Here is a 143,952-nt window from a genome sequence, read left to right on the forward strand (position 1 = left end):
ATGGCCTTTCTGAGGGTCACTGTCTCTACAGTCAAAGGTTTTCATAGGATGGTCTCGTAGCCAATGCCGAGTACAAAAAAGTATTTGAGCATCTGCTCCAGGTCGTCATCAAACTCACATTGTCCTGCAAGTGGCCTTAGCTCGGCGACGTAGCTCGCCATTTCCTGACCTTCAGATCGCTGGCATGTGTAGAACCGATACCTCGCCATCAGCACGCTCTCCCTCGGGTTAAGATGCTCCCGAACCAGTGTACACAGCTCCTCATACGACTTATCTATGGGTTTCACTGGAGCCAGAAGATTCTTCATGAGGCTGTAGGTCAGTGCCCCGCAGACCGTGAAGAGGACCGCTCTCCTTTTTGCAGCGCTTCCATCTCCGTCCAGCTCGTTGGCTACAAAGTACTGGTCTAGCCGTTCGACATAGGCTTATCAGTCCTCACCCTCCGAGAACTTCTCCAGGATGCCCACAGTTTGCTGCATCTTTGCGTTGGATTCATATACACGTCGCCAGTTATTATGTTCCTAACACAGATGAGACTGCACACAGGGAGGTTAAAGTAACAGTGACCTCAGTCTTTATTAAGACACTCCAGAGTGAGGAACAGGCCGTAGGGGCTGACTTATATATCGTGCTCCCAAGGGATGCTGGGATCTCTTGGGACTTCAGTGGATGCGCTCCCTGGTGACGGACATGGGAGTGCATGCTTTACAGCTACACAACAGCGTGGAACCACGTATCATTGCTCCATTCCCGCTGCACCTCGTGGTTTGGAAGCCATCTTTTCGCTGTCCATGATATCAACTGCTGCGATCATCTTTCCCAGGGATTCAGCCACTGAAGCTGGGAAGGCGCTCTCGGATCCTATCTTCCTCCCCAGGAATCCTGCCACTGAAACCGGGAAGGTGCGTTCGGGTCGTCTCGGCCGGATCATCGCCACGTAGACGTGATGAGTGGTCTGTGCCTCGGGGGCAACGCTGATCTGCTCTCCGGTGCCTGGTCCAACCGAAGGTGGGGGCTTGCTCTCCCTCTGAGCATGGGGGACATTGATCGCTGGAGGGATGAAGTCTTCCCAGTTCCAATGAATCTTCCCCATCCATCTTCTTCCAAGTAACATTGGTCTATCACCAGAAACAATCCACAATGGTAAATTGTGCACTACGCCATCATGGGATACACTTACATCTTACACTACCAACAACTGATATCAGTTCCTTGGTGTAGGTGCGCAGCTTTGCCTGAACTGGCACCAGCTTGGGTCGTTCAGCTTGATCATTCCATAGCCTCTCAAAGGCTTCCTGGCGTTTTACTGACTGACTCAACCCCATGCCCATGAACACCGAAACGCTATTTATCTCAACTTCCATTATCACTGCAGTACAATTTGTGGTGCAGGTATATACTCCATACACTTCGTCCTGGGACTGAGCTGCCTCTCCAGCCATCTCCTCGTAATCTGCACTGGATTCACAACCATCTGTTTGACTCCTCTTCCACGTGGTGAGTCACAGCTCTTTTGCACATTCGGTGGAGGTGGCCATTTGTGCTGCAGCCTTTGCACATAGTCTCTGAACCGACACTGATGAGCCGTGATTACCTCTGCTACACCAGCATGGTGCAACTCGACTTACGTTTGTACACCTCGGCGGACTAGGAGTTAAAGGACTCAGGGGCCTGTACGCTCTGCCCTGGGCAGATTCACGTTCAACAGTTCTGCCCGTGAAAGGCGCCATTCTACTTACAGTATTTGCCAGGTTTGAATCTTGAAGTGAGTCATCACCTGCCTGGAGCTGCAACTTGAGGTTATGAACGCCTGCTTGATGCTGATGGCCTTCAGCAGAGTTTCGGTGGTTTCGGCAGACAGTAGCCTGTGAAGAAGTGCCTCATTACCGATGCCAATTACGAAGATGTCCCGCAACGGATCGGTGAGGGATGCGCTGAATTCACATGGTCCTGCCAGCCTCCTGAGGTCAGCAGCGTACTTTGTGATTTCCTGGCCCTCGGGGCGGCAGTGTGTATAAAATCAATGCCTGGCCGTGAGGATGCTCTCCTTCGGTTTGAATTGGTCCAGAATTAGCACTTTCAGCTCCTCGTATGATTTGGTCATTGTTTTCTCTGGTGCAAGCAAGTCCCTGACGAGGCCGTAGACCGCAGGCCCAAACTGGTCAACAGGATAGCTCTACGCTTATCTGCCAGTGTGGCCGGATCATTGCCTGCCAGGTCGTTTGCTACAAAATATTGGTCGAACCGCTCCATAAACATAGAAACTAGGTGCAGGAGTACGCCATTCGGCCCTTCGAGCCTGCACCACCATTCAATAAGATCATGGCTGATCATTAATCTCAGTACCCCTTTCCTGCTTTCTCTCCATACCCCTTGATCCCTTTAGCCGTAAGAGCCATATCTAACTCCCTCTTGAATATATCCAATGAACTGGCATCAACAACTCTCTGCGGCAGGGAATTCCACAGGTTAACAACTCTGAGTGAAGAAGTTTCTCCTCATCTCAGTCTTAAATGGCTTACCCCTTATCCATAGACTGTGTCCTCTGGTTCTGGACTTCCCCAACATTGGGAACAATCTTCCTGCATCTAACCTGTCCAGTCCAGTCAGAATTTTAGATGTTTCTATGAGATCCCCTCTCATCCTTCTAAACTCCAGTGAATACAGGCCCAGTCGATCCAGTCTCTCCTTATATGTCAGTCCTGCCATCCCGGAAATCAATCTGGTGAACCTTCGCTGCACTCCCTCAATAGCAAGCATGGCGTTCCTCAGATTAGGAGACCAAAACTGAACACAATATTCCAGGTGAGGCCTCACCAAGGCCCTGTACAGTTGCAGTAAGACCTCCCTGCTCCGATACTCAAATCCCCTAGCTATGAAGGCCAACATACCATTTGCCTTCTTCACTGCCTGCTGTACGTACCTGCATGCCAACTTTCAATGATTGATATACCATGCCACCCAGGTCTCGTTGCACTTCCCCTTTTCCTAACCTTCCGCCATTCAGATAATATTCTGCCTTCGTGTTTTTGCCCCCAAAGTGGATAACCTCACATTTATCCACATTATACTGCATCTGCCATGCATTTGCCCACTCACCTAACCTGTCCAAGTCACCCTGCAGCCTCTTAGCATTCTCCTCACAGCTCACACCACCACCCAGCTTATTGTCATCTGCAAACTTGGATATTACACTCAATTCCTTCATCTAAATCGTTAATGTATATTGTAAATAGCTGGGGTCCCAGCACTGAACCCTGCGGCACCCCACTAGTCACTGCCTGCCATTCTGAAAAGGACCCGTTTATCCCCACTCTCTGCTTCCTGTCTGCCAACCAGTTCTCTATCCATATCAGTACATTACCCCCAATACCATGTGCTTTAATTTTTCACACCAATCTCTTTGTGGGGCCTTGTCAAAAGCCCTTTGGAAGTCCAAATACACTACATTCACTATTTCTCCCTTGTCCACTCTACTAGTTACATCCTCAAAAAATTCCAGAAGATTTGTCAAGCATGATTTCCCTTTCATAAATCCATGCTGACTTGGACCGATCCTGTCACTGCTTTCCAAATGCGCTGCTATTTCATCTTTAATGATTGATTCCAACATTTTCCCGACTACTGATGTTAGGCTAACCGGTCTATAATTACCCATTTTCTCTCTCCCTCCTTTTTTAAAAAGTGGTGTTACATTAGCTACCCTCCAGTCCATAGGAACTGATCCAGAGTCAACAGACTGTTGGAAAATGATCACCAATGCATCCACTATTTCTAGGCCCACTTCCTTAAGTACTCTTGGATGTAGATTATCAAGTCCCGGGGAGTTATCGGCCTTCAATCCCATCAATTTTCCTAACACAATTTTCCGCTAATAAGGATTTCCTTCAGTTCCTCCTTCTCACTAGACCCTCGGTCCCCTACTATTTCCGGAAGGTTATTTGTGTCTTCCTTTATGAAGACAGAACCGAAGTATTTGTTCAACTGGTCTGCTATTTCTTTGTTCCTCATTATAACTTCACCTGACTCTGACTGCAAGGGACCTCAGTTTGTCTTCATTAATCTTTTTCTCTGCACATATCTATAGAAGCTTTTGCAGTCAGTTTTTAATGTTCCCGGCAAGCTTCCTCTCATACTCTATTTTTCTCCCTCCGAACTAAAGGCTTCCCAATCTTCACCCTCTGAGAACTTTTCTAATGCACCAAAGTTAGTCATTTTTGCGTGAAAGTTTGTAATCTCGTCGCCAGTTGTTATGTTTTTAATACTCTTATGAATGACTCCACGAGGTCTAGTATTGTACTTGAGCTGTTGTGACCTTAGTCCCATTTAATTTAACTCCAGAGTGAGGCACAAGCATGGTGGGCAGCCTTTTATACTGGGCCCTGCATCCCTATGCAGGTGACCATCAGATCTCCTACCGCAGTGCCCTCTGGTGGCACATCTTATACAGTTAGTATACATGGTCTACATACATGACAGGCTTTACATTTTTCTTGGTTTTTACAGCGAGAAAATTGCATTAAAAATGTAAGTTCACATCAAAAATCAGTGATTCTGCGTTGATTGCATCTACAAAGACTGCAACAGCATACACTGTGCGGGAGCAGGGTTTCCGAGTTTAACTGCGTATGTGTGGACGCCAGAAGTTGCTGTCAGTTTTGCAACTGCAAATTTTGGGCCTACGTTTTTAAATATTTCTCTTGCACCCAACGCCAACGGCCACCTCCAAATGCAATCCTCACTCCCTTCAAACAGTAATGTCAGAGGATGGATGTTCTTACTTATAAGTAACTCCTCAAAAGCATAGGGTTCACAGATTTATTGACAAAAAAATTGCCTTAAAGTGGGTGCAACAAAGGTTCACTAGATTGATTCTTGGGATGAGGGCTTTCCTGTGAGGAGTGATTGATTAGAATGGTCCTCTATTCTCTGGGATTTAGATGAATGAGAGGTGATCTTATTGAACTGTATAAAATTCTTAGAGGGCTTGAATGTAGATGCTGAGAGGTTGTTTCCCTGGCCCGAGAGTCTAAAACTAGGGTCATAATCTCAGGATAAGGCGTCGGCCATTTGGGACCGAGGTGAGGAGAAATTTCTTCACTATTTAATCTTTGGAATTCTCTACCCCAAAGTGATTGCTCAGTCGATGAGTATAGATTGATAGATTTTTGGGTACTAATGGAATCAAGAGACATGGAGATAGGGTGGGAAAGTGGAGTTGATGTAGAAGTTCAGCTATGATTATATTGAATAGCGGAGAAGACTTAATGGGCTCAATGGCCTACTCTGGCTTTTATTTCTTATGTTCTTGTATGATAACTATTATTGACAATAATTAAACACACACTTAACAACAGCGCTTATGACAAAACGTTCCGAGTGTAGGATTCACAAAATTCCGGGACCCCCTACTCAATGGACATGTGTCTGGAATTTAAAAGGGAACTGTGTTAGACTTTTGGAGGAGAAATGTGGACAGAAATATCTTACTATTGGGTGCCTTTGGACTAAACTAGGGCCTTTTAGATTGAGTTTGGACATTTTAAATTGTATGCTGGGTCTGCATAGGGCTGCTAACCCATCCGGTAGGCAGGCCCCAGGGAGACATTAGCAATCTAACAAAAGCCCACTTACCAGGGACCCAGATACAAACATATTTTAATAGTTCTTAAAACAGCTATACAGAAAAACCCTGGCATCAGCAAAACACGCAAGACCTGATTACATTCAAACAGGACCATTCGAAAACCTCATCAACACCTTTGGGAATCTTGTATCATGTTAATGCTCAATCAGCCCACCAAAATTCTCACAAAGGGATCATATTAGAGTTGATCAGCCAGCCAAAATCGCACAAAAGCAGTCATCAAAAATCAATTGTGCACTCAGGTATAACTGGGGGCCTTGGAGGTGACTTTTTGGGCTGTGGTAAATTTTGGGCTGAGGTAAATTTTGGGCTGAGGAAACACTTTTGAAGAAAACGTACCTGAGAACACTCTGGGAGAACATTTGGACTCTGGGCTCTTTGACTCTGACTTTGAAACATCTAACTTGCCACACAAGATTATAGCAACACAACAAGAAGAACCTAACAAGAAGCCTCAGAGTCACTGAAAAACCAACAATCATCCAGCGCTGACTCAAGTAAAAAACTTACTTACCATCAAAACGTCGACCAGTGGTAGTACCGAAGACACGGCAACCAGCCAAAGAATCCACAAGATTGAAGAGAGAGAAAGCAGTGTGCAACTATCTAAACTGTGGAGAAATCCTTTGGTGAGCATAGTCTCTGCAATTTCAGAGCCTAACTTAGTTAGTGTAGTGGTGGGAGGTGTTTTTATTTCACTGCATAACCTCTGTACCCATTGCGTATATGTTTTCCCCCTTTTTCTGTACATTTTGTTATATGCTATTAAGTTAATTAGTGTGGTGCGCTATTTTTAAATAAAATATTTGTTCTTGTTATGTATCTTACATTATTATATATAACTGTATCCTAACATGCTATACATGACTGTAATAAGATATGACCTGTAACCACCAGCATACCTTACCACCGGGGGTGCACTTGCAAGAGACAGGCATATAAGCATAGGTCTCAGGCAAGTGCAGCATTCGAGAACTGTGAAATAAAGGTGCAGGTCCAGAGTGACCTTGACTTCACTACATGCCTCGTGTGAATCTGTACTGAGGGGACAGGACTTTACAATTCTTGCACCAAACAGTTGTGTCTACATCTATCACATCCCCTAAATAATTCCAAGCCCTAGAACCAGAGAGTGGGACGATTCAAACTGTCAAGGTAAGAAAAGGCTGACAAACCCACCACCCCCTACACGAGTTTACCGAAGAATCTACACATATTAACAACAAAGTTGTAGGCTGATCGCATCTCATCGAATTCTGAGTTGTCTCTCCCAGTAACTACGCTTATATTGTCTTTTCTTCCCAATCCTGTTATGTTTCAGTATTACCTAATCTTCCTTTCATGCCCCAACAATGACTTCAGTTTTACACATCCTGATTGACCTATCAATCAAATCCTTAGCCTGAAGTCAGTTATAGAATTTCATGAAGTATCAAAGGCCATCTAACACTCCTGTGTGGGTGTTATTTTCCCATCAACCTAAACTGTATGCCTTTCAACAGATGTCACCTTCCAAGGTGGCCTTCGTATACAGCCGTTTATGTCTGATACAGCCACCATCAACCTTACAGACACCTAACCATCATAAAATTGTCACAAATCTCCTATGTCCCCATGAGATTAAAAGATGAATAATCTATAAGATGCCATTCCATTTACATACCCACACAGGTTCTTGATACAGGAACTCTCCGTATTAAATAAATAATTAAACTGCAAGTGAAATCAGTTCCAATTTAAAAGTTACTGGACAGAGTTATCATAAAGAAATGAAGATAAAAAAAATCAAAAGCAGTCACATTACATTAACCTAAGAGCAGTGTGACTTTATACCTAGTAATGTGGGATTGCCCATGGTTGAGCAGAAACTCATGTTACTGTGATTGGCTCACTGAATTGACACAAGCCCTCACAGGTACTCCGAGGCTGGAATTTTAATTTGGAGTCGGGTAGGGGGAGGGAGGTTTTAGGGGGCTGGAAAGCAGTTGGGAAACCTGGGAAAACCTGCCAAATTTAATTAGCATTTCAAAGGACTCTTTCCTGCCCCCAGCCAGCCAGATGGAGAGGCTGGCTGGTTGTCGGGCAGGTAGGCCTGCAGCACCAGGCCGCAGCAAGGAGGGAGGGAAGGATAGGGGGACTCGGAGGTTGAACGAGGATCTGGGCCGGAGGAAGATCGAGGCCGGAGAAGGATTGAGGCTGGAGAGGGAAGGCCAGATGTGGATCGGGGCCGGAGGAGGATTGGGGCCGGAGTGGGGAGGTCAGAGGAGGAGGAGGAGGATCAGAGGCCTGAGAGGGTTATTGGGGACTGAGGATCAAAGGCCAGAGAGAGGATCAGAGGCCTTGTGGTTGGGGGGGATTGGAGCCTCGGAGAGGGGGAAGATTAAGGATTAGAAGGGTCAGGGGTTGTCCGAGGTTAACGTGACCGGGACGCTGGATCCAGCAGGTCAGTGGGAAGGCATTTATCTCTTTGATCCAGCAGTCCTCATTTCCATTTAGTTGGCGGGTTCCCCGAGACCTGGAAAACCGAACCAACCAGAGATAAATTTGAAATGATGGATCACCATAGCTGCATTATAATATTTAAATGAATGCACCGTGGCTGTATTATGTACCATCTACAAGATGCACTCCAGTAACTCGCCCAAGGCTTCTTTGGCAGCATCTCCCAAACCTGTGACTTCTACCATCTAGAAGGACAAGGGCAGCAGGCACATGGGAGCACCATCACCTCCAAGTTCCCCTCCAAGTCACACACCATCCAGAGTTGTAAATATATCACCGTCCCTCCATCGTCACTGGGTGAAAATCCTGGAACTCCCTAACAGCACTGTGGGAGTACCTTCACCACACACACTGTAGCAGTTCAAGAAGGCGGTTCACCACCACCTTCTCAAGGGCCAGCGACACTCACATCCAGTAAGTGAATTTTAAAAACTCTCTGGATAGCAAGCCATGCGATTTAGGCTGTAAACTACAAATCAATTTTATTAAAAGTAACAAGTAGACAGCAGAGGAAAATCAATAGAGCAAATTTCACTTCATTATAGAACATGTCATTTCTGTCTCAAGTAATAAAAATGACAAAATATGCAACACTTCGCTAACCTTGAACCAGCATCCGTCCTACAAGGCTTATATGTAAGTTGTTGTCGAACTACTGCAGTCTTTACGTATGCAACTTATCAACTTATAAAAACTGAGGAGCTCTGGCAAGCTGCCAAAATATATTCCTCTGATTGGTACTAGCAATTTTAGAAGGAGGTATACAGACATCTTTTCAGACTGTGGACGATTGGATTTTACTGTAGGTGTCTTTTAGTGTGGAAATTTATTGCTTGTGAACATTATACTTTTATTGGAATGGGGCCAGCCATTTCTCAGCCTGTATCAATTACTATGCAGATGCTGCAGAGTGCAAATGGCACAATGTCTAATGCACAGTATTATGTGCTCAATCTAAGACATGCCAGACTGAGGAGGAGGTCCAGACCATACACACCCCGCACTTACAGGGAGAAGCGGTCTTACCTCGACTTGTCAGAGAAGACCTGCCTTCAGAGACTGCGCTTCCACAAAGTGGAGATCAGTGAAATATGCCAGCTCAACAGGGCAAATCTGCAGCCTGCCAGCAGCTTTAGGACATACTGTCCGTCGAGGTCAAGGTCACCGTGGAACTGTCGTTCTACGCATCCAGTTCCTTTCGGGCCTCCGCGGTCGAGATTACCCCTCTGTCTCAGCATGCCACACGTTGCTGCATTAGACAGGTCACGGAGGCCCTGTACGCGCATAAGATGGACTTTATCAGCTTCCCTATGAGCAGGGAGGCTCAGACTGACAGGACTGGAGCATTCTACCGCATTGTTAAGTTCCCCAAGGTGCAGGGAGCAATACAGTGTATTCACATCGCCACGCGGGCACCTTCTCAGCACCCAGAGGTTTTTCGCAACAGAAAAGGATTTCACTCCCTGAAGATTCAACTAGTTGTCGATGACAACCAGATAATTATGGCAGTGAATGCCAAATATCCGGACAGCTTCAATGAGTCTCACAACCTGCGTGAGAGTGCTGTCTCTGGCATGTTTACCAGTCAGCCACAAGGACAATGCTGGATGCTTAGTGACAAACTGTTGTGTATCTGTAAAGCATGCACTCCCATTTGCCGCCACTAGGGAGCGCATCCCCTGAAGTCCCAAGGGATCCCAGCATCCCTTGGGAGCACTGTATATAAAGCTGGCCCCTAACTCCTGTTCCTCACTCTGGAGTGTCTTAATAAAGACTGAGGTCACTGTTACTTTAACCTGTCTGTGTGCAGCCTCATCTGTGTTAGGAACACAATAACTGGCGACGAATATACGAATCCAACGCAAAGATGCAGCAAACTGTGGGCATCCTGGAGAAGTTCTCAGAGGGTGAGGACTGGGAAACCTATATCGAATGGCTAGACCAGTACTTTGTAGCCAACGAGCTGGATGGAGAAGGAAGTGCTGGAAATAGGAGAGCGGTCCTCCTCACGGTCTGCGGGGCAACGACCTACAGCCTCATGAAGAATCTTCTGGCTCCGGTGAAACCCACAGATAAGTCATATGAGGAGCTGTGTACACATGTTAGGGAGCATCTTAACCTGAGGGAGAGTGTGCTGATGGCGAGCTATCAGTTCTACACGTGCCAATGATATGAAGATCAGGAAGTGGCGAGCTACGTCGCCAAGCTAAGGTGACTTGCAGGACAATGTGAGTTTGATGGTTACCTGGAGCAGTTGCTCAGAGACATTTTTGTACTGGGCATTGGCCAGAGACCATCCTATGAAAACTTTTGGCTGTAGAGACACCGATCCACAGTAAGGCCTTTAGAATAGCACATGCGTTTATGTCCACCAGTGATAACACCAAACAAATCTCTCAGCACACAAGTGCTAGCAATGTTCATAAATTAACTGAAACGGTGTTTGCGAGCAGAAATGTACAGGTCAGAACCCACGAGTCTGCAACTGCTAGCAGGGCTCAGGTGACCCAGATGACTCAGAGTCCCCAACAAAGGATGAATGCAAGGCAATTCACACCTTCTTGGCGTTGTGGAGACTTCCATTCAGCCTATTCATGCCGCTTCAAAGAGTATGTTTGCAAGAGCTGTGGAACAATGGGGCACTTCCAACGAGCTTGCAGATGAGCAGCAAGGTCTGCAAAACCTGCTAACCACCACGTGGCAGAGGAAGATCGGTTCATGGTGGATGAAAGCAATTTCGAGGCTCAGAGAGAGGAGGCAGATGCTGAAGTACATGGGGTGCACACATTTTTGATGAAATGTGCACCTGTAATGCTAAATGTAAAATTGAATGGCTTACCCGTAGCCATGGAACTGGACACTGGACTAGCCAATCCATCATGAGTAAAAAGATGTTTGAGAGACTGTGGTGCAACAAGGCACTCAGACCAGCCCTGAGCTCCATCCACACGAAACTGAGAACGTACACCAAAGAGCTCATCACTGTCCTGGGCAGCGCCATGGTCAGCGTCACCTACGAGGGCACGGTGCATGAACTGCCACTCTGGATTATCCCGGGCGATGGCCCCACACTGCTTGGAAGGAGCTGGCTGGGCAAAATCCGCTGGAACTGGGATGACATCCAGTGCTATTAAATGCCGATGAAGCCTCATGTACCCAGGTTCTCAACAAATTTCCTTCCCTTTTTGAGCCAGGTATTGGAAACTTTTCCGGGGCGAAGGTGCGGATCCACTTGGTCCCAGAGGCACGACCCATTCACCACACGGCGCGAGATGTACCTCACATGATGAGGGAAGAGAGTGGAAATCAAGCTGGACAAGTTGCGACGCGAGGGCATCATCTCCCCAGTGGAATTCAGCGAGTGGGCCAGCCCGATTGTTTCAGTACTCAAAAGTGATGGTACGGTCAGGATTTGCGGTGATTATAAAGTAACTATTCATCCTTTCTCGATACAGGAGCAATACCCACTACCTAAGGCAGACGACCTATTTGCGACGCTGGCAGGAGGCAAGACATTCACAAGCTCGATCTGACTTCGGCCTACATGACGCAGGAGCTGGAAGAGTCTTTGAAGGGTCTCACCTGCATCAACACGCACAAGGGACTGCTCATCTACAACAGATGCCCGTTTGGAATTCAGTCGCCTACAGCGATCTTCCAGAGAAACATGGAGCACCTACTCAAGTCGGTACCACGCAAGGTGGTTTTTCAGGACGACATATTGGTCACGGGTCGGGACACTGTCGAGCACCTACAAAACCTGGAGGAGGTCCTCCAGCGACTGGATCGTGTAGGGCTGCAGTTGAAGAGATCAAAATGCATCTTCATGGCAACAGAAGTGGAGCTTTTGGGGAGAAAGATCATGGTGGATGGCATTCGGCCCACAGACGCCAAGACAGAGGCCATCAGGAACGCGCCCAGGCCACAGAATGTCATGGAGCTGCGGTCGTTCCTGGGATTACTCAACTATTTTGGTAACTTTCTACCGGGGTTAAGCACCCTCTTAGAGCCCCTACATGTGTTATTGCGTAAAGGTGAGAACTGGGTATGGGGGAAAAAAACAAGTAATTGCTTTTGAGAAAGCCAGAAACATTTTATGCTCCAACAAGCTGCTTGTATTGTATAACCTGTGTAAAAGACTTGTGCTAGCATGTGATGCGTCGTCATTCGGAGTCGGGTGTGTATTACAACAAGCTAACGTTGCGGGGAAGTTGCAACCTGTCGCCTATGCCTCCAGGAGCTTGTCTAAGGCCGAGAGGGCCTACAGCATGATTGAGAAAGAGGCATTAGCGTGTGTGTTCGGGGTAAAGAAAATTCATCAGTACCTGTTTGGCCTAAAATTTGAGCTGGAAACCAATCACCAAGCCCCTCATAACCCTGTTCGCTGAAAACAAGGGGATAAATACCAATGCCTCAGCCTCCGTTCAAAGGTGGGCACTCGCGCTATCAGCGTATAACTATACAATCCGCCACAGGCCAGGCACCGAGAACTGTGCAGGTGCTCTCAGTTGGCTACCATTTCCCAACACGGGGGTGGAAATGGCGCAGCCTGCAGACTTGTTGATGGTGGCACAACCCGCAGACTTGTTGATGGCCATGGAAGCATTTGAAAATGATAAGTCCCCTGTCAGGGCCCACCAGATTAGGACTTGGACCAGCCAAGATCCTCTGCTGTCCCTAGTAAAAAACTGTGTACCGCACGGGAGCTGGGCCAGCATCCCTGTTGAAATGCAAGAGCTAATCCAGCCGTTCCAGTGGCGAAAGGACGAGCTGTCCATTCAGGCAGACTGCCTGCTGTAGGGTAGCCACGTAGTGCTACCCAAAAAGGGCAGGGAGACGTTCATCTCGGATCTCCACAGCACACACCCGGGTATAGTAATGATGAATGCGATAGCCAGATCCCACGTGTGGTGGCTCGGTATCGACTCTGACTTAGATTTCTGTGTACAGCAATGCAGCGTGTGCGCTCAGTTGAGTGATGCGCCCAGAGAGGCACCACTAATTTTGTGGTCCTGGCCCTCCAGACCATGCTCGAGGCTCCATGTCGACTATGCGGGCTCGTTTCTCGGTAAAATGTTCTTGGTGGTGGTGGATGCTTTTTCAAAATTTGAATGTGAAATAATGTCGGGAAGCACCGCCACCGCCACCATTGAAAGCCTGAGGGCCATGTTTGCCACCCACGGCTTGCCTGACATACTGGTCAGTGACAATGGGCCATGTCTCACCAGTGCCGAATTTAAAGAATTCATGACCTGCAATGGGATCAAACATGTCATCTCAGTCCCGTTTAAACCAGCCTCCAATGGGCAGGCAGAGTGGGCAGTACAAACAATTAAACAGAGCCTTAAACGAGTCACAGAAGGCTCACTCCAAACCCGCCTGTCCCGAGTACTGCTCGGCTACCGCACGAGACCCCACTCGCTCACAGGGGTGCCCTCGGCTGAGCTACTCATGAAAAGGACACTTAAAACCAGACTCTCGCTGGTTCACCCCAACCTGCATGATCAGGTAGAGAGCCCGCGGCAGCAACAAAACGTAAATGATGGCCGCGCCATTGTGTCACGGGAAATTGATTGAATGACCCTGTGTATGTGCTAAACTATGGACATGGCCCCAAGTGGATCGCGGGCACGGTGATAGCTAAAGAAGGGAATAGGGTGTTTGTAGTCAAACTAGACAATGGACAAATTTGCAGAAAGCACCTGGGCCAAACAAGGCTGCGGTTCACAGACTGCCCTGAACAACCCACAGCAGACACCACCTTTTTCGAGCCGACTGCACACACCCAAAGGATCAACGACACCACCCTAGACCAGGAAATTGAACCCATCATGCCCAACAGCCCAGCAAGGCCAGGCTCACCCAGCAGTCCTACAGGGCCAACAACACGCCAGCCCAGCGAGGGCACAGCCAGCAGACCAGACCAGACATTTGTACCGAGGCGGTCCACCAGGGAAAGAAAGGCTCCCGACCGTCTCACCTTGTAAATAGTTTTCACTTTGACTTTGCAGGGGAGTGTTGTTGTGTATCTGTAAAGCATGCACTCCCATGTTCCGGCCACCAGGGAGCGCATCCCCTGAAGTCCCAAGGGATCCCAGCATCCCTAAGGGAGCACTGTATATAAGCCGGCCCCTAAGGCCTGTTCCTCACTCTGGAGTGTCTTAATAAAGACTGAGGTCACTGTTACTTTAACCTCCCTGTGTGCAGTCTCATCTGTGTTAGGAACACAATACACGCAAGGAAGATGATTGGGGTAAAAGTAGTAAGGCCATTTTAAAGGAAGCCAGCAACCTGCCATTTCTGAATGAACTGCTTGAAATTGGTAACCAATGTAAAAGTCCAGCTGTAACATGCAAAATGTTGTTGAGCAATGTCGGGTGCAAATTGCAATCAGCCAATGTAGCGGGCGAACACCTAACGGTTGTATACAGGTCCAGCAGGCTACCCAATGCTATAAGCCTGCATCCCCGGGACCAGAACAATGTATCATAAAATGTCCCCACAGCTGACAGAAGTAGACAAGCCGCAGAGTAAACGATCCCGGGAGAGTAGAGGCACCTGTAGCGATACCCTGCCTCAGATTGGTTTAACACTGCAGGCACCCGATGACATGAACCACCACGGGCCAGAAACAGTAAACTGCGCCTATGCTCGCAGTCGGCTCCCGTTACCCACGAAAAGGCGCAGTCCACAAACCCACTTGCCACCACGGCAATGCCCAAGAGCTAAGGGTCACCCGCAATGGCTCCTCCAAATGGGACCTGGACCAGCCAGGATCCCAAACTAGAGAGTGCTCACAACAGTGCCCTCAAGGAAAGCAAGTCAGCAGTCCCCTGCAAACTGCTAGACAAGACGAGGCAGCCTCACCATCTTTGACGAAACGCTCACTCGCTCAGACTGCTTCCCAGGGAGCAGCAGCAACACTGTACAAACGAAAAGGACAGGGAGGTCACAGATGCAGCAGCTGTCTTTGGGCCTGCCCGACACCAGGAGTAATGGCAAAAGCCCTGAGCTCCGGCAACTCGAGCAAAATGAGCTCACCTCGCCCACAGATCCACTAGCATGGGGCGCTGCGCCGCAACCAGACGACCCGGATCTCATCCGGCTATGCTGGAACTAGACTGTCCTTGTGTACCTGTACTGATATACCTGTACTGATCATGTAAATGTACCACACAAAAAGAAATGCAACTGTAATCCACCAACAAATGTACCAAGATGTAAAAGTTAAACCCATGTGATGAACTTGCATATAACGGGCCATTAGCATGATCGCTGTGTGGGGGGAGAATGGAGTAGTCATGGACTCACAACCAGAAACCACGGGGACCTCCACTGGCAACAAATCTCACTACCAACCCACCCAAGCTAGAAACGACCCTCCAATGGTCAACCAGGAAGTGCAAAGACCAGGTCACCGTCAATGTACGAGTCAATTTGCATTAAAGACTTGGGGGGAAATGATGTCATGTATACTAACTGTATAGTCACATAAGGTGTGCCACCAGAGGGCACTGCAGTGAGACACCCGAGGGTCACCTGCAGGGCCCAGTATAAAAGGCTGCCCACCATGCTTGTGCCTCACTCTGGAGTTACAATAAATGGGACTAAGGTCACAACAGCTCAAGTACAATGCTAGACTTCGTGGAGTCATTCATAAGATTATTAAAGACATAACACAATCAACAGTAACTGAGTTTTTAATGGCATACTAAGTTACTGAGGGTGTTGCGACGATGCCTTGTATTTGTCCCTCTGGCGGAACAAGATGTTGGTGATGGCAAGTTCATGTTCTAGACATTTTGTCAGGAGTAGGATACCGCTGGAGTTGGCTTTCCCTACCCCTCTCTGCCAATCACGCCTCCCCAGAGGGCTGTGTCCTTGCCGACACTGGCATTGAAGTCACCGAGGAGGATCAGTTTGTCCAGGGAACAGGGAATTTGAGAGGTTGGAATAAAAACCCTCTTTGGTCTCATCTGTCGCATCGAGTGTTGGGGCGTATGCACTGATGACTGTGATGCATTGATTCTGGGATAGGGTGAGTCAGAGAGTCAGGAGACGTTCATTAACCTCGCAGGGGGAGTCTTTGAGGCAGTCGACCAGCTCGTTTTTGATGGCGAAACCGACACTGTGGACGCGCCGTTCTTCCTCTGGTTTCCCTTTCCAGAAGAAGTTGTAACCTCCACCCTGTTCCTTGAGCTGGCCTTCCACTACCCGCCGGGACTCGCTTAGGATGACGATGTTGAAATCAAAGCGTCTAAGTTCCCAGGCAACTATGGCGGTGCGGCATTCCAGCCTGTTGCTGTTGGAGTTGTCCATGAGGATCCTCACATTCAAGGTCCCGAACTTCATGTTAAAGGAGTGGAAGATGCCTGTGCGTGAGTTTGTTTAACGTGGGGTGGTCGTTGCACACCGGCTACCACACGGGCTTAGCTGAGCAAGGTCTTGGTCTATTGGCAAGGGGGTCCAAGATGACTGGAGACCAGGCACTGCTGTATGGGCCTAGTTGTCTACGGCGAGATGTTGGCTGCAAGCTAACACGGGAGTAGCGCCCTTGATGGTAGGTGGTCCGAGGCTTGGTTGGGGGCAGACATTGGGAGGGACAGGGGCCCACTGGAATTCAGAGTGGAAGGTCAGGGCGGTCACAGCCATGGTACTCACCACATGCTGGAAAAGGAGAAGAGGCCAGGTCACCAGTGGGGAAGGAGAGGTCCAGTCATCGCTGAAGGAGGAGGGGAGGCCAACCTCCGTCGTAGAAGAAGAGACCCGGTCGCTATTGAGGAGGAGGTTACCTGTGGGGAAGGAGAGGTACATCCATCTTTGAGGAGGCCCAGACATCGTCGTAGAGGAGAGGCCATCTGCCGCCGCTGGAGGGGGCCCGGTCACCGTTGGAGGAGTGGAGGCCCGATTGCCTGGTCGGAGGCTTACCTGGCTCGCCGGGCGTCATCGGGAATCAAGGATCGGGTGAGGTAGGTGAGTCGAAGCCGAGGAGGAGGCTGTCGAAGTGGGGGGGGGGGGGGGGGGGGGAAAGAGGTCCAGTTCACCACTGTAGGAGGCCCGGTCATCGCTGGCAGTCCGGTCATCGTCGTCGATGGGTGGTGTGGTGGGAAGCCTGAGGTAGGCCCGAACTTGTGGGATTCACAGGGTTGGGCTTAAATTAAGGATTTAAGTGAATGCACCCGCTATTAGGGTCTATTAGGGCTAGGGGGAGTTTAGACAGTGGGAGAGGGGAGGTTGAGGGTGGAAAGTTGCCAGATGGCAGAAGATGGGGGTTGTTTGGCAGGGGAGCTCCCTAGGGAGCTGTCACCCAAGCAGCCACCTTCAATACCGTACTAAGTTACTGAGGCGTACAAATGCATGGGCGTTACTCTAAACATCCATAAGACAAAGGTCCCCTAGCAGCCTGTCCTCGCTGCACAGCACTGCCCCCCAGTCATCAAGATCCACAGCCCCAGACAATGTGGACCATTTCCCGTACTTCGGGAGCCTTTCATTAACAAGAGCAGACATTGACAACGAGATTCAACACCGCCTCCAGTGCGCCAGTGCAGCCTTCGGCCGCCTGAGGAAAAGTGTGTTTGAAGAACAGACCCTCAAATCTGCCATCAAGCTCATGGTCTACAGGGCTGTAGTAATACCCGCCCTCTTGTATGGCTCAGAGACATGGACCAGCAAAGATGTCTCAGCAAGATCCTATAAATCCCCTGGGAGGATAGATGCACCAACATTAGCGTCCACGACCTGGCCAACATCCCCAGCATTGAAGCACTGACCACACTTGATCTTGATTCCACTGGGCAGGCCACATTGTCCGCATGCCAGACATGAGACTCCCAAAGCAAGCGCTCTACTTGGAACTCCTTCATGGCAAACAAGCCAAAGGTGGGCAGAGGAAACGTTACAAGGACACCCTCAAAGCCTCCCTGATAAAGTGCAACATCCCCACTGACACTTGGGGGTCCCTGGAGAAAGACTGCCCTAAGTGGAGGAAGTGCATCCGGGAGGGCGCTGAGCACCTCGAGTCTCATCGCCGAGAGCATGCAGAAACCAAGCGCAGGCAGCGGAAAGAGCGTGCGGCAAACCTGTCCCACCCACCCTTTCCCTCAACAACTATCTGTCCCATCTGTGACAGGGGCTGTGGTTCTCGTATTGGACTGTTCAGCCATCTAATGACTCATTTTTAGAGTGGAAGCAAGTCTTCCTTGATTCTGAGGGACCGCCTATGATGACGACTCTGCCCTACATTACCACTTCTGTTTGGGGGCCTATAAACAACTCCCGCCAATGTTTTCTGCTCCGAGCTGTTTCTTGGTTCCACCCAAAATAATTCTACTTGATGTTTAGAGCTAAGTTCCTTTCTCTCTATTGTCTTTATCCCATCCTTTATTATCAGGGTTATCCCTCCTCCTTTTCCATTTTGCCTATCTCTTCTAAAAGTTAAGTATCCTGGAATATTTAGCTCCCAACCTTGGACACTTGGCAACCACGTCTCCGTAATAGTTATTGGATCAAACCTATTAATTTCTAGCTGCGCCATTAATTCATCTATTTTGTTGTGAATGCTTCGCGCAATCAGATATAGTGCCTTTAATTTTGACTTTTTTCTATTTTTCCCTGATGCTACCTTAGTCACTGATGCCTTATTACCTTTATTACTCTCTGTCCCTTCCTGACCCACTCTGCTTATTTTTACCGAAAATTCTGCTCTGCTCGAGTCTTGACATTTCTCTTGCTGCTTTCAAATTTACTCCACCCCCCACCTTTGTTTGTTTAAAGCTACTGCCCTGGTTATTCAATTCACCAGGATACTGGTTCCAGCACAGTTTAAGTGCAGCTCATCCCAATGGAACTGCTCCCTCTTTCCCCAGTAGTGATGTCAGTGCCCCACGAAACAACACCCCTGCCTCTCACACCACTCTTTGAGCCACGCATTTAAAGTTCTAATCTGCTTTATCCCTATGCCAACTGACGCGTGGCTCAGGCAACAATCCAGAGATTATTACGTTTGAGGTTCTGCATTTTAAGGTGGACCCCAACTCTCAAACTTTCTCATTCCTAGTTCTACTTATATGTGGACCACGACAACTGGATCTTCCCCTTCCCACTCCAAGTTCTTCTCCAGCCACGAGGAGATGTCTTTAAAACCCTGGCACTGGGCAGGCAACACAACCTTCAGAACTGCTGGTCACAGCTGCAGAGAACAGTATCTATCCTTTTGACTATTCTGTTCCCTACCACTACAGCATTCTCTTTCACTTCCCCCACTTGAACGCCCTCCTGCGCCATGGTTAGCTTGCTCATTCAGCCTGCAGGCTTTTCCCTCATCCAGACAGGCAACAAGAACCTGTTGGATAAGGACAAATGCTGAGGCTCCTCCAGCACTTCATCTGCAGTCCCCTTACCTGCCTGAGTTGCAGTCACACCCTCCTGTTCCTGACCACTAAGCAGACCTGTATCACTACCTAACCCAAGGAGTGTGACTGCCCCCTGGATCAAAGTGTTCAGGTAACTCTCCCCCTTCCTGATGCCCCGCAATGTCTGCAGCTACGACTCCAGCTGAACAACACCGAGTTGAAGTTCCTCAAGATACAGGCACTTACTGCAAACGTGGTTGTCCGGGATGACAATGCTCTTTACAAACTCCATGCAGTTGTGACACACCACCTGCACTGCCAAACCTATTTGACCGTGTTCTATTTAATTACATTTATATTTAAGTAAATTAGTTTACAGTTTAATTTCTTGACTACTTAATGGATCTAGATTAAGTAATGGGTAATGGAAGTAAATATTTACCTGTAACACAAAAGCACTACAAGTAGTGTAGGCAAAAAGCAGCAACTCCTTCCCCTCTTCTCTAAATTCCTACTCTTTCCAAATTCCCAAATAAAACACTCTGTGCAGATTGCTTTTGTTCCCATTTTACTGTTTCTTTTCATCCAATCTTTCTTTCTATTTATTTCTCTTCTGTACTTGATTTGATTCTAATTCCTTCTCTGTCATTGCTCGGTTTCATTCTCAATCCTTCAATCTAATTGGTTAAGGATAGACACTGTTTACCAAGGTCCCAGATGCCCTATTGCCTTTGCCATGCCGTTAACAGCTCGCACTTCCAGCAAGTTGCGGTGCAAAAACATTTTGAATTGAAGGGATCAGGAAAAAAGTTTAACTAATGCTGTACATTGCAAGAAGCCCCGATACAGCAAGATTTGGCCCATTGAATTAAACATGTTGCAACATTGCTTCAAGCTAACTGCACATCTATTTGATCATCATAGAATACTTATTGTATCAGAGATTCTTAATTCAAAATTGCTCAATTCAAATTGTTAATTCAATTTTTTAATTGTACATGTAAGGAACCATAGATAAACCACATTTTAGATGGCAGAGAGAGCTGTATTGCTCTAAAATTTTTGAAATTGCTAATATCACCGTAACTTTATCAAACAAAATAAAGTTTCATTTTCCATTAAACCAAACTATTTTGGAACTTTTAATGCAGATTTTCATCCAAACAGAAATTTATTTTTCAGAGTAAATAAATGAGCTAATCTGAGCTAGAAAACAATCTTATCAACAGGGGTTTTGATAAATCAGGTTACATTTTTTTTGAAGTAACTACATGCCGGAATCATTAAACTTTTATCACGATAGTAACAGAAACTAGATTTTTTGTCTTTGATTACTACGATGAATTCTTCCCATATTGTTGCAAATTTAAAAAATGGTTAATGTATAATTTATTTTGGATTGCTACAGGGCAGTGGCTATAGAGTAATTCTATGACACACAAAATCAATATTTCAAGCCAAAATTCCCAAGGGTTGAGTCACATTGAGGGGGGAAAGCATTTAAATCCCACATTAAACTTCATCTACTTGTAAAAAAAATTCTAACAAATTTTTTTAAATTCTTACGAAACAGAAATATTCTAATCTGTTGAGTATAAATTGATTTATAAAATCTTTCTCACTAGTGAAATAAGCTGAGCATCTACTGTGTAGCTTTTTAAATATAAATTAATAACCTTCAGATCTATAAACCAATTCATTTAATTACACTGTCGTGCTATTTCCAACATTTTAAAACTGTGTATACATTTTCAGATTACTAGTTATATATATTTTTTTCAGTTTAATGGTGCATTTATATTGCCGGTGCCAATCTGACAACAGTGGCAGCAGTAACAATTCCAAATAAGCAGTACCTAGCTTATATTGCTTGGTACTCTGCTGTCTGCCAGGCAATTACAATTTAAATGTTTTGAGAGCACTAGCAGGAACGTTTACACTCTCCAAATATTGAACTTCAGTTAAATTTTAAGAGTGCTCAGGGGAACCGTGAAGACATTTTAAACTAAAATTTGACAGTGTATATTGTACTTCATGTGGTGTTGTGGATATCTGAACGGAATATATGGAATTAAGGACAGTAAAGTCAACGGGATATATGAAAATGTATAAGCCATGGAAGAATAGCTGGGAGAATGTCAGATTGCAAATAGTGCAACATCAGCATAGCTAACAGTCTTTCTCAAGGTTTCAAGTCACTAATCCTGCCAATAATTTCTAATTGTAACATGAAATAAATCTGCAGAATTGCAAGGTCTCAGCTAATAGTCACACCACTAGATTGGAACATTTAGAGGCAATGCTTGAGCTTTCAAGAAAAACATCTCATATAGATTGACTAATGAGTGGCTGAGTTAGACTGTCAATCCATTTGTATTTTGTTATCTGATTTCAAAACTGTATAACTGTTAACGCTTTACGATGTAACTACACCTATCCGTAGGGAGTGTGTACGCTCTATCCAGAGGGTATATCTTCTGTCTGATAGGTCTTACTGGCCGGTAATAAAGATTGCTTTGTTCAAAGCACAAGAGGTATTCGACTCAGTAATTTTACTGAACCAGATTGAGGTAAAAGAATCCAGAAATTTACATTGTCAAACCCAAGAAACCACTTTAGGTGGTCTCATACTGCTGGGGTCTGGAGTTGGGTCAGATTCCAACTCTAATGTTTCTAACATGATGCTAAAGTTGCAATATAAATATAGCCTAAAAAGACATATGCAAACAAGCAACATATAGGGCTAAAAATTCAGTTTTTGGCGATATCGTTTTTCCCCCGTTATTTTATGGACAAAATACCACTAAAAACGTCGCCATTTCTTAAGGAGGTAAAATTGGCAAAAAAAATGGGCCGGTAAAAATTGGCGATGCACGAGGATTCGCGGTGGAAACCACTGTCCTCACCAACTTTAGCCCGAGGCCTATCACCACCCTGGGAGGGGAGAAAACACAACAAAAAAAAGCAAAAATAAAAAATCTGAAAACATTCATTAAATACTTAACTAATGAATTGCTGAAAAAGAATTAAAAAAATAAAAACTTCAACTTACCTCTTTTGTGGGTCTTCATAAGGCTTTTTTCTGAGGCGTTTTTTTTCCACCGAATACGGGTTTCCCAAACGGCCAATTTTTTTTGGGGGTGTTGCACGTGGTCGATCCGGTTTTCAGCTATATTTCAAAACCACCATTCGTTAACTTTGGCCAATTTTGGTGAGTACCTTTTACCGGCAAAAAAGGCAAAATATTGCCGAAAAAATGTGCGCAAGGCTGGCCAATTTCTCCCCCCAAAAAGTTTATTTGATCCCCTACATTTTCAGGCAGTAATGCGTTACGACACAAACTATACAGAATACAAACAATGCACAATCTAAAAAAATCAAAGGCTCTATCTCACACAGACATGCACAAACCTTGTTCAGGAAGTGACCTGCCTCCTCTTTCTTTCTTCTTCTCTCAGTTTCTCCCCACTGTGGACTCTTTTCTTGAGAAATTCACTAACCTGACAACAAAAAATATGTCATTAAAAATAAACAAGTTCAGCACTCTGCAACTGCTGGAAAGTAATCTGATCTGATCAATTACAATTCTATTGGATTTAATTGCCAGGCCAGTACCTGATTTACTGAACTGCTCCAGTTGGTTGACTGGCCCTTGGTCACCCTCGTCAATGCTTCCAAGTGATCCAGGTTGGAATTTGTATGACCCCAACTGCTGTCTCACAGATGAGATTTCTGCTTTCAGTATAAAAACATGGTGTAGAGCCATAGCTGCTTCATAAGCCGACACAAGAGCTGCTAAAGTGAGGATGAAGGCTGAGTAGATCAAACATCTGTGTTGTATATTGAAACTCTCCCTTCATTGTAACATTCTCAGCTTCATCCCAAATTCCACTTTTCAGCCACACTGGTACAATAACCCACCCAAAACAAGATTGCCAATTGTGCATACTATTTTCTGTCAGCTGCTGTATGCATGAGTTGCACTTTCTCTGAACATTTTATTCCAACAATGGCACTATACTAGGAGTAAATAACACTTCACAATCTGAAACTAAAACTAAACATTGTGCTTGTATGATTGGTCTCTTTGTGTAGAGGAACTTACTTCCAAATGAGTAGACTCAGCCTCCTTTGAAAGACTCCTCCCCTTCAGATACCACATCCCTAAATAAATATATATTTTTAAAAAGAACATGGAATCTCTGGCTGCTCTGAGTCCTTCTCACTCATGCACCTCTCAAATCCTTTTTTTTCTTGACCATTTTACACTGGCCTTCATCCATGCCAAGCGATAGTCTTTCATGTCTTTACTTCAGCGTGCCCTGGAAAAGAGCTATGTCCTTCATTTTGGCGACCTTGAGCCTGGGAGGAAAATATTGGCGAGATATGTTAGTGACAAGAATTATCCAGTTTAGGTCCTTTGTGGAGAAGTGAGGCAGAGATATAGTTAATGCTGAGAGAGTGAGAGGTAAGAGTAGAGGATTTTGATCCTTGCACTGAATCTATAACCAAAGCCCATTTGTTTATGGAAATTCTACTCTAGCCGGTTTAAAATGTTTCCTGTATCCAGTGATTGTGCCATGACAACATTAACTTGCATTTATATAGCCTTTAATTTAGTTCCAAGGCGCTTTACAGGAGTGATACAAGGCAAAAAAAAATAGACACCGAGCCAGGTAAGAAGAAATTACGGCAGATGACCAAAAGCTTGGTCAAAGAGGTAGGTTTTAAGGAGCTTCTTAAAGAAGGAAAGAGATTGAGAGAGACAGAGAAGTTTAGAGAGTTCTAGAACTTGGGGCCTGGGCAACTGAAGGCACGGCCAGCGATGTTAAGGGGTAGATGCCAGGATAAGGGGTAAGCCATTTAGGACTGAGATGAGGAGAAACTTCTTCACTCAGAGAATTGTTAACCTGTGGAATTCCCTACCGTTGATGCCAGTTCATTGGATATATTCAAGAGGGAGTTAGATATGGCCCTTATGGCTAAAAGGATCAAGAGGTATGGAGAGAAAGCAGGAAAGGGGTACTGAAGTGAATGATCAACCATGATCTTATTGAATGGCGGTGCAGGCTCGAAGGTCCGAATGGCCCACTCCTGCACCTATTTTCTATGTTTCTTTGTTTGAACAGTTAAAATCAGGGATGCTCAAGAGGGTAGAATTTGAGGAGCCCGGATATGTTGGGAAGTTGTGAGGTTGAAGGAGATTACAGAAATGAGGGGTGAGGCCATGGAGAGATATGTAAACAAGGATGAGAATTTTAAAATCGAGGCGTTGCTTAACCGGGAGCCAATGTAGGTCAGCGAGCTCAAGGGTGATGGGTGAACGGGACTAGGTGCGAGTTAGGACATGAGCTGCCAAGTTTTCGATGACCTCAAATTTACGTCGGGTATAATGTGGGAGGCCAGCCAGGAGTGCTTTGGAATAGTCAAATCTAGAAGTGACAAGGCATGGATGAGGGTTTCAGCAGCAGATGAGTTAAGGCAAAGGTGGAGAAGGGCAATGTTACGGAGGTTGAAATAGGCGATTTTAGTTATGCAGCGGATATGTGTCTGGAAACTCATTTCAGGGTCAAACATTACACCTAGGTTGCAAAGATGCTAGAGAGGGATGGAGTCAGTGGCTAGCGAATGCAGTTTGTGGTGGGGATCAAAAACAATGGCTTCGGTCTTCCCAATATTTAATTGACAGATGTGTATTTGCCTGTTAGTAATGTATGGTGTTCAACAGGAGCCTCCAAGAACTTTATTTTGTGGAGTCGATTTGCTTTTGGTAGATGAGGATCTTAGTGTTGAAGTACTGTCTAAGAGATTATAGCCAGTTATAGAACCTATACGAATTGGGGTTTATGACTTTTATTGTGTATGAATGTGAGTGGATGACTTGAAATCTGGAAGAGCTCTTACATCCAGTCTAAGTGATTAAAGTGGTTAAGATATCTGCTCGGAGAAGTAAAGTTGTGGGAGGTCAGCTAGGTAATGGTTTGTCTAGCTGTGAGGCCCATACCTCTGAGGTGTAGAGGGGTGAGGTGTAATGGTTAGCAAGCTTTATTTTGATGTCAGAAGGATTGCCACTCATTTTTGTTGACAACGTTGTGTCTTCTTGCAAAAACTGGATTTTGCTTTTGCTTGCACAGGTTTTTGGCACGTTTCCATCCTTACACTACTTTGCCTTGGTATATTACTGCATCTTTTCAAAGTTTGAAGGGGACAGGTTATTCAGCACTCTCTAATTTCAGAGATCTTTTGGTACTGTCTGACCAGAGCTCCCTTCCTCTACTCTGCACTTCAGGTTGTTTGGAATGCTGTGTGGCTTTATCTGATAAGTAGAAAATGATGTCTCTCCCACCCTCCCAGGATTAGTTTTGGCACTTTCCTGTAGTAGTGCCCAAAACACATGTGTGCTCTTATTGAAGATGAATTGGACTGCTTGACTTATGGCAGTTAAGAATGAGCACATTTTCATCTGAGGTTACGCCAGCTCCGCAGCAAAACTGCAGAATGAGGAAAGAAAATCGCGCAGACGCTGCTCTACTGCCACTTTTGCAAATTTTTTTTGCCGGCAGTGATATCGACCATACAAATAAGACCCAAATGATGGAAAATATATTACTGTTGATCTATGCAAGCTTCAGAGTCTGCCAGCACTTAACCCAGCACACCTTAGTAGCTTGCTCCAACAGTATATTCTTGATTTGGAGTGTGTTTCAGACAAGCTGAAATTATTGGTTCGCGCATTTGGGCTCAGAATGTCGGTGCACAGCATGTTAACATAGCAGGATTTAAACTTTAAAGGGCAGCCTTGTCCACTACAAGGAGACATTTAAAAACATTTTATTGGAAATTTTAAAATTCCACCTTGGCTATGCTACATGATGCCCCTCCCAACCAAGGTAAGCATCCCGGCAACAACAAAAGTAATGCTAGGAGCCTGCCAAAATGACCAAGAGACATCAGTTGGAGTCAGAGGTGCAGGCAGAGTAGGATGATAAGGCCCAACCCACTGAAGCTGTGTCTCCACAGGAACCAAGAGGAAATTCAGTCCCTTGGTTACTGCTAGGAGGAAAGAATTGAAGCCACAGCAGCAAGGAAAGAGAGAGATAGATGCTTTTTCCAAACTCCACTACTGCATGGAGGGGGGCTACTAATAGTATTGTCGTTATTCCGAGCACATGGAGCAGTGGTCATGGTGCAGACGTTGGTAGTGTGCCATTTTGTTTTGCATGGCGAGTTCCTGCTCAGAAACAGCAGATCGTTGGACATTAAATTTGTGGTTAGGCTCAGTTTCAAATCCAAGGACAAAGCCGTGAAGCTTGGGGGTGGGGAGGTTAGCAACACACCACTTTTAATTTAGTACGTTATTTTCCTTGACTTTCGAACTATTTCGACTCCTGCCTACATTTCTTCGCAGGAAAAACAGTTTGATAATTGCTTTACATTGGCTGACTTAGGATACAAGAAATAAATTGAGTGAGAGAACTTATTTTTGTAGCCAAAATTTGGACATTCTTTGGTTCCAGTACTTTGTAAAACACACAGGAAATAAAAGTTATGTAAAAATTCAATATACTGGGATATGGTCCAGAGCCCCCAATAATCATGACACGCTGTTTACAGCAGAAATTATAATCAATTGAAATGTCTGATTTGTTCATTCTTGAAGTCGCTTCCTCCCATAGATTAGTGACTTGTAACTTTCCTAGTAACAGTTATATTACTTACATCCATGTATTACAGGTGTGTTAGGCTAACATCTTTATCAATAATACACTATATACAAACTTAGACAAGCATTTCCAACAGTTAAGAGTTACAAGAGAAAACAAGAACTAATGAACATTTGTGGAAAAGTAAAATCCTGTTTTTCTAATTTTACACGTACATACGCACACTTCTCTGTCAAACAAAAGTAAACCTTTCAACTCTGATGATTACACAATGAAAACATTCAATATGAAGGTCACATATTTAATTTTAAATTAGGATGATCACATGATAAATATCGATGAGGAAGGCCCATTTAGCCTATTCGTTGCCTATTGTAGCACACAGCTGATTCTTAAATAATTCTCAGGTTTTTGCCTGTGGTATTTTACTTGGAAGTTAATCCCAAGTGATGATACAAAGTGTGATTAAGAACTTTGGCATCAGTCCTAAATTTGCCTTTCACTCGTTTAAACTTGTAACTGCCTACGAAGCAATGTTTACTTTTGAAGTCATACTCCACATTTACCTTTTCTACATTAGTTATATGTGATTAAAGAGCCCAAGTTTCTGTAATTTTTCCATATAACTCAATCCTTTGACAGTCAAAATCAGTCTTGTGACTGTTCTCTACATTACCTTCAGGGCTCGAGTATTTTTTACATCTTGATGACTAAAACTGTTTTGGTCATCAAGATCAGAGTAGTGATAAAACAAGACTTTTGAAAAATAAAATACACTAATTTAAGACTAAAATGCAAAGAAAGTTTATTTCATGAATATACAGGATCAGAAAATTTTAGAACACATGTAGCCTTACTGTACCAAGAATTAGATATGTAAAAGCAGAAGTATCAGGCTTTGTTAATCTTCACAAATAATCCCATTGTTTCAGTTCCATACCACACTAAACATTTGTTGTTGCCATGACCAACAATTTTCTGTGCACTTTAGAGACTAGGGAATTGTAGTTTCAATCAAATATTTTGGAAGAACTGAGACAAAGAGGGATACGCCTGATAAGTCTGCAACTGGGCATCCTAAAGTCTTCCAGAATAGTTATGAGCATTAGTTGAGTCAAATATCTATTTGGATAAAATGCTATTTTGCAGAACTATAGAAAACAGCTTCTGAAATTTTCAAAGCAAGATCTGTTTTTTGCATCCTGCACTGCATATAATAAGCAATCACATTTAAATTTAGCTATACTCCTGGTATAATAAGTGACGAAATATGTGATCATAACAAGGTACCAACTCATTTTCAATGGGAATAGCCATTATAAATAGCTGAAGTGGCCTTAAATTACTTTTCCACAATACTGTTGTTAAACTGATCAAAGTTGAAGGACATTATTGCACAATGGAGGTTAAACTTTTAACTCCCAGTAAAAATGCAGCATCTCAGAAGGCTTCTATCTCCAATCATTTAAAGGTTGATGGCCATCAGTTTCACTGAGTTATTACAACAAAATGCAGATGCAAGAAAAATGTGATGCACTTTTTGAACACATTTATTCCAACAAAAATGAGTGCCTTGTTTTAGTCACTTTCATCAGCCAGCACCAAACGCACATTCCACATCACCACTTCCCTTATCAGGGAAGTTCATCACTGCTCGTGGAGACTCATTGTATTATGATCTTGATTTCAAAGACACAAAGTTCAAGGTAGAAATTCGGTGGCTTAGCGCTCCATGAAATGATTGGAACAGGGGCGCTAAAGGAGTCAGAGCCGCGAATGCCGGCATTCGTGCTGCTCGGCACATTCAGTGTGCCGATGGTGCTGAACAGTACCGCCCGGGAGCGTCGTACAATGCCCCCGGTTTCGACAGCGCAATGATTTTTGTTTTGCGCTGGCCCTGTAGCACTTCCTAGTGGGACCGCCTGGGAAAGCGGGTGATCCGAAGTGAGGGAAGCAATGAGACAAGTGTGATTGTTTTTTTATTTTTGTGATTTAAATTTATGTGGGGTGCGCAAGGTATTGGGAATGTTTTGTGTGTTATTTTTATAGATTTCCCCCCCCCCCCCCCCCCAAGGGAAGCTGCTCTTGGGGTGCTCCGAGGCTGGCTCTTTAGCAACTTATTTTCAGTTGCTCAGCCAACCAGGTGCACTGAGAAATACCTCCTTTAGTGTTCCGCTCCACACTCAGAGCCCAGCTGCTGAATTTTGTGGCTGCAGACGCAAACCATTTCCCGGCGCAAAATATACCGTTCCACCGCCATTAGTGCCCTAATTAGCCTCAAACCAAATTTCCACCCCAAGTATTTACTTGCTAACAGCAACATCAAGAACCTCAACCCTAAAAAGAAAAGAGTGGAAAAATTTGACAATTATCATGCATTATCAAAGCTCTAGCTGATATTCCCACTCTGCAGTTGTTTTTTTTTTATTGAGAAACTCTACAGATTACGATATTTCTGTGCAAGGGCTCTTCATTTTACTGGAATTGGTAGACAAAATAGAAGGCAGATTTCCTTTTTAAAAAAAAACAGTCCCAGATGTGATGCATTCAGAATATGCTATTTGGTTATGCAATACTGTCCTGGAATCTGTTGTGTGGAGCAGTAGTTTTCAACTCTTATGTTTGTGACTTTAATATTTTTAAAGAGGGTTGAGAGTTTCACTGCAGCTTAAAAAAAATAAAAACAGTACAGCACTTAGTATTTTGGTTCTATATAATAAAGCCCTTTTTGGCCATTGTAAGATTTTGGAGCAGGAAGTTAGGCAAGTAAACTAGATGATTGAGGCAGGAAATTTGTGGAATCAGAGGAACAAGAAAAAAATGACACTTTGTAAATGTCAGATTAAGTTCAAAAGTTGAAACGAATGTATGGATTAAAAACTATATTAAACTATCTGTAAGTACTCTCAGTGGATAAGCCTTACAATAGTTATTACAGAAAATAGTATTTAGTGCCAAAATTAGAATTTACGCATAAACTGTTTCTCACAGGTCATATTTTTTTTTAAAATTGGATCAGTGGCCTGTCGATTTGGTTCCACAGAATCTACATCAATTTAGCCTATTCAAAATTTTAAAATAAATTGACATTCAGACTATTAACATCTGCTAGGTACATTTAATTACAGCTCCAGATAAGATTCTGAATGAGGTGCAAAGCACAGGACGCAGAATAGAGCTCAAACCATTCATTCGTAAGGTAAAAGTTAGTGAAATAGTTAAGGAAATATAAGATTTCAAAATGCATAATCATTTATGTAATATTTTCAAGTGGCGCATAATTTTTTTATTTTGGCAAAGCAATGTCCTGAAATGCAATAACCTTTGACAATCAGGATAAACTGGCCTGTTGAATATAACAGCTCATGGTCCATGTGCAATTATTTTCTAAAACTGAAAGCGAAGGAAAGACAATTCTGACATATGTAATGAGACTTCCAGTTTCAAAATGTATCATTTACAGAAAATTAAAAAACATGAATTCAGAAGGGGAAAATAATTAAATTAATGGTTAGCTACATATAGTGCTCACAAAAAGGAAATTATTTTACATTACAGTATTGAACAACTGAGCTGATCAGATCAACAAAGCTCTTCATGAAACATCAGTTTACATTTCTCATGCATTGAAACAGGTAAAAATGTTCTACAATTGGTGATAAAGTAGCAAATAAGGACTTTCCAAGTTAATGTTCAGCTTTTGTGTACTTACACATTTAAAAGTTACATCATGTACAGAAAAAGAGTTATATTATTGTGACATTAGATGTGGTTTTTATTTCTTCATGTGAATTATTTTTTAATAACTCTTTGATAAATTGTTCAAGAGCAGCAAAATAGCCCTGGCATTGCCAAGTGTCATTGTGAGTTCCATCTGGAAAAATGACCAGTCTCTTAGTCCGTGATGTAGACAGTTCGCACAGTTGCTTCATCATGACTGGTGGAATTAACTGGTCTGACAATCCAGAAATCAAAAGAGAAGGCATTCTGCATTGTGCAATCTTGTTGTAGGACAGAAATTTGTTCTTGTAGCACCAGAGTGGAAGATACCTCATGGGAAAGAAGGAGAATAAAGTGCTGGCCATGTGCGGGATGCTGAGGAATGTGTTCTCAACAATTATTGCAAAAATCCGGTGCGGATTCTCCGAGGCCAGGTGAATAGCCACTGCTCCGCCTAAGGAGCGGCCAAATAAAATTACTTTTGTTTTATCAAGATCTGGTCTAGTCATGACATAGTCCAGTACAGCCTCCGAATCCAAGTAAAGGCCATTTTCACTCGGTTCCCCTTCACTCCTTCCGTAACCTCTGTAATCTACAAGTAAAACATTAACTTTCAGATTGACCATCATCAGCAGAGCATTTTGTATCCTGTGACCAATATTACCTGCATTCCCATGAAAATAAATTATGGTTGGTGAATATGGCGCATTATCTCCAGTGTACCTCAACAGAATCAAATTAAGTCGGATTCCATCTTTGGTTTTAACAAAGAGGTTTTCATGTGGGATCCCAGTAGGCACAGGAATGTACAAACGTGACGAGGGTGGTTGCTCTGGAAAGTAGAGGAGCACATCTTGGAATTTGTACAATATACCTGCTACTGATGCAAGTATCAAGAGAAGCAAAAGAATGCCCCCATATAGGTGAAAGGTTAAAATCAAAGCTAGCAGAGAAATTCGGCATAAACTCCAGGACCACGAGACCAGGGCAATCAGCCATCTCCTGGCATATGTCCACGACTTCCATGTTTTTTCCATCATAGTCTTTTTTCCCCAGAGTCACTAATGTTTTATGTACATCTGTTCTAGAAACAAAAAAAACACAGAAGAATCAGACAGTTTATCACCTTCAATGTTTGCTACACAATCATCCTTTGAAAGACTGAGAACACGCTAACATCAATTTATAGCTGGTAAATATTGTTAAGAGTTCCCAGAATGCAGAGGATGCTACATACTGAAGTCTCTATATTACCAGCATGAAAAGGAGTACAAATGTATATTTTCCCATGAGGAAAAAGTCAGGGAATGCTCAGAAATAAAAACATACACAAATAGCAATTTAAACTGAAAACCTGCTGCTGCATAATAAGCATAAGAATTAGGAGCAGGAGTAGGCAATATGACCCTTCGAGCTGCTCCGCCATGCAATATCATGGCTGATCTTCTACCTCGACTCCAATTTCTTGCCCAATCCGGGGTCAGGCTTAGGGCACCAATCCGAGGCCAAGGATCAGCAGTGCTGGGCTCGGCCTGAGGCTGTGGGTGAGCGGGGGAACCGAGGGGCCAAAGGGCAGTGCAGACAGTGACTGACGCTAGGGTTTAAGTGGTTAATCTCCATAGGCTTATTTATCATTGAGATTTCATGGTTTGGGCACGAGATGCCGACTGATGAGCCCTGGCTCTTCCCCAGAGGCTGCAGCCTGAGCCCAGGCCAGGCTTGGCCTGCAATCTCACTGCAAATAATCATAGCCTGAACCACAGAGAAATCAAGGTACATTTTAAAAAGCACTTGAAATAAGTGCTCCATTATGAGGAATATCACATTCCAGGATGTCAAGCATTCTGAGGGCAGACTTGAGAAGACTTGCAACTCCATAATGATACTGAGGGGGTCCTAACATTTCAATAATAAATGCATTGTATTTACAAGTTCGTGTCATTCAGAAGTTTACGTCTGACTTAAGCGAAGGGCAGAGTAGAAAGAAACCAGGTGCAGTCTTCAGATACAATATTTTCAATGTACAGTTTGCACCTCCCTTATCTGGCACCCCTGGGACCTCGCCTGTGCCGAATGAGGGATTTTGCTGGATAGGGGGGGTCATCGGCCCCGGGAGAAGGCGGCCCAGGGTGAGACGGGAAGAAAGAGAGAGGAGGTTACTCAAGGTCTTGTGGGGGGGGGGGGGAAGAGAAGATAGGAGAGGAGGTCGATGGCCCAAACGGGCCCCGAGAAGTGGTGATGGGCCGACAGGCCCCGAGAAGTGTCGGCGGACCCCGAGAAGTGTCGGCGCATGCGCCACCTGGGAATGGTGCCAGACAAGGGGTGGTGCCGAATAAGGGAGTCCCGGATAAGAAAGGTTCAACCTGTATAAACTCCTTGCCTTCAGTGACAGAAGCGTTTATAAGCTTTCTGTCCTTGTAAACCAGTTAGGTGCAGATCATGGATGTTCCCATTAATTTGCAAGCATTGTGTGGCTGATGCTAACAGACCTGGGGTTAGAAATTCGGGAATTAGCAATTTCGGCAGTTTTTGGGTGATAATCGTGGAGTTATTTTTTTAGCCGGGGTGGCGATAGCACTAAATCAGGCTTTGCACGAGTGAATTTGTGCGTCGCAGCTGAAATTTGAGAGAAAAACGGACCTCCTGCACCTGCGCAAATCCTTTCTCCCCCCCACCGCCCCCGATTTTTTTCTTCTTACCACGATTCTGGTCAGCTGTTAGGGCGCATGCGCAGTAAATCCAGGGTTGAATCAGGTATTTTTCACAACCAAGCAGCCACGATGGAAGCAGGCAGAGAGCCCAAAAGTATAGCTATAAAGCAAACGAGACCCTGAATGCATCTGTGCAAACCAGATGGGGGGAATTTAATAGCAGAGGTGCTGGTAAACCCCTCCCAGCTGTGGGACGGTGTCTGTGGACCAGCGTGGCTGAGGAGGTTTCCTTAGTCAATAATACTAAGAGGAATCATCAACAATGTCGGAAAAAGTTCAATGACCATTGTCAGAGTAAGTCATATTTTTATTCATGCACTTGTTCATTATTTAATTTGTAAATCTGACACGTAGGCTTCGTGTTACACCTTATTTGCCATGATCGTTACACATTAGTAAGACTGCTTTTTGACATCTTAAAAGATGTTTCTGCACTTCGATGTGTTCATGAACTACGTGCAATTACCAGGGCCATTAAACAGAGGACTGTATTAAATATACACTATATGGTATAAATGCTTTGATGGCTATCTGTGTATGCCATAAGAGCAGAAGGACCTTCTGGTAACCATCCCAATTGTCACCTTTGCAGGGAAAGTTGTTGCATAACCGCTGGGAGCAGCGGCGCACAGTCGGTGATTCACCCCAGATATTGCCGTTAACAGACCTGGAGGAGCGCGTGGCAGATCTGATCGGTGCCTCAGGGAGGTCAACTACCCATGGGGGTGCTGATCCCCTCTGTTCAAAACAGATGACAAGTCCTGCAAAATCCCTGGCTGCGTTGGGGCAATGTTATGCAGTGTCTGTATGCTAGGGTTGGTGCAATGCCATGCAATGTCTGTAGGCTACATATAATGCAGTAGCACCAGCCCTTCAAATGAGCCTGTGTCATGTGACCTTCCTCACGTCACCCTGTCCCCTCCCCTGCTGCTAACCACTCGTCTGTTATTTTCTATTTCCAGATGAGGAGGTGCCAAATCCACCAATGGGAGCTTCCACCTCAGCCCATCGTGTGGGGGTGCAGGAGGGGGACCACAAAGACAGAGGATGAGGAACCTCCAAGGGAGGAGGAAACTAGGAAACTATTCCGGGGGGGGGGGGGGGTGGGGGATGGGGGATGATGCAATCGACATCTCTTTCAGCTGCGGCCAGTAGCTCTGACCAGGAAGCCACATTCTCAGGCTTTGGCCAATCCGAGGCCCCGGGTCCATTGGCGTGCAGCCACGCACTCCCAGGATTGAATCCCGTCTCTCCGGACGGTGAGTCGGCAAAGCCGGTCTGTTAACAGACAAGCAGACGCACACCTAGACATGGTGGGACTGTCTAGGGAGAGCATTGAGCTCAGCCAACAGTTCCTGGAGGTCTTGGGAGCTTTTCCCACAAGCATTGCAGGATCATTGGAGGACACGAGGGAGGGCATGTCTCAGATTGTCGCTGCTGTCAATGACCATTTCCAATTGATGGTCTTAACATTTGGCACTGTAGTCCCCAGTGTCACAGCACCCAGACCCACATCACCTGCGAGTAGTGAGGTCGAAAAAGAGGCTCGCAACTCAGAAGCCGGGCCTTCCATACCAAGTTTCTCTAAGGGATCCACACATGCCAATGTCTATCCTCCTTTTAGAGCAGGACTGTGGCCGTGTTGCTGCACAACATAGAAAATAGGTGCAGGAGTAGGCCATTCGGCCCTTCTAGCCTGCACCGCCATTCAGTAAGTTCATGGCTGAACATGCAACTTCAGTACCCCATTCCTGCTTTCTCGTCATACCCCTTGATCCCCCTAGTAAGGACAACATCTAACTCCCTTTTGAATATATTTAGTGAATTGGCCTCAACAACTTTCTGTGGTAGAGAATTCCACAGGTTCACCACTCTCTGGGTGAAGAAGTTTTTCCTCATCTCGGTCCTAAATGGCTTACCCCTTATCCTTAGACTGTGACCCCTGGTTCTGGACTTCCCTAACATTGGGAACATTCTTCCTGCATCTAACCTGTCTAAACCCATCAGAATTTTAAACGTTTCTATGAGGTCCCCTCTCATTCTTCTGAACTCCAGTGAATACAAGCCCAGTTGATCCAGTCTTTCTTGATAGGTCAGTTCCGCCATCCCGGGAATCAGTCTGGTGAACCTTCGCTGCACTCCATTAATAGCAAGAATGTCCTTCCTCAGGTTAGGAGACCAAAACTGTACACAATACTCCAGGTGTGGCCTTACCAAGGCCCTGTACAACTGTAGCAACACCTCCCTGCCCCTGTATTCAAATCCCCTCGCTATGAAGGCCAACATGCCATTTGCTTTCTTAACCGCCTGCTGTACCTGCATGCCAACCTTCAATGACTTATGTACCATGACACCCAGGTCTCGTTGCACCTCCCCTTTTCCTGATCTGTCACCATTCAGATAATAGTCTGTCTCTCTGTTTTTACCACCAAAGTGAATAAACTCACATTTATCCACATTATACTTCATCTGCCATGCATTTGCCCACTCACCTAACCTATCCAAGTCGCTCTGCAGCCTCATAGCATCCTCCTCACAGCTCACACTGCCACCCAACTTAGTGTCATCCACAAATTTGGAGATACTACATTTAATCCCCTCGTCCAAATCATTGATGTACAATGTAAACAGCTGGGGCCCCAGCACAGAACCTTGCGGTACCCCACTAGTCACCGCATGCCATTCTGAAAAGTACCCATTTACTCCTACTCTTTGCTTCCTGTCTGACAACCAGTTCTCAATCCACGTCAGCACACTACCCCCAATTCCATGTGCTTTAACTTTGCACATTAATCTCGTGTGTGGGACCTTGTCGAAAGCCTTCTGAAAGTCCAAATATACCACATCAACTGGTTCTCCCTTGTCCACTCTACTGGAAACATCCTCAAAAAATTCCAGAAGATTTGTCAAGCATGATTTCCCTTTCACAAATCCATGCTGACTTGGACCTATCATGTCACCTCTTTCCAAATGCGCTGCTATGACATCCTTAATATTAATAATTAATAATTGACATCTTGGTACCACCTTGGGTATGGTCATGGCGTGAGGGGGGAGGGGGGGGGGACAGAGGAAAAGGGGTCGCAGGTAAAAGATGTTGGGTGCAGGGGTTGTTCTTTCATTGTTTTGTTGTTGTTGCTAATTTATAAAAGTTTTCAAAATTTCCCAATTCTGTTAATTTACTAACATTGTGAACTTTTAATAACTTTCATTCCAATTTCCAAATTATGTTTACAATGTTTAATAAATCTTATTCAAGTTATTGCGTTCTTTTGCTCATCTTAACCATTCCTGTGTAGTGTCTCATCTGCAGAATAAGAGGGGGAATAATCAACATGGTGGGAACGAGTGAGCAGGCAACGGTCAAACATGCCATTCACTGTTCAAGCAAAGCGACGAATTATGAACTGCTAACGCAAGACTTTTGCAGTAGCGAAAGCTCCACGCCTCCGTGGGTTCATTGTCAGGATCCTCGTCCTCCTCCTCAACCCCGGCACTCCCTTCTCTCCTGAGGTGGTCCTGCAGTCCTCAGTGGCAAATCCTGTCTCCTCATGATGGCTAAGTTGTGTAGCATGCAACACACCACAATGAACTTGGCAACCTGCTGAGGGGAGTATTGCAGGGAGCCTCCAGAGTGGTCCAGGCATCGGGAGCACTGCTTGAACTTTTTTTTCAATTGTCTTTTCAACGATGTTGTGTATGGCTATATGGCTGTCATTATAGCGATGCTTGGCTTGTGTCTGAGGGGGGTCATGAGCCAGGTGACGAGGCCGCAACCTTTGTCCCCCAGCATTCAGCTCTGGCCTTGTAGCTGACGCTCGAGCAGGTATGAGACACTGCTCTCCATGAATTCATGAGAGCAGTGTCTCATACCTGCTCGAGCGTCAGCTACAAGATGAAAGCATCATGAATTCTCCCTGGAAATTGGGCATTTACTGTCATGATGTGCTGAGTATGGACGCAGACGATCTGTATGTACAGAGAGTGGAATCCCTTTCGGTTTCAGTAAACCTCTGGATCCTCCAAAAGGTGCTCGCAGGGCGATGTGCATACAGTTAATGGCAGCCTGAACCTTGGGGAAGCCGCAATTCGTGCAAAACCTACAGCCCTCTTATTCTGTGCCTCCTTAGTCATTGGGAACTTTATAAAGTCTATCCTGTGTTATGAATGCAGCAATGTGAAGCGTGCTGCGAGATGGAGCATATGTCCCCTGCTAATGCTTTCCTTTCGGGCAAATGCCGCAGTCACCTTCACCTCGACGGGCAGTACAGTCCTGTTGGCTTTGGTAGGCTGTAGGTCTGCCTTTATGAGCTGGCATATCTCTGTGTCCACCTCTTTTCGGAAGCGCAGCCTTCGAAAGCACTGTGCCTCAGACAGATGCAGGTTTGAGCGCTATTCCCTGTAAACTCGTGGGTGTAAGGTCTCCTTCCCATACGTCTACGAACTCTTCGGTTATGCTCAAAATGCTCTGCAATAAGCCTTCTTCCAGCTTGATGCTGTATAGAAAAAGCACCCAGCAATAATGGCAGAGATATTATAGGCCACATTATTTTAAATGTCTTTAAATATCCTTAAAAATGAACTATGAAGTAACATAAAGCTCACTGTGTAAAACGCAGCCTTCCCTCCAAATCCTTTTATGCAATGAACTTCTGCTCTGTTTTTCAAGATGGCGTTGTTAGCGCCTAGTGCTCCCTGGATCTGACCTGGCAAGACTTGATTTTTCTGGCCGTGTTTTTGGACCAGCCATAAAAATGCTGATATCGGCCAATTTTCCACCCCTGGCGATATCATATCAATCACTGTGCAACGCTGCGCTGTCATAAAAACGGCAAAATAAACAGGCTGGCGGTAATTTTTAGCGCCGGCGCAAAACTGCTGCCGAATTTTCCACCCGGGCGCTAAATTTTGTGCGACTTGTTTAGCGCCAAAAAAAATTATTTTTTCAGCTTCGCATGGTGCTAAATGGACGCAAGCCTGCCGAATTTCTAGACCCTCAATTGTTATAATTTAGGATTTATGCACAAATGAGGCAACAGCACTTGTAACAGTCCTTTCCAAATCTCCAGGCTCACATTATTGAAACAAAACTGAGTTCCCAGAGTTGCCTGCACATGGCCCACAGGAGTATGGACACTCCAGCAATACAACTTATACATTTTTACTTCACTGTCGTTTTTCCCTAGTAACTTGTCAGTTATGGTGGTATCTCCCACAGGAAAGGGAACATTCTTGAATCACACATTTCATGTGTCCTGCAAATCAGAAAGCAAAACTCTGGGTTAGACATTACATTTTCCTTTATTTTGGGTAGGGAATGATGTAACTTTCCAAAATGAGAAGCTGCTTTTCCAAAACGAGTAAATATCTTATAATTTCCACTTAAGTATTAAAAACAACACTTATTGTACATAGAATTGCCACGCACAAAAATGTAACTTTTGACACTGGTACCTTTCTCTCCTCTTGCTTCCTTCAGCTATAGTTTTATCTGAACCCTAAAATTGCATTATACCACATTTGCTTGGCAAAACCCAAAGTTGTAGAAAATTACCGCTGAGGAAATGGAAAAGAACATAGCAGTGTCAACACATTCAACATCTCAATGCAAGGATGTTTCTATGCATTGTTGGAACATATGAATATAGCACTAATACTGTAAATACAGACATCTACACCATCTCCATCTGACTCTCAGATCTGAAGAGTGAGAATACTATTCAGTAATGATGACACACCTATTATGTTTGGTAGGATGCTTGCTGAGCCGTGGTTTACAATAATTTCAGGTGAGGACTTATGTTAACTCTCGTGATTCAACTTCAAGCTACTTTGTGATTTGTATTATGGCAAACAGAAACCATCAGCCAGATTCAAGCTAAGTCCAGTCCACACACCTAGTTTTATTAGAAAGTTGAGAGTGATCTAGATCATGGGTTCGCAACCTTTTTGCTTGAAGCCCCCCCACCACTGCCACCCTCCCAGTGTTATAAAAATACCGCCTCCCACATCCCATAAAACACTACACGTATTTTTCTGTATAAAAAAAATTAAGTAATAGTTCTAGTACACCAAACGTAAAGAAGAATTTATTAAGCTATAAATTTGCATAAGCAGAAAACCATGAATGTTGGAAATCTGAAAGAAAAACAGAAAATGTTGGAAATGCTCAGCAGGTCAGGCAGTATCTGTGGAGAGAAAAACAGAGATAATATTCCAGTTCTGATGAAAGGTAATCGACCTGAAACCTTAACTTTTGTTTCTCTCTTCACAGATGCTGCCTGACCTGCTAAGTACTTCCAGCATTTTCTGTTTTTATCCAAATTTACATTATGTGCCCATTTGCTGCCCAAGGTCTGCTCCACCCCATCAACCATTTGCTTAAAAGGTAACAAACCAGGAACTACACGCGCAGTGCTCACTACAGGCTTGTTTTGTGCACACTCGGTCAGACTGGACTAAAATTCCAGGTCCCGTCCTCCATTTCGGAAACAGAACTTCCCACTTATCTCCATGCCAAACTCCAACATGGTGAAGGTCGGCGGCTTGAATTAAAATTAAAATCACCAGTAATGTAAATTCCTGGATTCTTTTACCTCAATCTGGTTCAGTAAAATTACTGAGTCGAATACCTCTTGTGCTTTGAACAAAGCAGTCTTTATTACCGGCCAGTAAGACCTATCAGACAGAAGATATACTCTCTGGATAGAGCGTACACACTCCTTACGGATAGGTGAAGTTACATCGTAAAGCGTTAACAGTTATACAGTTTTGAAATCAGATAACAAAATACAAATGGATTGACAGTCTAACTCAGCCACTCATTAGTCAATCTATATGAGATGTTCTTCTTGAAAGCTCAAGCATTGCCTCTAAATGTTTCAATCGAATGGTGTGACTATTAACTGAGACCTTGCAATTCTGCAGATGTATTTCATGTTACAATTAGATATTATTGGCAGGATTAGTGACTTGAAACCTTGAGAAAGACTGTTAGCTATGCTGATGTTGCACTATTTGCAATCTGACATTCTCCCAGCTATTCTTCCATGGCTTATACATTTTCATATATCCCGTTTACCTTACTGTCCTTAATTCCATATATTCCGTTCAGATATCCACAGTGAAGGTCAGCGGCTTGAATTAAAATTAAAATCACCAGTAATGGCAGAGGTGGATGGCACAAGATAATTGGAAAAGTAAACAGGGCCTTGAGCGACTTTATCCACCTGACCTCATCGCCATAAATCTTTTAGTGACAAAGGCAGCACCCTCTTTCCTCCACCCCAACCCTTTCACAAATAGCCAACAATATCGCAAAGGACACGAGTGCCCAGACTAGGCCTATCCGTCCATCAAAGAAGCACATGGCCGTGAATATAAAGTTCAGAGTGGGAGTGATTTTCTCTAATTTCTCTCGTTTGCTTCATCTCCATTTTGTGTGCATCATCAACTATTTTCAGTGTTTAATTATTTTGCCTTTTTATTGCCCGATTCAAACAAACAATGGTTTTGGTGGTCAATTTATTAACTATTCCTCTGCAAGAGGCTGACTTCACTTCCACCCTGCTGTTGCTTCCCGCCATTTGGTTGTTTAGTCCTATGAAGTGGTTCGTCCATCTTTGAGTTCCGATGAAGGTTCAGCAGCCAAAACATTAACCTGACTTTCTTTTCATGAGGGATCAGTGTATTTCATGCAATATCTGTTTTGATTTCTTTGACTATTATCTGTTGAACTCCCGACCCCCCCACCCGCACTTGGTTCAGTCCAAGAAGCTGCTTTCATATTGGTTTCTTGCTTTTTTAGTTGCTGCCGGCTTCTGACATGTGGCTCGTGTGTAGCCAACAGCAACTGCAAGGTAAATGTGTTGGATCCACCAAGGCTGGTAGCTGGGATACCATTTAAAAAAAAATTAAACTGGGTCTCCCCAATAGCTGGCCTTAGTATTTCATTGGCGGTCCCTCGAATCGAGGATGACTTGCTTCCACGTCAAAAATTCACAGGTGCTTCAATGATGGACCTAAAATTCCAGGTCCCGAACTAAATCTTGAAGGGTGGAAGATGCCTGTGCTTTAATTTTTTTTAATGTGTGGTGACCTTTGCACACCAGCCACCACACGGGCTTGACAGAGCTAGGTCTTGGTCCAGTAGCAAGGATTAACCAAGATGAGTGGAGACCAGCTCTGCTGCACGGACTTAGTGCGCTCACATATCGCATTGTGGGCTGGCCCGTGCTGCCGCTGGGCCCTCGCCTCTTCTGGGCCCCGAACTCACGCCTCTCCTGGGCCCCAATCACATCACTCTACAATCTCTCGCCGCTCCTTCGCCCCGCCTGCTGTACCTGCCCACGCTGCAATCACCGACCTGGACCTTGGTGACTTCCCTTTTCACTGCCGTTGCTCTCCTGCTGCAGCACGTGCTGCTCCCTGGAGTGGTATGCCGCCATGCTGCGCCTTCCACTCCCCGGCCTGCTTTGATGGTGCTCGCAGGCCGGAGGCCGCGCATTGCTTGTTTAATCTACAGATGTCATTAAATAGTAACAAAGGTCCAATCAAATATTTAACATACAATGACCAGTTACTCATTTCAATGGCTGAAGACACCACATTGTCTAACAGTCTCTTTCGATCCAAAACTTCCAATCTTCCCGTTTTCTTAATCCAAACCAATCTTCCTGTTTTCTTAATCCAAACTTCAGACCGCGTGCTGAAGCAAAGAATTCAGAAATGTGGGACCGTGCTCCCACATTCCCCCACCACTTCTCCTCGCCTCTCCGCAGATCTTATCTGGGCAACATACATTTGCATGGTCGTTCGTGCTCATTCAACAGCATTGTAGTATTTAGGTGGCTCGTCTAAAGTGTACTTGGCAAGCTAACCTGAAGGTTGCCACCTGCTGCAGGAGAACCATACGTCACGAACCAGCAAAAAAGCAACATAAAAGCAGCAATATTTATTTCCCAGATACCTAAATGGAAGGATCCAAGTCGAAACATTAGACAATCGTACTGCATTCCATTACCAGCAACTTCACTTTTATTAATTTCCACCATTTAGTTTTCTTCCCCCTAGTCAGCAGATCTATCTCTGTGCTAGTGATGATGTTCATTACAGAACGTGCGCCAAAGTGGTTTCATTACAACGGGTTTGAAAGGAAAGCTCGCCTTACCTTGGCCCACACAAAGAGACTTGTCTAACCATAAAAATGGTGCCAACCGTAAAAGCCTGAATTGACTGTGCATGCAGTTTTTGTACCACTGAGACTATTCCATGCGTCTCAATATACAAAGGAGACTACTGATGTATCAATAGTAACTTTGAAAAGGGAAGTGGATATATTCTTAAAAAGGAAAAACATTTGAGTCCTACGGGGAAAGAACAGGAGAGTGGGACAAATTGAATAGCACTTTCAAAAAGCCGGCACAGGTACGATGGGCCGACTGGCCTCTTTCTGTGCTGCATGATTAGAACCACTCAGTTTTTGCAACAGGCTTCTCTGATCTTCATGTTTATGCATCCACTACTTTATCACTTATCAGAGGGTCTCTAGATAACTCCCATCAATGTCTTACATATTTTACTACCTCCCACCAATGTCTTGCATCTTTTCCTATTCCTCAATTCTACCCAGAGTGTTTCTACTGTCTGCTCACCCTTACTGATATCCCATTTTTTTAATGTAGTATTTGTGTCCATTATCAATATTGCTACTCCTTTTCCAATTTTTCTGTCCTTTATAAAGACCTTATACTGTGGAATATTTATCTCCCAGTCATGCCTAGTTTGGAGCCAGGTTTCAGTGATCGCCACTACATCGTAACCTTTAAGGGGGATTTTGCGCTTCTAAATTTGTTTATTTTATTTCTGATGCAGGGTGCATTTGCTTATAGAACTCGTAATTTGGCAACAGACTCTAACCTACCCTTTTGCCCTGATGCTGTTTTTCTCACTTTTTAAAACTTATCATACTTCCTGTTTTTTTAAAACTTATCACAATTTCCTGTTTTATAACACTCCTGTTGTATTTTGTTATTTCTTATATTTTTTTTCTGAACCTGAAGTATTTATTTTACTTTTAATACCTGGACTTTGCTCTTATCCCTTCTTATCACTAGGCTATTTTCACTTTTATTATTATTTCTGCCTGAGCCTGCCCCATCCCGTCCTTCATTGGTTTAATATCTTTTCTACAGCCCTATTTATCCTTTCAACTTGGGCTTTGGTGCGAGCCTGGTTCAGGTGCAGCCCATCCCAGCAGAACAGCTCCTTCCTGTCCCAGTTCTGCTGCCAGTATCCCATGAAATGCAACCCCACTTTGCCAGATTCTTCAGTCAGCTATGTACTTTCTTAATCTATTTCTCCCTATATCAATTAGTATGTAGCTTGGATAATAATTCCGAGATTATTATCCTCGAGGTCCTGTTTTTTTTAAATTTAGCACCTAGCTCCGGATTAGCAGGACCTCTTCCCTGATCTTTCCGACGTTGTTGGTCCCGACATGGACCTTATCCTAAAATCTTTAGGCTCTTTTTTCCTCTCCATTTTCTGCCAAGCTTCTCCCCTCCTCATATTGTGAAGGCATTAGCTCCCTGCTCCTGTACAATTCCACTGGCATTAGTCACTCTCCGATGTGCCAATTCTTCACATGGCAGCCGGAACAGTGTGTGCTGACTCAGAAGGCAGGCATAGCATGCAAGCGTGGTGTGTTCTTATCAGATGTCCATAAAAATGTATCATCAGTATCAGCCGCAGCTCAGTGGGTCGCACTCTCGCCTTGGAGTCAGAAGGTTGCGGGTTCAAGTCCCACTCCAGGAACTTGAGCACAAAAAAAAATCTAGACTGACACTCCAGTGCAGTGCTGAGGGAGTGCTGCACTGTCAGAGGTGCCGCCTTTTGGACGAGATGTTAAATTTAGGCTCCGGCTGCTTTCTCAAGTGGACGTAAAAGATCCCATGGCATTATTTTGAAGAAGAGCAGGGGCGTTATCCCAGGTGTCCTGGCCAATATTTATCCCTCAATCAACATATACTTTTTTCATTATGTTATCTGATCATTATCACATTGATATTTGTGGGAGCTTGCTTGTGTGCAAATTGGCCGCCACGTTTCCTACATTGCAACAGTGACTATACTCCAAAAGTACTTAATTGGCTGTAAAGCGCTTTAAGATGTCCGGTTGTCATGAAAGATGCTATATAAATCCAAGTCTTTCTTCTATCAGGGTTAGGGAATAGGCACACAAGACAGAATCCTGTCCAATTACTCCCTCCCTAATCTACGGGCACTGAGGCAACAGTAACTTGCATTTATATAGTGCCTTTAATGTAGTAACAAGACCCAAGGCGCTTCACAGAGGTGATATCAAACAAAATTTGAAACCGAGCCACTAAAGAAGATATTAGAACAGATGAGAGGTAGGTTTTAAGGAGCATTTTAAAAGGAGGAGAGGTAGAGTGGCAAAGTTGTTTAGCGAGGGAATTCTAAAGTTTAGGGCAAAAGTAGCTAAAGGCACGGTCACTAATAGTGGAGCGATTAAATTCGAGGATGCGCAAGAGACCAGAATTGGAGGAGCGCAGAGATCTCGGAAGGTTGCAGGGCTGGAAGAGGTTACAGAGATTGGGAGGAGCTAGGCCATAGAGGCATTTGAAAAGGATGAGAATTTTTCAACGGAGCCAATGTAGATCAGCAAGCCGAGGTGATGGGTGAACAGGACTTAGTGAGAGTTAAGATGCGGGCAGCAGAGTTTGGGATGAACTCAAGTTTACGGAGGCAGGAGCAGAGTTAGACAATGTTACCAAGGTGGAAGTAGACAGTCTAGTGAAGGAGCGGATATGTGGTCAAAAGCTCATCTCAGGGTCAATTACGACACACCAGGGTTGCGAACGTTGCAGCACTCCATTAGAGTCTACTGCATTAGATGAGGTACTCAAATCCTGGAGCGTGGCTTGAGCCCCTAACCTTTTAACTAGGAGCCCAGAGTGCTAACACTGAACCAATCTGTATTTTCTACAGCTGGTAGGAATATATGAATTTTTCTACACAGACCAATTAAAAACAGGTAGATTTAATATTTACAAGCTTTAGCTATATCAAATACTAGAGTCTTTATTCTTAAGTATGATCTAGTTTAGTGCTGGGTAACACCTCAGACTGGCTATTAAAATTAAATATGTATTCTCTATTATACTGATTAGCAATACAGGTGTAGCATCGAGAATCTGGAGATCCGGAATCCGTAAAATGTTCCGGAATCCGGAACGGACGACCGAGGGCCTCACTGCCTCTGCCCTTACCTCGGGGCCTCCTTACCGGTCTGCCCACATCCTCCTCGGCGGGGCCGGACGGTCTGAACAGCTCCTCGGCGGTGCCGGACGGTCTGCCCACATCCTCCTCGGCGGGGCCGGACGGTCTGAACAGCTCCTCGGCGGGGCCGGACGGTCTGCCCACGTCCTCCTCGGCGGTGCCGGACGGCCTGCCCACATCCTACCTCGGCGGGGCCGGACGGTCTGAACAGCTCCTCGGCGGTGCCGGACGGTCTACCCACGTCCTCCTCGGCGGTGCCGGACGGCCTGCCCACGTCCTCCTCGGCGGTGCCGGACGGCCTGCCCACGTCCTCCTCGGCGGTGCCGGACGGTCTACCCACGTCCTCCTCGGCGGTGCCGGACGGTCTACCCACGTCCTCCTCGGCGGTGCCGGACGGTCTGAACAGCTCCTCGGCGGTGCCGGACGGTCTACCCACGTCCTCCTCGGCGGTGCCGGACGGCCTGCCCACGTCCTCCTCGGCGGTGCCGGACGGCCTGCCCACGTCCTCCTCGGCGGTGCCGGACGGTCTGCCCACGTCCTCCTCGGCGGTGCCGGACGGTCTGCCCACGTCCTCCTCGGCAGGAACCCTCCCCCCCCGCTTCTGACGTCCCAAAATCCGTAAAATCCCAAACTTGGGCTCGGACGTTTCCGGATTCGTGACGTCAGAAAGCAAATCGAAAGTCCGGGAAAGCCTGGAATCCAGAATGGCCTCTGTCCAGGGTTCCGGATTTTAGGCACTGCACCTGTACTACACAGGAACATGTAATTTGAGCCAAAGTTTTCAAGACGCAAAAAGTGTGGCCATTAGTCACCATGTATCGAGAGGGAAAGGGGTATAATATGAAATACTACAACAACCAAGTTCTGAATGTAGAAGTGCATTATTTCACCATCCATTATTAGTCTAAACATAAGCAATAACTGCATGGGTGTTCAGCAATCCCTACTGGTTAAGTGCAGGACTGCAATTCTACAGTACTGCTGTCGAGCACAGTGCCAAATTTTCTTCTCAGCATGTTCACATTTGGTTTCTGATCTCCAATGACATCATCATAATTATTTTCAAAAATAGTACTGTCTTAATCTTTCAAGGTTTGTTCCTTTCCTGAACAGATGTGTTTTTGATTTTTTTTTTTTACACAAGGTATTTCCTGGGAATCAGTATCATTGGAAACTTTCATATGCAGGTCTCACAACCCCAGTGACCCAGAGTGTGCCTTTATCTACCCAATATCTAGGTAAATGTAATGAGACCCAGGGATCATACAGGGAACTCTTGGCACTGTATTCTGGCTTACTGGAATATATCATGCACCACTGCACAGTCCCCTCATCTTTGGTAAGTAGATCAGACAGTATATACCATCAAACTGTGGCTCAGGCTATTAATCAAGAGATAAATGTATTCAACAATAAATTATCAAAATTCAGAACAAAGTGTATTCACACTAATTACAAATGTTACACCTTTCCTCACAAAACAGACATTGTTTCTCGTTAATCCTACTATAAAATCGATCCCTCAAACAAGGTTGTTTGTTTCTTACATGGTAAAACTGAACAGGCACTAATTTAGCCTGGTATCTCTTTTAGCTTCCAACCATTCAAAAATCTTTGATGATATGAACAATGAAAAATCTTTGTTGACATGAACAATAAAAAAAACTGCATCTCTTATAACTACATTAGGTTAACAGCCACTTTTAGTAAAATACATCTCTCTCAGGCTGTCAGTCGATACACAACCAAAGTGTCAAACTGACCAAATTAAATAGAGCACCTAAGCAGAAAGATGTCAAGAAGTTACAAATAATGCATTAAATGACCTTTTTGCATCTTAGACCATAATTATTTTTCTGCAATTTGAAATCCTCATTTTCAGGATGTGGACATTGCTGACAATACCGGCATTTGTTGCCATATCTAGTTGACTTGAGAAAGTGGTGGGCCACCTTCTTGAACTATTGCAGTCTGTGTGACATTCTTTGTAGCAGTTTGATGCAATCGAGAACGGTTAAGAGTCAACTACGTTGGTGTGGAACAGCAGTTTTTCGCTAAAGGACATTAAGAATATAAGAAGTAGGAGCAGGAGTAGGCCATATGGCCCCTTGAGCCTGCGCCTTCAGTATCATAGCTGATCTTCAACCTAAACTCCACTTTCCTGCCCAATCTCCATATCCCTCGATTCCCTTAAGAGTCTCAAAAGCTGTCAATCTCAGCTTTGAATATATTCAACGACTGAGTATCTATGAGGTAGAAAATTCCGAGGACTCACAAGTAACACTCACCCTAAGTTATGCATCCCTCTACGGTACTGCGCAGCCCGGGACCGGCTTTTTTAATGTTAAGTTTCACATGCTCGGAATTGTGAATGAGCAGTGCAGCCACTTAAAAGGGCCGCGTACCCAAAACAAGATTAGAGGGAACATTGTTCACAATCCTGAGTGAAGAAATTGCTCATCTCAGTCCTAAATGGCCGACCCCTTATCCCGAGATTAAGTCCCCTAATTCTAGACGCTCCAGCCAAAGGAAACAGACTTACAGCATCTACCCTGTCAAGCCCTTGCAGAATCTGACATGCTTCAATGAAATCACCTTTCATTTTTCTAAACTCCAGAACATAGGCCCATTCTACTTCATCTCTCCTCATAGGAAAACCTTCATAACCAAGAATCAATTTAATAATTCTTTGTTGCACCCCCTCTAAGTATATCCTTCCTTAGGTATGAACACCAGTACTTACTCCAGGTGTGGTCTCACCAAAGCCCTGTACAATTGCAGCAATATTTCCTTATTCTTGTACTCCATCCAACCTTGCAATAAAGGCCAACATAACTTCCTAATTACTTGCTGCACCTGCATGTTAGCTTTCTGTGTTTCCTGTACGACTACACCCAAATCCCAAATCCCTCTGAACACCACCATTAAATAGTTTCTCAGCATTAAAGAGTGTTTTTCTATCCTTCCTGTCAAAATGAATAACCTCATATTTCCCTACACTATACTCCATCTGCCACCACCTTGCCCATTCATTTAACCTGTCTATATCCATTTGCAGACACTTCGTGTCCTCCTCACAACACAGCTTACTTTCACACCTAGCTTTATATCTTCAGTAAACTTGGATACATTACACTCGGTCCCATCATCCAAGTCATTAATATAGCTTGTAAATAGCTGAGGCCCCAGCACTGATCCTTGAGGCACCCCAATAGTAACAGCCTATCAACCTGAAAAATGACGTGTTTATTCCTACTCTCTTGTTTTCTGTCCTTTAACCAATGCTCTTAATCAATAAGCAAGCTCTTATCTTGTACAACAATCTTTTGTGTGGCACCTTATCAAATGTCTTTTGAAAATCCAAATATACTACATCCACTTGTTCCCCTTTACCTACCCTGTTAGTTACATCCTCAGAAAACTGTAACAGATGTCAAAAATGATTTCCCTTTCATAAAACCATGTTTATTCTGCCTTACCATTTTCCAATTTTCTAATTATCCTGTTACCATGTCACTAATAATAGATCTAATTCATAAATCAATTATTTTAGTGTTTCTTAGCGCTACTAAATAATAGATTCCAGCATTTTCCCTACTACTGATGTCAGGCTAACTGGCCTGCAGTTCCCCATTTCCTCCTTTCTTGAATAGCGGTGTTACATTTGCTAACTTCCAATCCATTCGGACTATTCCAGAATCTATGGAACTTTGGAAGATGAGAACCAATGCATCCATCATCATCATAGGCAGTGTCCCTGGAAACGAGGATGACTTGCTTCCACACCGAAAAGGGATGAGTTCACAGGTGTTTCAATGAAGGACCTAATATTCTGGATCCCGAACTACATCTTGAAGGGTGGAAGATGCCTGTGCGTGGATTTTTTTTAAACATGTGGTGGCCGTTGCATATCAGCCACCATACAGGCTTGACAGAGCTCGGTCTTGGTCCAGTGGCAAGGATTAATCAGGATGACTGGAGACCAGCTCTGCTGCACGGACCTAGTGCGCACACATATCGCAGTGAGAGCTGACCCGTACTGCCCCTGGACCCTTGCCTCTTCTGGGCCCCGAACTCTCGCCTCTCCTGGGCCTCGATCACATCCTTCTACGAACTCTTGCTGCTCCTGCTGTACCTGCCCGCACTGCAGTCAGCCGTCACCCTCCTGCAGCAGCATGCGCTGCTCCCTGCAGTCGTATGCTGCCGCACGCTGCTATCTCTAATGGTCATGGTCTGCTGATGGTCTTGCATCCACTACCTCTGTAGCCACCACTTTTAGAACCCTAGGATATAGGCCATCAGATCCAGGGAATTTGTCGGCTTTTAGTCCCAATAATTTTTCCAGTTCTTTATCTTTACTAATATTACTTTATGTTCCTCACTCTCATTAGACCTTTGGCTCCCCACCATTGTATCTTTTTCTGTGAAATAGTTTTTTAACGTCTCTGCCATTTCATTATTCCCCTTAATAATTTCTCCTATCGCAGCCTCTAAGGGCCCACCTTTACTTTTGCTACTCTCTTTCTTTTTACATCCTTATAGAAGCTCTTGCATTTTTATATTTCTTGCTAGTCACTCTCATATTTTCTCTCTCTCAAATTTTTTGGTCATCCTTTGCTGGTTTCTAAAACAGTGCCAGTCCTCAGACTTAGTATTCTTCTTTGCAACATTATAAGCCTCTTCTTTTAATCCAATAATATCTATAACCTTTTTAGTTAGCCACAGATGGATCACTCCCATGGAGAATTTATTTCTCAATGGAGTGTACATTCGTTGAGAATTAATGAAATATTTCTGAAAGTGTTCGCCATTGCTTATCTACCGTCATACCTTTTAATCTAATTTCCCAATTTACCTTGGCCAACTCGCTCCTGATACCTATGTAATTGGTTTTAAGTTTAATACTCCAGTTTCAGATTTGAATACGCCACTCTCGAACTCAATGTAAATTTCATCATATTATGATCACTCTTCCCGAGGATACCTTACTACGAGATTACTAATTAACCCTGTCTCATTACACCAATAAATTGGTTTTACAATGTATTCTTCTACGGAACTACCTTGAATGCATTCTATGAACTCATCCTCAAAACTACTTTTGAGAATTTTATTTGTCTAGTCTATATGAAGGTTAAAGTTTCCCCCCCCCCCCCCCCCCCCCACCCACCCCTCCGATTATTGCATTATCTTTGTTACAAGCTCCTCTTATTTCTTGATTCACACTCCATCCAACTGTTAGGGGGCCTATAAACTACTCACAACTGTGTTTTCTGCCCCTTGTTATTTCTTATCTCCACCCATAGCGATTCTACTTCCTGCTCTTCCCAGCCATGTTCCTTCCACACTACTGTCCTTGTGTCATCCTTTATCAAGGCGACCCGTTCCTTTTCAAAATATTTTGCTCCCAACTTTGGTCACCATGCAACCACATCACCATAATGACTATTAGATAAAAGCCATTTATTTCTATTTGTGCCATTAATTTGTCTATCTTGTTACAAATGCTTTGTGTATTCAGATTACAAGCCTTTAATTTTAACTTTTTACCACCTTTTCCTGATCTGACCTTATTCACTGATGCACTATCACCGTTAAACTCTCGGTCCCTTCCTGTCACACTTTGCTTATCTTTACCCAAATTGCTACGCAGCTCTATGGCCTTGACTTGCCTCTTTAGATTTATAAATTTCCCCTCATCTGAACACCCCCACCCCCCCCCCCTCTCCATTTTTCATTTAAAGCCCTATCTGCAGCACTAGTTATTTGATTAGCCATTACACTGGTCCCAGTCATGCTTAATTAGAGCCTGTCCCAACAGAACAGCTCCTTTTATCCCCACTACTGGTGCCAGTGCCCCATGAATGGAAACCCATCTTCCACACCACTCTAAGACTAAAATAATCAGAAGAAATAGGAACAGAAGTAGGCCATATGGTCCCTCAAGCCTGCTCCGCCATTCAATATCATGGCTGATCTGATCATGGACTCAGCTCCACTTTCCCGCCTGCTCCCCATAATCCCTTATCGTTTAAGAAACTGTCTACTTCTGTCTTAAATTTATTCAATGTCCCAGCTTCCACAGCTCTCTGAGGCAGCAAATTCCACAGATTTACAACCTTCAGAGAAGAAATTTTACCTCATCGCTGTTTTAAATGGGCGGCCCCTTATTCAATTTTCTGATCTGTTTGACCCTATGCCAATTTGCACATGGCTCAGGTATAATGATCCCTCTAATTTTTTTGTATTGAGCAGGTCACAAACTCCTTGGAGCGTAATTTTTTCGTCAGTGGGCAAATTTTACTACAACAACTTTAACAGCAGCAACAACAACTTAAAAGCAAGGGAGGTACCAGCGGATTGGAAAGCAGCTAATGTAACGCCTCTGTTTAAAAAAGGGGGCAGACAAATGGCAGGTAACTATAGGCCGGTTAGTTTAACACCTGTAGTGGGGAAAATGCTTGAAACTGTCATTAAGGAAGAAATAGCGGGATATCTAGATAGGAATAGTGCAATCAAGCAGCCGCAGCATGGATTCATGAAGGGGAAATCATGTTTAACTAATTTACTGGAATTTTTTGAGGATATAACGAGCATGGTGGATAGAGGTGTACCGATGGATGTGGTGTATTTAGATCTTCAAAAGGCATTCGATAAGGTGCCACACAAAAGGTTATTGCAGAAGATAAAGGTACGTGGAGTCAGAGGAAATGTATTAGCATGGATAGAGAATTGGCTGGCGAACAGAAAGCAGAGAGTCGGGATAAATGGAAATCGGTGGTTAGTGGTGTGCCACAGGGATCGGTGCTGGGACCACAAATGTTTACAATATACATAGATGACCTGGAAGAGGGGACAGAGTGTAGTGTAACAAAATTTGCAGATGACACAAAGATTAGTGGGAAAGTGGGTTGTGTAGAGGACACAGAAAGGCTGCAAAGAGATTTAGATAGGTTAAGCGAATGGGCTAAGGTTTGGCAGATGGAACACAATGTCGGAAAGTGTGAGGTCATCCACCTTGGGGAAAAAAAAACAGTAAAAGGGAATATTATTTGAATGGGGATAAATTACAACATGCTGCGGTGCAGAGGGACCTGTGGGTCCTTGTGCATGAAACTCTTTTAGAGTCCTTGTGCATGAATCCCAAAAAGTTAGTTTGCAGGTGCAGCAGGTAATCAGGAAGGCGAATGGAATGTTGGCCTTCATTGTGAGAGGGATGGAGTACAAAAGCAGGGAGGTTCTTCTGCAACTGTATAGGGTATTGGTGAAGCCGCACCTGGAGTACTGCGTGCAGTTTTGGTCACCTTACTTAAGGAAGGATATACTAGCTTTGGAGGGGGTACAGAGACGATTCACTAGGCTGATTCCGGAGATGAGGGGGTTACCTTATGATGATAGATTGAGTAGACTGGGTCTTTACTCGTTGGAGTTCAGAAGGATGAGGGGTGATCTTAGAGAAACATTTAAAATAATGAAAGGGATAGACAAGATAGAGGCAGAGAGGTTGTTTCCACTGGTCAGGGAGACTAGAACTAGGGGGCACAGCCTCAAAATACGGGGGAGCCAATTTAAAACCGAGTTGAGAAGGAATTTCTTCTCCCAGAGGGTTGTGAATCTGTGGAATTCTCTGCCCAAGGAAGCAGTTGAGGCTAGCTCATTGAATGTATTCAAGTCACAGATAGATAGATTTTTAACCAATAAGGGAATTAAGGGTTACGGGGAGTGAACGGGTAAGTGGAGCCGAGTCCACGGCCAGATCAGCCATGATCTTCTTAAATGGCGGAGCAGGCTCGAGGGGCTAAATGGCCTACTCCTGTTCCTAATTCTTATGTTCTTATGTTCTTGTACTGCACAAGATAAGGTTACTGCACATGATAAAAGCTCACGGAATTGGAGGCAATATATTAGCATGGATAGAGGATTGGCTAACTAACAAAACAGAGTCGGGATAAATGGGTCATTTTCAGGTTGGCAAACTGTAACCTAGTGGGGTGCAGGGCAGACGATGTGTCAATGCTGCAGCATGTGGGAGCTGGTTGACCCCATTGAGGTCCACAGCTACCACATCTGCGGCAAGTGGCTGGAGCTAGAGGAACTTTGGCTCCGCGTTGATGAGCTGGAATCCGAGCTGCAGACACTACAACACATCAGGGAGGGGGCGAGTTGCCTGGACGCTGCGATCCAAAAGCTAGTCACACCAATTAAATTAATTAATTCAAATTTGATCAGTGGTCAGGGACAGGAGGGTGTGACGATGAGTGAGGAAGGTATGGGAACTCAGGATGTAGTGCTGAGGGAGCCTTAGCCCTTGCTGTAGTTCAACAGGTTTGAGGGCTCTTACTCCCTGTGTGGACAAAGCAGGGACTCCAAGGAGGATGAGCAAACTGACCACAGCACCATGGTACAGGGGGACATTCAAATGGGTGGAGTAAAAAGAAAGGGGACGGTATAGTTAAGGGGATAGATAAGGTTCTCTGCAGCTGAGAGCGTGAGTCCTGAAGGCCGTGTTGCCTGGGTTAAGGACATCTCCTCTAGGCTGAAGAGGAACTTGGAGTGGGAGGGGGAAGATCCAGTTGTCGTGGTCCACATAGGTACCAACAACATAGATAGGACAAAGAAAGAGGCTCTGCTGAGAGAGTATGAGCAGCTCAGGGCCAAATTAAAAAGTAGAACCTCAAAGATAATGATCTCTGATTACTACCTGAGCCACGAGCAACTTTGCATAGGGTAAATAAGATCAGAGAGTTAAACATGTGGCTCAAAGACTGGTGTGGGAGAAATGGGTTTTGGTTCGTGGGACACTGGCACCAGTACTGGGGTAAGTGGGAGCTGTTCCGTGGGGACGGGCTTCACTTAGACCGTGCTGGGACTAGGGTCCTGGCGAATTGAATAACTAGGGCTGTAGCGAGGGCTTTAAACTAATTAGAGGGGGGGGGGAGGGTTCAGGTGAGTGAAAATTTAAAAAGTCAAACAAAAAGGAGAAGGCAATAGAGCAGGGTAGCACTGGGGGAAATTAAAACCAGAGTATGACTGGAAGGGACAGAATGTATAAAGACAAAAGTGAATCAGAAAGTGGAATCAAAGCAGGAAAAATTGGTTAAAAAAACAAATTTAAAAGCTCTTTAGCTGAATGCACACAGCATTCAATACAAAATGGATGAGTTGACGGCACAAATAGATATAAATGGGTATGATCTGATAGCCATTTTAGAGACGTGGTTGCAAAGTGACCAAGGCCGGGAACTAAATATTCAGGGGTACTTGACAATTCGGAAGGACAGACAGAAAGGAAAAGGAGGTGGGGTAGCACTGTTAATAAAGGATGAGATCAATGTGTTACTGAGAAACGATACTGGCTCAGAAGATCAAGATGTCGAATCAGTTTGGTTGGAGATAAGAAATAATAAGGGGAGAAAGTTGCTGGTGGGCATAGTCTATAGACCTCCTAACAGTAGCTACACTGTTGGACAGAGTATAAATCAAGAAATAATGGAGGCTTGTAAACAAGGAACGGCAATAATCATGGGTGATTTTAAAGTTTCAAATTGATTGGACAAAGCAAATTGGCCAGGGTAGCCTTCAGGAAGAGTTCATAGAGTGTATCCGGGATAGTTTCCTTGAACAGTACGTTGCGGAACCAACGAGGGAGCAGGCCATCTTAGATCTGGTATTGATAATGAGACAGGATTAATAAACGATCTCCTAGCAAAGGATCATCCAGGAATGAGTGACCACAACATGGTTGAATTTCAAATTCAGTTGGAGGATGAAACCAATGTCCTAAGCTTAAATAAATGAGACTACAAAGGTATGAAGGCAGAGTTGGCTAAAGTGGACTGAGAAAATAGATTAAAGTATGGGATGGTTAATGAGCAGTGGCAGACATTCAAGGACATATTTCATAATTCTCAACAAATATATATATTCCAATGGGAAGGAAAGACTGTAAGGGAGGGATAACCATCCGTGGCTAACTAAGGAAATAAGGGATGGTATCAAATTAAAAACAAGGGCATACAATGTGGCCAAGACTAGCGGGAGGCCAGAGGATTGGGAAGTGTTTAATAGCCAGCAAAGAACGACTAAAAAAAAATGAGAGAGGGGGAAGATAGATTATGAAAATAAACTAGCATGAAATATAAAAACAGATAGTAAGAGTTTCTACAGGTACATAAAAAGGAAAAAAATAGAGTGGCTAAAATAAATGTTGGTCCCCTGGAGGATGAAGCATAGAAACATAGAAAATAGATGCAGGAGTAGACCACTCAGCCCTTCGAGCCTGCACTGCCATTCAATAAGATCATGGCTGATCATTCCCTCAGTATCCCTTTCCTGCTTTCTCTCCATACCTCTTGACCCACTTAGCCGTAAGGGCCATATCTAACTCCCTCTTGAATATATCCAATGAACTGGCATCAACAACTCTCTGCGGCAGGAAATTCCACAGGTTAACAACTCTCTGAGTGAAGAAGTTTCTCCTCATCTCAGTCCTAAATGGCCTACCCCTTATCCTAAGACTATGTCCCCTGGTTCTGGACTTCCCCAACATCGGGAAAATTTTTCCCGCATCTAACCTGTCCAGTTCCGTCAGAATCATTTCAGTTTCTATGAGATCCCCTCTCATCCTTCTAAACTCCAGTGAATAAAGGCCCAGTTGATCCAGTCTCTCCTCATATAACATCTATTTGCACAGTTAATTCATCCACCTTATTGCGGATACTCCTTGCATTAAGACACAAAGCCTTTAGGCTTGTTTTTTTAACACCCTTTGTCCTTTTTGAATTTTGCTGTACAGTGGCCCTTTTTGTTCTTTGCCTTCGGTTTCTCTGCCCTCCACTTTTCCTTATCTCCTTTCTGTCTTTTGCTTTTGTCTCCCTGCATTGGTTCCCATCCCCCTGCCATATTAGTTTAACTCCTCCCCAACAGCACTAGCAAACACTCCCCCTAGGACATTGGTTCCGGTCCTGCCCAGGTGCAGACCGTCCGGTTTGTACTGGTCCCACCTCCCCCAGAACCGGTTCCAATGCCCCAGGAATTTGAATCCCTCCCTGCTGCACCACTGCTCAAGCCACGTATTCATCTGCGCTATCCTGCGATTCCTACTCTGACTAGCACGTGGCACTGGTAGCAATCCCGAGATTACTACTTTTGAGGTCCTACTTTTTAATTTAGCTCCTTAAATTCGTTTCGTAGGACCTCATCCCTTTTTTTTTTACCTATGTCGTTGGTACCAATGTGCACCACGACAACTGGCTGTTCTCCCTCCCATTTCAGAATGTCCTGCACCCGCTCCGAGACATCCTTGACCCTTGCACCAGGGAGGCAACATACCATCCTGGAGTCTCGGTTGCGGCCGCAGAAACACCTATCTATTCCCCTCACCACTGAATCCCCTATCACTATCGCGCTTCCACTCTTTTTCCTGCCCTCCTGTGCAGCAGAGTCAGCCACGGTGCCATGAACTTGGCGGCTGCTGCTGCCCTCCCCTGATGAGTCATCCCCCCCAACAGTACCCAAAGCAGTGTATCTGTTTTGCAGGGGGATGACCACAGGGGACCCCTGCACTACCCTCCTTGCACTGCTCTTCCTGCTGGTCTTCCATTCCCTATCTGGCTGTGGACCCTTCTCCTGCGGTAAGACCAACTCACTACACGTGATACTCACGTCATTCTCAGCATCGTGGAAGCTCCAGAGTGAATCCACCCTCAGCTCCAATTCCGCAACGCGGACCGTCAGGAGCTCGAGGCGGATACACTTCTCACACACGTAGTCGTCAGGGACACCAGAAGTGTCCCCGAGTTCCCACATGGTACAGGAGGAGCATATCACGTGACCGAGCTCTCCTGCCATGCCTTAACCCTTAGATACCCTTAAATTGGTAATAACAATGTTACAGTTTGTGAATGTTTAAAAATGTATAGAGACATTGAAGTTGAGAACGTGGGAATTGTATAGGGACAGTATAAGCTAACAAAGAATTCATGGAGGAATAGCCATGACATCTCAGACTCGAGACTGCGAAATGTTACAATGCTAACACATATTGAAACAAAACCCACAGCTTGCAGAAAAACCTCAAGGTCTTATTAAATCATGTTATTAACCTGAAACATTAACAGAAGGTCTTTGTTTAAAATCAGACCATACTTAGGTCGGCTTATGAGTGGACAAAGGGAAAGAGGGATCTAAGAGGATAGGCTGGACTAGGATGTCACTCTAGCCCTATCTTATCTTTTGCCGAAAATGTATAACCATCGTCCCTTTACAATGTAACGTCACTTTGTCCATAGGAAGTGGGTGCAATCGAACAGACTTGCATTCCTTCTGTCTGATAAAGTCCCCGATTGGGATTTGCTTTTTAAATAAAAGCTTGCTTTGTTTAAAGCACCAACGGTATTCGTTTCAGTAATTTTGCTGAACCAGATTGAGTAAAAGAATCCAGAAATCAACATTTGGTGTCAGAAGTGGGATCTCAACGGACGACTGCCGAAAACTTGCGAATTAAGAGCCAGACTAGCCTTGGACGAGACGAGGGGAAAGTGGCCACTGGAGTGAGTATGATTTCAATACTGCTCCAGTTTCCCCCGGTTTCAAAAGTCTGAGGAAAGTTTAGCCACTCGCTGGTTCTCAGGTAGTGTCTGAACGAGATCCAGGACAATCTGGTGAATACCTTTCAAACTTAGAATAGGGGTAGAGATAGGGAAATTGCGCGGTGACGCAAACCAAGCGGCGACTTGGAAAGATAGGTTATAGTTAGAGCTAGATAGGGATAGATGATCAATCATGGATCCAAAAATTAATAGGAAAGAAAAGAGACTCTTGTGAACGTCTGTTTAAATGAGAAATGCTTCTGTGATTTTTACTGTAAAAAAAAAAGCCGGGGAGTTGTGGTTTGTTTTATCTCCACCTACTTTTTCAAACAGAATGTAAGTTTTTTTTAACCCTTCGTAGTGTTGTCCTGTATGTGGGAAGTTTAAGAGTGTGAACCTTATTGAATTACATATATTCGGATGATAAGTTACGGAGCCAGGAAATGCACAAAGGATAGGTTTGTTGAGTAAAAAAAAAGAAAAAATACATGGTCCCGGTGGTTAAAAGGATTTAACATGCTCACTTACTTGTTGAAAGAAAACATTCAGAGAAGGCACAGCAAAACAACTGAGATGGATTCAAAAGGATTGAAAAAAAAAAAATTATATTAAAAAACACGACCTTGAGGCTGGAACAATTGATATAACGAAAAGCAGTCCACAGCCTACATGCCAGACTTCTCTCTAGTTGTGGAAAAGACAAAAAAAAAGTAACGTACTAAATAGGTGCTGAAAAAAAAATGTTCTGAGATTTTAAATTATGAGAAAAATTCCACTGCAGTCTAAAAAAAAAATCACTCCTGTCCAGTTGGCAGAAAAACTCCATTAAATTAGGGCTTTCATTGACTGATTGGATTTAAACTGCGCAGTGACGCGAAAGGATAGGGAAATTTGGAGACTAAAAGAAATTAAATAAGGCTCATAAGAAATCAAATTTAGAAAATTAGGCTCACAGGGAATTAAGTAAGGCTTATGGGGAATTAAATAGAGGATAGGTGTTCAAGTCAGGTGTGACGTTGACCTCGTATATCACTTGGCCCGTCTAGGCACTGATTGAATATAAATCTCGCAGCAACTTGAAAGGTAGGGTGAGATAAGCGCGCAGCGACGCGGGACGTGCGGCCGAGTGAACGTGGGCCGACGCAGACGCGCAGCAGCGTGGAACGCGTAGCGGTGTGGGACATGCGGCGGCGCAAGCGGCCGAGTGAACGTGGGCCGACGCAGACGCGCAGCAGCGTGGAACGCGTAGCGGCGCGGGATGTGCGGCGGCGCGAGCGCGCGGCCGAGTGAACGTGGGACGACGCGAACGCGCAGCAACGCGAACCGCGGGGTGATATCAAAGTCAGTGCTGGTTTCAGTAAGTCTGTTTATTTTAAGTGTTTTAAAACGTGTGGCGACGCGGGAGTCCGTGTTTATTTTAAGTGTTTCAAATCGCGCGGCGACGCGGAAATCAGTGTTAGCTTTAGTAAAGTCTGTTTATTTTGAGTTTGTTCAAAGTCAGTGTTAGTTTCAGTAAAGTCTGTGTTTATTTTAAGTTTGTTCAAATCGCACGACGACGCGAATGCGTAACGACACGGAAATACGAGGGGCAGCGTGAAAATGGGTAATCAGTTGGATAAAACAACGGATGCGGATAGTCCGCTATAAAAGTTATGTGAGGAATTCCCTGAAAGAGCTGAAGACTTTAGAAAATTATCAGGAGCCCTGAACAAATTATTAGGAGATGACCAGTGGCCTCTAAGTGGCACTAGAAGCGTAGAGGTAGCAAAAGAAGCACAGGGATTGTCAAAAATTAATAGATGCATCACTTCTGTCAAGTTGGCAAATAAATGCTATTAAATTGGGACTCTCATTGACAGAGGGAACACGTTAAAACTGTAGACGTCTTTAAAAAAAAAGAATGTGCGCACGAGAAACTTACTAAGAGATCCTCTGGGACCTCTGAGAAAGGTACTGACCGACTACGTAGTAAAATGGCTGGCTTAGTGTTAACCGAGGCTGATGATGAAATTGATGAGTGGTCACTGACTCAGCGCCCAACGGCGCCTCCCGCACCCCCTGGCCCCTTGCTCCAGTCCTCTTCCCAACACCCTCGACCTTACACTCCGGCGAGAGGAGTTAAAAATAACCCCATACCACCAAAGCAACAAACCCAAACTGACTCCTCATCCTCTGATAGCGATCTCACACTCGAAAGGGCAGAACTAGATCTCGATATCACAGACAGTCCCGTAAATCTTCTAATCAATCTACCAGTCCAAGTTGTGAAAGACATAGCAAACACCCCCGCCGATCGAGACGCAGAACTGTCAAGCAGTCAGACAGCTCCGAAACATCCTCCGACCTAGAAATGATTTCCAAGATCCCAAACTTCCGACACCAATTCCCTGTCAGACCAATGCCAAACCCTGATGCACAACAAGCTGCAGACCACCCCACTATAGTGTCTATGTGATCTTCGAACAACTATTTCAGTTTATAATGCAGAATCAAGGGACCTGTGGGCCCTGGTAAAGCAAACCCTGAGCCCAACTGAGCATGCCCGATTTCTAACTCACCTAGGACGTGCTACTCATGATGCATTGTTGGTTGCTCACCCTAACGATGTCCAGGATCACCTAAACGCTATCTTCAATTCTCTCACCACGACCCTTCAGAAGCCCATCAGTATGGCCACAGTATTAGAAACTAAACCCAAGCGTGAAGAAACTGCCGATTGAAATATACGGGAGTCAATCAGGAGATGCTGCCTTCAGGGCAGGAGAGGATTCTCCTCAATTCTGCGCTATCCTACTTCAGTGCCTGCCCTATTCGATTGCTCATGCTATCCGGACAAATATGAATTGGGCAGATAACAGTAAAGCCCAGATGGAAAGGGCGGTTAGATATTATTGGCAGGAAAAGAAAGGGGAGGGGGGAGGTGCGCCCCCAACCCGGGTCAAGAACACCCAAATGGCCCGGGCCCTGCTAATTACGGACCGCCCTACTGTCCCCGGCCTGGTAGGGGAAGAGGTCGGGGCTGGGAAAGACGAGATGGATGCTTTATTTGTGGGCAAGAAGGACATTGGAATAGAAATTGTCCCTCCCGTCAGCACGAAAAAGGAAGAGGAGGAAGAGGAGGGGGGCAAGGTGGGAGAGGACGGGGATCTTACACTAACTTCTCCCAGAACAACCCCTTTGGCCAACCGTCCCCCAATTCGTATTGACTATGCAGGGACTCTCCCCGGATGACGAACCGATGATATTGTTAAAAATTCGGAATGAGTGGCAACCCTTCTTGATAGATACGGGAGCCTTCATGTCTTCTGTACAATCAAAGCTTAAACTCCCCGCCTTCACTGAAACACAGGGACTGTCAGGATTCCTGGGACAAGTCTCTACATTCCCGGTGTCAGTACCGGTTAAAATGGGTTACCAGGAAGAATCGGTGGAACATCGATTTGTTATCACAACCAATCTGGACTGTAACTTGATGGCTAGAGACCTCCTCTGCAAATTCCAGTTGCATTTGGAGTGTGGAGATGATGGTATTATTGTAAAACAGGGAACCCTTAAGCGGCAGTATACCACTAGAACCCCTCAGTGGTGGTCTCTGGACCTGCCGCAGGCACCCTATCACGTGACCCTAGCATACGATCCCAGTGGAAATGGGAAGACCTCTTCACTCCAGCAATCGATGTCCCCCATGCTCAGAGGCAGAGCAAAACCTCACCTTTGCTTGGGCCAGGCACCAGAGAACAGACCAGTGCAGCACCTGAGGCACAGACCATCCATCACGACTGCGTGGCAATGATCCGACTGGAACGATCTAAAAATACCTTCCCAGCTCCAGTGGGAGGACTCCTGGGGAAGAAGATCAATTTCATAGGTACCCTTCCAGCGGTTGTGGCAGAATCGCGGGAGAGAAGGATCAAGGCAGTCGACCTCGAGGACAGAGACAAGATGGCGTTCCTGCTGCAGCGAGGAGCAGCGTGGTTGAAAAAAGAGCCCCACCACACTAAAGATTTGGAAGTTATGGTGCGCCAGGCTATAGACGAGGCTGACCCTACCAGCCGGGATGTGCAAATTGTAAAACATGGCCGAACAGTCCAATTCCACGGGGACCCCGAGAAGGTCTTAACGACTCTGCAGCATCATACTGGCTCTGGCATACCTGACTATGTGGATCCTCATGTGTGGGCAGAGGACCCCTCCCAAGTGGGTTATACTCCCATTGATCCGATTGAGATCCCAGTGCAGGGCAATGTGGACTGGCCCTCTATCCGACAGAACCCACTGAAATCACAGGCAATCCTAAACTGACATTTCGGCACTGTACTGCCATCAATCCGGCCTGTTTTCTTACTGAGCCACCCCAAGATGAGGAAGAACCCAGTCATGATTGTTTATCTTTAATTTAAGAGGCCACATCAGTCAGGGAAGATTTAGTTGATGGACCAATGGAAGATCCAGACTGTATTATGTATGTTGACGGAAGTTCTTCTATTAATCCAGAAGGTACACGAATCTCAGGATACGCCATAGTAAAACAGGAGAATCAGGTCTTGGAATCTGCCGCTTTTGAAACCGCCTATTCTGCTCAACAAGCTGAACTATTCGCCCTCACCCGAGCCTGTATCTTGGCCAAAGATCTCAAAGTCAATATCTATACCGACTCTAGGTATGCCTTTGGGGTGGCCCATGATTTCGGACAATTATGGAAAAATAGGAGATTCCTAACCTCACAGGGGAATGATATATCCCATAAGCAACTCGTATCTGATTTGTTGCAAGCCCTCATGCTCCCCAAGCACATTGCCGTTGTTAAAAGTACCGCCCACACCATCGGAAAATCCCCGGTTGATATAGGGAACCACTGTGCTAACAAAGAGGCTAAACAGGCCTCTCGTGACCAACAGATGGTAGTGCCCAAAATGATGAGTCAGACTAAAAATCCTGCGAAGGATAAGTTAGCCTCGGAAAAACCAATGCCAACCATCCAAGATGTTATAAAAGCACAGGAGGACGCTCCTGAAAAAGATAAACTGTTGTGGAAATATTATGGATGTACTTATGACAATGTTTCTAAACTCTGGACCACTCCCGCGGAACAGACTTGCATGTCTGACGAGTTGGCTCTATGGGTTATTGATTGTATGCATTTTGCTACTCATTGTGGAGCAAGAACCACGAGTGATACACTTTTGGCTACTTGGTGGCACCCTAGACTCCAGGCACTCGCCCAAAACATCAGTAGTCGTTGCCTGGTTTGCCAGCAACATAATCCAGGGAAGGGAGTCCCCTGTGAGTAATAGTAGATGTGTTTAGCAGATGGATTGAAGCCTACCCTACCCTGGACAATAAGGCTCAAACTGTTGTTAAGGTGTTAATGAGGGAAATTGTTCCTAGATATGGTATCTCAGCTCGACTGATGACCACCTATGTTCTTTCTCTGACTCAGGCTCTGCGACTAGCTCACAACCAGGTTCAAGATGCTCACCTCGACCTCCCAGTTTTACCCGAATTGTCCCTCGTGGCACCAGGGAAGTATGGATTAGAGCCACAATGGGAGGGGCCTTTTCAGGTGTTACTCACTACCCCCACTGCAGCCAAGGTTGAGGGGAAAAGTGCCTGGGTTCATCTGCACCACTGCAAGCTCACCACCCTCTAACGAAGCTATTTTACTGGTTATTCTAACTCCTGTTTCTGTTCCAGACTTCCTCTTCTCCATAGCTGAACAAGGCCGTTGGCATCCTAATTGGAACGAAACCAGTTTGAACTTTTACCCGTAGTGATAGACAGCCAGCTACACCGACGGTGACCTGAGAAGAGAGACGGGAAAACTGAACTCTTTTAATCAGCAAAATAATTGGACTATTTATCTGAATCCTGAGCCATAAGATGAAACTGTCTGTATGCCAGTCTGTATAATAGTGTTGATATATGACAGTTTCGGCGCATGGGAGGGGAGACAGAGACGAGAGCTCCATGTAAACACCTTTTTGTACATGTCTTATGTTTATGCGCAAAATGGGAACTTTTCCAGATGTTGGGTGTGTTCACATTCCCTATACATTCCAAAGGGGGAATTCCTTTGCGCCCCGTTCCACTAACCCTAACTGAGACTGTTAGATGGATTCAGAGCCAAATTATCACGAGAGGAGGGGTGCCAATACAATACTGCTGAAGCTCTGGAGGGCATCACAGCTGAAATGGTAGCAATAAAGACCGTAGCATTACAAAACCGAATGGCTCTCAATTACCGGTTAGCTGAGAAAGGGGGAACGTGTGCCCTGATAGGATCTGAATGTTGCACTTACATTCCTGATAGTTCAGAAAACATAACCAATCTCGCTAATCACATGAGAGGTGAAGAAGTTATCCACACCAGCAGAAGGATCTAGCTGGTTTGATTGGCTATCAGATGGATCTTGGAGATCCTATCTAATTGTTGGTTGCCTTAACCTTTGTTGTAAAGTAATGATGGCAAGGTTAGCAAACCCTCTTGTGGTCAAGGGCTCCCGAGTTATGATCCAACGAACTAAAGAACTACTCGACACTAACAACAATATGATTCAGGAAATAGCGTGTGAACGGATGAATGCGATACTCCTAGAATGATCCTAAGTGTTATCATGGAATGATAAAAGGGGGGGAATGTGAATGTTTAAAAATGTATAGAGACATTGAAGTTGAGAACGTGGGAATTGTATAGGGACAGTATAAGCTAACAAAGAATTCATGGAGGAATAGCCATGACATCTCAGACTCGAGACTGCGAAATGTTACAACACTAACACATATTGAAACAAAACCCACAGCTTGCAGAAAAACCTCAAGGTCTTATTAAATCATGTTATTAACCTGAAACATTAACAGAAGGTCTTTGTTTAAAATCAGACCATACTTAGGTCGGCTTATGAGTGGACAAAGGGAAAGAGGGATCTAAGAGGATAGGCTGGACTAGGATGTCACTCTAGCCCTATCTTGTTATCTTTTGCCAAAAATGTATAACCATCGTCCCTTTACAATGCAACGTCACTTTGTCCGTAGGAAGTGGGTGCGTTCGAACAGACTTGCATTCCTTCTGTCTGATAAAGTCCCCGATCGGGATTTGCTTTTTAAATAAAAGCTTGCTTTGTTTAAAGCACAAACGGTATTCGTTTCAGTAATTTTGCTGAACCAGATTGAGGTAAAAGAATCCAGAAATCAACAAGTTCACTTACTGATATAAAAAATAAAAAGAAAAGCTACTCACCAATCACCAGCCAATCACTTACCCCATTGGCTGTGACGTCACCCTTTGACTCCTTTCTACTTCTATTTTGCTTTCTCTCCCGCTGTAGCTGCACAAGCACGCCTTTTATAGGCCGCTCCCCTCTCACCAACTGCCACTGGCTCTCGATCTCCCGCTGGGCCTTTTATAGGCCACTCCCCTCTCACCAACTGCCGCTAATAGGAGTGCCAAAAAACATGTCAGGAGCAGCACCTAAAAATGAGGTGCTAACCTGGGGAAGCTGCAACATGCATGCATGCTAAACAGCAGAAGCTATCCCACAATCAACAAATCAGATCAAAGCTCTGCAGTCCTGCCACATCCAGTCATGAATGGTGGTGGACAATGAAACTTAATGGGAGGAGGCGGCTCCATGAATATCCCGAAATACAATGATGGCAGAGTCCAGCATGCGAGTGCAAAAGAAAAGGCTGAAGTGTTTGGAAACATCTTCAGCCAGAAGTGCCAAGTGGATGATCCATACAGTCATCCTCCTGAGGTCCCCACCATCACAGAAGTCAGCCTTCAGCTAATTCGAATCACTCCACGTGATATCAAGGAACGGCTGAATGCACTCGATACAGTAAAGGCTATGGGCACCAACAACATCCCGGCTGTCGTGCTGAGGACTTGTGCTCCAGGAACTAGCCTCACCTCTAGCCAAGCTGTTCGAGTACAGCTACAACACTGGCAATGTGGAAAACCGGCAAGGTATGTCCTGTCCACAAAAAGCAGGACAAATGCAATCTGGCCAATTACCACCCCATCAGTCTACTCTCAATCATTGGCAAAGTACTCACCAATAACCTGCTCACTGATGCCCAGATTGGGTTCCGCCAGGGCCACTTGGCTCCAGACCTCATTACCACCTTGGTCCAAACATGGATAAAAGAGCTGAATTCCAGAGGTGAGGCGAGAGTGATTGCCCTTGACATCAAGGCAACATTTGACCAAGTGTGGCATCAAGGAGCCCGAGTAAAATTGAAGTCAATGGGAACCAGGGGGAAAATGCTCCACTGGGTGGAGTTATACCTGTTGGAGGTCAATCATCCCAGCCCCAGGACATCGCTACAGGAGGTTCTCAGTGCAGTGTCCGAGGACCAACCATCGTCAGCTGCTTCATCAATGACCTTTCCTCCATCATAAGGTCAGAAGTGGGTATATGTTCGCTGATGACTGCAGTGTTCAGTTCCATTTGCAACTCCTCAGATAATGAAGTCGTCCATGCCCGCATGCAGCAAGACCTGGACGACAATCAGGCTTGGTCTGATAAGTGGCAATTAACATTTGTGCCATAGAAGTGCTAGACAATAAATATCTCCAACAAGCGAGAATCTAACCACCGCCCCTTGACATTCAATGACATTACCATCGCCGAATCCCCAACTTTCAACATCGTGGGGGTCACTTTTGACCAGAAACTTAACTGCACCAGTACATAAATACAGTGGCAGAAACAGCAGGTCAGAGGCTGGGTATTCTGCAGCGAGTGTCTCACCTCCTGACTCCCCAAAGCCTTTCCACCATCTAAAAGGCACAAGTCAAGAGTGTGATGGAATCGCTCCACTTGCCCGGATGAGTGCAGCTCCAATAACAATCTAGAAACTTGGCACCATCCAGGTGAGAATGTGCGAAAATGTATAGAGACAGTGAAGTGAACAAAGGATTCATGGAAGAATAACATTAAGAATGTCAGACTGCAAATGTTACAACATTGGCACAAATAGCAGACTTGCTCAAGGTCTTGCTAGTCACACCAGTAAAATTGCAACAATAACAAGGGTGAAAAGCTCTTTGTGTAAAAACAGTTGCTGTTACACATAACCACTTGCCCGTACCTAATTGGGCAAGGAAGGCCAGGTGCTGGCTCATGAGTGGACAAAGGGAAGGAGGGATCACAAAAGGATAGGGTGAACTGAATGTCACTCAATTGTATTATGTACCGAAAGTGTATAACCGTTGCGCCCCTACATTGTATCGGGGCTCGTCCGTGGGAAGTGAGCGCATTCTGAGGGAGAGCGTTCCTTTGTTCTGATAAGTCCCAGCCGGTGAAACAATTAATAAAGTCTGCTTTGTTATAAGCGGCTACGATGTTCGACTCAGTGAATTCGCTGAACCAGATTGAGGGAAAAGAATCCTCATCAACACAGGAAAAAGCAGCCCGCTTCATTGGCACCCTACCAACCAACATAAATATTCACTTCCTCCACCAGCAGCGCAGCGTTGCTGAAGTATGTACCATCTACAAGATGCACTGCAGCAACTCGCCAAGGCTTCTTCAGCAGCACCGTCCAAACCCGCAATCTCTACCACCTAGAAGGACAAGGGCACCAGGCGCATGGGAACACCACCTCCACGTTCTTCTCCAAGTCACACATCATCCTGACTTGGAAATATATTGCCGTTCCTTCATCGTTGCTGGGTAAAAATCCTGGAACTCCCTCCCTAACAGCACTGTGGGAGTACCTTCATCACATGGACTGCAGTAGTTCAAGAAGTCGGTTCACCACCACCTTCTCAAGGGCAATTAGGGATGGGCAATAAAGGCTTGCCTTGCCAACGACACCCACATCCTGGAGCGAATAAAAAAAACTCACAAATTTTCTAATGTTTTTCTCTCAAATCTTCTCCACAATATTAATCCCTGCTTTTATCACAAAACATGTCAATATATTTCAAACATTTATACCAAATCAAAATTGTACATTATCAATTTAATCGAAGTATTTTCTGTCTTTCTCAATAAATAGTGATTTCTTCTAAAGTAGCTTCCTGCAATTTTTATACGTCATTACATGACTCTTGTTTCTATTAACACTCCATTAAATGTTTAAGAGGAAATCTATATTTACATTATTCCCAAAACCTGTTCGGACTATACAATGACAGAAAAAATAAAGTGGTTTGTATTTTTGTCCTTTTTTGGTATTCTTCCTAAACGTCTTAATGATATATATATATATATATATTTATTTTTAAAGCCTATAAAAAGTAATATGTAACTCCTACAAATCCTCCCCTGCTCCCCCCTCAACAGCATGGTTGCATGTTTATGTAAAGTTACTCACTTCACCCGATCATTCAAAATCAAATATTGAGAAATTTCAATTTTAAAATGTTGTAAGCAATTCAAAGCCTCTTTAAAAGCATTTGGACTTCCAAGAACTTGTTTAGATGAGGGGAAAATTGATTTTTGCTTGTTTCTTCCAAAATCAGATTCAAAACTGGGGGGTGGGGAGGCCAGAATTTTCTGGGTTCCGTGCGAGCACGATTGGAGGCAGATCGGTTGGAAAATTTGAAAAATCTTTACCTTAGGCGCATTTGCTGCAGAAACCGAGCGGCAGAGGTGGGCAAAATAATTGAAATCATTATGTACTTGTCAGACCCTTAAGAGTCTTTTTAACCCTACCTTTCAAATTTCACTGGATGACCACGGAAATCGCGCAGCTCAGGAACCATGTCTGTCAACCTGAGGCAGAAGTTCAGTGGCCATTGATCCAGCTCATGAGTGCACAGCATGAAAAGCACAATAACTCTCATGTCACAGCTGGTCACTTTGCTCAGACAGAAGCTGTTGCTGATGGCATTACCAGTACAGATCTAGCTTTCTACAGCCTGCAGGTGTTTCCAGCAAAGTCGCCATCCAGTGTCACCTCATGTTAGAACCTATTACCTCACTGACAGATTGCTTCGGTCATCCATACTTGACCAGCCATCTACTCCATCACCATCTGTACTGTCTCACCTTGATCCTCAGATTCTGACCACGATGAGCGCCAAAAGCAGCAGCACCAGGCACACCACCACCTGATGCTGCACAGGACAGAGGACATCAGCACAGGGCTGCACCGTGCTGGAGGCGATTACCCCAACATAGTTATAGAGGTGAGCTTCCTCAATATGACTGAGCAGCAGTACCAAAGGAGGCTCAGGCTATTGCAAGTCATTGCAGACATTTACACATTGCTCGAGCAAAACCTGCAGCCCAGATGAGCCCGTGGACAGCCTTTTGACGGCTGTCAAAGTCATCAGCGCCCTCAACTTCTTCGCCTCAGGCTCCGTCCAGAAATCTGCAGCAGACATTTTGCAGTATCTCGCAGTCAGCCGCCCACAGATGCATCACACAGGCCACCGATGCCCTGTTTGACAAGTCATCCAATTATATCAACTTTGCCACTGATGAGGTCAGCGATACTGTGCGGGCCCTCAGCTTCAGCACCCTGGCTGACTTCGCATGGGTACATGGCGTCATCGATTGCACACATCAGGGCACCCAGTCATAACCCAGTAATCTGTCAACCGCAAGGGTTTCTACTCCCTCAATATGCATCTGGTCTTAAACCATAGGAAGATCATAAAACATGAGTGCGCCAAATTCTCAGGCAGCTGCCATGACTCTTTAGTCCTTCGCCAGTCCACCCTCCCTTAGCTCTTCGCTCCTCCAAACAGACTTTCCGACTGGCTGCTTAGAGACAAGGGCTATCCACTGAAGACATTGCTCATGACACCCTGAGTACTGAGGTTCAGGAGAGATATCGTGAAAGCCACATTACGACCAGATGTGTCATACAGCAGACAATAGACAGGCTGAAAATGCATTTCAGATGACAGATTTGGAGGAGTTCTTCAGTACACATCAGTCAGGGTTTCCAGAATCATTGTGGTCTGCTGCGCCCTGCACAACGTGGCACAGCAGCGAGGATTAGCGCTGCATGAGGAGCAAAGCACTGAGCGCACAGCCTCTTCAGAGGAGGAGGAGGAAGCTGCAGTCCACATTCCACCAGAAGCTGAGCACATTGTTGCCCGGGAGGCCAAGTACGGGCTCATCATGGCTAGATTTACTTACCTTTACGCATTACACCCATATGGCTGCCACATGCTGCACCAAGTTGGCACCACCCCACAGCAACATCATAAAGAATCCCTACAATGACCAAGCCTCCTTTCACACTGACCACCATTGCTGGAGGCAACGCTGTCTCAGCATTCACTCCAACTCACGAAGCCACTTCTAAAAATGCACACAAATTTGTCCAGTGGTGAAAATAAAGATTTTTCTGTGTGACATTGCAATAACGGAAATTTGACCGACTCATTTAACAAAATCCTCAAGCGGCTACATTTGTGAATCTACTTATATTTCATCTTTCTCTACTGCGGGGTGCTACGCCTGTGGCTTCAACAGAGGTAGAGGCAGCCTGTTCACTTCCCAGCTGTGACTGCTTAGATGCTTTTGGTGGACTTCCTCTGGGTTTTGGAGCCTCTGAAGGCCTGACCAAAGTCTGCTCCTCCCGTGACTGTCTCTCTCCCTCTCTCTCTCTCTCTCTTCCTCGCCTCCCAGTCTCTCTCTCTCTCTCTCTTCCCTTTACTCCTCCCCCCAGTCTCTCCCTCTCTCAATTACGCTTTGGCCCCCAGGTGTGGAAAGTATTTTTATCTAAGCTGATACCATACGGTATTTGTGTGCCTTTTGATTAAAATGGAGTCCTGGCCCTTCCAGAACTTTCTGCATTTTAGCAGTCAGCTTGCATAAACAGCTAAACCTGCTGTTAGATGGCTGATGGCCATCAGACAGCTAGGAGACAAGTCATGCTGAGACAAGTAACCCCCCCATGGTGCTCTCCTATTGTCTACACTACAGGAGTTCCATGTCACCCCACCCTTATCTTCTAGCCATTATCTCTTTCCGAGACCTCATCCATTTGATGCAAACAGATAAACTGACCAGGAAATTGAAACAATCCTGACACAATACAAGACAGGTGATAGCCCATTACCTATGACTCATGGAGTAATGGCCGTTTGGCTTCCTGATTACCCTGACAAAAGGAAATATCTGGATACCATGTCAGGACCAGGATATAGTAATTAACTCTTTATCTGTATTCACTGACTGTGAGACAGAGCAATACACAGGGAGAGGCCAGAACTTTGGTTTTACTGTATAAATATCTTGTTAAACTGAACCATTTCGGAGGTGTTCACTTAGCCCTTGATTGAGTGTGACCTACCCCTTGCGAGCAAGTAAATTAAAGAATCTTCTACCGGAGCTGTAAGTGTCGGAGTCATTCTTTTCGGAGGTCGAGATTTCGACAGTTACAACTTGGAGGTTCCACCGAGATGCATACTCTCTGTCCTGCGAGTAAAACGGATACGGGCATAGTGCCTCTCCAGTGAAAGGCTTCAGTGGCCAGAACAAGGTGAGCCTTTTGCTCACAAGAGGTTTCTTCACTGTTGAATCGCATATGTAATCTGTTGTCCACAGCGGAGGTACTGCATCTACAAGACTCGGCATTTAAAAGTTAAAGGTATTTTTTTTATAACCATTTCTTTCTCAGCTCGCCAGCAGAAGAGAACAGGTTCTGGAAAAAATCTCGAGACAGCCCAGGGAAGGTTTCAGTAGGTAAGGGGAAGGTTTCAGTAGGTAAGGGAGCGCTAGTCGATCGAAAAGGGTTCCAGGTTCTTATGTGATAAGATTTTTATTGTTTTTAATTCGGAAGGGGTTCTTATGTGATAAGACTATAAAAAAAAAAGCAAGCGCAATCGATCAAAGAGTTTGGGTACGGAACCTTAAGTTTTATCAGTTTTTTATTAGGATAAGTTAAGGACTCGGTCTGTAGTGGCGTACAACGCAGACTGAGAATTTGTTTCGAGGTTATGATTTGTGTACTCGCGGGAATATTGTTTGTTGTCCTTGTATTACTGTCGTGTGCAATACCTTTGTGAGTCATTGCCATTAGAGAAACGGGAAGAGTCACTAGGGAAAGTTGTGATTCGGGAAAAAAAAAACACAAGGATTGATTAGGAAAAGAAACAGTAACTGATTGATCAACTACGATTGGTTCGTGCCAACATATCTCACACACCCAGACTGAGCCCGAATTAAGAGCCTTTTCAGGCCACGTAACGGCCAGGAGAAGTGGGCGTAGAGAACTCGGTTGGCCGAAATGATTGAGAGATCAGAAACTGTGGAAAAATCTTAAATCATCCAGAATGGGGGCTGGAGCAAGTAAACCACCACCAAAAGGGACCCCAGCCCATTTTATGCTCCAGAATTGTGGTCAGTCTTCAATTGACCACCTAAGAGAATGGGTAAAATGGACTAAGGGTGAAAACAGGCCATTTCCACCCAATGGTTCATTCAATTTAGAGAGAATAACCTGTCTAGAAGAATGCCTTATAGACAGAGACCCAGGTAGAAGCGGGAAAAAAAAAGTGAATTGGTCAGCGTTTGGAGATTGGAAAAGGGAAGCTGAGGAACGACACGAGAAGAGCCTAAGAGTTAGCAAGCAGTGTACTAGAGGGAGAAAGCAGGGGGATGAACGGGTAGAGCAGGTGAATCGCCCTCGACATAACAAACACCCATCCGTTATGGTTGCTAAAGAGACAAAGGCACACTCACCTAGGGCTCCTGAGGGTTGGGATAAGGATGAGGATGAGGACTGGGATGAGGATTGGACTCCCTACAGCCATCGACCACCGCCGTATGTTCCATCCCCGGGGGGTGCTCCAGGCCAAGGAGGAGACGATCCTCGGGCCGGAGTACAGGGAAACGGGGTAACACCCGCTCCCAACAATACAGGTGCGGCTGCAGGAAATATAAGTCAGTCACAAGGGAATCAATACCGTGACGGCCCTGCAGGGGGCACACGAAGTCTTACCCGTGGACCAGAGCCCGTTGCCCTGGAGCCATCATCATTTGCATACCCAGTAAGACTTTTTCCCAGTCCACTCTCTGGGGGGGCTCCGGTCCCTATTTATCGACCATGGTCACCAAGTGAATTAAGAATAATTGTGGAAGGATTGGTAGACCCCAAAACCAATATTGAAAAGGCCATAGACCAGTTAAAAGTAATCATCTTGTGCCACGAACCCAGTATATTAGATGGTCAAATCTTACTGAAAGCATGGTTAAAGGACACAAAATTTGCCAAACTTGAGATAAAATTCAAAGATTTTAAAACCCATCGAGAGGCTCTGGATGCAGATCCCAGCACGAAGCCAGGAGAGGGGTTCTGGGGAAGATGTTGGGAAGCCTTACATTCGGTGTTCCCGAGGAAAACGAATTGGTCCAAAATTATGGAAACTACACAAAGAAAGGAGGAGGATGTTGAGGATTATGTAGAAAGAGTGCGAGAGATCATGAACCAATGTTCAGGCATGAAAATGGAGGAGGTAGAAGCTCCTATGATCAGCGCCGTGGTAAACGGGCTACGACCCGAACTCAGAGATCCCTTTAAACTAGTTTGTCTCGGATGGCGACAGGAATCGCTATCCAAGGTTGTATCTATGTTAAAGGACATACAAGAGCGAAATAGAGAATCTAGAAGCAAGGTCACCATGTTTGTAGGACAAGCAGCTCCAATAACACCCACCCCGGTGACACCGTCCTACGCCCCCCCCCAGGGTAGAGGAAGAGGGCGAGCCAGAGGAGGATATTACAGGGGAAGAGGGAGAGGAGGTGCAGGGCAGGAACAATATTATACCTGTCACAATTGTGGTCAGATTGGACACTGGGCTAGAACTTGCCGGGCAAAACAGCAACAACCAAATCATGATTGGACTTAACAGGCAGGTAATAGAGCACACCCTCCCCCTTCAGGACCCAACCCATATGCGACCCAAGTCCAGGTACATGCTGGACCTCAGACTAATTTCTCTGTGCAAGATCCATTTGGATCACAGAATCAAAAGCAATTCGGCCAACCACCAAATTGCCCGTATAATGATCAATGACGCCCAATCCCAGACCCGAGTGCTGCGAACAAACAGCTACCCGTCGTTTCGTTAAATGCCATAGGAGAACCTGAAGTAAAAATACGAATACAAGGAAAGGATATCCCATTCCTAGTGGATACTGGTGCCACCTATTCGGTCCTTTCAAGGGAGGATACGAGGGGAATTCCCACTTCCACTAATCAAACCTCAGTGATTGGACTATCTGGACACGCACAGCAAATGTTTTTCTCCAACCCTATCAATGTACAATTAGAGGATTACGAAGATAATCATTCATTCCTACTGTCTAAGGAGGTTCCAGTGAATCTGTGTGGACGTGACCTGTTATGTAAAATGAATGCCACGATCCTCTGTTCCCCAGCTGGTATGGAGGTTCGAGTCCCCATAGATAAATGTGGCGCATATCCACTACTTCAACCCACAACTCCCATATTGTATGCCTGGAAAAATTTGGACCCCACACTAAGCAAAACCCTATCCTATTTGGTTGGTTCATATTGGTGTGTAACAAGGTTAATCACAGACTACCTCAAATCTCAAACCTTGGGATATTGGTACGAAACATTACACTGCACAGCATATTGTGACAACACGGGATCAGACGCTACAGCACAAATCTTTTATCAACCATTCCTGCACCAGAAACATCAACTGATGATCGAAAAAATCTTTATCGGACCCGAAGGGATAGCGGCAGGGGTTGAATTATCCTCCCACAGTCAGAGCTTGTTTAGGGTTAAAGGGAGCGTTCCACACTGCACCCTTGCGGTTGCAGGCACACATAAACCACTCTGTCGAGATTTTACTTACTAAATGTGCCACCCAACACCTAACCTCCGCAAGAACCACTAAATACGAGGTCGAACTGTTATCAAATCCGAACCTTATCATCAAAAGATGTACTACCTTAAATCCAGCCACTCTACTCCCCACGGAAGACGACGGCGAACCCCATTCATGTGAAATAGTAACCGAATTAGTGACTAAACCACGTATCAATCTAACAGATGTACCAATGTGTAACCCTGATCTAATGTACTATGTTGACGGATCAGACTTACGAAATGATAGGGGCCAACTGAGAGCAGCTTATGCAATTGTAACTCAGTTTAATGTTGTCGAAACAGCCTCTCTTCCAGACTCCTTTTCAGCCCAACAAGCCGAATTGTTTGCGTTAACTCGAGCCTATATTCTGGCTGAAGGACACACAGTTAATATCTACACTGACTCCAGGTATGCTTTTGGGGTATCACATGACTATGGACAAATTTGGAAGATTCGCGGGTACCTGACTTCTTCAGGAACCCCTATCAAAAATGCAGAACAAGTGGAAAATCTCCTGCGAGCCATTCAATGCCCTTTGAAACTTGCCATTATCAAATGCCAAGCACATACAGGCCAGTCGAATGAGGTGGCACTTGGGAATGCCAGAGCTGATAATGCAGCTAAGTCAGCAGCTCTGTCGAAAGGGGGGATGCAGGTGTCATTGTTCCCACTAAGGAAAAATAATTGCTCAGACCCGCCACCCACTATTAATGACGTGCTGGCCTTTCAGACACAGGCCAGTACGGAGGAGGTGGTGACCTGGACGAAGGATCAATGTTATAAAAATCCAGAAGGAATATGGGTTTACCATGACGGCCGCGTGGTGGCCCCTAGATCCTTACTTCCATGGATTGCCCGATGTGTTCATACATTCACACATGCAGGCAAAGGGGGATTGGCAGATTATATTTTGTCAACTTGGTATGCACCATGTATTTCGGCAATCGCAAAACAAATCTGTGAAAATTGTGTTACCTGTCAGACAATGAATCCGGGTAAGACGGAAAAAGTAGAATCTGCCTCCCACCCAAATCCAGTCGGGCCTTTTGTACATTTACAAATGGATTTTATTGAATTACCTATGTGTATGGGATTCAAGTATGTATTAGTTATTGTAGATGTGTTCTCTAGATGGATTGAAGCCTTTCCATGTAAAAAGGCCGATGCCACTACTGTTGCTAAATGTTTGTTAAAAGAAATTGTACCGCGCTTCGGAATCCCTGCTAAGCTTTCCAGTGATAACGGGTCACATTTCACGGGAACTGTTATAAGAGAAATGTGTAAAGCTTTACAGATTAATCAACGTTTTCATTGCAGTTATCATCCACAATCAGCTGGACTTGTTGAAAGATATAATGGAATGCTTAAAAATAAGCTGGCAAAACTATGCAATGACACTGGACTGAAATGGACAGAACTGCTGCCCTTAGCTTTGATGGTAATGCGATCTGCAACCAACAGAACAACAGGCCTGTCACCGCATGAGATAGTTATGGGACGTCCCCAACGACTACCTTTTACAGCACCATTTACTGCAAAACAGATGGACATCCACAAAATGGAGGAAAATATGTTGAATTATTGTATTGCACTAACCAAATGTATTTCCAGCTTTCATTCACAGGTAAAGGAAGCCCAAGTCAAGCCAGCGGAAGGGAAGTGTCATAACCTGGAGCCAGGGGAATTCGTTTACATCAAGATTTTTAAAAGGAAAAGCAGTCTACAGCCAAGATTCGAAGGACCATACCAGGTCTTGCTGGCGACCAATACTGCAATCAAGGTAAAGGAAAGACCAACATGGATCCACGCATCCCATTGCAAACGGGCACCCGACCAGGAGGAAGGGACGAAGGAATCAGAGGAACAGAAAAAGGAAGACTGAATAAGGAACTGTATGGACTATGGGGACTGATGGTGCTGGGCTTGACAGGGTTTTACTTCACATTATTGATTACACCAGGGGTACAGACCCACCACCGAAGGGAATTGCACGTAAACGTATTTATGGCACTGAGTCATAGGTATGCTCAAGAAAGAAACTTGTCGAGTTGTTGGATATGTTCCCATGTACCGGTCCACTCCAGGGGGGGTATTCCCCTGAGATCTGTCCCCTTTAACGAATCAGAAATGGTAGAATGGTTGACAGTGCAAAACAGGACAAACCTAACTAAGGGGCCAGAAACGAAGGAGCAAACAGAATGGAGGTCGGCAGGGTATAAACTTACAGCCTTCCAGGGATGGTACCAGCCCAATTATGATAATAACCATCAGCCTCCCTTCCTAACCATTACTCCCAGAATAGGAAATCCTGAAGGTATAATATGCCTAGTGAGTAATGAAACTAAAGGACCAGAAATGGGACGCAGCAAGTGTTCCCAAATGACAAGCCACAACTAATCCCACTGAGAGAAAGATAGCAACCGTTGGCTGGACAACAGTCCATAACAAAGCCCCAGGTGAAGGGTGGGAAGGTGAGACCACTCGAGTAGGGATAGTGCGAAAGGACCAGGAGCTGACGCCCTATAATTGCACCTACTTTATTTGTGGCCATAAAGCCTACCCATGGTTACCAGCCAACTGGACAGGGTCCTGTTACTTAGGATATGTGGCACCCCTTATCAGATCAGTAAGGACTCTAAGGGAGGCCTATGGAAGCCACAGATTTAAACGGGATTTGACGTGGCTAAATGGAATATTCAAGGTAATGGTGCCACCCTATGGAATAGCATCGACCGAATGGCAGTTACGGGAACTGGCTAACTTAGTAGAATCAGTAGCCAACGCAACTTCCCAAGCCTTTGAAGGGATAAATGACGAAATGGTAGCTATTCGAACAGTGGCTCTCCAAAATCGTATGGCCTTAGATTATCTCCTAGCCAAGGAGGGAGGAACATGCGCATTAATAGGTGAAGAATGCTGTACGTATATCCCAGATAAATCAGAAGATATCGGCAGTCTAGCTGAAAACATCAGGAAAAAGGTAATAGAGTATAAACAGACAGTTGGCCAGGACGGTATCACCTTGTGGGGTTGGGCATCAGGATGGTTGGGAGCCCTGGGGAAATCTGTGGTACAGGGTTTGATCATATTCCTGCTGATAGTCTTCGCCCTGTATCTATTATTTGTCGTCGTTAAGTGTTGCTGTGCCAGGGTGGGAGAAACTATGTTACCTACCGAGACCACAGCTAGAGTTATGGTAGCAACAACTGCTGAAGGCTCTTGTGTGGAAATGGAAATGGAGAGACTGTACAAGATCAGAATGGATTGAGTTGTCCTTGTGAAGGACAAAATGGGGGAATGTGGAAAGTATTTTTATCTAAGCTGATACCATACGGTATTTGTGTGCCTTTTGATTCAAATGGAGTCCTGGCCCTTCCAGAACTTTCTGCATTTTAGCAGTCAGCTTGCATAAACAGCTAAACCTGCTGTTAGATGGCTGATGGCCATCAGACAGCTAGGAGACAAGTCATGCTGAGACAAGTAACCCCCCATGGTGCTCTCCTATTGTCTACACTACAGGAGTTCCATGTCACCCCACCCTTATCTTCTAGCCATTATCTCTTTCCGAGACCTCATCCATTTGATGCAAACAGATAAACTGACCAGGAAATTGAAACAATCCTGACAATACAAGACAGGTGATAGCCCATTACCTATGACTCATGGAGTAATGGCCGTTTGGCTTCCTGATTACCCTGACAAAAGGAAATATCTGGATACCATGTCAGGACCAGGATATAGTAATTAACTCTTTATCTGTATTCACTGACTGTGAGACAGAGCAATACACAGGGAGAGGCCAGAACTTTGGTTTTACTGTATAAATATCTTGTTAAACTGAACCATTTCGGAGGTGTTCACTTAGCCCTTGACTGAGTGTGACCTACCCCTTGCGAGCAAGTAAATTAAAGAATCTTCTACCGGAGCTGTAAGTGTCGGAGTCATTCTTTTCGGAGGTCGAGATTTCGACACAGGCCCCGTCTCAGTCTCTCCCCCGTCCCACAGTCTCTCTCTCTCTCTCTCTCTCTCTCTCTCTCCCCCCCTCCAGTCCCACAGTCTCTCTCTCTCTCCCCTCCCCCCATCCAACAGTCTCTCTACCCCGTCCTAGTCTCTCTCTCTCCCCCGTCCCAGTCTCTCTCTCTCTCTCTCCCCCCCATCCCTCAGTCTCTCTCCCGTCCCTCAGTCTCTCTCCCGTCCCTCAGTCTCTCTCCCGTCCCTCAGTCTCTCTCTCTCTCTCTCTCCCGTCCCTCAGTCTCTCTCTCTCTCCCGTCCCTCAGTCTCTCTCTCTCTCCCGTCCCTCAGTCTCTCTCTCTCTCCCGTCCCTCAGTCTCTCTCTCTCTCTCTCTCCACACAATAGCTCTCTTTCCCCCCCCCCCATCCAGTGTTTCTCTCTCTCTCTCTCTCCATAGTCTCTCCGCCATCGCAACCCCCCCCCCCCCCCACCAGTGTCTCTCCATCTCCACCAGTCTCTCTTCCACCCCCCACAGTCCCTCGTGTCTCCCACCCAGTCTCTCTCACCCCCGCGGACGCTCTTCCCTCCCCCCCACCCCCCCATTCCCTCTTCCCTACCCCTCCCCAGTCGCTCTCGCATCCCCCCAGTCGCTCTTCCCTACCCCTCCCCAGTCGCTCTCGCTCTCCCTCCCCCCAGTCCTCCCTCATCCCCCCCATCTCTCTCTCCCCCTCCCCCCACCCCAATTCACTCTCTTCCCCCAAATCCCACTCCGGTCTCCCTCTCACACGCCCCGCCCCCCCGGTCTTTCTCTCCTCTTCAGCCCCCCAGCCCCCGTCACTCTTTCTCCCCCCCCCCCCCCACTTCCCCCTCCCGCCTCAGTCCCTCCCCCTCTCAGTCTCTCTCTCTCTCGTCTCAGTCTCTCGCACTCTCTCTCTCCCGTCTCAGTCTCTCGCACGCTCTCTCTCTCTCTCTCTCTTCCCCCCTCTCCAGTGTTTCTCTCTCTCTCTCCCTCCATAGTCTCTCCCCCCCCACCACCCTCCCCGCCAGTGTCTTTCCCTCTCTACCAGTCTCTCTTCCACCCCCCCACTGACCCTCGTGTCTCCCACCCAGTCTCTCTCTCACCCCCGCAGCCGCTCTTCCCTCCCTCCTACAGTCTCTCTCCTCTCCCCACTAGTCTCTCTCTTTCCTACCCCCCAGTCGCTCTCTCTCCTCCACTCCCCCAGTCGCTCTCTCTCTCTCCTCCACCCTCCCAGTCTCTCTCTCTCTCTCTCCCCTCCACTCCCCCAGTCTCTCTCTCTCCTCCACTCCCCTAGTCTCTCTCTCCCCCCCCCCCACCAGTCTCTCTCTCTCCTCCCCCCCACCAGTCTCTCTCTCTCCCCCCCCCCACCAGTCTCTCTCTCTCTCTCTCTCTCCCCCCCCCCCCCCACCAGTCTCTCTCTCTCTCTCTCCCCCCCCCCAGTCTCTCTCTCCCTCCCCCCCCCCACCAGTCTCTCTCTCTCCCTCCCCCCCCCCACCACCAGTCTCTCTCTCCCTCCGCCCCCCCCACCACCAGTCTCTCTCTCTCTCTCTCCCCTCCTCCTTCTCCTTCTCCTCCTGCTCCTCATCTCTCTCTCTCCCTCCCCACCTGCTCCCCCCTCCCAAGTCTCTCTTTCTCTCTCCCCACCCCCCAGTCTCGCTTACTCTCTCTTCCCCACCCCGTCTCGTACTCTCTCCTTTCTGCTCCCCCCCTACCCCAATCTTGCTCTCTCCCTTTCCCTTGCTGAGGCTCAGGAGGAATTTACAGCACAGGAGGAGGCCATTTCGACCCATCGTGTCTGCGCCGGCCGACAAAGAGCCGCACGGCCCTTCGTCAGCAGCCCTAAAGGTTACATACAAACCCATGAACAATAACAGAAAGGGAAAGAGCACCCAGCTCAACCAGTCCGCCCCACACCACAGCAACACCCCTTATACTAAAAACATCTACACTCCACCCCAACTGGGGCCATGTGATATCCTGGGAGAGGCAAAAACCAGATAAAAACCCAGGCCAATTTAGGGAGAAAAAATCTGGGAAAATTTCTCTCCGACTCATCCAGGCAATCAAAACTAGTCCAGATCACCACCCTGGCCATATTTTATTCTCTGCAGTACTTACCATTATACCTGTGTTGACCAACAAAAGGTCATCCAGTCTGATCCCAATTACCAGTTCTAGGTCCATAACCCTGCAGGTTACAGCACTTTAAGTGCCCATCCAACCATCTCTTAAAAGTGGTGAGGGTTTCTGCATCCACCACTCTTCCAGGCAGCGAGGTCCAGATCCCCACAACCCTCTGTGTAAAGAAGCCTCCCCTCAAATCCCCTCTCAACCTTCCACCAACCACCTTAAAACTATGCCCCTTTGTAATTGCCCCCTCCACCAATGGAAATAGACCCTTACTATCCACTATGTCCAGGCCGCTCAATATTTTTTACACCTCAATGTGGTCTCCTCTCATTGGAACAGAGGAGGTTGAGAACAAACCCAGCCTATCCGATCTGTCCTCATAACTAAGATTCTCCATTCTAGGCAGCATCCTAGTAAATCTCCTCTGCACCCTCTCTAGTGCAATCACGTCCTTCCTATAATACGGTGACCAGAACTGCACACAGTACTCCAGCTGTGGCCTAACCAAAGTAATATACAATTTAAGCATAACCTTCCTGCTCTTATGTTCTATGCCTTGGCCAATAAAGACAAGCATTCTGTATGCCTTCTTAACCACCTTACCCACCTGGCCTGCTACTTTCAGGGATCTGTGGACAAGCACTCCAAGGTCCCTTTGTTCATCTACACTATTAAGTGGCCTACCGCTTAATGTGTATACCCTTTCCTTATTAGCCCCCCTAAAGTGCATCACCTCACACTTCTCTGAATTAAATTCCATTTGCCACTGCTCTGTCCACCTGACCAGTAGATTGATATCCTCCTGCAGCCCATGATTTCCCTCTTCATTGTCAACCACACAGCCAATTTTAGTATCGTCTGCAAATTTCTTAATCATACTTCCTATATTCAAATCTAAATCGTTGATATATACCACAAAAAGCAAGGGACCCAGTACTGAGCCCTGCAGATCCCCACTGGAAACATCCTTACGGTCACAAAAACATCCATCAATCATTGCCCTTTGCTTCCTACCTCCAAGCCAATTCTAGATCCAACTTGCCACTTTGCCCTGGATCCCATGGGCTTTAACCTTCATGACCAGCCTACCATGCGGGACCTTATCAAAAGCCTTGCTAAAGTCCATATATACATCGTAAGCACTACCCTCATCGACCCTCTTGGTTACCTCCTCAAAAAATTCAATTAGGTTAGTCAAACACGATCTTCCCTTTACAAATCCGTGGTGACTGTCCCTAATTAATCCTTGCCTATCCAAATGCAGATTTATCCTGTCTTTCGGGATTTTTTCCAATAATTTTCCCACCACTGACGTTAGGCTGTAATTACTTGGCCGATCCCTTTTTCCCCTTCTTAAACAAGGGTACTACATTAGCAATCCTCCAATCCTCTGGCACCAAAGAGGACTGGAAAATGATGGTCAAGGCCTCTGTTATTTCCTCTTTTACTTTGCTCAACAACCTGGGATGCATTTCATCCAGGCCTGGGGCCTTATCTACTTTCAAAGCTGCTAAACCCCTTAATACTTCCTCTCTCACTATATTTATTTCATCCAGAATATCACTCCTCTATAGCAGTATCTGCATTACCTCTTTCCTTTGTGAAAAACAGATGCAAAGTATTCGTTAAAAACCCTACCAACATCTTCCGCCTCCTCACAAAGATTACCCTCATGGTCTCTAATAGGTCCTACCCTTTCCTTAGTTACCCTCTTACTCTTAATATATTTATAGAACATCTTAGGGCTTTCCTTAATTTTACTGGCCAAGAATGTCTCGTGCTCTCTCTTAGCATTCCTAATATCCTTTTTAATTTTACCTCTTATATCTTTCTATATTCCTCTAAAGATTCTAAAGTATTTAGCCGTTGGTATGTGACATAAGCATCCCTGTTTTTCTTAATCCTCCCCTGTAAGACCCTAGACATCCAGGGGGGCTCTAGAATTATTTTTCACAGCTTTTTGCTTTAAGAGCACGTTTGGCCTGAACCGTTTGGATCTCCTCCTTGAATGCCTTCCACTGTTCTGACACTGATTTACCCACAAGTAGCTGTTTCCAGACCACTGTGGCCAAATCACTCCTCAACTTAGCAAAATTAGCTTTTCCCCAATTCGGAACTTTTATTCCAGGCCTAGTCTTGTCCTTATCCATAACCAACAAATCTGACTGAATTATGTTCACTGGCACCCAAATGCTCCCCCACTAATACCCCTTCAACTTGCCCAGCTTCATTCCCCAAAACTAAATGCAAGAACGCCCCCTCTCACGTTGGGTTTGCTACATACTGACTAAAAAAGTTCTCTTGAATGCATTTTCAGAATTCCGCACCCTCTATACTCACACTAAATTTATCCCAAACAATATTTGCATAGTTAAAATCCCCTACTATTACTACCCTATGGTTTTCAGACTTCACAGCAATTTGCCTACATATTTGCTCCTCTATCGCCCTCCCACTGTTTGGGGGTCTATAATACACTCCCAGCAGCGTGATTGCCCCTTTTTTATTTTTCAATTCGACCCATATGACCTCAGTTAATGATCCCTCTAACATATCATCCCTCTTCACCGCTGTAATGGTTTCTTTAATCAGTACCGCAACCGTCCCGTCCCCCCCGCCGCTTTTACCCCCCCCCTCTCTATTTTGTCTAAAAATCCTGTAGCCAGGAATATTGATCTGCCAAATCTTCCCCTCTTTCAGCCATGTTTCTGTAATGGTTATAATGTCATACTCCCAAGTGTCTACCTGTGCTCTGAGCTCATCTGCCTTATTCGCTATACTCCATGCATTAAACTATATACCATTCAGCACAGGAAGACCTCCTTGTTTACTACATACTAAGCCCCGTTTCCTGTCTTACAGATTCGCTTTCTAGATTCTTGCTATTCAACTCCTGCTTTACTTCCTTCCCTTTTGAATTCGTTTTCAGATTCTCATCCACCTGCCAAGCTAGTTTAAACTCTCCCCAACAGCACTAACAAAACTCCCCATGAGGATATTGAGGTGCAATCTGTCCAATTTTACAGGACCGTAGCAGTTTCAAGTGTGCAGGCACTTTTTAATAAGAACATCGCCATTCACCACGACAGGGCTTGTAAAAAGGGAACAGCATTAATCATGGGTGACTTTAACCTCCATTTTGATTCGACAAATCAAATTGGTCAGGGTAGCCTTGAGGAAGAGTTCATAGTGCGTAAGGGACGGGTTACTTGAGCAGTGTGTAACGGAACCAACCAGAGGGCAGGCTATCTTGGATCTGGTCCTGTCTAATGAGACAGGATTAATAAACAATCTCTTTGTAAGGGATCCCCTTGGAATGAGTGATCATAACATGATTGAATTTCAAATTCAGATGGTGGGTGAGAAAGTTGGATCTCTAACCAGCGTACTAAGCTCAAATAAAGGAGACTTCGAAGGTATGAGGGTTGAGTTGGCTAAAGTGGACTGGGAAACTAGATTAAAATGTAGAATGGTTGATGAACAGTGGTGTACATTTAAGGAAATATTTCACAACTCTCAAGAAAAATATATTCTAGTGAGAAGGAAAGGACGCAAGAGAAAAGATAGCCATCCGTGGCTTATTAAAGAAATAAAGGATGGCATCCAATTAAAAACAAGGGCATACAATGTCACCAAAACTAGTGGGAGGACAGAAGATTGGGAAGCATTTAAAAGCCAACTAAGAATGACTAAAAAAATGATTAAGAAAGGGGAGATAAGACTATGAAAGTAAATTAGAAATATAAAAACAGATAGCAAGAGTTTCTATAGGTTTATAAAAAGGAAAAGAGTGGCTAGAGTAAATGTTAGTCCCTTAGAGGACGAGACCGGGGAATTAGTAATGGGGGAACATGGAGATGGCAGAAACTCTGAACAAATATTTTGTATCAGTCTTTACGGTAGAGGACATTAACAATATTCCAACAGTGGATAGTCAAGGGGGAGGATAGAGGGGGAGGAACTTAACACAATCACAATCACTAAGGTGGTGGTACTCAGTAAGATAATGGGACGAAAGGCGGATAAATCCCCTGGATCTGATGGCTTGCACCTTAGGGTCTTAAGAGAAGTAGCGACAGGGATTGTGGATGCATTGGTTGTAATTTACCAAAATTCCCTGGATTCTGCGGCGGTCCCAGCAGATTGGAAAACTGTAAATGTAACGCCCCTATTTAAAAAAGGAGTCAGACAAAAAGCAGGAAATTATAGACCAGTTAACCTAACATCTGTGGTTTGGAAGATGTTGGGAGTCCATTATTAAAGAAGTAGTAGCAGGACATGTGGAAAAGCAAAATTCAGTCAGGCAGAGTCAGCATGGATTTATGAAGGGGAAGTCATTTTTGACAAATTTGCTGGAATTCTTTGAGGATGTAACGAACAGGGTGGATAAAGGGTAACCAGTGGATGTGGTGTATTTGGACGACCAGAAGGCATTTGACAAGATACCACATAAAAAGTTACTGCACAAGATAAAAGTTCATGGGGTTGGGGGTAATATATTAGCATGGATAGAGGATTGGCTAACTAACAGAAAACACAGCGTCGTGATAAATGGTTCATTCTTGGATTGGTAATCAGTAACCAGTGGGGTGCCGCAGGGATCAGTGCTAGGATCCCAACTATTTACAATCTATATTAACGACTTAGAGAAAGGGACTGAGTGTAACGTAGCTAAGTTTGCTGACGATACAAAGATGGGAGGAAAAACAATGTGTGAGGAGGACACACAAAATCTGCAAAAGGACATAGACAGGCTAAGTGAGTGGGCAAAAATTTGGCAGATGGAGTATAATGTTGGAAAGTGTGAGGTCATGCACTTTGGCAGAAAAAAAATCAAAGAGCAAGTTATTATTTAAATGGTGAAAGATTGCAAAGTGCTGCAGTACAGCAGGACCTGGGGGTACTTGTGCATGAAACACAAAAGGTTAGTATGCAGGTACAGCAAGTGATCTGGAAGGCCAATGGAATCTTGGCCTTTGTTGCAAAGGGGGTGGAGTATAAAAGCAGGGAAGTCTTGCTACAGTTGTACAGAGTATTGGTGAGGCCACATCTGGAATACTGCATGCAGTTTTGGTTTCCATATTTACAAAAGGATATACTTGCTTTGGAGGCAGTTGAGAGAAGGTTCACAAGGTTGATTCCGGAGGTGAGGTTGACTTATGAGGAAAGTTTGAGTAGACTGGGCCTCTACTCATTGGGATTCAATGAGAGGTGATCTTATCGAAACGTCTAAGATTATGAGGGGCCTTGAAAATGAGGATGCAGAGCGGATGTTTCCACTGATGGGGGAGACTAGAACTAGAGGGCAGAATTTTAGAATAAGGGGCCGCCCATTTAAAACTGAGATGAGGAGAAATTTCTTCTCTCAGGAGGGTTGTGGATCTGTGGAATTCACTGCCTCAGAGAGCTATGGAAGCTGGGACATTGAATAAATTTAAGACAGAAATAGACAGTTTCTTAAACGATAAGGTAATAAGGGGTTATGAAGAGCGGGCAGGGAAGTGGACCTGAGTCCATGATCAGATCAGCCATGATTGTATTAAATAGCGGAGCAGGCTCGAGGGGCCGTATGCCTACTCCTGCTCCTATTTCTTATGTTCTTATGACAGTATTGGCAACCAACTCAAACGCGCAGCTTTGGCAGAAACAGTACTCGGGTAGTAATCCATGGATTATTACCTTTGAGGTTCTGCTGATTAATTTGGATCCTAGCTCCTCAAACTCCCTCAGCAGAAACATATTCTTAGTTCTAGCTATACCGTTGGTTCGGACGTGGATTATGACAACTGCATCCTCCCTTTCCCACACCAAGTTCTCCAGCTATGAGGAGGTGTCCTTAACCCTGGTAAAGGGCAGGCAACACAACCTTCGGAACTCTTGGTCGTGGCTCAGAGAACAGTATTCTATATCCCTGATGATACGGTCTCCAACCACTACCACATCCCCTTTCACCCCCACCCACCACTTGAATGGCATCCTGTACCATGGTACTGTTGGCAATTTGCTCATCAACAGTGCAGGCTTTGCCCACAGACACACAGGCCACAAGAACTTCGTACCTGTTGGATAAGGACAAAGGCCGAGGCTCCTTCAGCACTGCAGCCTGCCTGGCTCTCAAACACATTCTCCTGTGCATGACCACTAACCAGACCTTCCTAACACAAGGGGTGTGACTACCTCCTGGATCGAACTATCCAGGTAACTCCCCCCACTTCCTGATGCCCTGCAATATCTGCACCTCAGACTCCCACTCAACAACTTTGAGTTGAAGTTCCTCAAGATGCAGACACGCACTGTAGATGTCTCACATGCTGCAGTTGCGACACATGCACCACCTGCACTACCACCTCATCTAACCTGGCTTTATTTATTTCATTAATTAAAGTTTATGTATTTAACCAATGCGGTTTATAGTTTTTAGTTTAACTAATTACTTGATTTAATTTAGGTAGATTAAATTAAATATTTTGTAATTTACTTGCAACACGAACCACCACAATGAACCAGTTGGGTTTTCAATGACAATCCAAAAGCTGAATGGTCACTTTTTACTGATACTGATATTTCCAGATTTAAAAAAAATAAATATTGACACAAAATCAATCCTTTCCACCCAACATGCCGTATCTACATTTATACTCTAGCCCAACACATTATTAATTGCTGCTTTTACCACCAGACTCAGCATTGGTACTTGATCATTTGACTGACGTCATTACATTTAGCAGGAAACTAGCGGCCACAGCGCAGGAAACTACTGGTTTGATGGACTAGTAAATTCATTGGCTGTAAAGCTCTTTGCCAAGTCCTGAAAGGTGCTATATAAATCCAAGTTTTTCTTTTATTTAAATCTTTTATTTAAATCCATTACAAGGCAATTCCAATGCACACTACATTGTACTCCCTTCCCAGGCTCACAAAGCTTTGAGCAGACTGCCTTCAAAATACTTGTGTACATAAATCAATTTTCAATTACATTGGAGGATTAGTGGTTAGATTGCAGATTTCTGTTGGGTACTGATCCAAGTCAGTTGGTTCTATGCCTGTAATTACAGGCCCAATTTCACAAATATCAAGCAGCTTCGTACCCAATGAAAAAATCTTTGAAGTATATTGCTAAATGGCTAAAAAAAAAAATTACATTAAAAATATCGTGTCTTAAACTTTAAACTGTGTCCATATTACAGGGTTTTTGGCAAGATCTACTGTAAGATTTTCTTGTTTAAAGAGTTTATCTTCTTGAGCACAAAACTGAATGTATTACAGTGCATCCTCTAAATAAATCTTTTATATATAAAAAGAGGCCATTGTTTTCAAGAGAAGCTTAGACCTTGCTAGCGCTTCTGGAATTAATACCGTTGCATTGTAAAATCAGATTAGCTACAGAATTGGCCGAAATGTGGTCTTCCAATGTATTCAGCTCCATATATGTACTCCAAATCAGTAACCAAAGGATTTGGTATCATGTCAACACGCATTTAGAAGCAGAAATCTATAACCAAGCAGTACAGCAATCTCTGAATCTGTGGTCGCTTTGTCCCATTTATTGTTTTCTTACTTTGTAAAAACAATTGCTGAAATGTAATTGTTACGCTGTTCTGCTGATAGCACCCAGTAGAAACGGCAGACAAAACACTCAAGATCTTTCTCAATTGGAAAAGGTTACAAATTATAATTTGATTAGAATTTTTTTTTAAATAGACTTATGTTACTGCTAAGTAAAGAAACAAACTTGCATTTATATAGCATCTTTCATGAACTCGGGATGTCCCAAAGTGCTTCACAGCTAATTAAGTACTTCTCAAGGACGGTCATTATTGTAATATAGGGTAAGTACTGCAGGGAACAGTTTTGAATCAACAGCACTAATTTATGCAGGTATGAAACAAGCCTCAAGGTACAACCAGATCAGAATACGAAAGGCTACAAAGGGTTCAATACTGAATGTTATTACCATAGGCAGTCCCTTGGAATCGAGGAAGACTTGCTTCCACTCTAAAAATGAGTCCTTAGGTGGCTGAACAGTCCAATACGAGAACCACAATCCCTGTCACAGGTGGGACAGTTAGTCGTTGAGGGAAAGGGTGGGTGGGACTGGTTTGCCACATGCTCTTTCCACTGCCTGCGCTTGATTTCTGCATGCTCTCGGCGATGAGACTCGAGGTGCTCAGCGCCCTCCCAGATGCACTTCCTCCACTTAGGGCGGTCTTTGGACAGGGAGATGTTGCACTTTATCAGGGAGGCTTTGAGGGTGTCCTTATAACGTTTCCTCTGCCCACTTTTGGCTCGTTTGCCGTGAAGGAGTTCCGAGTAGAGTGCTTGATTTGGGAGTCTCGTGTCTGGCATATGAACAATGTGGCCCTGGACAATGTTGACCATTTCTTATACGGGAGCCTCTTATCAACAAGAGCAGACATTGACGACGAGATTCAACACCGCCTCCAGTGCGCCAGTACAGACTTCGGCCGCCTGAGGAAAAGTGTTTGAAGACCAGATACACAAATCTGCCACCAAGCTCTAAGACTACTAAGTTCTACATGGTCTATAGGGCTGTAGTAATACCTGCCCTCCTGTACGGTTCAGAGACATACACTATGTACAGTAGACACCTCAAGTCGCTGGAGAAATACTACCAATGATGTCTCCGCAAGATCCTGCAAATCCCCTGGGAGGACAGACGCACCAACGTTAGTGTCCTCGACCAGGCCAACATCGCCAGCATTGAAGCACTGACCACACTTGATCAGCTCCGCTGGGCAGGCCACACTGTTCGCATGCCAGAAACAAGACTCCCAAAGAATGTTAATAGGTGAGGAAGTGACCACCCAAGAGGACTGTGAAAAGCCCCATTGCATGTTGTATCGACATTTCCGAAAGGCATCTAACAACATCCCACACAAAAGGCTAGTTAAAAGCTTGTGGGTATTCAGGGTAAATCTTGAGAATGGATAAGAAATTGTTTGAATGGTAGAAAACAATAGGTACTTGTTGTGTAAGGGTGGGAGCGGAAGAGAATTCTTGAGTAGGTTGCCGCAAGGATTAGTGTTGGAATCACTACAGTTTCTCATTTACGTCAATAACATGGATTCATAATTGCAAATTGGTCAAATTTTCAGAAAAGATACCAAACCAAGAGGGGCAATGGATTAAGAGGATGTAAGCTCAGAAACTAAAAAAGGAATTCAAAAGAAGATATAAAGTGGGCTGAACAGCAGACGAAATTTGGTGTGGACAACTATAAAGTACTGCACACGGGAAGGGAAATAGAAAGCATGCCAAATCAAAGCCGAAGATTTATCAACAAAGCCAACAGACACTGAACTATAGAGATCCCAAGTCATAATCAAACTGTATAGCACACAAATCACAGAAAGTTAACATACAAGTACAAGCAATTAGGAAAGAAAATGTTATGTTGGCCTTTATTACAAAAGGATTGGAGTATTAGAGCAAAGAAGTCTTACTGCAATTATATCATCATCATAGGCAGTCCCTCAGAATCGAGGAAGACTTGCTTCCACTCTTAACATGAGTTCTTAGGCAGCTGTACAGTCCAATACGAGAACCACAGTCTCAGTCACAGGTGGGGCAGATAGTCGTTGAGGGAAAAGGTGGATGGGATTGGTTTGCCACCCACACGCTCTTTCCGCTGCCTGCGCTCGATTTCTACATGTTCTCGCCGACTAGACTCAAAGTGCTCAACGCCCTCCCGGATGCACTTCCTCCATTTGGCCAGGGTCTCCCAGGTGTCAGTGGGGATGTTGCACTTTATCAGGGAGGCTTTGAGGGTGTCCTTGTAATGCTTCCGCTGCCCACCTTTGGCTCATTTGCCGTGAAGAAGTTCCGAGTAGAGCGTTTGCTTTGGGAGTCTCGTATCTGGCATGCAAACGATGTGGCCTGCCCAGCGGAGCTGATCAAGTGTGGTCAGTGCTTCGGTGCTGGGGATGTTGGCCTGGCCGAGGATGCTAATATTGGTGCGTCTGGCCTCCCAGGCGATTTGTAGGATCTTGCGGAGACATCGTTGGTGGTATTTCTCCAGCGACTTGACCTGTCTAATGTACATGGTCCATATTTCTAAGCCGGAGGGAGGGTATTACTACAGCCCTGTAGACCATGAGCTTGGTGGCAGTTGAGGGCCTGGTCTTCAAACACTCTTTTCCTCAGGCAGCCCAAGGCTGCACTGGAGGCGGCGTTGGATCTCATCGTCAATGCCTGCTCTTATTGATAGGAGGCTCCCGAGATAAGGGAAGTGGTCCACGTTGTCCAGGGCCACGCCGTGGATCTTGATGACTGGGGAACAGTGCTGTGCAGTAAGGACAATTATATAGGGCCTTGGTGAGACCATACCTGGTGTACTATATACAGTTTTGGTCTCCTTACCCAAGAAAGGATATACTTGCCTTCGATGGATTGCCACAAAGGTTTACTAGACTGATTCCTGAGATGGGGGTGGAAGGGATTGTCCTATGAGCAGAAATTGAGTAGACTAGGCCTATATTCCCTAGAGTTTAGAAGAATGAGAGGTGATCTCACTGAAACATATAAAATTCTTAGGGGCTTGACAGGATCGTTCCCCTGGCAGGGGAGTCTAGAACTAGGCAGTCACAGTCCCAGAATAAAGGGTCGGCCATTTAGGACTGAGAAATTTCTAAATTCAAAGGGTTGCGAATCTTTGGAATTCTCTACCCCATAGGGCTGTGGATGCTCAGTCGACAGTGATCACTAGATTTTTGGACACTAAGGAACCAAAGGATATGGAGATGGTGCGGGAGGGTGGAGTTGAGGTAGAAGATCAGCCATGATCTTACTGAATAGCGGAACAGGCTTGAAAGGCTGAATGGCCTACTCTTGCTCCTATTTCTTATGCTCGTGCCAGAACACAGTTTGAATACAGTGTCCAGTTCTGATCACCAAGACAAAGGGGAAACATTCAAGGGCTGGCAGCAGTGCAGAGAAGAACTACGCGTCTGATCTTTATTGCCAGAAGTGTGAATTATGATGAAAGAATGAGAAAATGTAAGGAGTTGTCTGATAAGTATTACATATATCCAAGGCCACTTAATAGCATGAAGGAGGGGGTTTATTTTGTTTACATACAGAAAGCTGTCAAGGAATCACAGAATAATACAACGCAGGAGGCCATTCGACACATCAAGCCTGTGTCAGGTCTTGGGCAGAGCTATCCAATTACTCCCACTCCCCTGCTCTTTCCCAATAACCCTGTACAATTTTCCTTCAAGTATTTATCCAATTCCCTTTAAAATTTTTGCTTTTTCTAATATTTATCTATTTGCCATTTAAAGTTCTTATGGATTCTGTTTCCACTACTCTTGTAATTTAGTTGAAAGTAATTCTCCAGACTTAACTCGAATCATGGGATTTTATAGCACAGGAGGCGGCCATTTGGCCTCGACCTGCCTGTGCCAGTTCTCTGAAAGAACTATTCACTTAATGGGTCATCAACCTGAAACCTTAACTGTTTCTCTCTCCACAGATGCTACCTGACCTGCTGAGTATTGCCAGCATTTTCTGTTTTTATTTCAGATTTTCAGCAGCCGCAGTATTTTGTTGTTGTATTCATTTAGTCCCATTCCCTACTCATTCCCCAGATAACCATTTGATGTTTTTCTTTTTAAAGTATTTATCCAATTCCTTTTTAAAAGCTATTATGGATTTTGCTTCCACTGCTGTTTTTTGTTGGGACATTTATTTTATGTGACGAGTTATGATGATCTGGAATGCACTACCTGAAAGGGTGGAGGAAATAGACTAACTAGTAATTTTCAAAATAAACTTGAGTATATTCGTGAAAAGGAATAATCTGCAGTTATTGGGAAAGAACAGGTGAATGGGTCTTTCAACGAGTTGGCACAGGCATGATGAGTTGTATGATTCAATTATAAGATCTCCTCTCAGTCTTCTTTTCTATAATTTAAATAAATTCAGTTTCTGTAGTAACTAGGCCCTAGAAATTGGCCTCTCGTTATCGCCTCTGGGGGAGGGGGGGGGAGGCTTCAGCCTATAAAGCATATACTAGCTATATGGCAACAGAAAATCCGATTAAAACTGTGCCTTGAATAATTTCCTGTGAAAGATTGACAAGACATGAACCGAAGGAGCATACACCAGTCATTCAAGGTCTTGTCGAGTCTTGCACCCATGACCATATAGACAGTTGCTGCAATCAAATGAACTTTTTTACAATTCATTTTGCAGATAGTAAACTGGTTTATGTTGTAACTGACCCAAACAAAAGAGAAAGGAATGAATAGGAGTGTGTGATGATGGGTGTCATTGAGGCAATAAAGGAGGGTCACATGATTTTGACTGAAAAATGACTGATGACCGAGGAAAAGGTGCCTCTCAGATTTTACAAATCGTGTATCTTACTTCCCGCTACCTTTCATAAGTAACAAATTCCTCAGTGAAAAACTGGAGAGAACCTGTTTTTCTTCCTCGTCATTAGCAAAAATGATCATTCAAAGCCATGTGTTGCTGCAATTTTGTGACAGGATCATTAATTGTGGAATTTTGTCAAGAAGTATTGCACCTCTTTCTAACTCCCAACCATCCTACTGCAACCAGCTGTATTTTATCCACCAGAATTGTTATCCGAGTCAAAGAAACCACTTTAAAAAATGCTGACTCTGGTTCATGGTTCATTTTGATGCAGACAAATCTGATCTGTAAAAACTGAACACCAGACACTCCCGCAGAATTTTCATCGGCCTCAGCCTATGCACATTTACAAATTTCACACAGGTAATGGCCGGGGTGTTCATCATCATAGGCGGTCCCTCGAAACGAGGATAACTTGCTTCCACGCCAAAAAAGGATGAGTTCACAGGTGTTTCAAATGAAGGACCCGAACTACATTCTCAAGGGTGGAAGATGCCTGGTAGTGGATTTTTTTAATGTGTGGTGGCCGTTGCACACCAGCCACCACATGGGCTTAACTGAGCTAGGTCTTGGTCCAGTGGCAAGGATTATCCAAGACGACTGGAGACCAGTGCGCACACATATCGCAGTGTGGGCTAGCCCGCGCTGCCCCTGGCCCCGAATTCATGCCTCTCCTGGGCCCCGATCACATCCCCCCACAGTTTCTCACTGCTCCTTTGCCCTGACCGGGGTATTACGCTCCCGATGACAGCGTATGCTCCTGAAAGACACTGCAAGTTCCCGGTTTCCGCACACGCGTTAAGGTACACTTGACAGATCTACCAAACTGAAAGTAAAATCACTTTAGTTGACGCAGAGTTGGATTATTTGCCCAACTACTACCCACAAAACTCTTACAGCTGGTGAAAGTAAGTGTAGGGGCTGTCTTCACCAGCATAAGGGTAAATATAAATCTTAAATTAAAAATGTAAAAATAAAAAATAATGCACAAACACTTAAAATTACTTTATGCAAATTTTGGCACAGATTAAAATCTTTATTTTCAAAAAATTTAATTTTATTGTATTTAATATTTTGAAGGGACTTTTAATTAATGATTTAGACGAAGGAATTGAGTGTAATATCTCCAAGGTTGCAGATGACACTAAGCTGGGTGGCAGTGCGAGCTGCGAGGAGGATGCTAAGAGGCTGCAGGGGGACTCGAATAGGTTAGCTGAATGGGCAAACGCAGTATAATGTAGATAAATGTGAGTTTATCCACTTTGGTGGCAAAAACAGGAAGCCAGATTATCTGAATGGTGACAGATTAGTAAAAGGGGAGGTGCAAAGAGACCTGGGTGTCATGGTACATCAGTCATTGAAGGTAGGCATGCAGGTACAGCAGGCAGTAAAGAAAGCAAATAGCATGCTGGCCTTCATAGCGAGGGGATTTGAGTACAGGGGCAGGGAGGTCTTACTGCAATTGTACAGGACCTTGGTGAGACCACACCTGGAATATTGTGTGCAGTTTTGGTCTCCTAATCTGAGGAAGGACGTGCTTGCTATTGAGGGAGTGCAGCGAAGGTTCACCAGACTGATTCCCGGGATGGCAGGACTGACATATGAAGAAAGACTGGATCGACTCAGCTTATATTCACTGGAATTTAGATGAATCAGAGAGGATCTCATAGAAGCATATAAAATTCTGACAGGACTGGACAGGTTAGATGCAGGAAGAATGTTCCCGATGTTGGGGAAGTCCAGAACCAGGGGTCACAGTCTAAGGATAAGGGGTAAGCCATATAGGACCGAGATGAGGAGAAACTTTTTCACCCAGAGAGTTGTGAACCTGTAGAATTCTCTGCCACAGAAAGTTGTTGAGTCTAGTTCATTGGACATATTCAAAAGGGAGTTAGATGTGGCCCTTACGGCTAAAGGGATCAGGGGTTATGGAGAGAAGGCAGGGGTGGGGTACTGAGATTTCATGATCAGCCATGATCATATTGAATGGCAGTGCAGGCCCGAAGGGCCGAATGGCCTGCACCTATTTTCTATGTTTCTAAATTTGAAAATGAGAAAATTTATTTTTTATTAGAGTTGTCTAAATTTTTTTTATTATTTGGGGATTCCATTCGGCAATGACTACAATGGAATCCTCCTTTCTCATTGGAGGAGCTGGCCCACGTGATCTCAGGGCCACTTCCGAACCGCCTGCATCCCGAGGATCAGTGGGCCTTTACGCCTGCATGCCCAGAACCCAAACGCACCACAGCTGTGCAGCCAAGAGCCAAGTTCGGAAATATTTTGCGGGTCGGAGGCATACTCCAGAGGTACGCATCCGATCGCAAATTCAAGGTCATTATTAAATATAGAGTACAGGTTGCCTCCCTTATCCGGAACTCCCTTACCCGGCACCACCCCTCGTTCGGAACCATTCCCGGTTGCCAGGTGGTGCATGCGCACAACACGGCGGGCAAAATCCTCGAAAAATATTGCAAAAAACAACTTGCCCATTTACACTTCGACCCACAATAAATTTACCCCAAATCCTCAAAAAATCTCACTAAAATAAATGTACCCAACTTCGGAGCGGACACCATCCTTGGAGCACCGACCTCCTCCCTCCGCATGCCCCACCCCCGACTGCTGCACCGTCGAATCCGTGCTGGCTTCCCTCCCTCACTGACCCCCCGCAACACCCTCACCCACGGGCACGGCAATCCGCATTGTAAAATGCCCAATGCAGAGACACACACCCCGAGAGAGAGAAAGCCTGACACTCACAGCGAGCTGCAGCCATCGAGCTCCCCAGCGCGCCATTTCACAGCATTCCCGTTTTCTCTGTGCTGGAAGCCTGTGGATGGGCGGGCGGGGTTCTTTCAGCTCCCTGCACACTGACTGACTGACTGATTGTCGTTCTACCCAATCGGCGCGCGCACACACTGAAAACATGTGACCTCCCCTTATAGAAACATAGAAAATAGGTGCAAGAGTAGGCCATTCGGCCCTTCTAGCCTGCACCACCATTCAATGAGTTCATGGCTGAACATGCAACTTCAGTACCCCATTCCTACTTTCTCGCCATACCCCTTGATCCCCCTAGTAGTAAGGACTTCATCTAACTCCTTTTTGAATATATTTAGTGAATTGGCCTCAACAACTTTCTGTGGTAGAGAATTCCACAGGTTCACCACTCTCTGGGTGAAGAAGTTTCTCCTCATTTCAGTCCTAAATGGCTTACCCCTTATCCTTAGACTGTGTCCCCTGGTTCTGGAGTTCCCCAACATTGGGAACATTCTTCCTGCATCTAACCTGTCTAACCCCGTCAGAATTTTAAACGTTTCTATGAGGTCCCCTCTCATTCTTCTGAACTCCAGTGAATACAAGCCCAGTTGATCCAGTCTTTCTTGATAGGTCAGTCCCGCCATCCCGGGAATCAGTCTGGTGAACCTTCGCTGCACTCCCTCAATAGCAAGAATGTCCTTCCTCAGGTTAGGAGACCAAAACTGTACACAATACTCCAGGTGTGGCCTCACCAAGGCCCTGTACAACTGTAGCAACACCTCCCTGCCCCTGTACTCAAATCCCCTCGCTATGAAGGCCAACATGCCATTTGCTTTCTTAACCGCCTGCTGTACCTGCATGCCAACCTTCAATGATTGATGTACCATGACACCCATGTCTTGTTGCACCTTCCCTTTTCCTAATTTGTCACCATTCAGATAATAGTCTGTCTCTCTGTTTTTACCACCAAAGTGGATAACCTCACATTTATCCATATTATACTTCATCTGCCATGCATTTGCCCACTCACCTAACCTATCCAAGTCACTCTGCAGCCTCATAGCATCCTCCTTGCAGCTCACACTGCCACCCAACTTAGTGTCATCCGCAAATTTGGAGATACTACATTTAATCCCCTCGTCTAAATCATTAATGTACAACGTAAACAGCTGGGGCCCCAGCACAGAACCTTGCGGTACCCCACTAGTCACTGCCTGCCATTCTGAAAAGTCCCCATTTACTCCTGCTCTTTGCTTCCTGTCTGACAACCAGTTCTCAATCCATGTCAGCACACTACCCCCAATCCCATGTGCTTTAACTTTGCACATTAATATCTGGAAATATCCCAAGGGTTAAAGATAAGGGAGGTTCAACCTGTATCTTATTCCTTGACTTTACTATTGGTGCATCAGTAGGTATTGAAAAAAGCCAATGTGCAAAACAGAAGGTTTTTTTTTTTAAATATACCTCCAGATTCATAAAGCTGCCCAACAATACAAAAAAAAGTACAAAAACAGTACAAGAATGCACCAATCTTTAATACTATTCATACAGATCTATGGCTCAAACAGAAGTACCACGTTGACTGAACTCCTTGGGTAGAGTTTTCGCTTCGGGCGCAATCAGGAAATTGTGCCCAAATTGTGCTCGTTCGATTAGGCTTCAAGTTTGCGCTAAAATTCATTTTCACAATCACAAATGGAAAATCGTACATGAACCGGCACAATCGGCAGCGTAATAGAACTTAATAGTTTTGTTTCTTTCCATTAAAAAGTATTCATTGATATATTTAAAAGTGCAGTTTTATTAAAAGTTGAAAATAGGTTTATCAGGAATAACAACCTGTGAGTTACCTGAATTAAAATCACTGAAAATTTAATTGGTGTACACAAGTCAGTTTCTTAATAAATTAAATATTTTTAAATATGGAAAAACTTTTAAAATGTGCCTTAGAAAATGAACTCAATTTGAAGAGCCTTCCTGAACACCAGCACAATTGGCGGAATCTCGCAATTTCGACCCGGAAGCAGGGCCAGTTTTGTAGTTGAGACCACTTGCTGTCTGGAGGAGGCGGGGATCCTCAATGGAGTGCTCTCTATGTGGGAGTCCTCTCTTTATTTATTGGGGACTTGGCCTGGAGAGTGTTGCATGGGACAGTCCCGTGCAATTGTTTTTTAAGTCGCTTCACGGACTCCCAGGCCGCCTGTAATTTCTGTGGTCTGGAAGAGTTCGTGTTCCATGTTTATGTGGTGTGTGTCAGGTTGCAGCCCCTGTTCCAATATTTGAAGGGGCTGCTCCTCAAATTCTGGTTGCACTTCAGTCCCACGTTCCTGATCTTTGGGCATCCTGTGCCAAGGGGAGCGGGCAGATTTGAAGGCCTCCTTGTAGGACTGTTCCTGGGCATGGTGGCCATTAACTGGTCCAGGCAGCGGGCAGTCGAGGGGGTCATTCAGCCCGACTGCCTGCCTCTCTTCCGCGGTTACATTCGAGCCAGGATGTCTCTGGAGGAGATGGGAGTATGCGATGTCCACTGGTATGCTCACGGCCTTTAACGAGAGATGGGCGCCAGAGGGACTGGAGTGCATCATCACCCCCAGCAACCAAATTTTAATTTGATTTATGTTTACAGTAAAATGTTAAATTTGTTTATTTTTTATTTGCCGGTTTTAATAAGGGGGCACTTTATTTATGGTTTCAGCTAAAATAGTTGTATGAAATGTTAAAAAACCTACTATACAAAAAAACCTTTTGATGAATACTTTTAAATATAATACATTGAGACAGGTAGTTTTGTTCAAATGCATACTATTCTTCAAGAATCATTTAAAAGTATACTCATTATTTGCATTCCCAGCAGTACAAATGAAGCACTTTGTCTTGTTAAAAATTAACTTTGGCACTATCATCTTCAGCTTATTTAAAAAAAATCTTCCCTCTCACCACTTGAGCAGCAACAAACTGTTGGTACTGATATTAGGCTGATTACATAATACCCACTGTCCTCCTACTGGTAAGAGTTTTTAAGGGATGCGCTCTCCGAAGAAGGCAATGAAAGCCCTTTTTGTAGATCAATAAAGTACTTCTGGAAAGGCACAGTACATGATGATATATTACTGCTTGTGTGAGCGGAGTACAGATTTACCTAACCTCAATACATTTCCATATTGACCACCTCCCGCAGCAGCAGTTCCTCGGCTGACATTTTGAAAATCATCTAATTAAAATTCAACAGGATCGGTTATGCCCGAACTAAACACAAGGCAGCGCCGACAGGATCTCACTCCTTAACGTGGGGTGAGGGGGTGGTGTTGCCGTTGGAAGGCTCGTTCCTCCCCGCGGGCAGTGCGGGACTGCTGACCCAGCCGGTTGCCGTTACTAAAGTGATTTCAAGTATTGCCGCACACTCACCCCCAGCTACCCCCGTAGGTACACCACCGGGAGAGGACGAGGCTGGCACTTCTCGCTGATTCACGCTCCGCCCCAAGCTTTGAAAAAAATACCAACCGACCTTCATAACTGTCAGGGAGAATCCGTAGCGCTTCACACGCACCCCAACTCCATTTCCATCTCCATCTCTGCAAGGTGGGCAGCGACAAGCCGGAAGTGACGACCACAGCGGCGCCGCGGCTTTCGCTCTCCCAGAATGCGGCGCGCGGCACGGACGGTTGGAAGACGGTGCGAGCCCGGGGCCAGAGTGCAGAGTGAGCCGGCTGGGAGTGCGGCACAGTCCTGGAAGGTAACCTCCCTCAGCCAGGGTGCCCTGGGCCATCCAGTATTAAGGGTGTTATCACCATCCTATTTTAAAGGGGGGAAGCTGGTGTTGGGTTTCTTCCAGAGACTTTGTTACAAACAGGAACCACCAACCCTGACCCGGGAAAGCAACCTCTCTCCATTAAGGATACGCCCTTATGTGCATGAAATGCGCTGCTACGATGAAATTCCCCCTTGTCAGCTCAGTAGGGAAGATAGGGCCTAATTAATTCGTTCCACTGCTGGTCGTTCTGAACTAGCCTGGCCACTTCAGTCATCTGTCTCCCTTCCTGTGACTAATCATTCTTGACAGTTGTCTGTCCAGTGCTTCCCTGATCTTCCTCGGTTTCATGTTTCATGTACCTCCGTATGCAGGGCCATTGAAAGTTAGTCTAGCTGTTTCCATTCTTGAAACGTGTCCAAACTACCAGGTTCGTCATTTTTAGATATTGTGGATGTGTTTCTTGTCCAAGCCATGTTCTTATGATCTCATTTTTGATTCATTGCATCCTGCATAATCCCAGTATTCTTCTCAACCAACTCAACTCGACTGCCAGTATCTTCTGCTCGTCAATGTTTCTCGTTCCAGCACTCAGATCCGTACAATAATATGGAATAACCATTGCTTTATAAACTCTTGCCTTCATTTTTCCTGAAATATCTTTGGCCTTTCATATCCTGCTTAATCTTCCAAAAACTACAGAAGCAAATCCAATCCTTCTTTCGCTGTCTGCTTCACAATTTCCACGTTCATCCACCAAGATTTCAAAATTCAAACTATACTACTTGTTTAACTGCATCTTCTCTAACTAATTTATATATCTTCCCGATGCTTCCTAAAACCTTTTGTGTTAAGCTGTAATCCAAATGTTCTGCTCTCAACGTACACATCAAGTCGTTTCTGCAAATCTGTTTTAGATGTCACTAAATTCAATGTCCTAACAACATAAGAAATAGGAGCAGGAGTAGGCCATTTTGCCCCTTGAGCTTGCTCCGCCATTCAATAAGATCATGGCTGATCTGATCTTGGGCTCAGCTCCACTTCCCTGCCCGCTTCCCATAACCCTTTATTCACTTATCGCTCAAAAATCTGTATCTCCGCCTTAAATATATTCAATGATCCAGCCTCCACAGATTTACAACCCACTGAGAGAATAAATTCCTCCTCATCTCAGTTTTAAAAGGGCGATCCCTTATTCTGAAACTATGTCCCCTAGTTCAATTCCCCACGAGTGGAAACATCCTCTCTGCATCTACCTTATCGAGCCCCCTCAGTATCTTATATGTTTCAGTAAGATCACCTCTCATTCTTCTAAACTCCAATGGGTATAGGCTCAACCTTTCTTCATAAGTCAACCTCTTCATCTCAGGAATCAATCTGGTGAACCGTCTCTGAACTGCCTCCAATGCAAGTATATCCTGCCCTAAATAAGGAGACCAAAACTCTGCGCAGTACTCCAGGTGTGGTCTCACCAGTACTCTGTACATGCTGTAGCAGGACTTCTCTGCTTTTATACTCCATTCCCTTTGCAATAAAGCCAACATTCCATTTGCCTTCCTGATTACTTGCTATACCTGCATACTAACTTTTTGTGTTTCATGCACAAGGACCCTCAGGTCCCTCTGTACTGCAGCATTTTGTAATTGCTCTCCATTTAAATAATTTGCTTTTCTATTTTTTTCTGCCAAAATGGATAACCTCACACTTTTCCACATTATACTCCATCTGCCAAATTTTTGCCCACTCATTTAGCCTGTCCATAACCCTTTGCAGATTTTTTGTGTCCTTCTCACAACTTGTTTTCCTACCCATCTTTGTATCATCAGCAAACTTGGCTACATTACACTCGGTCACTTCAGCCAAATCATTTAATATAGATTGTGAATAGTTGCGGCCTCAGCACTGATCCCTGTGGCACCCCACTAGTTACCGTTTGCTATCCGGAAAATAATCTATTTCTCCCGACTCTTTGTTTTCTGTTAGTTAGCCAATCCTCTATTCATGCAAATATATTGTTTCCAACCCTGTGAACTTTTATCTTGTGCAGTAATCTTTCATGTGGCACCTTATCGAATGCTTTCTGGAAATCCAAATACACCACGTCCACTAGTTCCCCTTTATCCACCGTGCTCGTTACATCCTCAAAGAATTCCAGCAAATTTGTTGAATATGATTTCCCTTTCATAAAACCATGCTGACTCTGCTTGACTTTATTATGCTTTTCCAAATGCCCTGCTGCTGCTTCCATAATAATGGACTCCAGCATTTTCCCAATGACAGGTGTTAGGTTAACTGGTCGATAGTTTCCTGCTTTCTGTCTGCCTCGCAATCATTGTGACTGTGATTTCAAAATTCTCATCCTTGTTTACAAATCACTCAATGGCCTTGCCCCTCCCTATCTCTAATCTTTTTCAGCCTCACAACCCCACAAGATGTCTGCTCCTCAAATTCTGCCCTCTTGAACATCCCTCATTATAACTGCTCAACCATCGGTGGCTGTGCTTTCAGCTGTTTGGGCCCTAAGCACTGGAACTCCCTCCCTAAACCTCTGCCTCTCCACCTCTCTTTTCTCCTTAAAACCTACCTCTTTAACCAAGCTTTTGGTCATTTGCCTCAATTTCTTCTTTTGTGGCTCAATGTCAAATTTAACTTTTTCGTCTTGTAACACTGCTGTGAAATACCGTAGGACGTTTTATTATGTTAAATGCACTATATGAATAAAAGTTGTTGTGACAAAGGTAAGCTATCTCTCCTTGTCCTTCTCGACCTGTCTGCAGCCTTTGACATGGTTGACAACTCCATCCATCTCCAACGCCTCTCCACCATCATCCTGCTGGGCCTCGTTCCATTCTTATCTATCTAATTCTGGCCAGAAAATCACCTGTAATGGCTTCTCTTCCCACTCCCGCATGGTTACCACTGGTGTCCCCCAAGAATCTAAAAATAAATTTGCCTTAATGGACAAGGTTTTTAATATAAAAATGAGTTTTAAAATGTAATTTTTCTATCTTTTAAAACTCATTGGTAAAAGCAGGCCTTACAGGATATGCGCTGGGCAGGAGTTGTGCAAATAGCCCAACTCTCTGCCCATGAAGAAATCTTGACAGATTGCAAGTTCCAGGTTTAGGCGGCCCTATGGGCACGTGCGTGTAGCGGCCTTGATTTCAGCTCCATCATCTTTTTGTACAAGATTTATTACTGCTTCCAGCAGTAGATTAAATAAACCAGGCAGTAGTGTGTACCCTTGTCTCACTCCTCGCCATTTTAAGAGTGCTCAGATACTTGTTATAGATGTTTTCTATTCGTCAAGTTTCACATGAATACCATACATTCTGAAGACATGCCATATCCCTTCTCGCCATACACTGTCAAAGACCTGTTTAAAATCTATGAAGCTGTTGTAACACTAGATGTGTTCTTTAAATTTCTCCGAAATCAGTCTTACCATACTGTGCCCTGGTCTAAAACCAGCATGTTCTTCATACAGTACCTCTTCTATGTATCTTTTCATTCTCTTCGGCAGTATCTTAGTAAATACATTTTGGATATACTTAGTAAGCTATTCCTCTGTAATTGTTGCATTTTCTTTTATTTCCTTTAAGAGTTGGTATCACTTTTCCTCAGTCTTCAGGTACTTGCTCTTCTTCAATTTTGTTGAGCTGCCTTTTCATTACTTTCGCAGTTTGTTCCTCACTTGCCAGCAACAGCTCTGCAGTTATGTTATCGATGTCAGGAGCCTTGGTGTTTTTCAAGCTACTGAAATAAATCTTTACTTCGTCTTCCAAAAAATCCAGCATCGGCTCCTTTACATTGTCCAGAACTGATTCATCCAACATACTCCGTACATTGTATAGATCTTCAAAATATTCTTTTCACCACTTACCCCTTGCCTGTTTGTCCTCAATCACTGTAGCCATTTTAAGTGTGTAATATTCACTTAATTGTCTTATCTTCTGATACAGCCCCAGTATTTTGTTTCTTTTGGTGCAATCTTCTTTGCATTGGTCATTTATCTAGTTGTTCTTATCTCTCTTGGTGTTTAGCTTTATTTCTCTGGTTAGAATCATAGATTGGTTACAGAAGGCCATTCGGCCCATCGAGCCCGTACCGGTTCTCTGCAAGAGCAAGTCCCACTTACCCGCCCTTTCACCATAGCTCTTCAAATTGTTTTCTTTCAGGTATTATCCAACTCCTTTTTGAAAGCAATGATTGAGTCTGCCTCCACCACCCTTTCAGGCAGTGAATTCCAGATGCTAACCACTCACTGTAAAAAAGATTTTTCTTATGTCACCTTTTTCTTTTTGCCAATTGTGTCCTCTGGTTCTTGACCCTTTTGCCAATGGGTACAGTTTCTCTCGGTCTATTCTGTACAGGCACCTCATAATTTTGAACACCTTTATCAATACTCCTCTCAACCTTCTCTGCTGTCAGGAGAACAACCCCAGCTTTTCCTGTCTATCCATGCAACTGAAGTCCCTTATCGCTGGAATGATTCTCGATAATCGTTTCTGCACCCTCTCCAAGGCCTTCACATCCTTCCTAAAGTACGGTGCCCAGAATTGGACACAATACTCAAGTTCAGGCCGGCCCAGTGTTTTATACAGGGTCATCATAATTTCCTCGCTTTTGTACTCTACACCTCTATTCTTGAAGCCCAGGATCTCATAGGCTTTTTTATCTGCCTTCTCAATTTACCCTGCCACCTTCAACAATTAGTTTACATATACCCCTAGGTCTCTCTGTTCATGCACCTTCTTTAGGATTGTACCTTTAATTTATATTACCTCTCCTCATTCTTTCTACCAAAATTTATCACTTCGCACTTTTCTGTGTTAAATTTCATCTGCCACGTATCAGCCCATTCTACCAGCCTGCCTATGTCTTCTTGAAGTCTATCACTATCTTCCTCACTGTTCACTGTACTTCCAAGTTTTGTGTCATCTGCAAATTTTGAAATTGTACCCTGTATACCCATATCCAAGTCATTAATATATATCAAGAAAAGCAGAAAAGACCCCAGGGGAGCACCACTGTATATCTTCCTCCAGTCCAAAAAACAACCCTTCACCACTACTCTCTGTTTCCTGTCACTGAGCCAATTTCGTATCCATTGTGCCACTGTCCCTTTTATTCCATGGGCTTTAACTTTGCTGGCAAGCCTATTATGTGGCACTTTGTCAAACGCTTTTTGGAAATCCATGTACATTACGTTCAACCCTATTGCCCTCATCAACCCTCTCTGTTACCTCATCAAAAAACTCGATCAAGTTGGTTAAACACGATTTGCTTTTAACAGATCCATGCTGGCTTCCGTTAATTAAGCCACACTCGTCCAAGTGACTCTTATTTTCGTCCCATATTATTGGGCCCAAGTTTCCGCCGTCTAAGAACGACGCACCTCAATAAGATGCGCCGATTTTCTGTAATAAAAAGGGCGGCGAAAACTTATCTTGTGATTCAGTGAGCTCCTCAGGGCATCTTCGTGCTCGGCGTGGCGTAGCACAAGGGGTCGGGGGTGGAGCCAGGTCCCTGCGCTGAAAACAGTGCCAGGACCTCTGCACATGCGCGCGAGAGTGTGCGCACATGTGCAGTAGCTCCAAGGCGGCGAAGGAGGGACTCGAAGCACGCCGCACCGAGCCCTGGCCGAATGTGCTCCCAGGCGAAGATTGGACTCTGGCCTCCCGCCTGTTCAGCTCACGCACCCCCCCGCCCCCGCCCCCCCCCCCCCCCCCCAGTTCAGCTCCCGTGCCTCCCTCCCCCCTCCCTCCCATTCAGCTCCCGTGCCTCCCTCCCACCTGTTCAGCCGTTCCTCTGCCCCCCCTTCTCCTCTGCCCCCCCTTCTCCTCTGCCCCCCCCTTCTCCTCTGCCCCCCCCTTCTCCTCTGCGCCCCCCTTCTCCTCTGCCCCCCCCTTCTCCTCCCCCTCCCCCCCCTCTGCGCCCCCCCCCCCCACTGTCAGAAACACAGAGAGACACTGACAGAGAGAGACACTGGGGTGGGCCTTCCCAGCACGCTGTTGGAGGGCTCCCAGTGCTGCAGTCGGTGAGTAGAAATGTAATTTTTTATTTATTGATTTTTTTAAATTTTTTAATTAATTTTTTTGATTGGTTTATTGGTTGATTTATTGATTTATTTATCATTTATTATTGATGTTGGCTCTTTATTTGTAAAAGTGGTTTTAATGTTTCGAAACCCCCCCTCCCCCTCCAATCTCTCGTTCCCTGCACCTGATTTATAAGTGTAGGCAAGGTTTTTATGAGCGTACAAAAATCTACACTTATTCCATTCTAAGTTAGTTTGGAGTAAGTGTTCGCTGCCTAAACTTGCAAAACAGTCGTAAGTGGCTGGGCACGCCCCCTTTTGAAAAAAAATCTGAATGAAACTATTCTAACTCACTAGAATTGGAGCAAACTAAATGTCAAGAATTGCAATTTCCAAGATGGTCCATCTAAACTAGTTGCTCCAAAAAAATAGAAGCAACTCGAGCCGAAACTTGAGCCCATTTTGTTTCTAAAAGCATCCTCACTACCGATGTTAAACTGACTGGCCTATAGTTGCTGGGTTTATCGTTGAACCTTTTTTTGAACAAGGTTTAACATTTGCAATTCGCCAGTCTTTTGGCACCACTCCCGTTTCGAAGGAAGATTGGAAGATTATGGCCAGTAACTCTGCGATTTTTTCCTTCACTTCCCTCAGCATCCAAGGATGCATCCCATCCAGTCCTGGTGACTTATCTACTTTAAGTATAGCCAGCCTTTCTAGTACCTCGTCTTTTTCGATTCTAATCCCATCTAGTATCTCCTCTACCTCCTCTTTTACTATGTCTGGCAGTATCCTCTTCCTTCGTGAAGACAGATGCAAAGTATTCATTTAGTACCTCAGCCATACTCTCTGCCACCATGCTTAACTCTCCTTTTTGGTCCTTAATTGGCCCCACCCTTCCTCTTACTACCCGTTTACTCATTACATGCCCATAGAAAACTTTTGGGTTACCTTTTCTGTTAGCTGCCATTCTATTCTCATACCCTCTCTTAACTCCTCTTATTTTCTTTTTCACTTCTCCTCTGAACCCTCTATATTCAGCCTGATTCTCAGATGTGTATTCTCGACCTGACATCTGTCATACATGCTCTTTTTCTGCTTCATCTTTCTGTCTCTTTCGTCATCCAGGGAGCACTGACCTCAGTTGCCCTACCTTTCCACTTAGTGGGAACATATCTTGACTGTACCCGAACAATTTCCTCTTTACAGGCAGCCCATTGCTCCACTATAATTTTGCCTGCCAATTTTTGATTCCAATTTACCCGGGCCAGATCCGTTCTCACCCTACTGACATTTGCATTCCTCCAATTATGTATTTTTACTCTAGATTGCACCCTGTCCTTTTCCATAGCTAATCTAAACTTTATGATATTATGATCACTGTTCCCTAAATGTTCACCTACTGACGCTTGCTCCACTTGGCCTATCCAATTCCCCAGAACTACTTCCAGAAATGCTGCCTTCCTTGTTGGGCCGAAAACGTACTGTTCAAGAAAATTCTCCTGAAAACACTGCAGAAATTCTTCCCCCTCTCTGCCCTTTACACTGTTATCCCAGTCTATATTAGGATAGTTGAAGTCCCCCATTATCACTGATCTATAGTTCTTGTGCTTCTCTGTAATTTCTCTGCAAATTTGCTCCTCCTCAATGTTCCCACTAGTTGGTGGCCTATAGATTACACCTAGTAATGTAATGGCACCTCTATTATTTCTTAGCTCTAGCCTTGACTCCTCCAGGACATCCTCTCTCTCCAGCACTGCAATATTCTCCTTAAACAATACTGCCACTATCTTTCCTGAACACCCTATGCTCAGGAATATTTAATACCCAATATGCTCTTTTTTGAGCCAGGTCTCTGTTATTGCCACAACATCATATTCCCATGTGGCTATTTGCGCCTGCAGCTCACCAAACTTGTTTACTATGCTTTGTGTGTTCACATACATAGACTGTAAACGTATCCTAGACCATCCTTTATTCTCTCTTAGTCTGACCTCATCTAATACCTTACTATTTCTTTCTTAAGTGATATTCATCTCTCCCAATCCTTTGTCCCCTTTGTTTCTCTTTTCTAATCCTACATCCTGATGACCATTCCCCTGGCAACTTAATTTAAACCCTCGCCAACAGCACCAGCAAACTCCCCGCGAGGATATTGGTACCGGCTCTGTTGAGGTGCAATCCATCTGGCCTGTACAGGTCCCACCTCCCCCAGAACTGGCTCCAATGCCCAAGAATCTGAAGCCCTCCCTCCTGCACCATCTCTCCAGCCACGCATTTATCTTTTCTATCCTCTTATTTCTATACTCACTCGCGCATGGCACCAAGAGTAATTCAGAGATTACTACCTTTGAGGTCCTGATTTTTAATCTTCCTAGCTCCCTAAAATCTGCCTGCAGGACCTCATTCCTCTTTCTATCTATGTCCTTGGTACCAATATGGACCATGACTTCTGGCTGTTCACCCTCACCCCTCAATGTTCTGCAGCCAGGGCTAGGGGCTGCGTGCTTCGGGCCCCCCCACACAGTTCCGCGCCTGGAGCTACTGCACTTGCGTGCCGACTGTAGCGCGCATGTGCAGAGGTCCCGGCACTGTTTTCAGCGCCGGGACCTGGCTCCGCCCCCCACACAGCTCGTGCTGGCTGCGCCGAGTGCCAGAAGACATGTAGGTAGGTGGAGAATACCGAGGATTTTTTTAGGCGCGAAAAACGGGCGCCCAGCTCGGAGGGGCGCCCGTTTGTTTTCTTGTGGAAACTTGGGCCCATAGAATCATAGAAATTTATAGCACGGAAGGAGGCCATTTCGGCCATTTGTATCTGCGCCGGCCGATAATGAGCTATCTAGCCTAATTCCACTTTCCAGCTCTTGGTCCGTAGCCTTGTAGGTTATGGCACTTCAAGTGCACATCTAAGCACTTTTTAAATGTGGTGAGGGTTTCTGCCTCTACCACCCTTTCAGGCAGTGAGTTTCAGACCCCCACCACCCTCTGGGTGAAAATATTTCTCCTTAAATCCCCTCTAAACCTCCTATCAATTACTTTAAATCTATGCCCCTGGTTGTTGACCCCTCTGCCAAGGGAAATGGGTCCTTCCTATCAACTCTATCTAGGTGCCTCATAATTTTATACAACTCAATAAGGTCTCCCCTCAGCCTCCTCTGTTCCAAAGAAAACAAACCCAGCCTATCCAATCTTTCCTCATAGCTAAAATTCTCCAGTACAGGCAACATCCTCGTAAATCTCTCTGTACCCTCTCCAATGCAATCACATCTTTCCTGTAATATGGTGACCAGAATTGCATGCAGTACTCTAGCTGTGACCTAACTAGTGTTTTATATAGTTCAAGCATAACCTCCCTGCTCTTGGATTCTATGCCTCGGCTAATAAAGGCAAGTATTCCGTATGCCTTCTTAACCACCTTATCTACCTGGCCTGCTACCTTCAGTGATCTGTGGACATGCACTCCAAAGTCTCTTTGTTCCTCTACACTTCTCAGTGAATTGCCTTGCCTTGTTAGCCCTCCCCAAATGCATTACCTCACACTTTTCTGGATTGAATTTCATTTGCCACTGTTCTGCCCATCTGATTAGTTCATTGATATCTTCCTGCAGTCTGCAGCTTTCTTCTTCATTGTTAACCACACAGCCAATTTTTGTATCATCTGCCAACTTTTTAATCATGTCCTCTACATTCAGGTCTAAATCATTGATATATACCACAAAAAGCAAGGGACCCTGCACTGAGCCCTGCGGGATCCCACTCGACCCCACTCCAGTCACAAAAGCACCCATGAACCATTACCCTTTGCTTCCTGCCTATGAGCCAGTTTTGGATCCAACTTGCCACTTTGCCTTGGATCCCATGGGCTTTTACTTTCGTGACCAGTCTAGCATGTGAGACCTTATCAAAAGCCTTGCTAAAATACATATACACGACATCAAATGCACTACCCTCATCGACCCTCTTTGTTACCACCTCAAAAAATTCAATCAAGTTAGTCAGACACGATCTTCCCTTAACAAATCCATGCTGACTGTCCTTGATTAATCCGTGTCTTTCTAAATGAAGATTTATCCTGTCCCTCAGAATTTTTTCCAATAATTTTCTCACCACCAAGGTTAGACTGACTGGCCTGTAATTACTCAGTGTATCCCTTTCTCCTTTTTTAAACACAGGTGTAATGTTAGCAGTCCTCCGCACCATCCCTGTAGCCAGAAATGATGGAAAATGATGGCCAGAGCCTCTGCTATTTCCTCTTTTGTTTCTCTTAATAGCGTGGGATACATTTCATCTGGGTCTGGGGTTTTATCCACTTTCAAAGCTGCTAAATCCCTTAATACTATCTGTCTCACTATGTTTATTTCATCTAATATTTCACACTCCTTCCTGATTGCAATGTCTGCATCACCTTTTGTGAAAACGAATGCAAAGTATTCATTAAGAACCATACCCACGTCTCCCGTCTCCACAAACATATTACCTTTATGGTATCCAATAGGCCCTACTCTTTCTTTAGTTAGCCTCTTGCTGTTAATGTATTTATAAAACATCTTTGGGTTTTCTGATTTTACTTGTCAACATTTTTTCATGCTCTCCCTTGCATTCCTAATTTCCTTTTTAATTTCACCCCTGCACTTTCTATACTCCTCTAGGGTTTCTGCAGTATTGAGCCCTCGGTATCTGTCATAAGCCTCCCTTTTTTTCTTTATCCTACCCTGTATGCTCTTTGACATCCAGGGGGCTCTAGATTTGTTAGTCCCACCCATTTTCTTTAAGTGAACATACTTGCTCTGAACCCTCAAGATCTTCTCGAATGCCTCCCACTGTTCTGACACTGATTTACCTTCAAGTAGCTGTTTCCAGTCCGCTTTGGCTAAATCACATCTCAGCTTAGGAAAATTGGTTAGACCAGATTTCCTTCCCTAAAGGACATTAGTGAGCCAGATGGGTTTTTACAACAATCTGATAATTTCATGGTCACCATTGCTCATACTAGCTTTTTATTCCAGATTTATTTAATTAACTTAATTTAAATTACCCAGCTGATTTGAACTTGCATCTATGGATCGTTAGTCCTGGCCTCTGAATTACTAGTCCAGTGACATTTCCACTATCATTACCATTATGCTAATGTTCCCGCTGATAGATCATTGTGTTTGCCTCCATCAGATTGTTACTTAGATAACGTTTTCCTTTTTCATGTCCCTCACCAAATCCAAATTTTCCAATAGTTTCATCCTTTACAGTCTAATTAGATCCCACTTTTGCATTGAAGTCCCCCATTATCAGCACTAAATATGCTAGCATGCTATAAAATGGGGCATTTGCTGCAGTACCCATGATATTGGGTATGCAGGATGTGCTTTGTTGACTATTTTCAGTCCTTCATTTAAAATTCACACCCATCTTCTGAATAATTGCTAAAGTGTAACAAATGCTCCACATTTCTTTGATCAAGCTTTTGATCACCTGTCCTAATGTTTCCTTCTTTGGATCAGTGTCAATTTGTTTGCTTAAATACACTGCTGTGAAACATCTTGGGCATTTTACTACATTGAAGGCACTATATAAATGCAATTTTCTAATGTACTGGCACGAAAAAAAGATGTTCCCCAATAATGATTTAATGCTTGATTATGTTATCCCACAATCACAGCATAATTCAAATTTTAATCTTGTGCGAACAACCAGGTTGCTCAGTTGCAGTGTTGGTAATTGTTTCGCTTTGTAAGTAAAACATACTCTAATTTTGAGCTCTTGCCTTTCAAGAAATCAGGGGCTTGAAGTTAAACATACTAGAAAATGTCTTTAGAGATTTCTTGCAGGAGGAATGAACTCCATGTGATTTTATTTTGACTAGGTATTGGTATAGTACAGGGGTTCTGCTGCTCTAGAGTCAGAACAGGCCTTGTGTTTGTATTTCTACTACACAAGCTGTAACCACACTAAACTTGTAGTGTAACTGTATCCTTGGAGATCTTGCATCTATCATGCAACTTCCCAAATCTTTCACTTTTGACGAAAGGGACTCACCCTACTGGTTATAACACCCAGCATGCACCTGTACCTATAACTTGTATAACTTTTTTATGCTTGGCAAGAAGACTGAGCATTCATAGTATGGCAGAACTTGCTGTTTGTAAGTCCCAGTCACTCCAATGGGAAATTTTCCCAGGCATGCCAATGCCAATTTTTAGGACTAACCAGATTTTTTTCTGTATGAAACGTCACAACAGCAAAAGCATGAGCTCTTCAGGTTTTCCTGAAGTAACTTTAAAAGCAAAAGCTCGTGTACTATACTTCAGCTAATGTTCTGCCAATACAGGTCACAAGTATACCAAGAGAGTCAAACACTGATGCAGCTGAGAAGAAAATTGGCAATGGTGAAGGAATGGACACTTCTTTATATCTCTAATGTATTCTAAATACAGAGGGTGGCTGATTATTGGGATAGTTCACCAAGTGTGATTATTCAGAGGCTAGGAACTCTTATGAACGAATTTTGAATTAGAAGAAAAACTCATGAAATAAAACTCATATCCTCTGCCCTTTATCACTAGGAGTGCACCACTTAAAGGGCCCAATTTTGGCCATGACTTGCATCAATTGTTTTGGAGTAAGTTGTTTTTTCTGGCATAAGTTTTAAAAAATGCCATTTTCCCAAAAGAATTGCTCCAGAGTAAGTCAGTTAGGTACACTATTTTTTTCGTTTTTTTTTTCCAAAAGGGGGCGTTCCCAGACACTTACGCCAGTTTTGGCCATTTATGCCATTTTGGCCAGCAAAAACTTCTCCAAATTGACTTAGGTCAGCATATGTGGCCAGCTCTGAAAAACATTGCGGGCAGTTAAGAATTCGGCGCAGGTTAATATATTTAAAGCACCAAGACTTACAAAGCACAAAAATAAGCATTCAATAACAAATAAAAAAATACAAGGAAGCTGAGAGGACCTGCACCAAGACTTACAAAGCACTAAACAAAGGGCAAAACGTAATAAGCAATCAATCAATAACAAATAAAAAATAGAAGTCCTACCTTTATGCCAGAATCAATTTTTTTTTTAAAGTTCCCTCCCCTCCCCCCGCCATCAAAACACTCCTTCTCTCCCCCACCCCCCCTGCCAAAACTCTCCTCCTCTCCCCCGCCCTCCCCAATCAAAACTCTCAAGCACAACCATCAATAAATAAAAAATAAAACTGAAGTCCTACCTCGGCCCGGGAAGTCAGCGGGCGGCCGAACGGTGTGGGAGGCCACTCGACCGGGGATAGGGTGCGGCGAAGATCGGGGCGTCCCTTCGGCTGGGGATAGGGGCTGCGAGTATCAGGTCCTGCTCACAGCCCACAGGACACGCTGGGAGGGCGAGGAGTACGCGCGCAGACTTCACTGCGCATGCGCGTAGCTGCCGGCAGTACTTTCTGCGCTGGCCTTTTGCTCCGCCCCCCACTTCGCTATCTACGCCACGCTGGGACACCGGAGACTCGGCAGAGCGGGCAGGATGGGGCCCCTTTTTTTCAGCGCCGTTTCCAGCGCGCAAAGTCGGCGCATTTAAGGTAAGTGCGTCGAAAAAAGAGGTTGGGGAAAATTGAGCCCAAAATTAGGAACTTAAAATGCACAAGGATTGGTTGACCTCTCCACAGGCTGTAAACTAGCAGTGGCTAAACTGAAAATAAATTGAAGAAAAACAATTGTTACTGTATAAGCAAAAAAATATGTTGGTTCTTTTAAATGAAGTAATATTTCCAATTTTAATAGCTCAGCTGAGGAGAAATTGACTTTAGGCAACAGCTTTCAAATATATTTTTTAAAGTGCTACTGATCTATTGCTTTTGCTACACAACTTTGCCATTTTTCATTTGCTGATGTTGCTTGCAAGGACTAATGTATGAGAAATGTATTTGTAATTGATGTGAAATTTTAAACACATTGCTTTAGTGATGTGCTGTTCCTAGTTGGAGCAATTAAGCAATGGAGCAAAGAAAATGCAGTACTAATGTACTCTGAACACTGCTCTTGAGGAAGATTTCTATTTGTAGTTTAAAGTCTTACAACACAGTCAATATGATTAGATAATCTTTATTTTCAATAGTGTACATTGTGTTGTACCAATATGTAATCCAAAATCTGATACATGTGCACGATAGAATATATATTTTGCAAATCTTAAGATTAGGTGTAATAAGGTGAACATAAGAACATAAGAAATAGGAACAGAAGTAGGCCATTTGGCCCCTCAAGCCTGCTCTGCTATTCAACAAGATCATGGCTGATCTGATCATGAACTCAGCTCCACTTCCGTGCCTGCTCCCCATAACCCTTTATTCCCTTATCGGTCAAAAATCTGCCTATCTCCGCCTTAAATTCAATTACCCAGCCTACACAGCTCTCTGGGACAGGGAATTGCATAGATTTACAACCCTCTGAGAGAAGAAATTTCTCCTCATCTCGTCATCTCAGTTTTAAATGGGCGGCCCCTTATTCTAAGACTATGTTCCCTAGTTTTAGTTTCCTCTATGAGTGGAAACATCCCCTCTGCATCCACCTTGTCGAGCCTCCTCATTATCTTAAATGTTTCAATAAGATCACCTCTCATTCTTCTGAACTCCAATGTGTATAGGCCTACTTAATCTATCCTCATAAGTCAACCTCCTCATCTCCAGAATCAACCTAGTGAAACTTCTCTGAACAGCCTCCAATGCAAGTATATCCTTCCTTAAATACAGAGACCAAAATTGTGTGCTGTACTCCAGGTGTGGCCTCACCAATACCCTGTACAGTTGTAGCAGGACTTCTCTGCTTTTATACTCTATCCTCCTTGCAATAAAGGCCAACATTCCATTTGCCTTCCTGATTACTTGCTTCACCTGCATACTAACTTTTTGTGTTTCATGCATAAGGACCCCCAGGTCTCTGTACTGCAGCACTTTGCAATTTTTCTCCATTTAAATTATAATTTGCTTTTCTATTATTTCTGCCAAAGTGGATAACCTTACATTTTCCCACATTATATTCCAGCTGCCAAATTTTTGCTCACTCACTTAGCTTTTAACATTTGACAATATTTTCAAACCATTCTCTTTTGAATTGGTAGGTTTCATCTTTGATGCTCTATATCATCTAGGATTCATCATGTCTGCAACATCTGTAACAGATAATTCACTGATAAAGACTGTGGCCGCTAAAGTGCCTTTTTGTGACCTGTGTTTAACATTGGAAAAAATACAGAAGAACAAGTCCAGGCCTGATAAAACCAAGTATTTCAAAGACTTTCTGGATTCATGGAGAAATTTTCATAATACCTTTCACAAGAACGATTTAAACACCACTGATTCCTTCTACCAAGCATTGCGTCTGATCCTTCCTCAGCTTGAGAGGGAGAGGATGGCTTATGGAATCAAAGAGACAATGCTTGCAAAACTTTACATTGACGTTCTTGGTTTGCCAAAAGAGGGAAAAGATGCTCTTAAACTCCTGAACTATAGAGCTCCGACCAGCTCGCATGGAGAGGCAGGTGACTTTGCTGTGATTGCATATTTTGTTCTGAAACAGAGGTGTCCAAATAAAGGCACACTAACTGTTCAGGAGGTAAATGAACAATTGGACTCTATTGCACTTAATAATGCTGCCAAAAGAAAAGATTTGATCAAAAAGAGCATGTTGCAATTAATCTGTCAGAGTTCAGCATTGGAACAAAAGTGGCTTATTCGTATGATCTTGAAAGACATGAAATTAGGCATTAGTCAACAAACAATATTTCAGTTATTCCATGCAGATGCAGCAGAACTTCACAGTGTGACAACAGATCTAGAGAAAGTTTGTAGACAACTTCATGATCCTACTGTGTCCCTCAGCAATGTTTCCATAATGTTGTTTTCTACTTTTAAACCTATGCTTGCTGCTGTTGCCAATATAAAAAACATTGAAAAGTTAATGCACAATCAGAGTTTCTATTTAGAAACTAAACTGGATGGAGAACGAATGCAGCTTCACAAGGATGGAGATGTTTACAAGTATTTTTCTCGTAATGGATATGATTACAGCCAGCAGTTTGGTGCTTCCTCATTGCAAGGATCTCTCACACCATTTATTCACAATATCTTCAAGAGCACATTGCAGAACTGCATTCTTGATGGAGAGATGATGGCCTACAACCCAATTACCCAAACCTTTATGCAGAAAGGAAACAAGTTTGACATCAAAAGAATGGTGGATGATTCAGAATTACAAACCTGTTTTTGTGTCTTTGATGTGCTAATGGTAAATAACCAGAAGCTGGCAAATGAAACTCTCAGGAAAAGACATGAAACCCTTCAAGCTCTCTTTACATCAGTGCCAGGGCGCATTCAGATTGTGGAGAAAACTGAAATAAAAACAAAAAAGGATGTGGCTGATGCCCTGAATGAAGCTATAGATCAAAGGGAAGAAGGAATTATGGTGAAGGATCCTTTGTCTGTTTATAAACCAGACAAACGTGGTGAAGGTTGGTTGAAAATTAAGCCAGAATATGTTGACGGCTTGATGGATGAGGTTGACATCTTAATTGTTGGTGGTTATTTTGGTAAAGGTCATCGTGGTGGAATGGTATCTCATTTTCTATGTGCTGTTGCAGAACCTCCTTCATCAGGTGAGAAGCCATCGGTCTTTCACTCTTTCTGCCGTGTAGGTTCTGGGTATACAATGAAGGAGCTGTATGATCTTGGATTGAAACTGGCTAATCACTGGAAGACGTACCGCAAAAGGGATCCCCTACCAAACATTCTGTGTGGCACTGAAAAACCAGAGGTCTACATTGAGCCATGCAATTCTGTTATTCTACAAGTCAAAGCAGCTGAAATTGTGAGCAGTGATATGTATAAAACAGGTTGCACCTTGCGTTTTCCACGAATTGAAAAGATCAGAGATGATAAGGAGTGGTATGACTGTATGACATTGCACGATTTGGATCAACTGTACAATAAGGCATCTGGGAAACTTGCATCCAAACATGTTGACTTAAATGATGAGGAACCAGATAAGAAGAAGCGTAAAATTCCTACAAAGGCCAAAAAAGTGGTTGGCATTGCAGAACAGTTTAAGGCCCAAGATCTATCGAGTGTTGACAAAGTTTCTAGTATTTTTGAAGATGTTGAATTTTGTGTCTTGAATGGTCTTCACCACCATCCGAAAGCTGAGCTGGAGAAGGGAATAGCTGAATGTGGAGGGTTGGTTGTGCAGAACCCTGGACCAGACACATATTGTGTTATTGTTGGCACTGTTAATGTCCGTGTCAAAAACCTTGTCGCTGCAAACGAGCACGATGTGGTGAAAGCTGACTGGTTGTTGGAGTGTTTGCAAAAGAAACATTTTATATCATGGCAACCTCAGTATATGATTCATATGTCACCTTCTACAGAAAAACATTTTGCCCAGGAATATGATTGCTATGGAGACAGCTATTCTGTTGATACTGATAAAAATCATTTGCAGGAGGTGTTCAAAAGAATGAATAAACCAGAACAGAAGATACCGTTTAAAACTATTGCTGACTTAGAGCAACGTTACTTATGGGACATATTACCTCTAAGTATGTTCAGACACTGCATCATTTATATAGACTTCTACGCTAGAATTGGTGACTCTAGTACACAGGTACATGGCACAAGCTTAGATTTGAGGGTTTTGGAGCTGCGGTTTCATGGAGCACAGTGTGTCACCAGTTTGGATGAAGGCATCTCTCATGTCGTCGTTGGTAATGATATACAACGTCTCTCCGAACTAAAATTGCTCAGGGCAACATTTAAAAGGAAGTTCAAAATTGTGTTAGAATCATGGGTAACTGATTCAGTAAAAGCAGGAAATGTGCAGGATGAAAAAAATTACCTACTGTAGAAGATTCTTAAAAAGAATCACTGAAATATGAGTAAGACCTGGACCATTCTTGGGGCACAATTTTGGCCATGACTTGCATCAATTTTTTGGAGTAAGTTTTTTCTGGCATAAGTTTAAAAAATGACATTTTCCACAAAAAATTTGCTCCAGAGTAAGTCAGGTACTATTTTTTTTAGATAATTTTTTTTTTAAGTGGGCGGTTCCCAGACACTTTGGCCAGCAAAAACTTACTCCAAATCCACTTAGGTCAGTGTATGTGACCAGCTCTGAAAAACCTTGCGGGCAGTGAAGAAAAAGCAGCGCACATTCAGTAGACATTAGGGTAGGGTTAGGGGAGGGAAGGGAACTGGAGAGGACCTCAACAGCCAAGCACCAAACATTGCAAGGAAAAGCTCAAACCATTAAAATACAATTAAAAAAGAAGTAAATCTTTGAAGTCTGCCCGGGAAAGGCAGTGGGCCGGCCTGTGTGTGAGGCCATTCGGTCTGGGATAGGGGAGGGAAGATGCGCACTGGAGAAGTGCGAGCTCCTGGACACCGTCTCACGGTGGTTGGGGGATGGGCCACCGAGCGACCGGAGAACTCTCAGCTGCTGGGCTGGACGCTGTCTCACGGTGGGGGCCGCCGAGCGACCGGAGGACTCCGAGCTGCTGGATGCGATGTCACGGGGAGAGGAGAGGAGAGGAGAGGAGGTGGGGAAAGGAGGGTTTATTTTTTGGAGCTGTTCCTGTGTTGTATTAATTGAACATGATTCATTTTTAATGTAAAAAATATTTTATTCAAAACTTTGCAATGTACTTAACTTTAGTGTAATAAAAATATTCTTGTATCAAAACTTACTCTAAGATCATGCAGGTGCCGGCACTGTTTTCGGCGCTGGCGTTGCGCTCCGCCCCCCCCACTGCAGCATGCACGCCACGCCGGGACTCGCGACTGAAGAGCGGCGAGGATGGGGCGATTTTTTTTTTTTTCCCGGCGCCATTTCCAGCGAGCAAAGTCAGTGCGCCGAAAAAACAGCTTGGGCAATGTTGGGCCTTTAAAGTGGACAATGTAGAGTTCTTAAATAAACTTGTTCAGTTCCACATCCCACAAAACATTTACATTGAAGATCAAAGTGTGTCTAAATCTGCAATTCTTCACAAAATATTGCAGTTTATTATTGTCTGCTTGTTTTGTTTCATTTATTTTTGTCCTGTACACAGTGATCCATAACCCAGAAGGATTAATCCAAATAGAGATTGTTATAAAGTTCCTTCTTAGTTATTCCATTTTAGTTCGCCATCTAGTTTCATAGGGGCCAAGTTTCCACCGCCCCTTTGAACGACGCACCTCCCTGAGGTCCGCCGACTTTCTGGAACAAAAAGCGTGCCTAATCCTTACCGTGATATTCTCCACGCTCATCAGGCCTCCTTCGGACTCGGCGGAGCGCAGCAGAACCAGCGGGGGGCGAAGCCAGGTCCCGGCGCTGAAAACTGCGGGGACCTCTGCACATGCGTGCTAGAGTATGCGCGCGTGTGCAGTAGCACCTCGCCCCCAGATTCTGTGTGCTTGTGCTGCAGGCTGTGTGGGAGGGGCTCGAAGCACGCCGCCCCTAGCCGTGTCCGAATGGGTTCCCCGCCGCGACCTGCGAGGGAACAGACGGCAATGTCCGTCATCGGAGAGAAGATCCCGGGAACAGAAAGCCAAATGAGAAGGAGCTGGCAAAAGTGACCTTCAAGAAGGAAGATGACTGAGGCCATCGAGTGTTCCTTGGGACAGTCTCGGAGATGTTCAAGTGGGCGGGGGTAGCAGGAAAGCAAAGAGATTGGGGGCAAGACGTGAGTAGGATGGGACCTGGGCAGGCTTGTATGTATGACGTTGCTCCCCCCACCCTCCTCTCCCCCTCCCCCCCTCGCCTCACCTCTCTTTCCCCCCCCCGCCTCACCTCTCTTTCCCCCCCCCGCCTCACTTCTCTTTCCCCCCCGCCTCACCTCTCTCTTTCCCCCCCCGCCTCACCTCTCTTTCCCCTCCCCCGCCTCCCCTCTCTTCACCCCCCCGCCTCCCCTCTCTTCCCCCCCCCCGCCTCCCCACTCTTCCCCCCCCCCCGCCTCCCCACTCTTCCCCCCCGCCTCCCCACTCTTCCCCCCGCCTCCCCACTCTTCCCCCCCGCCTCACCTCTCTTTCCCCCCCCGCCTCACCTCTCTTTCCCCCCCCGCCTCACCTCTCTTTCCCCCCCCCCGCCTCACCTCTCTTTCCCCCCCCGCCTCACCTCTCTCCCCCCTCCTTATCCCTCTTCTCCCCCCTCCTCGCTACCCCCACCTCCACCCTCCATCATTGCCAGCCCGCTGCCTTCCCTTGACATAAAGATAGGACTTCTATTTTTTTATTTGTTATTGATTGATTGTTTATTACTTTGGTCTTGGTGCTTTAGGTGCAGGGGTCCTTCTATTTTTTATTTGTTAATTAACTGCTTATTACTTTTTGTGCTTTGTTCAGTGCTTAATGCTTTAAATGTACTTATGCTTCTTTAATGTTGTGAAGATGTTTAGTGCTTTGAAAAATCCTCTAACTTACCTTCCTCCCCACCCCCCCCCCCCCGCCATTTCTGGCTACCCGCGCCTGATTTCTAAAGTGTCCACAAGGTTTTTCTGAGTGTAAGTTAGTTTGGAGTAATTATTGGCTGTCTAAACTTGCTTAAATAGCCAAAACAGGCGTAAGTGGCTGGTAACGCCCACTTTTGGGGAAAAAACAACTTAAACTTGAACTAACTCAAACTGGAGCAAACTAAATATGGAGAATTGCAATTTTTAAGATACTCCAAAATAAAACTGGTTGCTCCAAAATAAAACTGGTTGCTCCAAAAAAAATAGGAGCAACTCCTGTAGAAACTTGGCCCCTTAATGTGGGTAAAACTATAATGAGAATATTAACATCTAATGTACAATATTTAGTTGTGTAACTAGAGTGCTGGCCTTCTCACCTTGATGTGTTTAAAGCATCATCCTTAAAACTAAAAGCAATTATGCACAACTGATAGCAATTAATTTTCTATATATAAACTAAGGCTTTAGAAATAATCTTAAAACAGCAGGAATGATTTGCACTGGAGTGATTGTAATATCAAAGTATTGTATTTAATCACCATAGAACTATTGTTCTCCTAAATTTACATCCCGTCACATAACATTTAATAACACTTCAGATATTCTCTGTATCTGATTCGTGACTTACCAGCTTTTAACCTGTATTGTTGATAATGAATATCTAAACCTGTCGCTATTGTTTAGCTTGCCAGTAGCAAAAGGAAGTATTCACTATTTTGCTGTGTAAAGTGACTGTTTTAACTGATATCTTGTGTCAAATTACAAATCATAACTACCTTGAGTATTGGAAGTGACGTTTAATGAAGAAAGAATACTGTTTTAATCTGGTGATATATATCTCACACCTATAACAACTATGCACTGTGTTATCAAGCAAACCAAAGAACAGGCTTTAAACAATATTATGGACAAAATACAAGAGAGGAATGTACAAGTACTCAGGACTACAGCGAAAAGGACCTAATGAAATCGTGAGATATTCCATGACCGATCAGACTGAGGACAGGAAAATAAATTGCTCCGGAAACCAAACCGTAAGAAAGTGGAGAAGGAAATGTGGTTTTACACAAAACTCTCATTCTACTGCAAAGTCATTTTAGTGTACGATCCATCAAATGAATCCTTTTCTAACTCTTTAGAGAGTGTTCTCAAGGGTGTTAGAATAATTATCTTTTTATTATATCTGACTGTCTGACACAGATCTTAACAATTATACTGTATGCGCTGTTTTGAGTCTGCTTTAAGCATGTAGTTGGCTAAAGTAGACTGGAAACACAGACTAAACGGTGGCACAATTGAGGAACAGTGGAGAACTTTTAAGGAGCTCTTTCATAGTGCTCAACAAAAATATATTCCAGTGAAAAAGAAGGGCGATAAGAGAAGGGAAGGGATAACCAGCCGTGGATAACCAAGGAAATAAAGCAAAGAATGACTCAGAAAGCAATAAAGAAAGGAAAGATAGATTACGAAAGTAAACTTGCGAAAACATAAAAACAGATAGTAAAAGCTTTTACCGATATATAAAATGGAAAAAGTGACTAAAGTAAATGTTGGTCCCTTAGAAGATGAGAAGGGGGATTTAATAATGGAAAATGTGGAAATGGCTGAGACCTTAAACAATTATTTTGCTTCGGTCTTCACAGTGGAAGACACAAAAACCATGCCAAAAATTGCTGGTCATGGGAATGTAGGAAGGGAGGACCTTGAGATAATCGCTATCACTAGGGGGGTAGTGCTGAACAGGCTAATGGGACTCCAGGTAGACAAGTCCCCTGGTCCTGATGAAATGCATCCCAGGGTATTAAAAGAGATGGCGGAAGTTATAGCAGATGCATTCGTTATAATCTACCAAAATTCTCATGACTCTGGGGAGGTACCAGCGGATTGGAAAGCAGCGAATGTAATGCCTCTGTTTGTTTAAAAAAAGGGGGCAGACAAAAGGCAGGTAACTATCGGCTGGTTAGTTTAACATCTGTAGTGAGGAAAATGCTTGAAGCTATCATTAAGGAAGAAATAGCGGGACATCTAGATAGGAATAGTGCAATCAAGCAGACACAACGTGGATTCATGAAGGGGAAATCGTGTTTAACTAATTTACTGGAATTCTTAGAGGATATCACGAGCATGGTGGATAGAGGTGTACCGATGGATGTGGGTGTATTTAGATTTCCAAAAGGCATTCAATAAGGTGCCACACAAAAGGTTACTGCAGAAGATAAAGGTACGCGGAGTCAGAGGAAATGTATTAGCATGGATAGAGAATTGGCTGGCTAACAGAAAGCAGAGAGTTGGGATAAATGGTTCCTTTTCGGGTTGGAAATCGGTGGTTAGTGGTGTGCCACAGGGATCAGTGCTGGGACCACAACTGTTTACAATATACATAGATGACCTGGAAGAGGGGACAGAGTGTAGTGTAACAAAATTTGCAGATGACGCAAAGATTAGTGGGAAAGCGGGTTGTTTAGAGGACACAGAGAGGCTGCAAAGAGATTTAGATTGGTTAAGCAAATGGGCTAAGGTTTGGCAGATGGAATACAATGTCGGAAAGTGTGAGGTCATCCACCTTGGGGGGGGAAAAAAAACAGTAAAAGGGAATATTATTTGAATGGGGATAAATTACAACATGCTGCGGTGCAGAGGGAGCTGGGGGTCCTTGTACATGAAACTCTTAGAGTCTACCTATAAAACATAAGACATTAAACCGTGCCACCCGACCTGGGTGACACACCAGACATTTACAAGGCCCTTTTTTTCCTTTTTTTGTTGTTTTTTTTGTGTTTTTCTTTTTTTGGTTTTTTTTTTGGGCACTAAAATCACAATTTTCCCCAGTGCCCCCTATAAAAGGATCCCAAAAAGTTAGTTTGCAGGTGCAGCAGGTAATCAGGAAAGCGAATGGAATGTTGGCCATCATTGCGAGAGGGATGGAGTACAAAAGCAGGGAGGTCCTGCTGCAACCGAATAGGGTATTGGTGAGGCCGCACCTGGAGTACTGTGCAATTTTGGTCACCTTACTTAAAGAAGGATATACTAGCTTTGGAGGGGGTACAGAGACGATTCACTAGGCTGATTCCGGAGATGAGGGGGTTACCTTATGATGATAGATTGAGTAGACTGGGTCTTTACTCGTTGGAGTTCAGAAGGATGAGGGGTGATCTTATAGAAACATTTTAAAATAATGAAAGGGATAGACAAGATAGAGGCAGAGAGTTTGTTTCCACTGGTCGGGGAGACTAGAACTAGGGGTCACAGCCTCAAAATACGGGGGAGCCAATTTAAAACCGAGTTGAGAAGGAATTTCTTCTCCTAGAGGGTTGTGACTCTGTGGAATTCTCTGCCCAAGGAAGCAGTTGAGGCTAGCTCATTGAATGTATTCAAATCACAGATAGATAGATTTTTTACCAATAGGGGAATTAAGGGTTACGGGGAGCGGGCGGGTAAGTGGAGCTGAGTCCACGGCCAGATCAGCCATGATCTTGTTGAATGGCGGAGCAGGCTCGAGGGGCTCGATGGCCTACTCCTATTCCTAATTCTTATGTTCTTGTGTATAGAGCTCTCTAAAAGTGCCAGTTCTTCCTAGACTATGAAATTATTTATTTACACAATTAAATACCATTGGACCATTTGAATTATTGAATACTGCAGGGAGAATGGTTAAACCTAATAGAGCAAGGCCTCTTTGAACTTTGCTTCGAAGTTAAATTATTTTTATTGTAATATGTGTGACAGGCCATCAGCTTTTTTGACCAGATACTTTATTATTCATAGTTACATCGATTTTCATTTTTGAAGTACACAATGTACAGATGCATTAAAAAAAGGTACTCCATGGCAAAGCATATGATGCAGTTCTTTCATGAAAAGTCATGAGTCAGTCAATAAATGTTGAAGTAAGTATATACTGTGTTTTCCATGCTTGATTAACTTTTTTTTAAATATCTAAAATGTTATTTTATCCTTTCTACTGGGAAATTTAATTTCTCCTAAATATGAGTGAACAAAATTACATCAGTGGTTATGCAATAAGTCAATGAAAAAATAGATTTAAAAAAAGGAGCGTTTCCCTATTTTTGCTTCAAAACTAAGACATTCCCTGCTCTAAGAAAGAAGACATCCAGATCTTGAGCAAGTGGAGGTTTCCTTTCTTAAAGCAGGGCCGAGGAATCCTTTGGAGCTGCCACCCAGACACATCTTGCAATCACCGTTCCCTCTAAGGTGCGTGGCCATGCACACATTCCTGAACTACCACGCAGTTCAATTCAAAGGCCGCGCAAAGAGCGGGACAGCCGAACAGCTAGAGCAGGGGCCCAATATACAGCTGCCTGGAATGCAGACAAAGATGTTTGCAAGTCCTGCGACCTCAGGACCTAGCCCAATTGGAAATTTAAAAAAGAGTTGGGGCAACGGCCACATAATGAGGGAGTGGGTAACATGTGAGTTGTGTCAGCCTCTGGGAAGTTACATGTGCTGCAGGTAGAGGCTTCCAGCAGTTGTGCTGGCCGAGTGGTAAAGGAGCTTATTGGAAATCCTAACTCACAGGTTTGGACTCTACCCGTGCCGTGTTGATCCCTGGACCCAAAACTGATCAGCCGGCTCGCATGCTGATGAGGGCAGCAGATCAGCTCACCTCCATCTCTGCACAATGCATATCGTTCTTCTGTTTGGGTTGCAAACAAGGGAAGAATGTGAGAACGAATCAGTGCAAACTGAGGCCTGGATGAGAACTACCAATCACAAAGTCCATAAGAACAGAAGAAATAGAAGCAGGAGTAGGCCATTTGACCCCTCGAGCCTGCTCCACCATTTAATAAAATCATGGCTGATCTGATCTTGTGCTCAGCTTCACTTCCCTGCCCGCTCCCCATAACCCTTCACTTATCACTCAAAAATCTTCACCTTAAATATATTCAATGACCCAGCCTCCTCAGCTCTCTGGGGCAGGGAATTCTGCAAATTTACAACCCTCTGAGAGAAGAAATTCCTCCTCATCAGTTCTAAATGGGTGACCCCTTATTGTTAAACTATGCCACTTAGCTGTAGATTCCCCCATGAGTGGAAACATCCTCTGCATTTACCTTGTCGAGCCCCCTCAGTATCTTATATGTTTACAATAAGATCACCTCTCATTTTTCTAAACTCCAATGAGTATAGGCCCAACCTGCTCAACCTCTCTTCAACGCCTTCATCTACCTAGTGAATCTTCTCTGAACTGCTTCCAATGTAAGTATATCCCTCCTTAAATAAGGAGACGAAAACTGTGGTCTCACCAATACCCTGTACAGTTGTAGCAGGACTTATCTGCTTTTATACTCTATCCCCCTGGCAATAAAAGCCAACATTCCATTTGCCTTCCTGATTACTTGCTGTACCTGCAGACTAACTTTTTGCGTTTCATGCACAAGGACCCCCAGGTCCCTCTGTACTGCAGCACTTTGTAAACTCCATTTAAATAATTTCATTTTTAATTTTTCCTGCCAAAGTGGATATCCTCACACTTTCCCACATTATACTCCATCTGCCAAATGTTTGCCCACTCACTTAACCTGTCAATATCCCTTTGCAGATTTTTTGTCCTCACCACTTGTTTTCCCACCCATCTGTGTATCATCAGCAAACTTGGCTAAATTACACTCTGTCCTTTCATCCAAGTCATTAATATAGATTGTAAATAGTTGCGGTCCCAGCACCGATCCCTGTGGCACCCCACTAGTTACCATTTGCCGACCGGAAAATTACCTATTTATCCTGACTCTGTTCTCTGTTAGTTAGCCAATCCTCTATCCATACCAATATATTATCTCCAACGCCGTGAGCTCTTATCTTGTGCAGTAACCTTTTATGTGGCACCTTATCGAATGCCTTCTGAAAATCCAAATACACCACATCGTCTGGTTCCCCCGGTCCACCCCATGATTTCCCTCTCGTACAACCATGCTGACTGTACTTGACTGCATTATGATTTTCCAAAAGTCCTGCTACTGCTTCCTTAATAATTGACTCCAGCATTGTCCCAACAACAGCTGTTAAGCTAACTGGTCTACAGTTTCCTGCTTTCTATCTCCTTTTTTAAATAGGGGCGTTACATTTGCAGTTTTCCAATCCGCTGGGCCCTCTCCAGACTCCAGGGAATTTGGGTAGTTTGCAACCAATGCATTCATTATCTCTGCAGCTACTTCTTTTAAGACCCTAGGATGCAGGCCAAGGGACTTGTCCACCTTTAGTTCCATTATTTTACCAAGTACTTTTTCTTTAGTGATAGTGATTGATTTAAGTTCCCCCCTCCCTATAACCCTTGATTATCTATTATAGGGATGTTTTTAGTGTCTTCTACCATGAAGACCGATACAAAATATTTGTTGAAAACCACTGCCATTTCTATGTTCCCCACTAATAAATCCCAGTTTCATCCTCTAAGGGACCAACATTTTTGTTAGCTACCCTCTTCTTTTTATATACCTTTAGAAGCTCTTACTATCTGTTTTTATATTTCTTGCTAGTTTACTCATAATCCATCTCTTATTTTTTAGACATCCTTTGCTGGTTTTTAAACATTTCCCAATCCTCTGGCAACCTTGTATCTCATTGTTTTCAATTTGATACCATCCTTTACTTCCTTAGCCACAGATGGTTCTCCCTTCTCTTAAAGTCTTTCCTTCTCATTTGAATATACTCGAGAGCCTCACTCGTAATCGCCTCATGTGGACTTTATTATTTACTACTGCACTGAAATCTCCAACCCAAGACTCAATTCTATCAATTCATCACTAGTCACTTCGATACACACTCCTCTAAAACAAACCCAGTGCAGTCTCTGGTGCTTTGTCCTGACTGTTGGAAGTCAGATACATGTCTGAGATATGCAGGAGCAAATTTGCAGGGAGATTACAGAGGTGCAAGAAGTATAGAATAGTGATAATGGGGGACTTCAATTATAGTAATATAGACTGGGATAGTAATAGAGTAAAGGGCAGATGGGGAAGAATGTTTTTATATTTCTTGCTAGTTTACTCACTACTCCCTCTTTAGCATTTTTTTAGTCATCCTTTGCTGGTTTCTAAAAAATTCCCAATCCTCTGACCTACCATTAATCTTTGCAATATTATCTGCTTCTGTTTTCAATTTGATACCATCCTTAACTTCCTTAGTTAGCCACGGATGGGTCATCCTTCTCGTAGAGTATTTCTTTCTCACTGGAATAGATGTTTGCTGAGAGTTATGAAACTTCTTAAATCTCTGCCACTGCTTATCTACCGTCATAGCCTGCATGTCATCGTGGAGCAGGCGGAGGATGGTGACGAACTTTTGGGGGCATCCGAAACGGAGGAGGATGCTCCATAGACCCTCGCGGTTGACAGTGTCAAAGGCCTTTGTAAGGTCGAAGAACGGCATGTATAAGGGCTGGTGCTGTTCCTTGCATTTTTCCTGTAGCTGTCACATTGCAAAAATCATGTCCGTTGTGCCCCGTAGGAGACAAAATCCGCATTGTGACTCCGGGAGGAGCTCCTCGGCCACGGGACGAAAACGGTTCAGGAGGACTCTAGCGACTACTTTCCCAGTGGCTGATAGCAGGGAGACTCCTCTAGTTGCCGCAGTCGGACATGCCACGGCAACATGCAGGCCGTGATGCTTACCAATGGGTCCACCACAGACCCAATGCATGTCCTGACCAGGGTCAAACAGGGCTGCGTCATCGCCCCCAACCCTTTTCTCAATCTTTCTCGCTGCCATGCTCCATCTCACAGTCAACAAGCTCTCCACTGGAGTGGAACTAAACTGCAGAACCAGTGGGAACCTGTTCAACCTTCGCCGTCTCCAGGCCAGATCCAAGACCACCCCAACCTCTGTCGTCGAGCTACAGTATACAGATGACGCCTGCGTCTGCTCACATACAGAGGCTGAACTCCAGGACATAGTCGAAGTATTTACTGAGGCATATGAAAGCATAGGCCTTATGCCAAACATCCATAAGACAAAGATCCTCCACCAGCCTGTCCTCACCACACAGCTGCCCCCCCCAGTCATCAAGATCCACAGCGCGGCCCTGGACACCGTGGACCACTTCCCATATCTCGGGAGCCTCCTATCAACAAGAGCAGGCATCGACGACGAGATCCAACACCGCCTGCAGTGCACCAGTGCAGCCTTCGACCGCCTGAGGAAGAGAGTGTTCAAAGACCAGGCCCTCAAAATTGCCACCAAGCTCATGGTCTACAGGGCTGTAGTAATACCTGCCCTCCTGTATGGCTCAGAGGCATGGGACCATGTACAGTAGACATCTCAAGTTGCTGGAGAAATATCACCAACGATGTCTCCGCAAGATCCTACAAATCCCCTGAGGACAGGTGCAGCAACATCAGTGTCCTCATTCAGGCCAACATCCCCAGCATTGAAGCACTGACCACACTCGATCAACTCCGCTGGGCAGGCCACATAGCTTGCATGCCAGTCACGAGACTTCCAAAGCAAGTGCTCTACTCGTAGCTCCTTCACGGCAAACGAGCCAAAGGTGGGCAGCGGAAACGCTACAAGGACACCCTCAAAGCCTCCCTGATAAAGTGCGACATCCCCACTGACACCTGGGAGCCCCTGGCCCAAGACCGCCCTGTGGAGGAAGTGCATCCGAGAGGGCACTGAGCACCTCGAGTCTCAATGCCGAGAGCATGCAGAAATCAAGTGCAGGCAGTGGAAAGAGCGTGCGACATACCAGTCCCACCCACCCCTTCCCTCAACGACTATCTGTCCCACTTGTGACAGAGTCTGTAGTTCTTGTATTGGACTGTTCAGCCACCAAAGAACTCACTTCAGGAGTGGAAGCAAGTCTTCCTCGATTACGAGGGACTGCCGATGATGATGATGATGATGATCGTCATAGCCTTTAATCTACTTTCCCAGTCCACTTTAGCCAACTCTGTCTTCATACCTTTGAAATTACCTTTATTTCTGTGAATTATTCTGTCCATAATCCATTCCAGTTTGTGAATTATCCTGTCCATTATCCACTCCAAATTGCGAACAAGCAAGCTGCCACAAAAAACAATGTAATAATGCCCAAATATTTATTTTATGTTGATTTTAATAAATAGTCTGTATATTATCCTGTCCATAATCCAGTCTGTATAGTATCCTGCCCATAATATAGTCTGTGATTGATCCTGTGCATTATCCACTCCATCTATATATTATCCTGTCCATGGAATCCACTCCCACCACCTGTTCAGGCTGAGCATTCCAGATTCCCACAGCTCTGAGTGAAAACATTTCTCCTCAGCCCCCCTCTAGATCTTTTGCCAATGATTTTGAATCAATGACCTCTGGTTATTGACCCACTCGCCACAGGGAATCGTTTTTCTCCATCTACAATAAAGGCCAACATACCAACACAGACAAATCCATCTCCAACCACTTCCTTGTACCCCTCACCTTCTCTTCTACTTCCCCTCGAGACCCACCTCAAGCTCCCTCGGCACCGTCCCCACCAAATGCTAGCCACCCAGCTTTGCTTCCTTGGCCCCATTAAATGGCTCCTCCTCGGGTACTGTTCTTTCAAAACTAACATCATTGCCCCTCGTTTTTAAAAAATCCCCGCTCTCAACAAACATTCCCGCTAAGCTGCACGATCGCACGGATGTCTGGAGATCCCGCACAGGCCGGTCTCCGGCTTTTCAATGGGAGATTTTGCGCGGACGCGATATTTTGAATGGGTCGCGCAGACCGATAAAGGGACCACGCACCCACAAAACATTGCTCTTAACCAAATACTTGCAAACTCCCGCCCCAGGTCCAATGTGGATATTGCATACCGCTTGACTGGCAAGGCTAGTCCGCGCGCCTTTTTTCGGACACAATCCAACTTCTAGACAGTGTACTTTGTCAGCTGTGGCTCAGTGAGCAGCACTCTCGCCTCTGAGTCTGCAGGTTGTGGGTTCAAGGCCCACTCCAGGGACTTGAGCACAAAAATCTAGGCTGACACTCCAGTGCCGTACTAAGGGAGCGCTGCACTGTCGGAGGGGCAGTGCTGTGGTAGCGCTGCACTGTCGGAGGGGCAGTACTGAGGGAGTGCTGCACTGTCGGAGGGGCAGTACTGAGGTAGCGCTGCACTGTCGGAGGGGCAGTACTGAGAGAGTGCTGCACTGTCGGAGGGACAGTGCTGAGGGAGCGCTGCACTGTCGGAGGGGCAGTACTGAGGGAGTGCTGCACTGTCTGAGGTGCCATCTTTCGGATGAATCGTTAAACCAAGGCCCCGTCTGCTCTCTCAGGTGGATGTAAAAGATCCCACGGCACTATTTCGAAGAAGAGCAGAGGAGTTATCCCCTGTGTCCTGAGGCTAATATTTATCCCTCAATCAATATAACAAAAACAGTTTATCTGGTCATTATCACGTAGCTGTTTGTGGGTGCCCTAAAGGATCTCAGCATCCCTTGGGAGCACGGTATATAAGCAGGTCACCCACAGGTACCTGCACTCTGGAGTCTCATTAAAGGAGCTAAGGTCACACTTGATCATTGTACACAGTACTCAGTTTCATCCTTTATTATGAGCTTATCAATCGGCGACGAGGTAATGAACAACTGCGCGAAAATGCAAAGAACAGTCCCGGGAATCAGTCACCAGACTGGGATCAAGGGGTATGGCGAGAAAGCAGGAATGGGGTACTGAAGTTGCATGTTCAGCCATGAACTCATTGAATGGTGGTGCAGGCTCGAAGGGCCGAATGGCCTACTCCTGCACCTATTTTCTATGTTTCTATGTTTCTATAATCCACTCCATCCGTATATTATCCTGTGCATATTCCATTCCAGTCTGTATATTATCCTGTGCATAGTCCACTCCAGTCTGAATTATCCTGAAGATAATTCATTCCAGTCTATATATTATCCAGTCCATAATCCTTTCCAGTCAGTATATTATCCTGTTCATAATCCACCCCAGTCTATATATTATCCTGTCCATAATCCTTTCCAGTGTGTATATTATCACATACATAATTCATTCCAGTCTGTATATTATCCTGTCCATAATCCTTTCCCGTGTGTATATTATCCCATACATAATTCTTTCCAGACTGTATTATTCTGTCCAGACTGTATTATCCTGTCCATAATTCTTGCCAGTCTGTATATTATCCTGTTCATAATCCTTTCCAGTGTGTATATTATCCCATACATAATTCTTTCCAGACTGTGTATTATCCTGTCCAGACTGTATTATCCTGTCCATAATCTTGTCCAGTCTGTGAATTATTCTGTCCATAATCCTGTCCAGTCTGTATATTATCCTGTCCATAATCCTGTCCAGTCTGTATATTATCCTGTTCATAATCCTTTCCAGTTTGTATATTATACTGTCCATAATCCAATCCAGTCTGTATATTCTGTCCACAATCCAATTTGTATATTGTCCTATCCACAATCAACTTCAGTCTGTATATTATCCTGTCCATAATCCAATCCAGCCTGTATATTATCCCGTCCATAATTCATTAGTCTGTGAATTATCCTGTCCATAATCAACTTCAGTCTGTATATTATGCTGTCCATAATCCATTCAAGTCTGTGTAATATCCTGTCCAAGACGCTTCACAGGAGTATTATGAGAAAAAAATTTGAAACTGAGCCGCATAAGTTGAAATTAGCGCAGGAGACTAAAAGTTTGGTGAAAGAATTATGTTTTAAGGAGCGTCTGTAAGAAGCGAAGAGTGGTAGAGACAGAGAGGTTTAGGCAGGGAGTTCCAGGGCTTGGCTCCTCGACAACAGAAGGCACGACTACCAATGTTTCAGCGATTATAATCAGGGATGCCCAAGAGGGCAGAATTAGAGGGGTGCAGTCATCTCGCGGGGCGGGGGGGTGGGGGAGGGGGAGCGGGATTATGGGGCTGGAGGAGATTACAGAAATCGGGATGTGAATTTAGAAATTGAGGCGTTAAATAGCCGGATGCCAATGTAGGTCAGCGAGCACAGGGATGATGGGTGAGCGTGACTTGGTGAGAGTTAGAACACAGGCAGCCGAGTTTTGAATCACCTCTAGTTTACATAGTATAGAATGTGGGAGGCCAGCCAGGAGTGCATTGGAATAGTCATGTCTAGAGGTAACAAAGGCATGGATGTTGGTTTCAGCAGTAGCTGAGCTGAGGGAAGGGCAGAGACGGGGAATGTTACGGAGGTAGAAATAGGCGGTCTTAGTTATGCTGCGGATATGTGGTCGAAAGCTCATTTCGGGGTCAATATGATACCAAGGTTGTGAACAATCTGGTTCAGCCTCAGACAGAAGTTGGGGAGAGGGATGATCAGTGGCTAGGGAACGGAGTTTGTGGCAGGGACCGAAAATAATGGCTTCGGTCTTCCCAATATTCAATTGGAGAAAATTTCTGCTCATCCAGAACTGGATGCCAGACAAGCAATCTGACAATTTAAAGACAGTGGAGGGGTCGAGAGAAGTGGTGGTGAGGTAGAGCTGGGTGTCATCAGCGTGCATGTGGAAACTGATGTGTTTCCGGATGATGTCGCCAAGGGGCAACGGGTAGATGAGGCCAAGATTAGATCCTTTGGGGACACCAGAGGTAATGATCTGTGGGTGGGAAGAGAACCTGTTGCAGGTGATTCTCTAGCTACAATTAGATAGATAAGAATGGCACCAGGCAAGTGCAGTTCCACCCAGCTGGACGACGGATAGAGTGGTTAACTGTGTCAAAGGCTGCAGAGAAGTCAAGAAGGACGAGGAGGGATAGTTTGCCTTTGTCACAGTCACAAAGAATGTCATTTGTGACTTTGATGAGAGCCCTTTCAGAAACCGGATTGGAGGGATTCAAACATGGAATTGCGGGAAAGCTGGGCACAGATTTGAGAGGCGACAACACTCTCAAGGACTTTGGAGAGGAAAGGGAGGTTGGAGATGGGGTGGTAGCTTGCAAGGACAGAGGGATTGAGGGTTGGTTTTTTGAGGAGAGGGGTGATGACAGCAGATTTGAGGGAGGGGGGGACAGTACCTGAGGAGTGCAAACCGTTAACTATGTCAGCTAACATGGGAGTCAGAAAAGGAAGTTGGATGGTCAGCAGTTTGGTGGGAATAGGGTCAAGGGAGCAGGAAGTGGGTCTCATGGACAGGTTGAGCTCGGAAAGGTCATGAGTGGAGATCGGAGAGAAACTGGAGAAAGATGTGAGGTCAGGGCTTCCTTAGAGGAAGTTTGGCCCGGTGGGCTAGAGGAACGAAGGGAAGAGGCAGAGGCCACCAAACAGATGGTCTGAATCTTGGAGATAAAGAAGTCCATGAGCTCCTCACACTTATTCTCGGAGGTGATGGTGGAGACTGTGAATTATCCTGTCCATAATCCATTCCAGTCTGTGTATTATCCTGTCAACAGCATGTTACATACAAGCATGTGAGAAATGACAAACAGAAAAAGGTCAGCAAATCCATCTAATCTGTCCCATACAGTTGTGATATCTTTTGCTTCATGATTATGTCATTCCCTACACACCGAGGTCCATATAATCTACTGGGAGAGGTTAAAACCTAAATAAAAATCCAAGGTCAATTAGGGGAAAAAATCAGGAAACTCTTATCTCCAAGGTCATTGAAACTAGTGCAGGAGATCACGTTGGACCTGACTTATGTTATTTAGTACCGATTTCTTGCATGATGTGATCCCTATACTAGCCAGGTAGCAATCCAGCTCTCTTTTGAAGGTATACAGCAAATAAACACTCACTGCACTAGCAGACAACTTGTTCCAGAGATCTACTATTATCTGGGAAATTAAGAACCATCTCACATCTAACTTAGTTCTACCCTTGTGTAACTTTTCAGTGTGACCCCTGGTCCTTCCCAACCTATCTAATTAATCAGCATGGATACAATCTAATCCCTTTGTTAATTTATTGATCAAATTGCTCATGAATTTGGGTTTCTTTAAAGTATATTACTGCCAGCTATTTAAGACTATCTGGGTAGCTAAGGCGTTTTAAGGTTCATACACTTAAAACTAGATTGCATCATCCAGTGTTGGGTATGACTGACTTATGAATAAAGCTCAGGTCCTGGAGGTGAAAGACAATGTCCGATTGATCCGACGCACCCACTGTACCATGGCGCCCTTGTGTAATTGTGCCATGAAAAACCAATCGCTGATGCAGAGTTGGGCTATTTGCCCAGCCACTGGCCAGCAATTGCCCAAGTAAGTCTTGCGGTTGTTGCAAGCAGGCGGAGAGCAATTTCTAGGCCCGGCCCGGAAATCCTCACAGAGCGTCGTTTGTGACCTTAGAGCCAATCCGAATTGGAACAGCATTTGATAATATACAGAGTCCTGAAACTTGGCGAGTGTTTGGAACAACACAGCTGGAGGTGCAGCACGTATACAATGGCTGCTGGAAGGAGGCTAAAGCAAACAATTTTTAGGCTCCCGGTGAAACAAAAATATGAGGAAAAAAAATGTAAACATTCAGAAAATTGTTTAAAGCCAGAAAAATATATAGGAAAGTGATGTTGAATGTCCCGTGGTAAGTTCTAGCTTAGTTTTGCCAGGTGTTGTCTCCTTTTTGATAGAATTTATCAGGATTAATTAAATCATGTTGTGAGAGAGGGGATAAAGTTTGTGCCCCATTTGTACCTCAGAGTCTGTTTGAGACGAAGGAAACAGCAGCAGAAAAAGAAACAACTTCTCCAAAACTGATTCCAACTCATCGCCAAAGCTGAGCTTAAATAACCTCACCGCCTTCTTAGGATTGGGGAGTTAAACCACTTTATTCACTTTCTTCTTTGAGCTCGATTTGGGATTAATTTTCTTGTTGTTGTATGTTTAACAACAGTATTGAAGAGGGAAAGAGAAACTTGGAGCAACTTCTTCAGTCCATCTGCAATGAAATTTGAAAGAATTCAAAGATTTTTAATGAACTTTTCACCAAAAATAAATATTAAACCACTCCCTCACCTCCCCCCAAGTTTTGAATATGATTTTGGAAGAAACGAGCAAAAATTAATTGTCCCCTCATCTAAACAAGTTTCAACCAAGTCCAAATGCTTTTACCATCATCATAGGCAGTCCCTTGGAATCAAGGAAGACTTGCTTCCACTCCCAAAGTGAGTTCTCTGTTGGCCGAACAGTCCAATACGAGAGCCACAGACCCTGTCACAGGTGGGATAGACATTCGTCGAGGGAAGGGGTGGGTGAGGCTGGTTTGCCGCACGCTCCTTCCGCTGTCTGCGCTTGACCTCTTCACGCTATTTGCGTTGAGTCTTGAAGAACTCAACGCCCTCCCAATGCACTTTCTCCACCTCGGGTGGTCTTCGGCCAGAGTCTCCCAGGTGTCAGTGGTGATGCTTTTAAAGAGGCTCTGAAATGCTTAAAATGCTTTAAAATTGAAATTTTTGTATTTTATTTTAAGCAATCAAATGACGATGCAAATATGCTGCTGTGGAGGGTAGGGGAGGATTTGAACGAGTTACATATGACTTTTTAGTGACATTAAAAATGTATCATTAAGCCGTTTAGGAAGAGAACCAAAAAAGGGGAAAAACACGAACCATTTTATTTTGTCTGTTCTATCGTCCTAACAAGTCTTGGGAATAATATAATTAGTATTGTAGTATAGTATGAGGCAGAGTCTCAGGGTCGAGGATGACCTGTTTCCACAACAAAAAAAATGAGTTCAGGTGTATCCATGAGGAACCTGATGTTCCAGGTCCCGAACTTCATTTTGAAGAGTGGAAGATGCCTGTGCGTGAATTCTTCTTAGGGAGGCGGTTGCACACCAGCCACCAGATGGGCTAGACAGAGCAAGGTCTTGGTCCCGTGGCAAGGAAATCCAAAACGACTGGAGATCAAGCTCTGCTGCACAGGCCTGGTACACACACATACTCCTACTGTCCCTGGGATTCATAGGACGCAGTGTGGGCCTCACAGCCTCGGTGTTGGCCCATGCTGCACTTTCCAAGGGCCCTGACCCCATTACTGGTATGTGCTGCGCCGCTCCTGGGCCCCGACCTCATTATTCCTCCGCTGCTCGCCACTCCCCACCGGTCCCGATCGCCGCTCCCAACCGGTCTTGATCTCCGTGCCTTGCCGCTCCTCCTGCACCTGGATCCCGACTGTTGTATATGCCTATGGATGTACTCTCTGTGTAGTCACTGTGTGGTTGCATAAGATGGAGATTTGTGCATCTATCAATAAGGTTTACACTGTGTGTATACATGCTGGCACCACTAGAGGGTGCAACTGGTGGAGACCGGGGTTTCCTGCCCTGGTAGCAGGGCCCAGTATAAAAGGCTGTACACCATGCTTGTGCCTCACGCTGGACTTTAGAATAAAGGACCAAGGTCACTACGGTTTGAGTACAACGCATTGCCTCGTGGAGTCATTCATAAGTATATTACAGACATAATAACTGGTGATGAGAATAAGGACTTTCACGCGATTATGGATACCTTTTGGCACACTGAAAGACTTCGCAGAGGGTGATGATTGGAGTGCCTTCACAGAAAGGCTCGAGCAATATTTCGTGGCAAGCAACCTGCCAGGGGAGATGGGCACATTGCCGGAGAAGTGCAAGGCTATACTGCTGACCAGTTGTGGGCCCAAGGTCTACAGCCTCGTCAGGGACTTGCTGGCACCCACAAAGGCCAAGGATAAGACATACGATGAGCTGACTGAACTAATTCGCGAACAACTAAAACCAAAAGGGAGCATCCTCACGGCCAGGTACAGATTCTGCACTCACCGCAGACCTGAGGGCCAGGAGATTGCAAAATATGCTGCTGACCTCAGGATACTTGTGGTACAGTGTGATTTTGGCACGCACCTCAATGAAGCATTGCGAGACACCTTCGTTATGGGAATCGGCCACGAGGGCCTCCTTCACAAGCTTTTATCTGTCGACACCACAATCAACCTGCAGAAGGCCATCAGCATCAGTCAGGCGTTCATGACCTCGACCTGCAGCACCAAGCAAATTATTCATCCTGTGGACTCAAACCCGGCAAGTACTGTACACAGAATGGTGCCTTTCACAGGCAAGACTGTACAACATGGCTCTGCCCAGGGCAGAGAGCACAGACCTCAGGGTTCCAGAGCTCAGAGTCCGTTGAGGGCTCAGAGTCCGCTGAGGGGTGCTAATCGATAGCACCATGCTGACGTTGCAGAGGAAACCATAAGGCTCACCAGTGTCGGTTTGCTGAGTATGTAGGCAAAGCCTATAACACGACTGGCCACCTCCAGCTTATGTGTAAAAGAAATACAACTCACCATCTAGCAGAGGAGTCGGTAGCTGACTTTGAATCCAGCAGGGAGTATGATGATTTGGCCAGAGAGGCAGCTCAGCCCCAAGAAGAAGTGTATGGAGTGTATACCTGCACCGTTGATAGTCCTCTAGTGAAAATGGAAGTCGAGATGAATGGCGTTCCAGTCTTCATGGAAGTGGACATGGGAGCGAGCCAGTCAGTGATGAGCCAGGATGTCTTTGAGAGGCTATGGAATGAAAAACGACCGGAGCTGGTTCCAGTACAGGGAAAGTTGTGCACCTACACCAAGGAGCTGATCCCAGTCCTTGGTAGTGCAGATGTAAGTGTAATCCATAATGGCGTGGTGCACAAGTTACCTCTGGATTGTTGGAGGTGATGGTCCAACGCTACTCGGAAGTAGGTGGATCGGGAAGATCCAGTGGAAATGGGAAGACCTCTTCGCTCCAGCAATTGATGTCCCCTCATGCTCAGAGGCAGAGCAAAACTTCACCTTCGCTTGGGCCAGGCACCAGAGAACAGACCAGCACAGCACCTGAGGCACAGACTTCCCATCACGACTGTATGGCAATGATCCAACCGGAACCTTCCTGGCTCCAGTGGCAGGATTCTTGGGGAGGAAGATCAAATTCACAGGCACTCTTCCAGCTTTTGTGGCAGAATCGTGGGAGAGAAGGATCAAGGCAGTCGACCTCGAGGACAGAGGCAAGATGGAGTCTCTGCTGCAGCGAGGGGCAGCGTGGCCGAAAAAAAAGATGGCCACGGCAATATCACGAGGTGCAATGCTGAGGGACCAACATGGGAGAGACGTTGTATGCATGGCAATCAATGTAATGAACCGATTAAGATTGTGAAAAAAATGTTGTTGCGAATTGTCGGTACTATTCCAAATGTAAAGAACAAAATGTTGTTGCTAGATGTTGGGAATAGAGCGTCCCCAAAAGTAGCAAGTGAGCGACCTCAGGAGGGTGAAGGCACTGATCCTGATACCCTGCCCCAGGTCTATCCCACGCTGCAGGCACCCGATGGCACTATTCAACACGGACCCGGAAACAAAAACGGTGCCAATACGCGCAGTCGGCCGCCGTTGCCCACCACCCGGGTGGAGACGGCGCAGCCCCCAGACCCAGTCGCTACCTCGGCCATGTCCGGGAACAAAAGATCAGAACCAACGAGTTCCCCAAATGGGACCTGGAACAGCCAGGTTCCCAACCTTGTTAGAAAGCAGGCAGAAGACTCTCCAGCCCTCAAAGGTGGACAGGGAGGCCACACACATCTGTGGCTCTGCCCACCACTAGGCAACGGCAAAGGCCCTGAGTCCTGGATAAGTGAGTGAACCATGCCCACCCGCTAGCTGGGGGTGCAGCGCCGCCATCAGACGACTAGGACCCCGTCCGGTTGCTCTGGAGCTAACGTCCTCGCATACCTGTACTGCTACCTCAGTACTGATCATGACTGAACCATGAATGCAATCTACCCAATCCTGGCACACGACCATAAAACGTAATGAATGTACCAAGGTGTCATGATACAAAATGTAAAAAAAAATGTCTTTCCTCCTTTCTTTGTACTTGCATTCTGTCTGATCCTGTTTGTAACTGTAACGGGATAGCTGCATGATCTCGCTGTGGGGGGGAGGGGGGGAAATGGATGTATGTAGCCATGGACATACACATGGATCACACCCAGAACCCACTGGAACCTCCACTACATCATCGAACCATCCAATCTGGTAACCACTACTCAGTGTTGTCGCAAAAGGACTTGGAGGCTCACAAAGAGAGAGCCAAGCCAAAGCACAGCCAAGGTACAAGGCACTTAAGTCTGGGGAGAGCTAAGCCAGAGCACATAGTGCAAAGGTAATTTGCACAAAGGACTTGGGGGAGAGTGATGTTGTATATGCAGACTATGGATGTACTCTCTGTGTAGTCACTGTGTGGTTGCATAAGATGGAGATATGTTTACCTGATGTCCTATCGATATGGTTTGCACTGTGTCTATACATGTTGGCACCATTAGAGGGTGCAACTGGTGGAGACCGTAGTTTCCTGCCCAGTATAAGAGCGAGAGGCTGTGGGGGGGAGGAGAGCGAGAGGCAGGGGGGGAGGGAGAGCGAGAGGCTGTGGGGGGGAGGAGAGCAAGAGGCTGTGGAGGGGAGGAGAGCAAGAGGCTGTGGAGGGGAGGAGAGCAAGAGGCTGTGGGGGGGAGGAGAGCGAGAGGCAGGGGGGGAGGGAGATCGAGAGGCTGTGGGGGGGAGGAGAGCAAGAGGCTGTGGAGGAGAGGAGAGCAAGAGGCTGTGGAGGGGAGGAGAGCAAGAGGCTGTGGAGGGGAGGAGAGCGAGAGGCTGTGGGGGGGTGGAGAGCGAGAGGCTTGGGGGGGGGAGAGCGAGAGGCTGTGGAGGGGAGGAGAGCGAGAGGCTGTGGGGGGGTGGAGAGCGAGAGGCTTGGGGGGGGGGAGAGCGAGAGGCTTGGGGGGGGGAGAGCGAGAGGCTGTGGGGGGTGGAGAGCGAGAGGCTGTGGGGGGAGGAGAGTGAGAGGCTGTGGGGGGGAGGAGAGCGAGAGGCTGTGGGGGGGGGCGGGAGGAGAGCGAGAGGCTGTGGGGGGGGGGAGAGTGAGAGGTTGGGGGGGTGGAGAGAGCGAGAGGCTGGGGAGGGAGGAGAGCGAGAGGCTGTGGGGGGGAGGAGAGCGAGAGGCTGTGGGGGGGGGGAGGAGAGCGAGAGGCTGTGGGGGGGGGGGAGGAGAGCGAGAGGCTGTGGGGGGGGGGGAGAGTGAGAGGTTGGGGGGGTGGAGAGAGCGAGAGGCTGGGGAGGGAGGAGAGCGAGAGGCTGTGGGGGGGAGGAGAGCGAGAGGCTGTGGGGGGGGGGAGGAGAGCGAGAGGCTGTGGGGGGGAGGAGAGTGAGAGGTTGGGGGGGTGGAGAGAGCGAGAGGCTGGGGAGGGAGGAGAGCGAGAGGCTGTGGGGGGGAGGAGAGCGAGAGGCTGTGGGGGGGGGGAGGAGAGCGAGAGGCTGTGGGGGGGAGGAGAGTGAGAGGTTGGGGGGGTGGAGAGAGCGAGAGGCTGGGGAGGGAGGAGAGCGAGAGGCTGTGGGGGGGAGGAGAGCGAGAGGCTGTGGGGGGGAGTGGAGCGAGAGGCTGTGGGGGGGGGGAGGAGAGCGAGAGGCTGTGGGGGGGGGGAGGAGAGCGAGAGGCTGTGGGGGGGGGGGAGGAGAGCGAGAGGCTGTGGGGGGGGGGAGGAGAGCGAGAGGCTGTGGGGGGGGGGGAGGAGAGCGAGAGGCTGTGGGGGGGGGAGGAGAGCGAGAGGCTGTGGGGGGGAGGAGAGCGAGAGGCTGTGGGGGGGAGGAGAGCGAGAGGCTGTGGGGGGGAGTGGAGCGAGAGGCTGTGGAGGGGAGGAGAGTGAGAGGTTGGGGGGGGTGGAGAGAGCGAGAGGCTGGGGAGGGAGGAGAGCGAGAGGCTGCGGGGGGGGGAGAGGAGAGTGAGAGGCTGGGGGGGGGGAGAGCGAGAGGGCGGGGGGGTGGGAGAGCAAGAGGCCGGGGGGGGGGGGGGGAGAGCGAGAGGCTGGGGGTGTGGGGAGAGCGAGAGGCCGGGGGGGTGGGGAGAGCGAGAGTCCGGTGGGGGGGGGGGGGGAGAGCGAGTGGCCGGGGGGGAGAGAGAGAGAGGCCGGGGGGGGGGTGGGGAGAGAGAGAGGCCGGGGGGGGGGGGGGGGTGTGGGGGGAGAGAGAGGGATGTCGGGGGTTGGGGGAGAGGGAGGTCGGGGTGGCGGGGGGGAAGAGTGAGAGAGAGGCCGGAGGGGAGGGAGAGGGAGGGAGGTCGGGAGGGCGGGGGAAGAGAGAGGGAGAGAGAGAGAGAGGCCGGAGGGGAGAGAGAGGAAAGTCGGGGGTGGGGAGAGAGAAAGGGAGGTCGGGGGTTGGGGAAAGAGGGAGATCGGGGGGCGGGGGGAAGAGAGAGAGAGAGAGAGAGAGAGAGGCCGGAGGGGAGAGAGAGGAAAGTCGGGGGTGGGGAGAGAGAAAGGGAGGTCGGGGTGGGGAGAGAGAAAGGGAGGTCGGGGGTTGGGGAAAGAGGGAGATCGGGGGGCGGGGGGAAGAGAGAGAGAGAGAGAGAGAGAGGCCGGAGGGGAGGGAGAGGGAGGGAGGTCGGGTTGGGGGGGGGGGGGGGGGAGAGAGAGAGAGAGAGAGAGAGAGAGGCCAGAGGGGAGAGAGAGGGAGGTCGGGGGTGGGGAGAGAGAGATGGAGGTTGGGGGTTGGGGAGAGGGAGGTTGGGGGGGGGGGAGAGTGAGAGAGAGGCCGGAGGGGAGGGAGAGAGAGGGAGAGTGAGAGAAGCCGGAGGGGAGGGAGAGAGAGAGGCTGGAGGGGAGGGGGAGGGAGGGAGAGGGAGAGAGAGGCCGGCGAGGAGGGAGAGGGAGGGAGAGAGAGAGAGAGAGAGAGAGGCCGGAGGGGAGGGAGAGAGAGGGAGGGAGAGAGAGAGAGAGGCCGGAGGGGAGGGAGAGATGGAGGGAGAAGGAGAGAGAGAGAGAGAGAGAGAGGGTGGGGGGAGAGGGAGAGAGAGAGCGAGAGGGTGGGGGGGAGAGGGAGGCAGAGAGGGTGGGGGGGAGAGGGAGGGAGAGAGAGGGTGGCGGGGGAGGGAGAGAAAGGGTGGGGGGAGTGAGAGAGAGGGTGTGGGGGGGGAGAGGGAGGGTGGGGTGGGAGAGAGAGAGAGAGAGGGTGGGGGGGAGGGAGAGAGAGAGGGTGGGGGGGGGAGAGGGAGAGAGAAAGAGAGGGTGGGGGGGGGGAGAGGGAGAGAGAGAGTGAGAGGGTGGGGGGGCTGAGAGGGAGAGAGAGAGGGTGGGGGGGAGAGGGAGAGAGAGAGGGTGGGGGGGGAGGGAGAGAGAGGGTGGGGGGAGGGAGAGAGAGGGTGTGGGGGGGGAGAGGGAGGGAGAGAGAGAGGGTGGGGGGTGGGAGGGAGAGAGAGAGAGGGTGGGGGGGAGAGGGAGAGAGAGAGAGGGTGGGGAGAGAGGGAGAGAGAGAGAGCGAGAGGGTGGGGGGGAGAGGGAGGGAGGGAGGGGTGGGGGGGAGAGGGAGGGAGGGAGGGTGGGGGGGAGAGGGAGGGAGAGAGAGGGTGGAGGGGGAGGGAGAGAGAGGGTGGGGGGAGGAGAGAGAGGGTGTGGGGGGGAGAGGGAGGGAGAGAGAGAGGGTGGGGGGAGAGAGAGAGTGAGGGTGGGGGGGGAGGGAGAGAGAGAGAGGGTGGGGGGTGGAGAGGGAGAGAGAGAGTGGGGGTGGGGGGGGGAGAGGGAGAGAGAGAGGGTGGGGGGAGAGGGAGAGAGAGAGGGTGGGGGGGAGAGTGAGAGAGCGAGGGTGAGGGGGAGAGGAAGAGAGAGGGGTGGGGGGGGAGGGAGCGAGAGGGTGTGGGGGGGAGGGAGAGAGAGGGTGTGGGGGTGAGAGGGAGGGAGAGAGAGGGAGAGAGAGAGGGTGGGGTGGGGAGAGGGAGAGAGGGTGGGGTGGGGAGAGGGAGAGAGAGAGAGGGTGGGGGAGGAGAGGGAGAGAGAGAGGGTGGGGGGAGAGAGAGAGAGGGTTGGGGGGAGAGGGAGAGGGTGGGGGGGAGAGGGAGAGGGTGGGGGGAGGGAGAGGGTGGGGGGGAGAGGGAGAGTGAGAGGGTGGGGGGAGAGGAGAGAGAGGAGAGGGGGGGAGAGAGAGAGGGTCGGGGGGAAGAGGGAGAGGAGAGGAGGGGTGGGGGGGGGAGAGGGAGTGAGAGAGGGGGGAGAGGGGAGAGAGAGAGAGGGTGGGGGGAGAGGGAGAGAGAGAGAGGGTGGGGGGAGAGGAGAGAGAGAGGGTGGGGGAGAGGGAGAGAGGGTGGGGGGAGGGGGAGAGGGGAGAGAGTGTGGGGGGAGAGGGAGAGAGGGGGAGAGAGGGGTGGGGGGAGAAGGGAGAGAGAGGTGGGGGAGAGGGAGAGAGGGTGGG

The 143,952-nt window shown here is 45.5% G+C and overlaps 2 protein-coding genes across 7 annotated transcripts; one reads left to right on the forward strand and one right to left on the reverse strand.

Moving 5' to 3' along the window:
- Positions 1-30,430: 30,430 nt before the first annotated feature.
- Positions 30,431-100,168, reverse strand: abhd13 (abhydrolase domain containing 13). Of its 4 annotated transcripts, none has more exons than XM_070891440.1 (2): positions 100,079-100,168; positions 30,431-31,966 (listed from the first exon to the last, which is right to left on the reverse strand). In XM_070891440.1, exon 2 carries the CDS (start codon positions 31,925-31,927, stop codon positions 30,914-30,916), a length of 1,014 nt encoding a protein of 337 aa, XP_070747541.1. In that variant the 5' UTR covers positions 31,928-31,966; positions 100,079-100,168; the 3' UTR covers positions 30,431-30,913. The 4 variants fall into 4 exon arrangements, with proteins under 4 accessions (XP_070747541.1, XP_070747540.1, XP_070747539.1 ...); XM_070891439.1 differs by having other exon boundaries at positions 99,979-100,161; XM_070891438.1 differs by having other exon boundaries at positions 30,431-31,971; positions 99,979-100,161.
- Positions 100,169-100,236: 68 nt separating this feature from the next.
- lig4 (ligase IV, DNA, ATP-dependent) lies at positions 100,237-118,963 on the forward strand. Of its 3 annotated transcripts, none has more exons than XM_070891441.1 (2): positions 100,237-100,306; positions 115,446-118,963. In XM_070891441.1, exon 2 carries the CDS (start codon positions 115,484-115,486, stop codon positions 118,220-118,222), a length of 2,739 nt encoding a protein of 912 aa, XP_070747542.1. In that variant the 5' UTR covers positions 100,237-100,306; positions 115,446-115,483; the 3' UTR covers positions 118,223-118,963. The 3 variants fall into 3 exon arrangements, with proteins under 3 accessions (XP_070747542.1, XP_070747543.1, XP_070747544.1); XM_070891442.1 differs by lacking the exon at positions 100,237-100,306 and adding an exon at positions 100,440-100,751; XM_070891443.1 differs by lacking the exon at positions 100,237-100,306 and adding an exon at positions 113,836-113,907.
- The last annotated feature ends 24,989 nt before the right edge of the window (positions 118,964-143,952 follow it).

Source organism: Pristiophorus japonicus, chromosome 10 (genome assembly GCF_044704955.1).
Source record: "Pristiophorus japonicus isolate sPriJap1 chromosome 10, sPriJap1.hap1, whole genome shotgun sequence".
NCBI classification, from domain to species: Eukaryota; Metazoa; Chordata; class Chondrichthyes; family Pristiophoridae; genus Pristiophorus; species Pristiophorus japonicus.

Excerpts from the sequence above, each read along its gene's own strand:
- lig4 (XM_070891441.1), top strand. The coding sequence starts at position 115,484 with ATGTCTGCAACATCTGTAACAGATAATTCACTGATAAAGACTGTGGCC.
- abhd13 (XM_070891440.1), bottom strand. The coding sequence starts at position 31,927 with ATGATGGAAAAAACATGGAAGTCGTGGACATATGCCAGGAGATGGCTG.